At 38.8% G+C, this 144,179-nt stretch overlaps 1 protein-coding gene and 1 long non-coding RNA gene across 6 annotated transcripts; one reads left to right on the top strand and one right to left on the bottom strand.

The window, feature by feature from the left end:
- Window positions 1-27,164: 27,164 nt before the first annotated feature.
- LOC139013945 (uncharacterized) lies at window positions 27,165-42,189 on the bottom strand. The gene is made up of 4 exons (XR_011472168.1): window positions 42,072-42,189; window positions 29,643-29,762; window positions 28,210-28,405; window positions 27,165-27,332 (listed from the first exon to the last, which is right to left on the bottom strand). It is a non-coding gene; the product is annotated as an uncharacterized lncRNA (long non-coding RNA).
- On the top strand, window positions 41,978-141,812 carry NETO1 (neuropilin and tolloid like 1). 5 transcript variants are annotated; one of them, XM_070420458.1, is made up of 11 exons: window positions 41,983-42,694; window positions 44,657-44,710; window positions 44,949-45,086; window positions 51,300-51,548; window positions 106,797-106,838; window positions 106,955-107,082; window positions 114,871-115,099; window positions 129,044-129,157; window positions 131,211-131,769; window positions 132,971-133,045; window positions 139,399-141,812. In XM_070420458.1, the coding sequence occupies exons 1-10, from the start codon at window positions 42,667-42,669 to the stop codon at window positions 133,029-133,031; spliced, it is 1,602 nt and encodes a 533-aa protein (XP_070276559.1). In that variant the 5' UTR covers window positions 41,983-42,666; the 3' UTR covers window positions 133,032-133,045; window positions 139,399-141,812. The 5 variants fall into 5 exon arrangements, with proteins under 5 accessions (XP_070276562.1, XP_070276559.1, XP_070276560.1 ...); XM_070420459.1 differs by having other exon boundaries at window positions 139,396-141,812; XM_070420457.1 differs by lacking the exon at window positions 139,399-141,812 and adding an exon at window positions 134,278-137,146.
- Window positions 141,813-144,179: the final 2,367 nt, after the last annotated feature.

The raw sequence follows: 144,179 nt of genomic DNA, 5'->3' as shown, positions 1-144,179 counted from the left end.
ACTAGGTAACCCTAGGTAAAAATAAAAACAAAGATGAAAATTTCCAAGTTCACATTTAAAACTTTTTTTTACAGTGTGATTTTATTTTTTAAAAATAAATCTTTATTGTTGAAAGTATTACATATGTCCTCCTTTCCCCCCCCCCCAATTAACCCCCTCCAGCCTACCCCCACCCCTCACCCAGGTCTTCAGCACCCTATTATCTGTGACCATGGGTTATGCATATATGCATACAAGGTCTTTGGTTGATTACTTCTCACCCACCCACCCTCTCTGCCTTCCCTCCAAAATTACTTATTCTGTTCCAAGCTTCCACTCTAAAAGCAAATGTAAGACTCTGGGCCAATATGAAGCCAAAGGGCGCTCTCAAACTGAGGTCCCCACACCAGCGGCATCAGCCTCACATAAAATACATGAATTCTTGGGCCCCAACCCAAACTTACTGAATCAGAATCTGGGGTGTAACAAGCCATCCGCCCCTCCCCCCCGCAGCGATTGCCGTACACATTAAATTTTGGGAACCACTGGCCTGGAGGCATGTTCATGTTCTTGGGAATGATAGATCCTGAACTCTGACACTCACTGTGTATATGACACCTGCTCATTTGCATATATTCTCTCAGTTTTAGTTTGATGAATCCATGAGTTAAAGACAGTGTTGGCTGAGAGGATGTCCTCATATAGAAAGTGGGAGTAAAACACCTCTCAGAATGCACAGATTGCTTCTAAATCAGCGAAACTGGAAGTACCATGGAATGGGATGATGAGAAGAAAATATTTCAAGCCTTAGGACAGAAGACACTCTGTTAGCCAAGCCTGCTGTGTGAGCACCCACATGTTCTGAGACAGACAGCTACTCCTGTGGCTGCTTTTCACAGAATGCCACCAACCCACCTCCCAAGCTGAAGGGGTGATATATTTCCTAAAATTGATTGTGATGAGTCTTCCCCAACCTGTCAGGTTCATCCTCTGAAAATAGCTGGGGAGTGACATGTTCAAGACCCCAAGAGAAAGAGTGTCTATCCAATTTGGGGGCAGGAGAAGGGCCATTCAATTTCATTGTTGTCTTCATCTGATGGGAAGTATGCCTTCTGTGCGTGTCTCAGTGAGAAAGGGTTGCTGAGTTCACTTGGACTGGGCTGTTCTTCTCAGATGATGGGTGTGTACAGTGTTGTGAGTGTTTAGCATTCACAATTCTTCACATCCAATAATTGTAAAGAGCACTAATTCAGTGAAATTAGTGATGATTTATGATCTGTGAGTTAGTTTGGGAGCTTAACAGATATTTGTACTGTCAATTTTAAGTAAAAGCATATCCCATGTTTGGAACAAGCAGATGATCTTTTCAGAGACAAGACATTCAGGAGTAGCGGTCTCTCTTATCCTGATGGGAGCTCGTCCCTCATCAGCCTGACATCCTTCAGGAATCTGAACAGAGTGTCTCATTGGAACAGCTTCCCTGCTAACTCTGGCTAATGTTTAACTTGCCTTCCCTTTCTATTCCTGTCTCCTTCATTTTCTTTATAGTACTGACCAATAGCTGACCTTGTAAACATGCACAGTTAGACACCTAACCTCCCCAGGGCAAGGATCCTTCCTGTTTGCTCACTGAAATAACCCCAGCACTTAGAAGTGTGCCTGAATGTGGCAGTTACTCAATATTTGTTCAATGCATAACTTCTTCTCTTTGTTGTTTTCATCAGTATGTAACCACCAGTACATATTTTCAATGTATAATTTTCATTAGAAACTAAAAGTCATGCTGCTTAAATTTTGTTTTGAACGCAACAATTCAAAAAAGGTCCCACTATCAGAAAGTTATTCTTCTCAGAGGTGGAAGGATGAGTCCCTTCTTAATTAGAATCCAACCCTGTAGTGTAGCCCATTTTTCTTCTTACTTGGGGCACTGTGAAATGGAACCTAAAGCATAGAACTTTGTTTCTATAGCATCCTTTTCTTTTAATATTCAACATTTTATTTATCTATTAGAGGCCCAGTGTACAAAATTCATGCACGGATAGGGTCCCTAGGCCTGGCCGGCAATCAGAGCCAATCGGGGTCTTCCGGCTGCCAGAAGGGGCCTCCATTCGCTCTTCACTGCCCCCTGGTGGTCAGCGCATGTCATATTGAGTGATCTAACTCCCGGTCTCCCAGTCGAACTCCAGAGGGGACACTTTACATATTAGCCTTTTATATATATAGATTTATTTTTATTTTTCAATTACAGTTGTCACTCATTAGTTTATATTTTGCTTTTGGTGTAAAATTTTAAAACAGAAAATAAAAGTACATGACACCACATGAAAATATAGGGTGAGGCAATTGTTTAGCTTTTTACAGTAAATCTCCATTTGGAATTTTTTTAAATGTCAGCAATCTGCAGATCTTGTGGAGGAGAAAAATGACTAGGAGAGAGCGCACAGAAAAGTGTGAGACATCAATATGCCTTTACAGCCTTTGTGACAGGACAGTCAGGAACCCCTACACCAGGAAAGGAAGAACAGGAGAGTGCGGTGGGCAAGGCCCAGGAATGAGAAGCCTCCAACAAGGACTGTGAGGGAACCTGTCTTACAGAGTCACTGGGGTAAACAGAAATCATTGCCTAATTCAAAAACTTATTCATGATACTTTCCAAAAAAAATAACCAAAGCCTGTCATTGAGTTAAATAATTTTAATATATTTTATTGATTTTTTTTTTTTCAGAGAGGAAGGGAGAGAGATAGAGAGTTAGAAACATCGATTTGAAAGAAACACCGATCAGCTGCCTCCTGCACATCTCCCACCGGGGATGTGCCCGCAACCCAAGTACATGACCTTGACCGGAATCGAACCTGGGACCTTTCAGTCCACAGGCCGACGCTCTATCCACTGAGCCAAACCGGTTTCGGCGAGTTAAATAATTTTAGAAAGATAAAAAATATCTAAAGAATTAGATTTGTGGCTCCGCAGGTTAAGTAAAAGTTACAACTATTTTAAAGGAAAGAATTAAAAGACAATAAAGGCATGAACTTCCTAAGTTTAGGTCAAGAAAGAACCAAAAGAAACCTAATTCTCATTTCTTCTTCACATGGGTAATGTAGTATGTGGCACTTAAGTTTTCTTATTCCTGGCTTTTATTATTTTTCAAAAATGTCATTAGTGTCCATATCCTCAAAATGATCAAAATGGGGGTGGGCAGGGGGTGAGGGACTTCTCTGGGGCGATTGTTCCCAGATCCCTGTATCACCAGGAATCCTCCTGTGGAATGTGGAGGACAGGTCAGGCCATCACAGCCAGGGGAGGGGAGGGGCCTCCTGAAATGGAAAGCCAGCCCACTACCTGAGACAGTAGTTTCATAGGCAAGACTATATATCTACATATTATATTTTATTATCTAAGTGTCTTAATTAGGGAGCTTGTCCACTTTGGTTGGACAAAATCTCATGTTTGGTTATGATGTGGCTATATTCCCTATATCGTTCCCTTACATAGGAAACCAATCTAGTTCCCACAGTGCGACTTCTGACCTTCAGGAATGATTCCTTATGTGTATTTTCTTACAGAAATTTTTGTACACCCTACTCATTGATGGGTTCCACAATTAAATTTAAACAGTATTTTGATTGGCAGATGCCTCTAATCTAGCAAGCTTCATTATCAATATTATTTATTCTCAGTTTCATCTGGTTTGAGAATCCTTATTTGCCAGAAAAGTATAATATGAATGTGATATCACATCCTTTCATTCCTAAGCAAATGGCAATCACACTTCATTGATGGTGCTGAATAAAGTACATTCATACAACATACTTTCCCCAAACTTGTGAAGGTCCTTCAGGCAAGTTATCAGGAGTGAGTGAGCCACTCAATTATAGAGCCAACTTCTGGGGAAAATCAGTACAAATAAACATGTAAACACCTGTCAATCTTAATTTATTTCCATTTACATTTTTGAACTTTGTATGAAAGTAGCAAAATCAATTTTTTTTTCAAAATAGATTTTAAATTAAAACTAGTATTGCATGTATTACAGGTAGATAATTTACAAGGAACTCACACTTGAATTGATACTCAAGAAACAATAATTTAGGCCTTTGTTAGTAAAACAGAAATTCAAAGAAACTTTTAGATATTTTGGAAATTTTTACTAAAAGTGAGAATAAAACAAGTAAGACATCAATTTGCTTTTAATAAGACTAGTATGAGATTTCCTAATGTTTTCTTTCCCCTTTATTTTTATTGTTGACACTATTGCAGATGTCCCTGTCTCCCCTCTACCCAGCCCTGGCCCCTCTTCCCTCTGTCCATCACCACACTGTTCTCTATGTCCGTGGGTTATGCATATATGTTCTTTGGCTAAATACTCAAGAAACAAGCAAAGGAGGAAAAGATCTGAAGCCATCATCACATCTCCAGGATCTTTTTCACCACCTTGACATCCTTGGGTCTAGAAGGATTTGAGAGGTCCCTCAGCAAGTTGCACAGTTCACGTTACCTTCATGGAAGAGAGTGATTTAATCATGAAAACATTTTATACTTTGTCGCATAACTGCTGTGAGCTTATGTAACATTTTCAAAGGAACCTCATCAACCCTCAGACTGCGGCTTTTTTTATTGTAAAGAATCCTATACAACCAGACATATCCTGCTTAAAGCACATCATCTATGAGAACCCTTGCTAACAAAACCTGGTCTCTTCTTCCCAGAATATCTGGTAATGGGATGTTTACAAGAAAGTAGCTTACAGGCCTTCTCTCTCTTTCCTGCAGGTCTTCTATTGGTAGGAAGAGAATAAATCAGAGAATTTCTTCTTGATCTTTCCTATTCCTGTGGTTCCTGTTTCAATGTACCCAATTGTCTAAAAAATATCCTCCACCATATTCTTTAACTTGTGTTTCAGATGTGACATTTGGCTTTCATGTCTCTTTATTTTACCCAACTCACAAGAAGTCCCCTAGGTTTTGCTGTCTTCTATGAGAATAAAATTTTTTTGAAGTCCAGATGGCTTATCTTACAGAATCCCCTACTTTCTGGATTTCTCTGCTTTGTTTTTCCCCTCATTTTTAGAGTACAGGTAAAATACAGTTGGCAAGACAACCACATAATACTACATATATTGCTATATACATATTTATTTTTATTCACAAATTATTTATTATTAACATAATGCATGGCAGATGCTACTGACTGACTGACTAATGAGGTCAATTATCAAGTCCATGAAAAAATCAAGGAACATGGCTTTTGCCTGCATCTAAATGCCTTACCAAAAGCACCATTACTTAGATATGCAGCTTTTCTCACAACTAAGAATTCTTCTTGCTTCTGGGACTCTAAGCAGATTTTAGATTGATTAACCAATGGGAAAATGACCTACTTATATGAGTATTGACTGTAGCAGGTGTCATTCAGAGTTTTGACTAGCACCTCTTAACTGTTTCCAAGAAGATAAACAAATAATTGTTTACTTATTTCTTTATCTATTCTATATAGTTCTTTGACTCTAAAGTCTATGTCATGATTTGTATAACCTCTGGCCGAATGTTATAATGATTCTCTAAGCATGTTAGGGGCCTAGGCAGTGTAATGAATTGCCATTTCACCAGTTTCTCATGTTACCAAACAGATAATTTTCTTCATATCTATATCTTCGTTATTCCTCTAGATGTAAAAGTCATTTCTTTGCCTTTTTACTGAGATGCCATTGTACATTCCTAAAGTGATTCCACTGATTTCTGCACTTTTTTTTAAGGGAAGTCTGCAGTGTAGAGAGCTGTAATGTCCTCCTATGACTATAATTCTTGTTCACTCTGTTGTCTTTGTACATGATTCCAGTTGGCATGAATTTAATATTGAATGGTTGTTCCCATTTGTAAATGTAACAATATGTTTCTACTGAAAATTGTCAGCATCTTATACATACTTTAGAAGGTTCTTATTCTGAAAACCATCAGCCTTTCTAACTTCACAGAAGCATGCATAACATAGTCTTATAGCACTTCATGCTTTCCTGATATGAGCCCAACGTTGCAAAGTACTTGATAATACTCACATCAAATCATTTTGGAGTATTAACAATGTGTAAAAATAGTATATACTATAATGATATTGCTTCTATTTCACATATAAGTGATATAAGACATTAGATAATAATTAATTTCAGCAATAATATTTATTTGTAACCATGAGAGACTTTGTATAGTTGGAATACCTATTTGGTATCTTTTTGATGAAATGGAGGAATATACATTTTTTAAGTTATAGAAAATGAAATGCTAAAATATTATATTCCAATAGTTTTAGGAGAATGATCCTTATTAGTACAGGTCACTGTCTTAGGATAAGTTTTTTTTATTGTTTTAAAAGAAATTAGAAAGTGATATGCTATAAAAACATATTTAGACACTAGAGGCCTGATGCACAAAATTCATGCAAAAGTAAGCCTTCCTTTCCCCGGCTGCCAGTACCAGCTTCCCTCTGGCACCCGGAACCTGGGCTTCCCTCGCAGCCCTGGCTTCGTTCAGAAGGATGTCCAGTCTAATTAGCATATTACACTTTTATTATTATAGATAAGGGACATCTTGGTTATTTTCATTTAAGTATCCATCGGAGAGGACTTGTAACGTAGGCATCTTCCAAAAAAGGCAGAGTCTACCAAAAGGGTATGGTTTTGAGATGGTGGGGATAGGGAAGCATTAGAAACATATGAGTATAATTCATATTTTGGGGATAATACACAGAATGACAAATGATTCTGGGTTAAAGAGTGGAGTATTTTTGGACCTGAAACCAAAGAGAAAGTATTCACTTGAATCTCACTGTCTATGACATTATTACAGGTAATTTTCATAATAAAATATGTGAAGCCAACCCACTCAGGATTATGTGTAGTCACATATACTCTTTAGGGACCAAGTGAATAAAATTATATTAGATTATTTTGTTATTGGAATAACTATCTACATTTATTCTAGTCCATTTTTATGTTTCTAAGACTTATCAATCAACACACATTTTAGCATTTAAAATCCAGGCACTAACATGAAACTTTATTTTTTTAAAAAGAGAGAATATCATAGAAATCACATTTTTAGTTTGATTAATATTCAATTCTGTCTCATCTGCTCTTCTGTTTGAACGCAGTTGTCACAGATCAAGCCCATTGCAATAGGTTAAAACTCATTTTTGCTTTATTTTCCCAATATTACTTAAATTGAGTTTGATTTAATTTCTGCTTTTTTAGATCAAATAGCTTATCAGAAAGTATCATGAATCCAAATTTTATTTCAGACCTAAAACCATGTGATTGGTGACAAATGCACTAATTCATCATATTAATAGCCTCTTACATGACACAAGGTTATAACAGCTGATAGAGTGTAGTTAAGTGGCAAATTTCAACATAGCATAAATGATGACATCCAAAGATGGATGATGGTTAGCATATTTTAGCAGGTTCAATGAATTTCACTGATAGCTTTCTTTGGGAGATTAATGTGTAAAATAAACAAGAGAAGTCAGTTTCTGACATTACAGTTAAAGTATATCAAGAATTTGTACCATGTCATCACTGTCTGACTAAAATAAAGCAACATGTTAAAGCCAGGAGAGAAAAATTTCCCCTAAATAACCTGTTATAATTTTTTTATTATAACTGAATCACAAAGTACCTTTTTTTGACCCTGGTTGCCAGGAAACCTAAATCCACAATAGGATCACAGGTATTTACTAATGTAGTCTATGCATTGTATAACTTTTTAAAAGATTTATTTACTTACATATTTGTCATCCAAGTTGTTTCTTTGTGTTTACATTTAATTGATTTATGTTATACTAGAGGCCTAGTACACAAATTTGAGGTCCCTAGGCCTGGCCAGAGATCAGGGCCGATCAAGGCCGAGCTGATCAGGGTTGGGCCGATCGGGACCTACTGGCTCGGGGAAGTGACCACGGGAGGTTGGCCAGCCAGCCTGGGGGAGGTGACCAGCCCTGATCAGGGCCAATCAGGGCCAGCTGGATGGAGGAAGGGACTGGCCAAGGGGAGGGACTGTGGGAGGTTGGCCGGCCAGCCAGGGCCGGGGAGACTGGGAGGTTGGCCGCCAGCTGGTTGGAGGGACCACAGGAGGTTGGCTGGCTGGGGGACCACAGGAGGGTGCTGGCCGCGGGAGGCACCAGGGGAGGTTGGCTGTGGGAGTGCACTGGTCACCAGGGGGCAGCTCCTGCATTGAGCGTCTGCTCCCTGGTGGTCAGTGCGCATCATAGCGACTGGTCGACCGGTCGTTCTGGTCGTTCCGGTCATTCAGTTGGAATGGTTGCTTAGGCTTTTATATAGATAGACACTACTTTTTGTCACTTGTGTTCACTATAAATTAATTAAAATCTATTTATTTCCTAGGACTAAAAGAATGTTTATTGTAAAATAAATCTTGTAATTGGAAACTTATCTTCCTGTTCCCTGGTGGGGCTCCTAAATGAGAGTGCCATTGGCCATCAGAGTCCAGTGATCCTGGGACTTATCCCTCCAACAGCCCTGCAAATACAGGGATGCCCAGGTATGTGCTAGCTCCTTCTTGAAAGATACTGACCATGTGGATGTGGCTCAAGGGAGATGATTAGGGAGGCATCTGCTAGGTCTCCATAAGGGGGGAAGCCAGCCCCTAGAGGTGTGCTAAATTAGAAGCCTGACCCTCACTCAGGCAGCAGCTTTCAAAGAATATGGATGGAACCCTTCTGGGGAGAGACTGGGAGTGGGCGTCTTAGCCAGTGGGCATCTTAGCCTTTGTACTGAGGCCTGGGGGCATAGCCATGGTGCGTGCTCAAGCTTCCATTCACAGTTTTTTCTTGGTTTGCTTTAGTCTTATGGGTCTCCGGCATGCAAGCTCCATTGGCTTTGAGAGCTAGATGTTTGGGGGACCTGTCCCTTGGGTGGAAGTTGTAAAAATTATGGTTGTAAAAATTGTGGCCCAGATTCTTCACCCCTCAGGGAGAAAGAAGGAGTTGGGAGTTCCCTCCTGATGGCATGTCACTGTGCTGCGGGTGGGGTGGATGGTAAGAATACGTCTAGTTCTTCCTATTATTACTGAACCAAAGTCTACGTGCCCAATGCCTTGGAAGGCCAAAAGTCAAAACATCAGGGTTAGGAGTAAGGAAAGGTTTATTGATGGAGAACTTGCCCATTGAGAAGATGGAGGGACCTAATGGTCTTATTGGATGGGCCAGGTCAAGGGGTCTTAAGGGGCTGGGGGAACAGGCATGCAGAAGTGCTGGCAAGGAGAGTTTTCACTGGAGGACCGTGGAACATTTATGGTTAAAGGGTATCACCACCCAGTCTTCCTGGACCGTGGACCCTTGGCTTCTGAAAGGGTTTCTGTGTTCAAGTTTCAGTTATGTGCCAGTCCTTTGGTTCTGTGTGTGTATGGAGTGGGGAAGAGGGGAAGGTTAGGTCAAGACTTTGGTTCTGGGTGAAGCTAGAGGTCACCATTCTCTCTCTGGGCACGCCCAGGCTGCAGGACTTGGGGTTTTGGTCTGTTGTCTCTGAAAAGCAGCTCAATATCTCATGGAACAGGAGATAATTTTGAGCTGGTCCTTCAGTTACTCCATCTGTTTTGATGTGGGTTTTCTCTCATTCTCCTGATGTGTACTAGTCTCCTGGCTAGCTTCCAGAAGCTCTAGATGTAGTTGTACAGTGTGCACACAGTGGGAGGGAGTTCAGGACACACCTTGTCGCCATCTTAATAGAACTCTCTGAGTTATTCTTTAAGTCAGAGTCCCTGGGTCAGTCTTGTTCTCAATCACGTCTGCATAGCTTGTTTTTTATTACTGAAGTTTTGTCCTATGGTGGACACATCCCTTTCTCCAACTGACTAAGTTTTTCATTTGAGGGTAGGCTACTACTCACTAAAATACCCTCCACATCAAAGAAGATGCTCTGTGATCCTTATAAAAAAAACCATGCACCATCGATTTCTGCTTCAGCCTTCGATCAGGAATTTCTCCCAATCACACTGATTGTCCCTCTATGACTGCCTGAGACCCTCTTTCAATTACTGCCAACCTCACTTGCAGTCCATTCCCAGCTCTCCTAAAACCTCTTGCTAAATCCAAATTCTCTCCATTTTCCTGCCTCTTCCCTGCAACAGATCTCAAAGCCTTAGGATCTCTATGTCCTCAATTTGAAATATAATAAATATAGGAACTCAATAATAGTGGAGAGAAGAGTTTGCTAGACAAACAGGCCTTTTATAAGATGGCTGCTTAATATGTGTGGGCACCAGCCAGATGGGTTCTGTCCTTAACTATTTATTGTGAGATCGTATTATTTACTTGCTAGGATGTAAAATGCCAGTTAAACGGATGTATCAATAGTGTGAAGCTAGGAGGCTGTCATGGAGAATCATGAGAAGGATATTTACAATGGACTTTGAAAATTTACCATGAAAGACCAAAAGAGGAAATAAAATGTCATAGGATGAAAATGGTCAATCTTGTACACAGGGTGAGTGTTTAAAGGAGGAAATGTTGGAGGATTTAAGAAAGCAGACTTTGAAGTTAGATAGAACTTGGAATCAAATCAACTAAATCTGACTATTTCTTCTTTGACTTCGGTCAATTACTTATTTCTTAAGACTCAGTTTTTTTCTTTCTTAAATGGGAATGTGGAGGGTTACGTGAGATATTAGGCACAAAGAGCTTAGCATGATCCATAATGCTAGGTAAATACTCCAGAAGTGTTAGTAACTATGAACATCATCATCATTATCATTATATGGGAGAGAGTGAGATTAAAAGCAGTTTATTTGAAAAAAAAAGAAGCCTGGGATGATTGATAGGTCAACATAAGCACCATATAAGCTATCCTATGACTCAGCTGTTCAAAAAGGTATGTCAGTTTTACACAATTATCAGAAAATCATAGCCTCCTAAAGTTAGTGAGCAACCTCTGTGAGCTAATGGCCCAGTGCTTCTCACATCTAAAGACTCACCTGACTCACTGGGACTCAATATCAGGTGACTCAAAGGTCAAGACAGCCTGAGAATCTGCATCTCAAGCTCCTAGTTGGCACTGATGCTGCTGGCAGGGACCTTACCAGGGTCTGGAACAAATCGGGAGTATATGTCTCATACGAGGTGCCATGTTAGAGGACTACTGACCAATTAGACATTATTTTTTTAATTTATTTTTTTATTGTCTAAAATTTTACATATGTCTCCTTTTCCCCAGTTGACCCCCCCAGTAGATATTATTTTAAAGAAAGTAATAAAAATGTTGAAAGATCAGAAACTTGTTCATGCGACAGGAGAAATAGAAAGCACTGGGAATAATAGCATAGTTAATTTTTCTTATTTAAGTTACAGGAAAAACATTACAAATAATTTATTAAACCTTAAGAAAATAGTACTTTTTTCTTGTCTCTCAGTTTTTATAAACAGACAACTTATACTTAAAAATACTAACTTGGGCTACTTGCCAAATGTCATGTATGAAAGTGCCAAAATGATTATTATAAGCTTAGTTTTGCTAATACCATCTTGTTGAAGGTAAAAAAATTAATTTAAAAATATTTATTAAAACAACATATGACATATAAGTCATTGTATGTGGACCTGGTTATTGAGTAATACAGTCAGCATTCAAAAAGTCACTCAGAAAGAAGTAGGTGAGACCAATACATAAATATCTACTTACCATATAATAAATAAAACATAAGCAAATGCAAAACATTTTTCAAAAAAGCTTCCATAATAAATAAATGGAATGTTCTAGAAAACCAAAGCTATAAAACATATTAAACCTTGTATGAGACAACGAAATTGAACAAAAGGTCCTTACTATTCTAAGAGTCAGATCAATAGCCAAATACAATGTCATATTTAATTCATTTTTTTTTTAAATCGAAGCTTTTGGTTTGTTTTTTTTATATTTTATTGATTTTTTTACAGAGAGGAAGGGAGAGAGATAGAGAGCCAGAAACATCGATGAGAGAGAAACATTGATCCGCTGCCTCCTGCACATCTCCCACTGGGGATGTGCCCACAACCCAGGCACGCACCCTTGACCGGAATCGAACCCGGGACCCTTCAGTTCGCAGGCCGACGCTCTATCCACTGAGCCAAACCGGTTTCGGCATATTTAATTCATTTGTTTACTATAATATGTCATGCTTCATTCCTAAAATAATCTTAGATATTTTATCATTATAACTTATTATGATTATCCATCTACAGAATGTATAACAGGAAGTCATGGTTTATGAGCAAATGACCATCTTATGACCCCGAGTTCTTTTAAATTATTCCAAATGAAACAACATCAAACTTCAAGAGAGTTGGCTTATTCTGATGTTGCCTCATTTTCACATTGGTTTCTGCTTTGCTGCCAGAGTCACTATTAAATAGATTACAAGGAGCATTAATAATTGTATTTTCCTTTAGAGGTTGCTTTCTCAAAGGTACACAATGTATGTATTAATATTAAAATTGGGGACTCAATAATGTGCATGTTTGTGTGAGAGAGAGGAGCCAGACAGAGACAGAGACAGAGAGGTTGATTTTCTCAAAATGTTTCCATATCACCAGCATTATTTAGATTTCCAATGTGAGCAGGTAGCATCTTTTTCCACAGTCAGCATTCTCTGTTTTCAAAAACTGTGGCCAAAATGAAACTGCTGGAAGAATGCTAAAGGATAAACATTTGAAGAGCTTGGAATATATAGGCATCATGCAATGAACAATACATTAGAAAAAATATTTAGATCATTTATGTTAACATTTTAATTTTTAATTAGTTATCACATTAAGTACTAGTGGGATAATTACCTAAGAAAACAATTCTAAAATAGCCCCCAAAGACCAAGAGCTCTGATGTTTATCGGGCGTACAAATCTACGTAGTATCATAAGAGCAATGTCTCCATCCTAGACATTGTTACTGGCTGAGATCAGGTGGTAGCTCTGTGAAAATGGTAGGAATTAGGAAAGTGAGACATGTCCTATTTAAAATGGAATCTTTCAATTCTGGATTGTGCTGAGCCTCTGGGAAAATGTGGCATTTAAGAGAGAATACACATGAAATATGACATCATAACTTCCCACTGACCAAAGGATACTGTTTTATTGTATCTGTTTTGTTTTCTCTTTTGCCACAAAGCTGTAGACAAATGTGTGCTCTTTTCTTGGCCTTTGGAGCTCATTATTCTTGAGTAGGGTGAATCACTGCAATTTGTCTCAGCTTTATTTGGTGGCTTGAAGCCTGAAATGGTAGTTGTGTCAAAGAAAGACTTGTGAGTGCACAGGAAGACCCGAGGTTGTAGAACTAGGCTTATTATGGAAAGTTCCTGGTACACTGTGAAGACAGGGATGCACACTTTGAGATAGGTCTGTGCTCCCCGAATCCATACAGTGGTGGCATTAATACAGAGTGGCTCAGGCAGCAGACTGCTACTAGCTAGTTTAAAAGAAGCACATTAAAAAAATAGAGGAGCCCTCCAGGATCTGTGAGAGGTAAAAATAGAAAGTCTCCTGAGTTCCCTGTCCTTTGAAGTAAAACACAACTTAGGTAAGCCTTCCTTTCAAATAATGTCCCTTTTAGGCAAATCTGGAGGTACCAGATAAATGAGGCAAGAGAGCTGAGCACTGGAAATAATTTTAACTCTTTCAATTTTCCAAAGGAACAAATGAATAGCAGTGATGATTTGATTGAAATGTATTGTGCGTTATTTAAAGGAAGTAAGTACAATCCCTTTAAGATCAATATAGCTCACCCTTAAATATGCTGTTTTATGCAGAACGAAGGTTCACTAAGTAGATCTTAAAGAGCATCTATATATACATCTGCCTTTCTGATTCTGTTACAACTTAAAGCTGTCCCACTTCCCAATGATATTCGTTCTATTCTAAGACCTTAATTTGTATTTGGCTTTTGCTCAGTGAATTTTAGATGTAGATTTGCTCCATGAAAGGTGAATGCAATGCCTGCAGATGCTGAAGTGTCTGGTCCCCTGACAAAGGCCAAGTGCCTTTGCACTTACAAAGAGATGTTTCTGCCTCGGCACTTAACACTTACGTTTTCATCAAACCAAGTTGATCAACTTTTCACTTCTATCTTTAATGAGCAATTGATCCTTTCCATCACCACGAGCATCAGAAATCTCTTAATTCTAACTTGAGGTGGAATTCTGCAGTCAGATTGAATGATGAAGACCCAATATCAACTTCTGTATAATATCTTAGTCCAATTTTATAAAAATATAGACTCACACAAGCTTTTTAAAAGTAGAGAAAGAGCTTCTATTAATGTTTTTTCAAAAAAGAAAAGCTTAGCTTCAAATATATATGATGTTTGGAATGTATAGCATGAATATGGGGACTTGGGATTAACTGTTGCTCTTTTTGCATATTATAGCTGTGATTATTACTTTTCTGCAGTAGGAAATGCTTTGTATTAAATTGTTGTTTTCAAATGTAGTTGTTATTTTGTAGGCTAGACAACTGAATTTCTCAGATTTTCAAAAAATCACTTCTCAGAGCTTATATAAAAATATTTAAATATAATTAAGAAAAAAAATACTAAACGGGAAATGTCAGGCACATAAGGGCAATGATGAAAATAAAGCTGCTTAAAAGGGGTTTTCAAAATTATGAGAAATTATTTGAAGAATCTTATTCTTTAACGTTTTAATTCAGACAGTCTAATACTTCCCTATTTTGTTTTATCTAAAATTCTATATAATGTTATAATGTTTTTAGGCAATTTTATAAAAAAACAGGTTTTAAACTTGCTTATGGGAATGTATTTACCAAACATCGTAATGTTCTAAATGTTATGCGATGTCCTGAATGGAATCATGGAAGGAAAGATAAAGGGCTTTGAAGAGGATGGTGGCTGAATTGTAAGTAAAGTGTGGATTTGAGCTAGTAGTGCAGAACCAATGTTGTTTTCTTAGCTGTGACAAATGTGTCATGGTAATGTAAGATGTTAGCAATAGGGCACACTAGGTGTGAAGTATACAATGACTCTATGTTCCTTGCAACTTTTCTGTAACTCTATAATTACTTCAAGGTGAACATTTTATTTTAAGGAACATAATATCTTCATCACATATTTCTATACCTCTATAATGGAAATTGCAGTTATCCATGATGATAACTTACCTATTTTTTTTTCTAATTTATAAAAGATAAAATATTAATTGTAATTAAAATTAGTTTGTAATATTTCTCCCAAAAGTAAGTGTTAACAACTAGAGTTTTGTGTGTGTTTTTGTTGTTGTTGTTGTTCTGGTCAATTTTGCCATTCTGGTGATGGAAATAAGATGAGTTAATAATAATTATTTCTTCCTCTATCTCTTTTTTCAGCATCCTATAATTTTCTGAATACAGGTCCTTTACCTCCTTGGTTAAATTTATTCCTAGGAATCTTAATTTTTTGTTGCAATGGTAAATGGAATTATTTTCTTAGTATCCCTTTCTGTGAGTTCATTATCTTATATAATAAAAGCCTAATATGTTAAGTGCCTGATCGACCGGTCAGCCATTCAACCAATCAAAGCACGATATGCTTATATGCTAAGACTGCTCAACCGCTCACTATGACGTGCACTGACCACCAGGGGGCAGACGTTCTGACCAGTAGGTTAGCTTGCTTCTGGGGTCTGACCAATCGGGACTGAGCGAGAAGGACTAGACATGCCCTGGAGCCCTCCCCCTGTCCCTTCCCAGCTGGCCAACCTTCTGCATCCCTCCCTGGCCCTGATCATGCACTGGTGGGATCCCTTGGCCTGGCCTATGCCCTCTCGCAATCCAAGACCTTTCAAGGGATGTCAAAGAACTGGTTTTGGCCCGATCCCACAGGCCAGGCTGAGGGGCCTCTAGTTGGTATATAAAAATCCATAGATTTCTGGTGTTAATTTTGTATCCTGCTACATTGCCAAATTCATTTATTAGTTCTAGTAGTTTTTTTATGGAATCTTTAGGGTTTTCTATGTACAATATCATGTCATCTACAAATAATGACAGTTTTACTTCTTCTTTTTCCAATTTGGATGCCTTTTATTTCTTCTTCTTATCTGATCACTATGGCTAGCATTTCCAGTATTATGTCGAACAGGAGTGGTGAAAGTGGGCATTCCTGTCTTGTTCCTGTTCTTAGGGGAAATGGTTTTAGTTTTTGCCCATTGAGTATGATGTTGGCTGTAGGCTTGTCATATAAGGCTTTTATTATGTTGAGGTATGATCCCTCTATTCCCACTTTGCTGAAAGTTTTGCTGTGATTTTTGTCTCTCAATTTGTTTATGTGATGTATCACGTTTATTGATTTTTAGATATTGCACCAGCCTTGAATCCCTGGAATAAATCCCACTTAGTCATAGTATATGATCTTTCTAATGTAATGTTGGATCCAATTTGCCAGAATTTTGTTGAGGATTTTAGCATCCATGTTCATCAGGGATATTGGCTTGTAATTCTCTTTCATTGTAGTGTCTTTATCTGGTTTTGGGTTAGGGTAATGCTAGCTTCATAAAAACAGCATGGAAATGTGCCTTCCTCTTGAATTTTTGGAATAAAAGAGATAGAGGAAGACATAAACAAATGGAAGAATATACCATGTTCATGGATTAGTAGAATCAATATCATTAAAATGTCCATACTACGCAAAGCAATCTATAGACTCAATGCAATCCCCATTAAAATACCAACGGCATACTTCAAAGACCTAGAACAAACTCTCCAAAAATTTATCTGGAATAAAAAAGACCCGAATAGCTGCAGCAATCTTGAGAAAGAAGAACAAAGTTGGAGGGGTCACAATACCAGATATTAAGCTGTACTACCAAGCCACTGTTCTCAAAATTGCCTGATACTGGCACAAGAACAGACATATAGACCAGTGGAACAGAACAGAGAACCCAGAGTTCAACCCAAGCCATTATGCTCAATTAATATTTAACAAAGGAGGCAAGATCACATAATGGAGTCAAGACAGTCTCTTCAATAAATGGTGTTGGGAAAATTGGGCCGATACATGCAAAAAATGAAATTAGACCCCCAACTTACACCATACACAAAAAAAACCTCAAAATGGATAAAGGAATTAAATGTAAGATGGGAAACCATAAAAATCCTAGAAGAAGCCATAGTCAGCAAAATAGCAGACATTTGTCATAGCAGTATCTTTACCAATACAGCTCCCAGGGCAATGGAAACTAAGGAGAAAATAAACAAATGGGACTACATAAAAATATGAAGCTTCTGCACAGCGAAAGAAACCATCAACAAAACAAGAAAGCCCACTGCAAGGGAGAACATATTTGCCAATATTATCTCCAATAAGGGTTTAATCTCCAAAATTTATATGGAACTCATATAACTTAACAAAAGGAAGATAAACAATCCAAACAAAAAATGAGTAAAGGACCTAAATAGACACTTTTCGAAAGAAGACATACAGAAGGCTGAAAGACATATGAAAACATGCTCAAAGTCACTAATCATCCAAGAGATGCAAATCAAAACGACAATGAGGTACCATCTCACACCTGTCAGGATGGCTGTCATCAACAAGTCAACAAACGATAAGTGCTGGCGAGGATGCAGAGAAAAAGAACCCTCTTGCACTGCTGGTGGGAATGCAGACTGGTGCAGCCACTGTGGAAAACAGTATAGTGGTTCCTCAAAAAGTTAAAAATGGATCTTCCATTGGACCCAATAATCCCACTTCTAGGCATATACCCCAAGAAAACAGAAACACCACCAGGAAGGATATATGCACCCCTATGTTCATAGCAGCACAATTTGCCATAGCTAAGATCTGGAAACAGCCTAAGTGCCCATCAGCAGATGAATGGATTAGAAAACTGTGGTACATCTACACAATGGAATACTATGCTGATGTAAAAAAGAAGGAATTCTTACCATTTGCAACAGCATGGATGGAACTGGAGAGCATTATGCTAAACTAAATAAGCCAATGAGAGAAAGACAAATATCACATGATTTCACTCATTTGTAGAATATAATGAACAACATAAACTGAGGAACCAAAATAGAACCAGAGTCATAGAAGCTTCAAACAGACTGTCCAACATATGAGGGAAGGTGGGGAGTGAGGGGGTAAGAGATCAATCAAAGGACTTTTATGCATGCATATGAGCAAATCTAATGGACACAGAGGGGTCGGGAAGGGGTGAGGGTATATGCTGGGGGGTAGGGGTGGCTGGGCAGAGGTCAATAGGGGAAAAAAGGAGACTTATGTAATACTTTAAACAATAAAGAATTTAAATTAAAAAATAATAAAATTATCATTACTTTTTAAAATTTATCTTTATTTTTTAAAATTTATCTTTATTACAGATATCCCCTTTTTTCCTCCATTGAGCCCCTCCACCTGGCACCCCCACCATTAACCCTTCACTATACTATTGTCTGTGTCCATGGGTTATGAATATGAGTTAATACTTATTTTGAGTCATTTCCATTTGTTTAGCAAATTGCATTTTCTATTTAATGCACTTTAGAATATTTTTGGACCCTTAGGACAGTGATGCATTACAAGTCAATAATGGAAAATTATTATTCTAGATAAAAATAGGCTCTCTCAGACCTCAGATTCTGGGATTAAGACCATCAATTTGGATATTGCATCACTCTATGATGTGTCACCAAGACTGTTTCCTTAGATCTAATATTCTTACCACAGAATGAGGTATGTCTACTTCCATACACCAGGCAAATAAAAGATTAGCAATATTTGTTACAAGTAATACATTCTCTCTACAAGATGTTAAAGAGATACACCCGCTCTGTAGATTCTGAATTGATTATAGTCATCACGCATAAAACTCACTGTCTTACTGGAAAGAAGTAAAGATTTAAAGTCCAGTAACTCTCAGCCAAAACACATGTGGGACACATACACTTTCACTGACCTTATTATCCGAATTCCAAGGATAACTGCCAGGTATTCACTTAAGACAAGGACTTTGGAGTAATCAGATATGAGCTGGACACTTGAGGGACCTTATTATGAATGTTTAAACCTGCCCTGAGCCAAAGAATAGTGATGTCACTAACAAAAATTGAAACATGTTTGGGATGGGGAGAAAGATGTAGTTCAGTTAACTCGAGATTTGTCAAACACAGTAAAAGCAGAGGAAATAAGATTATATATTTCCTGTCCCATTGTTTAATGGAAACCAGGGCTATTATAATTACACGTAAATTATTATAATAGAGTGTAGCTGGGAAATGGATGAAGATGTATACATGTATCATGGGAGCCAAGTGAAGGCAAGCTTGAGAGAGGAGTCTATGATCATAAAGACTCTGTTACTCACAATAGCCAAGGTATGGAAGCAACCTATAGGGCCATGGACAGATGGATGGATAATGTGGTATATACATACAATGAAATATTACTCAGCTTTTAAATAAGGACATCTGCCATTTGTGACAACATGGATGCTAGGTGAAGTAAGCCAGACACAGAGAGGCAAATACTGTCTGATCTCCCTATATGTGGAATAAAAAGTCTAACTCATAGAAACAGAGAGTAGTATGGTAGGGCTAGGGGAAGTGGGGAGATGTTGGTCAAAAGGTACCAACTTTTAATTATAAGGTGAATAAGTCCTAAGGATCTAACATCCAGGTTGATGTCTGTAGTTTACAATACTGTATGGTATACTTAAAATTTGCTATGAGTGTGGATCTTAAGTGTTCTCACAACTGAAAGACACACACACACACACACACACACACGCACAGAAAGATAGAAAGATAACTGTGTGGTGACAGATATATTAATTAGCTTGATTGTGATCAATCATCACAATACATATTTTGCTCAGTATGCATTTCTTATTGAGTAATAGATCTTGGTAGTTTCTTTAATAATCTTCTATACTTCTTTTATAATTCCCCAAGACTAATATCATTTATCCTCTGGGCTTATTAGGTCAATTAATTTAAAACAATAACATCCTTTTTAAAATGACTTTCTCCTGACCAGGGGTACTCTTACTTAGTAAGTGCATGGTAGAGAATAGCAATCTTTTAATATTTATAATTGTTTTAATTAAAATAGCACTTTATTCTGAATCTCAGAAGTAATTATTTGTTGTATTGCCCCTCCATTTTATTAGAATAATGTTTGGTGCATAGGGAAAGAATAGACAAAACTTAATGTTATGCATTTTAGATAACTTTAGAATATATTGCGTAAATTGAATACTAATTATTATGTACAAGAGCATATTGTGCACTTAAACATAAAAGTCTGAACTAGAAAAAATTGTATACTTGTGTCTAGAATAAACGTGGTGTAGAAAGAATGGATAGAAAAATATCTGACCTCACTTAACATTAGCAGTTTATTGATGCTAAATTTTATTCTGACCAGGACTAGAATATCATTGATTCTCTATTGCAAGTTTGCTTCTGTGGCCCTAAGAGCATTCCATCTTCAAACAAGTGTCCTTCATGTTATGAAGAATTTACAGTTCAGAGACAAATGGACGTGTTCTATTCTATCTTAAGAAAAATGTCATTTCCTCATCTTTGGCAAATCAATGTCAGAAAAATTATATAAATACTCTTTGTTACATTTAACTGAATTGCCCGAAAAATAATCTATGGTAATAAACATTCTCAATGTTTTCACTGATACACTATTCTTTTAAATGTTCAAATCCATTCATAACAATGTAGGCATAAGTAACCTAATTAAAGTTTGCCCTACAGGCTACTAGAAGTCTTATCAATAGACAGACTAAATGTATTTAGCACTAAATTTAAGGGAAATGCTGTTACATATTCTTGATACATTTTAAAATATTTAAAATAGCTCTATCAATTTCAATAATCTTGGTTCTTGTCAAAGTTTTCTTCACGAGTGCATGTCACTGTCTCATGTGCCATGTGATATAATTTCATAACCAAAGAGATGATTGGATTTAGTTATCAATATTTATATAGTAGCATTTTGACAAATGTGCAGAGTTGTAAAGTGGGTAATGTATTTAAAGATTTAGTATAGGTTGCTTCCATACCTTGGCTATTGTGAGTAACAGAGACTTTATGATCATAGACTCCTCTCTCAAGCTTGCCTTCACTTTAGTCCTGTCCAGTTTTGCCCAATCATTAGAGTGTCAGTCGCAGACCAGACTGAAAGGTCATGGATTCACTTCCCAACCAAGGGCATGTACCTTGGTTGTAGGTTCAATCTCTGGCCCCAGTCAGGGCACGTGCCTGAGGCAACCAGTCAGTGTCTTTCTCACATGGTTGTCTTTCTCATTCTCAACCCTCTCACCTCCTCCCTCCTTTCACTGTCTCTAAACAAATAAACAAAAAAATCAATGGAAAAAGTATCCTCAGTGGGAATGAAAAAAAAATAGGTTCACTTCATATTCTGATAATGTTAGCTAGTGTTTTTAAGACTATACTGTTTCCATAGTTACAGCATGAAGCTCAAAAATCTCTTCTCTTTGTAACCTGCAAAAGAATAATTTATAGTATTCTAATATAGTAAATTGTTCATTGAATCATAAATATAGAGTACTCCCCCAAAATGTATACACACTCATTTCTGTAGATGCTTTTAAATTTTGAAAATGAACTGTATATTAATAAACAATGACTTTATAATCATTCAAAGTGTATACATTTTTTGGGAAACCCTATATAGTTTGTATTTTACTCTCAGACCCACTCTAGAAAATATGCAATTATGAGCAGGAATGTTTGGTATTGGATATGAATAATAATGCTTACCTTTTTAAAGTTCTTATCAAAACAAACTAGAGAAAGAGGAGAGAAATAAAATTATTTTAGCTTAATTGATTTTGTTATATTATTCTAATTATGCAACTTCATTTTCGTTCATGGTACTCTAAGACACCATGTGGTTGTTTGTTTTTCTTTTTCTTTTTCTATATTTTTATTGACTTCAGAGAGGAATGGAGAGAGAGAAAGAGAAACGTCCTACATAATAAAGAGGTAGTATGCAAATTGACTGTCATGCCCTCACACAGGATGGCCGCCCCCATGTGGTCACAAGATGGCCACCACAAGATGGCCAGCAGGGGAGGGCATTTAGGGGCAATCAGGCCGGCAGGGGAGCAGTTAGGTGTTGATCAGGCTGGCAGGGGAGTGGTTAGGGGGTGATCAGGCTGGCAGGCAGAAGCGGTTAGGGGCAGTCAGGCAGGCAGGTGAGCGGTTGGGAGCCTGCAGTCCTGGATTGTGAGAGGGATGTCTCACTAAACCGGCAGTTGGTCCCAGATTGGTGAGGGTGCAGGCTGGGCTGAGGGACAACCCCACCCCCAGTGCATGAATTTCATGCACTGGGCCTCTAGTCAATAATAAGAGAGAATCGTTGATTGGCTGCCTCCTGCACGCCTCACACTGGGCTGCCTTCTGCACACCCCACACTGGAGATGGAGCCTGCAACTGGGGTATGTGCCCTGACTGGGAATTAAACTATGACCTCTTGGTTCATAGGTCAAAACTCAACCACTGAGCCATGATGGCTGGGTGGCACCATTTGTTTATCCAAAACAAGGCTTGCAGGTTAGAATACAATTTTTTGTTTCTTACATCAATGGGAGACTATTGTGACTTTGAAACAGTGACCATTTGATAGGAGCTCTTTGAATAGTGGACCTCTCCTCTCACTACTCACCCCATATCTTCAATCTCTGGGTAGAGAGTAAGTGTTCTCTCATCTTTCTTCCTCATCTAATTCTGTTTATCATCACAAAGTCACTAGCCCTGACTTCATACATTGAGAAGGCAAGGATGACAGAGAAGCATGTCTAAGCTCTCCCCAGCAAATGTGGTGAACACGAATGAGCTAGAATGTCCCAAGAAAGAAGGAAAAGGCCCCTATGGGGATAATTTTGAGCTTTTCAAAGAATGATCCTAGCACATTTTAGGTTATCTCTTCAATTAGAGAAGCAAGTATAAAAAAATAGCTCACAGATAAAAAAAGACCTCAGCTCAAACACCAATGGCTGAGGATGTTACTTAAATGTTTTTTATTTCCATTTGGCATGAGCAGCTTCAGAATAAGATGAATGCATCTGTAGTAGTGAAGGGTTTTGTTGGACAACTGAATCAGCCAAGTTCTCTAAACCCTCTACTGCCTGTGCCTGCCTGACTCTCCTCCCTGCTCCAGGGGCTGTTTGCTGAAACCCACTCTCCTCTGTGGCACTGAGAATCCTCAGGCAGTTTCAACATGATTCTTCTTTAATGAAAAGCAAATTCTGTTTCTATTTACTCCTTTTCCTCTCTTGAGGTAACATCATTTTGTTCTCAACTTAATACCAAATACTATTATCAATATCTCTTGGAAATTCTACTTAATGAAAATGCTCTAGTCATAAAACTGCCACATAAAAACTTGGTTTGGTTTTTCAATTAACTGCACTTAATTAGAATTATATAATATGGAGTAGGTATGCTTGTATAGCTTAGCCTAATCAAAGAGGTTCTGGTTTGGTCAAAGTAAAGAGAACATTAAAAAGTAATGGGTATCAGAGAAGCATCGACAGAGAAGCATCAATCAGGCCGTCAAACATCAGAGGGAAGGTAGGGGAGGGGAGGGGTTAGGGAGAAAGATCAACCAAAGGACTTGTATGCATGCATATAAGGATAACCAATGGAAACAGACACCAGGGGGGTGAGAGCATGAGTATGGGGGGGAGCAAAGAGGGGGATAAGAACACATATGTAATACCTTAATCAATAAAGAGAGAAAAAAAGTAATGGATATCAATAGCATAACAGGCTCTTCTTCCCAAATGAAATCCCCATCTGGCTGACACAGCAAAGCCTCACATTCTGCTTTAGCTTGTAGTCAAGAGCACGTGCCTAGGGCTCCAGGTGAGTTGCCTATATACCTGTAGCCGTGTGGCTGTGGCTCTGACCCCAGGGCAACTTTGTGTCTATACCCAGCGCAAACCCACGTTCCAGGGCCTTTCTCATGTCCCTGACATACAAAGGAAAAGAAAAAACAACAACACAAAAAACTGGCATATAAGTCACATGACTTCTGAGTTTTATTTTCTTCAGTTCAAAAATGTTCTCTACTAGTGTTGAATTATAATTCCACAAGACCCTACCACAGTCTTTTAAAGGAAAGAAAAAAAGAGGTGCCACCAGGAAAATTTCATGAGCAAACTGTATTGTTTGTTCTTCTCCTTGAGTTAATGTCATCATTTCTGACCACAGAAATATATGCACATCATCCCACGTTGACAGCATGGGATCATTATAAATGTGGTGTCCATGCTTTCCATGCAAACTGCATTCATGATGAAACACATGGAAATGAAATGTCCTGAACTCAGCCTGGACACCACATTTAGAACCATAGATTAATATTGATAAATTTGCAATAGGAATCTTCATAAAATTCTGATTTTCAGGGTAAAGAGCTTTGTTGTTTAACCTAAAGTGGAAGAGTAGAGTATATATTTTAGATTTGGAGGGTTCGAGTCCATGCTTGATCTTACTTCAAGCAACCTGGTGAATCAGGATATTTCCCGGGAAAAAGGAAACGCAGCTCAACCAAGCTCATGGCTTTACCCACGTCAAAGAGGATGGAAATGTAAACCCTGAGCCAAAAGCAGTGCTTACCACTGTGATTTCACTGCTGCTTGCTTTTGATTTATTGCTGTCACTTCTTCAATGGAAGGAATATATTTTAAGCCATTCCATTAAGGTAATGCTAACTGCTATCTCACAAAAATCAGAGCAGAAGTTCAATTATTGCTCCTGTCAAGTCTAATTGGTGACTGTCATAAGTTGTCTTTTCTTCAAGCAGAAGCTGAGACACTGCATGGCATGAGGATCAACAAGTGTAGGTACCAGAGAGGAAATAGTAAGACTGGTCAGAGGGAAAGGGCAACTTGCTGCGAAGGTCCAAGAAGTCTCAGCCAACCCCGTGGGGATACCTGGAGCACAACCAGCCAGCCAGACTTTTCTGGCCAACGGCTGAAATGATCCTACCTTTATCACCTGGCTCTATTTTTACCGGATGCAGGCTCACCAGGTGAGGCAGCCAGTGAGGTGCTGAGGTAAACCCTGGAGAAGCTGACACCTGGATATTGTCTACTAACAGCATCCTCTTTCCTGATAACACAGAAAATAATGTATTTGACAAATTAGTGGTTGTATAGCTGAGGCCATATTTATCTGCCATAGCAACGTGGGCCATATTTATCTGCCATAGTGCAAGGCCACCCTCCAGGACCTGTCCTCTTTCTACATGGTCAGAATGGTCCATGGTCATTAAAGAGACATATTTGGGGGCCTTGAGTCATTAGATCAGGGGGCCAGTTTTTCTATAAAGGGTTATATACTATATACTGTAGGCTTGTGAACCACCTGTGATCTCTGTCATGTGTTCTTGGTTTGTTTTCAGGATCCTTTTAAAACATAAAAACCATTCTTCAGTTCTGAGTTATACGATAACAGGCCACAATCTGGATTTGGCTCATAGGCTGTGGTTTGCTTATCCCTGAGTTAGATTCCTAAAGGTGGCTCTGATTTCTGTCATTGCTATGACCCTAGTGCAGTGGTAGGCAAACTCATTAGTCAACAGAGCCAAATATCAACAGTACAACAATTGAAATTTCTTTTGAGAGCCAAATTTGTTAAACTTAAACTCTATAGATAGGTATATTGTTATTAACTTGATTAGGGTACTCCTAAGGCTTAGGAAGAGCCACACTCAAAGGGCCAAAGAGCTGCATGTGGCTCGTGAGCCGCAGTTTGCCGACCACGGCGTAGTGTTGTTTTGATTTGCCACCTTGACCAAGAGATTTTTGTTACCTGGCTCATACATGCCCTTATCCTAATGGGGCTATGCTTCTGCTTGGGATCTTTAGATAATAATGGCAATGTGAAGCTGTATCCAATGGTCCTCCAAATGTTGTGATTTCACCCTTCAGTGTATAGATTAAGTTGTGACCTTTCAGAATTGATATGATGAAATTCTAACCCTCAGAATCTCAAATATAACCTTACTTGTAAATAAAGTTATTGCAGATTAGTTAGAATGAAGTCATATTTATAGGAGAGATTAATGGAGAGATTTGGATAGACAGACACACAGAATGGACATCATGTGAAGAAGAAGGCAGAGAGTGGGGGTTGAGATTGGTCTCTGTTGGTTTAGGGTCCTGTTGTCCCCATTGTCATGACTATGCCTAATTCTACAATGATCTCTCTTACCATAAACTATGGAATAAAGTGGGTCACCAGTAAATATTTAGAGATGCTGGTGCTCCTGTCACTATTCTTTCCTTATTATGATAATTAATGGTATATTCTTTGGGCTTCCTTGTGGAGCATAACCATCTGCAGGTCTTTGAGTCTCACATATATGCCCACCCCAGCATGCTTATTCACCTAGCCTCTCCATATCTTCTTCCAGATATGCTATGCAATTCTGGCATTTCAACCTCACTTAGTACTGGAGATGCAGGTACAAAGGAGGGTGGACATTCACCAGGCCTGAAAGGAGGAGAATTAACTGAGAATCTGTATATATAATTATACACTCTCCAACCCTTCTTCATGCATAGAATTTGCATGCTTGGCACCTGTCCTGCCTCTGATTCCCCAAGTGGTAGATCTAATTTTTCATCTTTTGGAAATTAAAATTTCTTCATAGAAGAATAATCCATACTTTAGAATTTGGTTATCTCTAAGCATAATTATATCTGGCTTACTTTTAATAATTCTTAACTAAATCTGACAAAGGATAAGTCTTATAAATATACCCAATTGGCCATTATCTTTTATAACATCATTCTTAAAAATGTAAAACAAAGTATGAAGAAATATATGAAGAAACATCTAACTTGAAGTACATACTAAGGTTTCTAGTGAGATGAATAAAAACAAAACCAACTAAATTCACCAATGTGAAAGCTTGCAAAATTTCAGAAAACCAGGAATAATGAGAATGTTATGACTGCTTCCAGAAATAAAAATGCAGTTAAATGGCACAGGAATGGATCTCATAATTTCCTTTTTTACTTCTTATTCTCAGTACCAGACTTTATTCTTTTTCTTTTTTATTATTTTATTGTTTAAAGTATTACAAAGAGTAGTACATATGTCTCCCTTTTTCCCCCAGAGACTTTAAATGCTTTCAAAATATGGAGGTAGCCAAAGCCGGTTTGGCTCAGTGGATAGAGCGTCGCCCTACGGACTGAAAGGTCCCAGGTTCGATTCAGGTCAAGGGCATGTACCTGGGTAGCGGGCACATCCCCAGTGGGAGATGTGCAGGAGGCAGTTGATTGATGTTTCTCTCTCATCGATGTTTCTAACTCTCTATCTCTCTCCCCTCCTCTCTGTAAAAAATCAATAAAATATATTTAAAAAAAATTCAAAATATGGAGGTAAAACAATAGACATTTTTATACCTCACAAAACTATCAATTAAATGAAAGTTAAGTAGAATTAAACAAAAATGGTTATTTCTGATATAATAATTAGATCACTTTTAACTCTAAATAACTAAAAACCAATAAAAACTATAATAATAATAATAATAATAATAATATTACCTAATAATAGACAAACATTTCTCCTTATGCTCACCAGCCAATCAGGAGAGTATGCAAATTAACCCAACAAATATGGCGGTTAATTTGCATTCGTAGGTGCGAAGTTGTGGAGCGAAAACTGAAGGCTCTGGCTGGAGCAGCAAAGACTGAAGGCTCCGGCTGGAGCAGCAAAGACCTGGGTCCCTGGTGCCGGAGGAAAACCGGTGCCGGCAGCCAGGGAAAGGGAAGGCCTATTGCTTGAATCTCTTCATGCAACAGGCCTACTAACTAATAATAGGGTAATAATAGGGTGGTATTCTTTACTCATCTGTGTGATAGTTTAGGGGTATAGTTAGTTGTAGTCCCAATGCCATCTATAGTTTATTCTTTCCATCTTTTAGTCCACACTTCCACATATTGACTCAGGTCTATCTCTCTTCTTTTAACTGCAGTGAATGCAATAGATCCGAATACATATTCTTAGCCTTACGTTCATGGGAGAAAAGAGAGATTCTTTCTCACACAAAATAATAAACAATAGTATCGGGCCTGACAACTCTTTTTGGCCAAAACTTGTTACTCAAACAAAACTGGAATGTAAGGAATTAGCTGGAGTACATGGCTTAAAATACACAGAATCCAGCTCTTGTTATGAAGGTCAATCCTAATGAAATCACATTACCTGAGAGAGGGATAAGCTGATTCTCCCCAAATATATCCGGTATAGAGCAAGGGAGGAGAATGGACATTGAGAGAACAACAAATGCCAATGTCCACTACATGTAAGGAATCAGAAAGAGTTGATCCTTTTGAAAAACAAATGGCTGAATGAAAATCTCAGGATTTACAATCTGGAGGGCAGCTGGATCAGTCTGGAGCTGGGAGAGAGAACATTCAGATTAGAAATCATCAGGAAAAAAAGGATAGTTCCATTAAAACACCAGCTAGGCCAAAATTTTTTTAAAAACATTTTATCATAGAGGGGAAAATAAGAATAAAAAGTCCGAAACTCCACTGAAAAATCAAAACTGATAAGTGAAAGAAATATAATCAGGATACAGTCTGACTTTGCAGTGTACACTATTTACGTGATCATATTTTGTAAACACTAAATATTCATTTTTTACATAAGTACATATACTACATATCTCATTAAAGGATGAAGCAAGGAGGAAGTGTGGGATAAAAGATAGTTAGACCTAACAAGAAGTAAATGACTGTCTAAATTTGAGAACTCTAGATATAGCAGTCTAAGTAACTTTAGCTTTTTATTTAGGTAGTAACAATCATATCTCTAAAGTACGAAAAAATCTATAGCCTTGGAGGGAAAGAGGCAAAGAAAAAAATGAAGATGAAGTGGTTGTTTTCCATTAAAACTCTGTCAGGATTATTTCACTTTTATCTATGTTTATGTATTATTTGGGCAAAATTAACTTTATTTTTAAAAAATAAGCTCAAGGCACCTCTGTTGGCCCAATGTCAATTTCAGAACCACACAGTCTTTCAAGTTAAGAATTGTCAAGTTTACAGTAATGAGTAAGTTTTTGTTTTGCCTCATATTTGCTTTTCTAAACAAATTATGGCCAAGAAATAATTTGGAAAGAAAATAGCCCTTTTTCTTCTTGCATCCCATTTATGTTGAGTTCTTACCATGGGTTGGTATTTTCACTGGTCCAAAGTTTGTACAGTTCAAGTTTTGATGTAATTAATGGATCAACAATTGAATATAGAAAATGGAATGGATGAATGAGGGTCTGAGCCATCATATCTCTGCAGTCCATGCTAGGCTTTCTCTATTGTCTATGCAATAAAACATTGTCTTAGGAGTCACCTTACCAGAAGATATTGTAAATTGCCTTTAGGTAATAGTGGCAGAGAAAATAAAACAAAATCAATCAAAATTAATTTATCTGCTCCTCTTCATTTCTCTACAGTTGAAATACATCTTAAATGAACAAATCCAACAACTTGGAATGAGAAAATAGAGACATATTATGTAAAAAAAAAAAAAAAAAAAAAGGAGCATACAGCTTGAGAGTGAATATAAAGTAAGGGGAGAGGGAGGGAGAGTCTTACAGCTTGCTTCCATCCCACCTATGTTTCTCATGCACATACCTACGTGAATACCACGAGCCTGTTTTAGTCCTGACATGTGGGCTCCATCTCCTTCTCCTCCACCTGCTCTGTTTCCCCAGGCACCTGGTTCCTCTCCCAGGAAGTCCTGTAGCACACAACCTGTGGAAATAACCATTCAAGACAATATTTTGCTATTTGAGAATTCTTGAAACTGATTTAGGAAAATGGGGATGGGATGAAGGATACTCTGGTGTTACTATCTGCAAATTATGCATTTGATGTGTTTTTTTTCCTAATACCTAATCCTTTTCTCTGTGCATGCCATGGGATCCTTCTTCAAGGCACCCATAGTCCTAAAATATTTTTTCATCATGAATGTTGAATTTCAATACAGACCAATCTAAACACAATTTTAAAAGCTGTATAATCAGAATCTAAATTTTAGTATGTGTTGTGGAAAATTGTTGTGTATTTTATTGAACAATAGAATAACTAAATAAAAGTAGTATAGATTACTGAAAATTCTGGAGGTCACATCAACAGTCCAATTATTTCACCAACCAGTTTCTTTCAGTCTTTCTATCCTGCCACTTTCAGTATGTTGATGTTAGCTTAGCTTGTCCCCTTGTGGCCATGGATCCATCTCTTTACACATCCCCAGGAAATAAATCTTCATAAAAAGTTCTATGAAAGTATTTATAATTGCTGCGGGTTTGTCCTTAGCCTTATGTATTTTTTTTTTTAAAAAAGGATTACATATCTTATTGCTCAATATTGAGTTTTCCTAAAAAAAGAACATATTTATCAATAACCAAATAAGACATAGAGAAGATGCTTTATCGCTTATAATAGGCAAGTAATACAAATTCTTTCCTACTTATCTAAGAAATATTTTGGTTAATTCAATTTTCCAAAGTTATGTTTTCCTCCTAAAATAATTCTAAATGGCAATTCTAGTAATTGATTGCCTTAAAAGATGAACGTCATCTCTAAGTCTTACATTTTATTACCATGTCAATACTGTTTATTTATTTAACCAGTAATTCATTCACACAGTAATGCAGTGATTTATTTACTCAATTAAACAAGCAATAACATAGTGGAGAAGCAAGATGGTCTAATGTTTAAATACACAAATTGTGCTGCAAAACTGCCTGTGTTTGAATCCACTCCTTGGTATATCATTCATTCAATCTCATTGGGCCCAAGTTTTCTATCTGGAAAAAGGGATTAAATGCACATGCCTCATAGTGTTATCATTTTTATATGAGTTCACATACACAAACTTCTTAGAAGAGTCTATGGCTCCTAATAATTACTAAGTAATTATTCAATGAAAATAAGCAAATAAATATACACTACTGAAGGCAAAGATGTACTATTGAACTGTTTTTATATGATTAAAAAGCACAGGCATCAAAAGCAAAAATAGATAAGTGGGGCTACATCCAACTAAAAAGCTTCTGCACAGCAAAGAAAACAATCAACAGAGCAAAAAGGTAAACTTATGGAACGGGAAAAAATATTTTCAAACCATATATTCAAAATATATAAGGAAATCATACAACTCAAATTGCAAAGATAAATAATCATCTGATTAAAAATGGGCAAAACACTTGAATAATATTTTTTTCAAAGCAGTCATAAAAATGACCACAGATATGTGAAAAAATGTTCAACATCACTGATTATCAGGATAATGTAAACCAAAATGAGATATCACCTCATACCTTTTAGGATGGGCATTATGAAAAAGCAAACAAACCAGCAAATAAGTGTTGATGAGGGGGTGTGGAGAAATTAAAATTTTTATATATTATTATTGGGAATGTATAATGGTTCAACCTTTATGGAAAAGAGTGTGGAGTTTCCTCAAAAAAATTAAAAATTGAACTATCATATGATCCAACAATCCCACTTTTGGGTATAAATCCCTAAAAAAAAATAAATCAAGATCTCGAAGAGATACCTGTACCACCATGGTCATTGCAGCATCATTCACAATAGCTAATGTCCATCAGTGGATGAATGGATAAAGAAAATGTAGTTTAGACATTCAATGGAATATTAATCCACCTTTAAAAAACATAAATCCTGCCATATGTGACAACATATGTGGATCTTGAGTTTCCTAAAGGATTTCTTTATGCTACTGAAATAAACCAGTCAGAGAAAAACTAACACTACATAAATCAATTTACATGAGGAATCTAAAGTAGTTAACCTTATAGAAGCAGATGGAATTCTGGTTGCCAGGGACTAGGGAGGGAGGAGGTGGAAATGGAGAGATGTTGGTCATTGATATATAGGGTATACAGTTTCCTTTTTACTTGTCTTTGAAAAAATTATTTATTAAATTTATTGGGGTGACATTGTTCAATATGAACATAAAGGTTTCAGATGAGGGTTTCTATGTTACAAGATCTGTATATTGTACCATGTGCCCACCACCCAAAGGTATATAGTTTTGATCATGCAAGATGAAAAAGTCCTAGAGACTTACTCTACAACCATGTGCCTATAATGACAATATAGTACTATACACTTAAAACTCAACGAGGGTAGATTTCATGTTATGAAAAAAATAATCGGCTCAATCAATTAAAACCCAGAGAAATTGGGTTTGTTTGAGGTGATTATATCCTACAATGCAACTATTGTCTGATGACCTGCACTTTCCATTTTCAACTTCTATTCCTAATAGGACATATCATAAAGTTTTGGCTATGTGCTGCCCTGCCTGCTCTCCAATCTGGCTGGAACAATATTTCATCAGACAAAATTACTTTAAATTGTATTACTATATCAATTAGGACCCCTTTTCTGTGCAAATGACAACAAAGTGATGCAAACTGACTTTTGCAAAACTGGACTTTATTGGCTCATAAAATGGAAAGACCCAGGAGTAGTATTTTAGACAAAGTTTCATCCAGAAGCTCAAATTATTTGGAATCATTTGTTTCTGTTCTGCTTTTCTCTCCATTGGCTGTTTTCTGAGGCTCCTGGCCATCCCCCACTCACACCTTTCTCTCTGGCAGCTCTCCTATCCTGAAAGCACGCATGCTTCTTTCCCAGCTCATCTGTATTGTCTAAAATATAGATATATAGCATATTAGCATAAAATGTTATTGCTGAATAGTCCATTGGGTTCAATAAAACTCAACAGACCATTTAGCCATATCCGTAGAGCCCTAAAGTAAACATTGACTTGGTTCCTCTTATACACAGATCCCTGCATCAATGGACTCTATCTGAATATTTGACAGAAACAGTATCATTATATTTAGTTGCTAGATTTGGTCACATATTCATTCCTGACCAGCCACTTTGGCCGTAGAATTTGATGTATTATTTGGCTGACCATAAATCACTTTGAACCTTTGGAGGCCGGAGTGGAACAATATATTTTTATACTTTATATTGTTTAAGCAAAGTGCAGACTTGTTAGATTTTAATAATCCTTTTAAAATCTTTCATTTCCTGTCTCCCAATTCTGCTTGCAGTGATGGGCTTTCATTTCACTCTCAGCATTCCAGAGGAGTAGACTTTCTGTTCAAGCTCCTCTATCCATATGTATGCAGTTATGAATCTTGAGTTGTATGCCAAAAATAAAAGAATATGAGTCAAAGGTATATACCAAGAATAAATTATAAAAATTCTTATTACTAAGGGTAACAAGAATAATGTGTTCCATCTTTAGAATAATATATTTTCTAAGGAAAGACAAACCCTCCACTTCAAAAAGATGGATACATGAAAGTAAATGCTAGATAGTTAAAAATAAGGCACTGAATTCCAACATATGAATATTCATTTTTCCTTGTGTATCTGTCATCTACCTATAAGGTCTATTTTAATTTATTGAATGTGTTTTTTTTTTATTTGGGGGGTCATCATTTAACTTCCATTTTTTTAAAAAGAATCTATATATATTATTAGTATTGCTGCCTAATAAAATTGGCCTTAGTTATGCAAAGCATATCCTATGGCTGTGTGAGAAGCGTGATTTTAGTTCAGCACACAGGAACTTCATGAATCAATCTGACCTTCTTCTTGCACCCCCTGCAAATCTACTCTCTGTTTATTCAATACAGAGTCTTCTTGAAAAGGAAAACAAAAATTCGAAGAGAAGAGGCATTATGTAAGAGCTCCGTTCTTCCCTGGAGGGCTTTGTCATTTAAAAAGTAATTTGGGAGAAACTCCATAATTAAGCAAACAAAAGAAGATAAATGTTTCCTCACTAAGATAATTGTCATGACCACAAATTTGCACGAATAATATATTTGGCATTAATTTGACTGTCCCCCAGAGAATTCAGTCAAATTAATATTTCTCATTTTTAGAGTAACCATATAAATGTCATGACAAATGCCTCATTCAAATTTAGAAATAAACTTGTGGAGTATATGGAGCCAACTGGGTATAAATCTAATAGGCTATGTCCTTAGTGCACACAAACATGTCTAGCTCTGTGTTCTTATCTATGAACTCAGTCTAACCCTCAAGTTCTAATATTTGCTCAAATACAGGAAAACAATCACTTTCTGAATTAAAGATGATATAATCACTTATGATTTAGAAATCAGTTCTCCACCTTCCTCTGCTGATTCTAGACCAATACCTATGTTCAAGGATCAGCATGGCCCCATTGGGGAAATCCAATTACTATTTTGGAAGGAAGAGAATTATTAGCAGTCCTGGGGAATCCATGAGCAATAGCCAGGCTGGAGACAAAATATAAACATGAGTAAGCAATTTTGACATGGGGGATCTTTCCTGTGACTCAAGATTTAATGATTTGACAAAGTCACCTGAAGCAAACAAAAGGAAACCACTCATAATAAACCACTGATAAACTGAACGTCTCCGGGAAGTCTCAAGAAAATAATGGCTTACAATGAATCATATGGATACTGCTATTAAGGGCAAGTGACACCCTCTGGATCCATCCTCAGATTCTGCTAATAATCTCTTTGTCTCAGAACAGAGACAGGACTTTCCAGTTAAGCCACATGGAGACTTGAACCTAGTAATTGGTCTAGAACCAATGAAGAGAGAGGAGATCAGAACTTGACAAATGTCTTCCTGTATGACATTTGCTTTGAAGTAGGGAATTCCAGTGTTGAGGCAAGGAGGCTGCTCTTCTCTAGCAAGTGCATCTGAGACCCTCATGATAGTCCAGAGGGAAAAGGGGAATATGAGTGTCCAACATTCTCAAGCACAGTCACCACAGGTCTCTCTGTCACAGGTCTCAGGGTTCCACTTCCCTATGCAGCTTGACTCCAATAGAGAGAGAAGGAAGACAGTATATTTCAGGGCACCTTGTTCCAACTATTTTCTATCCCAATCTTTCACAGGCAAAAGCCTTAGCAGTTAGGATTTTAAACAATCTGGGTATACCACCATTCCATTCTCCCTATCCATGGAGTTCTTGTTATCATAGGGTAATTGATTGATGCAAACCCAGAATCCTATCATCCTAAGGATCTGCATCCCAGGAACACTTTGGGATCAACCCATGGGTTTCCTTTGCTTGTCCTCAGAAAACAAAACAAAACCCCTCGGAGAAGAGTCAGAATATGTTGTTATTTCATTTTTTTTCCAGGAAATACTGGGAGCTGTGACTAGAAAGGATAGACAGCCAGGCAAATGTGCTACTAATAAGCCACCTCTGAGGGCAATTAGTTCTGGATCCTTCTGGGAGGCCTGGGAGCCTGGGTAAAGCATCCACTTGGGATTGCACTACAGGCTATGTGAGGGGCCAACTCCCAGTGATAACTGTTTGAAGATTATTTGCACTTTTCCTGGTATGAGCCTACTCAGAGCTGCACCCCAGCCAGAGAAAGGACAGAGAGAAACATTTGCAGGTGCTGGCAGTGGAGATAAGGCCAGTGTTCACGGACAGGGTAAGGCCCGAGAGGGTGATGACAGGACACCCCACCAGAGTTCAGCATTCGGGTTTTCTGGTTTTGATGCCAAACTTCTAGTAGTTTCATGACATGAGATTCACAGCTTTTCCTATCTCTCTGTGTTCTTTTTTAATTTTCTGGAACACCTTGTATAAAACATGGATTCTCAAGTTCTTAGAAGATCTAGGATTCCACCAGTTATTATGTTACAAAGAAAGGGAGGGACCTTGTAGATGTCATTGCACTTCTTTTGACCTGAATTTCTTTGTTTTTAAAATGAGAAGGTGGGCTCTGATAAAGAATTGCTAACTCAAATGCATATAGAGGTGAGGCAAAGAAGCCCCAGTAATGCTCTAAATGGTCAAAACCAGAGTCATACAAGCGTGGACTGAGATGTGAAACTGTTAGTGTAAAGTGTGTGGACTCGTCCTACCAAGCTTCTGGGAGTAGCTGAGATGGGTGGAGACTATAGTGAATTGTCAATTGTTTAAGGGGTTAAAAAAGGTGGCTGACATTTGGGAATGTTGGTTAACTGTGGTTTTTAAGTGAAGCAAGCATTATCCAGAATTGGACTTAAGAAAATGCATTATCCCAAAGCATCAGCTTATCACCTTTGGATTAAAAGACTCTGTTGTGCTTTTCAATCATGAATTAAAATGATTTTAACCTTGTCATCTTTGATTTTACCTCAAATATCACTCAGTTCTCATACCCTGACCTGGTGAGAATGTCTAGTTCTTGTGATACAAAATCATGTCTTCTATACTTTAATCTTCAAACAAAACCTAAAAACAAACAAACAAAAACCCACCTTTTAAATAAAATCTTCCAATTTATATACTATGCATATAAAACAATTTCCCCCTCATTACTTACCTGTCTGCTTTCTGGACAAATGCCAACTCTGCTCAAAGGATTGTTTTAGGACAGCTTTCAGAATGGCCCTTGGAATGCTATTGCTTTATGTCATTCCAACCATCTTTTTAAAAATCCTTTTCACTCCATTAGAAAGCATCAATTTTGAAAGGATGCAATTGTGACAGGAGTCATGTATTATGCATAACCCACTAATAACTATAATAAATCCTTTTATTTCCCAGAGAAATGTATTGAAAAATTAACTGTGTATGTCAATTTGAAAACTATTTTGAAGACTATTTATGTTAAATGATACATTTACTAAAAAGCATTGATGACATTTCCCCTTGATTTTTAAAATATCACAACCATAACTGCTTGGCAAAAATTTTGCCGCAGTGTCACTTCTTTCTGAAACGCTAAATTTTTTTGTAACTTGGTTTGCCCTAAAACTGAAGGAAATGGCAAAAGGAAATAAAAACATTTGGGACATTTCCTTATACATGATGAGTATAAGGAAGAATGGACAGTCAAAGGAAGGAGATTGACAAATAGATTTGCTATTCTTTAAAAAAGCAGTATTTTCATTCAACATTTATTTTTCTGAGGCAAAGTGTGTTTCTCTCTTCAGAATTATTTCATGAGTCAGATATAAGTCCCGCCTACCTTAGCATTCAGGGTTAGTTACAACTAGCAAATCTTGGATTTTATTACTTTATAAACATCACATAACACCCAATAAATCATGATCCTATATAATGAAAGTGTAATATGCAAATTGATCGAACAGCTGAAGGACTGGTTGCTATGATGCGCACTGACCACCAGGGGGAAGACGCTCAATGCAGGAGCTGCCCCCTGGTGGTCAGTGTGTTCCCACAGGTGGAGGCCCACTCAGCCAGAAGCTAGGCTCAAGGCTGGCAAGCACAACAGTGGTGGCAGGAGCCTCTCCCACCTCCACTACAGGCAGGTGGTAAGGAGTGAGGGATCTCAGACTGCGAGAGCCTTAGACTGTGAGAGCCCTAGATTGTGAGAGGGATGTCTGACTGCCAGCTTAGGCCTGATCCCCCCCCTAAGCCAGCAGGCAGACATCCCCCAATGGGTCCCAGATGCAAGAGGGCACAGGCTGGGCTGAGGGCCTCTAGTAATCTTATAATATGCCCTAAAGAGAAAAAGTAAGTAAATTTAAGGAATGCTTTGCATTTATGTAATTTAGGATAAAATTTTAAATCTAACCTATTGGTAACATTCATATATTGGATTTAGCAATTTTAAGTAAAGTTTTTGTTTGAGTCAATTAATGGATGTTTTGAAATAGAATATATAGATTCATTCTTCAGCTTCACTTATATTTTTCAAATATGGTTAAATCCATTTTTCATCTAGGGATGGAAACTTGTTTTCTCCCCAAATAGTCAGTCCAAAGGCAGCCCCTTCAGAGAGCAATTCCCTTTCTGTCTCAGGGTATATCTTTATAAATGTTCCTACGTGCCTATTTACCGAGTGCTAGCTATTACTTAGGCTGGTGGTTATAAAAACATATTGATGTTATTTTTATAAACCACTGTCAGTTAAATATTAGACAGAAGGAAAATAAAGTCTTTCTAAAATTTTAGCAGAGATCAGTGCAAATTAGTTGCATTCCCCTGGCATTTCTCCAAACAGAGAAAAGAATTCGTAGTTCCTGGAGCACAAATGTCATTTAATATGAAGCAGCACAGACAGTAACTATGGATCTGCATGTCCTGGTGGAAAATGGTAGAAGAGACTAGTGCTATGATAGTTCTTGCCCACAAGAGGCTAATATTCTCATGGCTATCTAACAATACAATAGCATGTTCATTCTTCTCAGAAAACCAGGTGTTATTTCTGCAGTCATGTTCATAAGCAATCCTGTCTGGTTTTAATGTAAGGTTTCAAAGATTTTAACTCTTCTAGTTTATGAAGACTTTCTACTCTGTTGTGATGCATTCACAGATTGTGGACTGGAAATAAATGGCCACACCAATGTTACTTAAAACCAGTGGCCTATTACAAAATTGCAGATCATTTTAAAATCATTTCAGTATTTGCCAACAAATGATTTATCCCTAAATATATTTGATAAACTGTTATGACCTGTATATTGTTGAGTTCATAAAATACAAAACAGAACTTTACATCTCAAAATTAGGTAAATAACTGAAAACATATTTAGAATTTTTCAAGGAACTAATATAATATAGAATGTGTCAGAAGCATTATTTTCCTTCAGGTGTGTGTGTGTGTGTGTGTGTGTGTGTGTAACATAACCTCGTATAGCCACACAGAAATAACCTGGGAGAAGAGGCCAATGCTGCAGACCAATTAATAAGAGTCTCAGGAGACCGGGAACTGGATTATTTTCTTGAGGAAACTATGAGTGTGTAGACAAATACTACCTGCCCTGCATCAGAAGGGCAGTTTCCTGCACCAATTCTTTTTAAGGTTTTGGAAATCCTTCTTACCATCCATCCTTATGAGGTGCAAGCTTAAGGGAAACCAATGGCCCTTTCACTGTGTTTAAGAAGTGTCAGTTCTACTGTAACTTGTATAAGTAGTGTCTGTTTCGGTGCTGGCCTTGGAGAACCCTGATAAAGCACTTTCTTCTAGATAGTCTATTGGGCTTATTAAGGCTATCAGTTTATATGCTCTCCCATGCGAAATATCACATCCTGATATTTGACCATATGTGTGCTTAACCTTCCTTTGCAGAAGCTGAACTTTCCCATATGTTGATTTTTTCTCAGAAAGAAAGAAAAAAAAACACAGGTGTGGGCCCCCATTGGGGAGGTAGCATTACTCAGCAAGCGGTGCTTTAGAGCCTCAAAGTGTGAAGAAGGCAGTTTGCCAAGCTAGTAGGATGTGGTGGATGGTTGAAAGTATGTGTGTGTGTCTGTGTAGGAAAACAAATGGATTTTTTGAGGAAAATTTACAACCATAGCCTGGTAGGATTAGGGAAGCTGTGTAGAGTCTCAGTAGCTACCTGTCTTGGTCCCTTGGTGAGGGGACACAGTATCTGAGCGTGCCTCTGCCACAGACCACGGGATCCAGGACTGCACAGTCATAACCTCAGCCCTGAGCTTTGAGCAAATGTTCAATCCCATAGCCCCAGGCACCGCACAGGAAACCACTGGGTTCAAAAATCAAAGACACAGTATGTATGAGAGTTTAATTTCAACCACAGACATACTGGCCACTGGATTATGGGAGGAATGAGGACATGAACAAAAGGTGTGAACCCCATGCCTCTTCATCTTCTCCCTGGGATTTCCTTCCTGAGTTTCCCGGACCCCTCTCCATTCCCATTCAAGGACCACTTGTCTAGAAAAATTTCAGAAGCCTGCCACGTACAAGGCCAGGTAACAAAATATGTGTCATGGGAAACTGACCTGGACAAAGAGGAGGGAAGTGGTTAGACATACTTGAGTGGATGGATTTAGCAAAGGCCAAATTGCCATCCTATCTTCAAACTGCACTTGAGGAATGCAGTAATTTTCCTGAAGATAATTTTCAACGTCATCACTGTTTCATTGAAAGATGTTATCGGTTTTTTTATAAAGATGTATTTCAGGATGTGAAAAAAAATAATTACCAACCAATCCTAAAGATTTCAACATTACACCATCATTTCCCATCGTTGGCCATTTTTTTTCAAAGACTCTCCTCCCTCCCCCATTGGCGACCAGCATCCTTTGCCATCTCCCCAGCAGTACCACCACTCTTTGGCGTGTCTGCTTCTGTGCAGTTGGGGCATTTATTCCTCAACTCCTCTGCCCCCGGCCCCTCAATCCCTGAACTGGCAGGACAATCACACGTGGGTCACAGGAATCCTAGGGACCTTCTGCCCTGGGTCCTCTTACAAGTACACCCGTGGGCAGACACACTCGCGCGGGTTCTGAGACGCTCCTCTGGGTCGCGCCCCATCCATCAGCGCAGGAAGCTCTTTTCTGGAGCCTGGAGCTCCTCTCCCTGCGCAGGCTTCTGGGGGAGTTGGCTCTGCGGGTGCGCAGTCTCTCTGCCCCTCTGTTGTTCTCTCGCTCTAGTTCTCCACTGCATCCTGCCTGCCTGCCTATCCCCCTGTCATTAAAAGGAGGGACACACACACACACACACACACACACACACACACCACTTGCTGACTTTTCTGCGCCTTCAAGGACTTGCAGAAGATGCCTGGAATCAAGGAATCGAAATCTTGGTAGAAGGAGCCTGGAGGTTGCTTCTGGGGCGCGTGGATCCCCTTAGACTTGGGGTTCACCTCATTATCTTTCGACACCCTCTCCAAAAGCGTCGCTGAGGGGAAGTGAGGGCTGGGCAGCGGCGAGCACCCAGCACATCTGCGCGCGCTTTTGTGGGCGCCCCCCCTCCCCCTCGGCAGCAGCAGCAGCAGGTGCCTGAGCTGCGGGTCTGGCTCTGAGTGTCCTTCGGGCCCCTCAGGCGGCCCTTTCCTCTCTCCTGTGGCTTTGGAGGTGACCCCATCTCTCCACTTCCCACCTTGGTTCTTTCTATCCCATCCCTTCATCGCCACCATCCCCATCCTGGCTCTGATCCGGCGGCTGAGCCGGAGGCGCGTGGTCTGGGGCTGAGCACCCCTGGGTGCCGGGTTCGTGGGCCTGTGCGTGGCCCGGTCTGGCAGCCAGCGGGTCTGCGCTGCCCAGCCCGCAGCTGCAGGGAGGCGAGAGGGAGCCGGGTGGGGGAGCCGGGCTGCTGAGCCGGGAGGGACCCCCCGCCCCCCGCCCCCGCACGCCCGCGCACTCCCGCGACTCCGTCCTCTGTGGCCACCCTGTTTACGGCTCTTCCTATTCATTTGTTTGCATTTTAGGAGCCAGGGCTTTTCCGGGCTGTTTCCCAGGCAACTCCCCCTACCCCTGCCCACCCCCGAGTTTAACTCCCTGCGCGAGAGCCGGTCCCTGTTGGGTGGGTAGGAGGTAATGTGTGTGCCTTGGGGGTGTTCAATTCCTGGAGACGGTGGAGGCAGATAGAGAGAAGCCCGAGTCTTTGCATGAACAGTTTGGTGCGGGCGACCTCCGCGCCCAGCCAGGAGATAAACCGGGAAACTTTTCCGGCCAAGCTGGCGGCCGAGCGCCCCGCCGGCTTTCCCACCCCAACACCCGAGTCCGGGTCAAAGCCGTCACCCCCGAGGAATGTAAGGGGCGGGAGAGAGAGCGACGGCAACTTCCGAGCCTTAAAAAGTGAAAAATGAACCCCCAAAGGGGATTTTCACCTGGCGGCCCCTCCCCCTCGCTCGCCTTTTATCCGGCGCTAGGATCCAGCTGGGATTTGCTGGCTGCCTGCTGGCCCCCTTGGCCCGGGTGGCGAGTGACGGATCCCAGTCTGGTCCTCCTCCCCCCCATCCTCTTCCCTCCCCCAAGGATCCCTGAGGGTGTGCCGTCCTTGCCGCCGCCCCATTCCGCCATGCACCAGCCCGGGGGGCGCCGGCCGAGCTGCTCCGTTTCACCCCGGCCCGGGGCTGCCTGGAGGGTCGCGCAGCCCACGGCGATGACTAACGCTCCCACTTGGTAACTCTGCCATCTTCCTGCTCCTTCCCCGCCCTCCCCTCCCCGCCCCCTGACACCCCCGGGCCCCTCCGCCACCCTCCAGCCCCCCTCCCTGACGCCCACCACTCTCTCCTCCCGCAAGATCACAGAGCTGGTGCGCAGCCGGCGAGCCGATGACAGACCCTTTCCTCCTGCCTCCAATGCCTCAGCGGAAGATCCCCAAGGGCTGGACAGAGGAGGGCTGCCGGTCGTCCTCCCGGCGGGCGAGGCTGCCCCAACCTGCTGCTCGTGGTGGATGAGACGGGGGACTGAGCACCCCCTCCACCGCCGCCGCCACCGCCGCCGCCACCGCCGCCGCCACCTTCGCTGCCGTCGGTCCCCGGCCCCCGGCTCCGGGCGCTTCGGGCTCTCCGCCTGCGCCCACCGCCCGTGCCCTCCAGACAGTTGCGGCGGCGGCGATGATGCAAAGGAGGAGGGCGCTGCCGCCGGCGGCGCGGATGGTGGCGAGTGGCGCCCGGGTGTGATGCCAGCGTCATGGTGGGGATGCTGGCTTCGCAGCGGTGACGGCGAGAGCGAGCCAGGGCGGAGGACGCACGGATCCGGATTTTCTGCTGTGTGGGCTCGGCTCTCGTCCTGCCCCTCTCTCGCCCCCCCTTCATTGGGTCCTGGCTTTGCATATTTCACATCTCTCGACTCTGTCCTCTCCCCACCACTGGACGTCTTCCCGTCTCTAAATGGAATTAGTGGAGCTCGGAGCCTCTGGTGTAACGAACAGACATGATCTATGGACGCAGTGTGCTTCACAGTGAGTACCGCTCCCGCCGCGCGGGTCCCTCCCCGGTGGCCGCTGCTCCCGAGAACCCGCAGTCCCCGCGAGTGTGGGGCAGGTGTAAACTTTCTGTATTGCAGCAGAATACCACGGGGCGTGGGGGCAGCGCAATCAGTGGTAGCCGGCTGTCAGCATCCGCCAGGGAGAGCAGCCTTTCTGTGCGCAGGATCATCCGGGGGTGCGGATGGCGAGTAGTTTGGGGATGCGCACGTGCGGCAGCGGCTGGGGAGTGGGCCCGAGGAAAGGCGCAGGAGCAGACAGTTTGCGGGATGGGAGGGAACCTTCCTCCTTCCGGGGCTTCAGGAGCTCCGGGGCCCACATTCCCCCAGGACATAGTTTAGGGCACATCTGAACGCAGCACTGGAGCGGAGGGCAGAGGACCCTCAACTCTGGCCGGTGGACCGCTAGTGGGGTTTTAGGAGTGTGTGGTTTTAGGAGTGTGTGATCTGCGCGCAATGATAGGAGAGAAATTGGAGGAAAATAGCAGCAAAAGTCATCAAGTGAATAGCAAGATAAGAAACGTGTGCTGGAAATTTCACATTCTGAAGCAAGGATTAGAGAGTTAATCCCAGGCCACGCAGCTGAAAGGCCGGTTTGGCTGCTATGTTAGTAATAGTACCTGTTCCACAATGTGACTCCATCAAAACGGGAGAGACAGAGTAAACCGAACACCAAACGTATGTCCTGATACTGATGGCTGTGTACCCGTGTGCTTGTGTGTGTACAGACCCTGGCAAGTTAAAATAAGGTTTGTTCTATTTAAACACACACGATAACAACAACTCATGTTTTAGAATCGATGAGCCGGCTACAGTACAGTCATATAATTGATGCAATTCTCAAATACTAAAATCAAGGCCCAGACACTTTTTTTCTTGGAGTAATCGTTAAGCATATGATTTATAAGCTCCTGTAGTGAGTTAGGCGTAGGAAATCATTGTGAATTCTATCCTCCCTTTCCCAAACTCGTGTTAAATGGAAGCATTAGGGAGGTGTACCCCTAATGGAACTTAGAGCTTTTAGATAATTGAGCAGCAAAATGAAAATAAAGTAGGAGAGAAAAAATCGGGAATGATGAAGACTAGATTAGTTTAACACATTTCTAGTTTTAGGTTTTGTTGAAATGGTGAGTGAATCAAGAATGATAGAAGTGAACAGAAAGTTCAGGTTGTGAGGGTCTTTGTTAAGTGACAGATCGGAGTCTCTTTGAGACTGAAAAGCTGACTCAACAACATGCTTATAAGTAATCACCTTTGTGAAATTAATCATCTATCTCTGGAAAATCCTGAATATTAAAACAAAGTTATGGTTAGAAGAGATAAATTTTATAGCTTAGAGAATGCCGAGGATGGGCTTACTTGGTAGTACAGCACCTTTTTATGAGGAACGTTTTTATAGTCCTGCTTAAGGCTTCCAATCCACCATAATATATTTTTTCTCTGTTCCCCTCCCCCTTCCACCATAGGAAGGTGTTTATTTCTAAAACACAATAGCATTGGCAGTGTTAGCATCAGTCCTGGGGTCCCATTGCTTCTCACCCTTTCACCAGCTGCCAAGCTCTCTCCCTGTACAGGTCCTATCACAGCCCCTCATGAAGCACAGCTTAGAAGCAGTGTGGGTCTGATATCCTACTGGAATGGGACATGAGTAGGTTATTAATAATACTGCCTCTGAGTGTTGGAGCAGGCATTTGCCTGAGGGGCTTGGGTCTCATCCATTCTTAACTGGCACTTACTTCCTGAAGGGATTCCTAACTTTTCCTGATTTGTGCAATTTGAATCAGTGTGTGCAAGTTCTGAGTCAACTTGGAATAGTTAACAACAATAACATTAATCTGATTTGATATTTTATTGTTAAATTGTGTTGTGTTGGTACAGATCTCGATCATTTTGGTGTATATTAATATTATCTCTTTCTAATTTTCCTTTTCTGTTTCAGTTGTAGCAAGTTTAATCATCCTCCATTTGTCTGGGGCAACCAAAAAAGGAACAGGTACGTTTCTTTGGAAAACTGTGGGTGAGAGGCCTCTAATTATTTACATTTCCCCATCTCCCCCATATTCTTAATATTCCAGGATATATGACCATTTGTTAGTGTTTATAATTGATTGGTTTTCACTAAGACCACATTTAGAAATTAATTTACTAATGGATATTATAAGAATGTGTTTTCTATTTTTAGCTCTATAGAAATTTGGATGACGGCTCTTTTAAAAAATTTTTTTTTACAGAGAAGCAAGCCACCTCAGAAACACAGAAGTCAGTGCAGTGTGGAACTTGGACAAAACATGCAGACGGAGGTGTCTTTACCTCTCCCAACTACCCCAGCAAGTACCCCCCTGACCGAGAATGCATCTACATCATAGAAGGTGAGGAGCATATGGACAGTGTGCATGGACACATTACAGAAATTGGCTTTGGAGCCCCTGCACATGAATATCTCTCAGTTGATCAAATAACTAAAATCTGGAATTAAGCTAATGATTAAAATCGGTAGTAATGGGTTAAGAACAAGTAAATTCTCAGAATCACAAACACATCAACAACTTATTTGGCATTTGATTTAATTGATTTGGAATTCTAAATTAATAGAATGGATGCAAAGTTGGCTTAATATTACCTAATGTATCACAATTCGGGAAACTAGTATTTTACTAGTTTAACAAGTATGACAAAAACCTGTACATGTGTTATTTTTCTCTTATCTAATATGAAACACACAAAAAACATGAATGTCAGAAATAAATCTCTAATCACATTTTCCAAACATTAGTCTGAACAGCAGTTGCCTTAGTTTGTACTAACAGGCAACATTATCATACTTTAACACCAAAGTCAAGATTCCAAGTTGTGATGCCTCCTTTCATCATTTTTTTTCCCAGCTGGAAACATAAATAGTGCTGAAAAAGATATTTAATTCTCTTTGAACATTTTATTATCATTACCCAAGTAGATATCTTCATATTAAGTATAATTTTTAGAAATATAGATGAACATTTTACCTAGTGATTGGTTTTAATATGTGTTGGTAAGTAATAACCCAAAACTTGCAACCTCTTTCCCAACCCGAAACAGACAGAGAGACAACAGAGCTTAATGAAAATATATGTATGCTCAGTATTTACTTATACCAGTAAACAAGAGACACATTTATTTGATTTATCTTTTAAAGAAAAAGTCTTTATATTTAACTGATTTCACTTTAGAAATGAGTCTTTTTCTTTCTGTAATTTTTGGGCCAAGGTCTTTTCTCTCTTCTTGTTGTACTTGAGGTTGAACTTTTAGCAGAGATGCACCTCTCTATTAGAAGGAGAAAGAATAAGCTGAGAACACTGAGTTCTGGCATGGTTTCTTTCTCCTGTGGATAATAGAAAAGGAGGTTGAAATATGGAAATTCTGGGTTAAAATTAGTTCTTTTTATTAAGTTAATGTCACATATCTATTATGTAGATATATATTAGGAACGTTAAAATCACATAGTAGATTAAAGCATTTAGTTCTAGGAAGTAGGTATGTTGGTTGTGCCTATTTTACAGATAAGTAAACTGAGGTTTAAATTCATGTAATTTGTGTTTTCAAGCAACAATATTTTAACTTTCAAATTATTAAAAATAATAAAATTAACTAGTTTTCTCATTTAAATAATTAATTCAGAAGCAAATCCTTGCATGTTAATGAGCTTTCATGTTTATCATTATTTAGAATTAAAAAGCATTGCTAACATTTGATTTTAATATCATGCGCATATTTGCATTCATTCATAGTGACAGGAAGGACAAATCATAAAGTTGGTAATAAGAATCTTCTGTTACTATTAGTCATATTTCTATAGCCTTTTTGAAATACTTCATACTAGTCATTTTTATTCATACATTTATTTAACAAATATTTCCTGCAACAACTACCAAGAAACAACCATTCTTCTAGGTACAGTTTAGAGGGTGCCAAACAACACAGGCATGACCCTTGATTTGTGGACATTATTACATGGTCTAGGGACTATGCTACTTTCAGGAAAGTTCCCAACTAGCATAGTGTGTGGAATAGGGAAGGAAGAGAAGGCTACAGGGAGGAGGAGATCTTCAGGCTCCTTTTTGAAGAACATGTAGGAAATGATCATTCTCTCTATGGAATGAAGCTGAGGTAAGGTGTGCTCAGGACCCACATGTAGCGTCATCAGCTTCTGCAGTGGGTGAGGACAGGAACCAGCAAGGAAGCTGTCTCAGATACAGGAGAACTTGGGATTCCCCAAGTTTCCCAAAGTTTGAATTATAGACAATGGAGGTACTGCTGAAATAATTTAGAGAATTAAAAAGATGAGATTTTGATGAGATGACTAAAGGAAAAGAATGTTAACTTGAAACTCATTGTGAAAGAACAAGTAAACTTGAATCATAGTAAAAGCCTGAACTACAGAAGTGACGATGGTGATGGACCAAAGGAAGGAATGAGTGTATTTAGGAAACTGAACCATGAATGACTGGCTATGAGAATGAGAGAATAGGCGACCCCAGGACCATCCTCAAGTTTTTGACTTGGTCACTTCTTAGATGTAATTGTTGCACCAGACAAGGACTATAGGTAGAGAGAGAGTGTGTTTAAAGGAAAAATAATGTGGTCAATTTTGGTGTTTATGAAGATGTCTCATAAGAGATTGGATATATGGATCTTTAACTGAGTGGAGGGTTCTGGGCTGAAAATATATATTTATAGGTCATGAATATAGAAATTGTTAAGGATATAGAGATTGCTGCTGAAGATACTGAATAAAATCATAAAGAGAGTACTTGGAACACTGTTTTTTCAACTCTTTAAAAAAATATAGATGCCTTGGTCTGTCCCCAGAAGATTTTATTTAATTGGTTTTAGATAAAGCTGCAGGCATCATTATATTACAATAGCTCTCTGTTGGGATGACAGTGGCACCCAAGCACTGGTCTCCAGAGAGAGGAAAGAAGACATAGAATTTCACAGAACGATGTGTAAGAGATGGGCAGAGTAAAGAGAAAGAGAAGTCAGAGGGATGGGCTGGAATTCAGGTATAAGGTCACAGCAGCTGAGTGGACTAAGTTTCAAGAAACAGGGAACAGCCAAAAAACCAGCTGCTATATCACAGGGAAAAAAAATCAGTTCGAAGCAAATGCTCCTACTGTGTGAGGTAATTTAGAATCTGTTAGTCATTGCAGGGTGTGTATTCTCATGGACACAGTGGGGGGTGGAGCCAGCTCCCAATGAATGGAGCCTTGAGGGTATTGATGTCCCCACCATGGAAATTAAGTTTCTTTTTTCCTTTGTCTTCTCTTCTTTTAATGGGGGAAATTGTCATCTTTACTGGTAATTCTGTAAAGGATTGCCTGTTCTGTAGGAAAAGGTAAATTAAAAATACAAGACAAAGAGGGATAAAGAATTGGTCAAGTTTCTTTATTTTATTTTATTTTTCTTTATTGATTAAGGTATTACATATGTGTCCTTACCCCCCCTTGTTCCCCCCCCCCCACTCATGCCCTCACCCCCCTGGTGTCTGTGTCCATTGGTTAGTCTTATATGCATGCATACAAGTCCTTTGGCTGATCTCTCCTCCTTCCCCCCACACTCCCCTACCTTCCCTCTGAGGTTTAAGGGTCTGATAGATGCTTCTCTGTCTCTGGATCTGTTTTTGTTCATCCGTTTACTTTGTTCATTATATTCCACAAATGAGTGAGATCATGTGATATTTATCTTTCTCTGACTGGCTTATTTCACTTAGCATAATGCTCTCCAGCTCTATCCATGCTGTTGCAAATGGTAGAAGATAAGTTGTGCCCAGCTGGCTTGGCTCAGTGGTTGAGTGTTGACCTATGAACCAGGAGGTCATGGTTTGATTCCAAATCTGAGCACCAGCCTGGGTTGCAGGCTTGATCCCCAGTGTGGGGTGTTCGGGAGGCAGCAAATTAATGATTCTTTCTCATCATTGATGTCTCCATTTCTATCTCTCTCTCCCTCTCCCTTCCTCTCTGAAATCAATAAAAAATATTTTTAAAAAAGATAAGTTGTAATCAATGCAGGTGGAGTTTCAATCACGGAAGGAAAGGTCCTTTTTATGGATTTCAGGATGTCCTAAAACTCCCTCAAATTGGAGGCAATAGTCTATATAAATGTGTAGTATTTATCATAGTTCTCAACATGTCCAAAGAGGTTAAGACCTCTTGAAAAGGAAGCTATTTCAGATCAAAAATGGCTTATAGAGAGTTTGACTGTGAAAGACAGCTGTGACTTGAGAGATTTGAAAGGAAAGAAAATGGAAATGAAAGTTTATGGAGTTGGATCTAGAGAGTTCCACATGGTTTACATGCACTATAATTATTAAAATTTTCATCTGCCACAAAACAATATGACACACTTATTTTTTTAAAGTTATGTTACTACTTTCTAAAATTTAATTAGTGGAATTTCAGATGTGTGTGTGTGTGTAGTTAACTTCAACATTCTGGACCAAAGAAAATGAGTTGTCCATATATGATGTGGTCTACCCAATGCTGCATGATAGCATGTTTCCTGAAGGAACATTGAGAGGTTGATTCATCCATTTTGGACAGAAATTAAGCAACAATGAAGATGAAGGTACAAATAAATGCATTCATGTTAGATGAACAGTATTTCCCAATAGGGACAATACATGGATTTATGTTGATTGATAAGAGTTTTAGCTAAATTAGCTTTCCCTTTCCCTAAGCATATGTTATTTATTTCTAAAAGAAATATCCTTTATTCTGACAGTTTGTTTCCTCATAAAACTGATACTGGATTATCAAGGAAGAGATAAACAGATACGTTCTATTGGCACTTTGATGCTACTACATGAATAGGTCGTTTCTTCAGCATTTGCTTTTTTGTTATTAGACTTCAGGGGGGAAAACGTGGTTTTCCAGGTAATTCCTTATAATATTTTCCAATTTGCAGATTTAAAAAAAGCATTGATATTTCCTCAAATCTGTTATGGTAGATACTATATTTGCTGACCTATGTAATACACATTAGTGGTAGAGAGAACTATTCTTGATTTTACTTGTAAATGTCCAAAGACTCAGAAACAATTTTAGAGATTAAAAATCATCCAAAAAATAGTCTTTTAACATGCATTGACCTTTATCCAATTAAGCTTCAATTTTATCTTTGGAAAGCATCAAGATTACGTTTTTATTTTATAAGTCTCTAATTTCCAATTCATCATGTATCTCAAGTCTACATCAATTTTTTACATCCATGCATGCAAAGCTTTAATTTTTAAGCCATCAAGGGTGATATTCAATACATATCTAAGAACCAGTGTGGTGTGAACAGCAGTCATTCAGAATGATTTCTGGTCACGTGAGAAGCAGTCCTGGCTGAGCCAGGAGTTAACTTTCGAGTGTCTGGAGGGGCTTGGTCCCTGAAGAGGGTCAGAAGCACTCAGAGGACTCCAGTCAACAGCTGTTTACAAACTAAGAAAGATGTGTGTGGCTATTTCAACAACTGTTCTGGCTGTTCTGGGGTATCTTGGCTGAGTATCGGTCGAGAATGCCTGCATTTGGAATTGTGTGGACGTCACAAGGGAAGAATAAAAGGGAACTAGTAAATGCACCCCCTCGGAGGTTTCTAGAGCTGCCCTAGAAGTCTGTGCACTATGGCTTAGAGAGCTGTAAACGCATTTATGGAGATTAGAAGCTCATGTACAAATCACCAACAAAGATTTTTTTTGAGAAGTCCTCACTGACAAGCACTGTGCGGAGTGCTGGAAAAAGGTCAATAGATATGGTCTTGTCTTTAGTGAGTAGGTTTAGAGAGATTTCCTTTAAACGAGATTTGCCTGTATTAATGGGAGTTAACAAATTGGAGGTATTTAAATACTCAAGAAAGTGGGAAAATACATTAAAGCCCAGAGTGTGTTATCTCAAAAAAAAAAAAAAAAAAAAAAAAAGGCTTGGCTGAAGAGAACTGAGCTTGGGTTGCACACAAAGTAAGGAGACACTAGAAGTGTGGGCTGGAGAGTAACCTTAAGGATCCTATGTCTTGTTGTGATCAGTTTACTGGAAATGTTAAGAAGGTTACTGAGTAAGTTTGAACCTGAGAGTGATAAGGTAAGATTTGTATTCAAAGAAAGATTGTTCTTCATTGCCTTGGACACTCATGTTGATATTATCTGGGCCATCTGATTGGGACTATTTGAATGGTTGTATAACTCTGTGCCACACCACTCTCAAGTGGCATCTGACCTTAAAACTGGGTAGTGCAGAAAATACGGAAAACGTGACAGAAATCGGTCTTTCTAAATCTGTGTTAGCAGCCTTTCACAAAAACATTGTGATATTTTTGACTTCTGTGTTGGACATCAAAATGGTCATTTGATATCAGGATAATATTTTGTGTGATGTCTAAGGATAATCTCTTAGACTTTTTTATGGAAATATTACTTTCAAAGCTAAGGATAGCATGCTGGCTTTGTCTTTCCACGTGTCTCATGCTCAAAGTTTGATAGATGTGCAGACAAAATCTGAAGTAGAGTCAGAAAAATCAAATTAAAGGTTTCAGAAGGGCCTTCTAGATATAATTTTTCTATTTTCCAGCGGCCCCAAGACAGTGCATTGAACTTTATTTCGATGAAAAGTACTCTATTGAACCATCTTGGGAGTGCAAATTTGATCATATTGAAGTTCGAGATGGACCTTTTGGGTTTTCTCCAATAATTGGACGTTTTTGTGGAAAACAAAATCCACCTACAATAAAATCCAGTGGAAGATTTCTGTGGATTAAATTTTTTGCTGATGGCGAGCTGGAATCTATGGGATTTTCAGCTCGATACAATTTCACACCTGGTAAGTAAAATCTTTTTTCCTTATATCTTTTTCTTTCTTAGTTAAATATCTTCCTAGTACAAGAACTTTTGTAAGATAACTCTATAATTTTTCAAGGAATTTTGCAGTTCTATTTAAAATCAAACCTATAATGTTCTCTCTTTTCATTTTATAAATTCTGAAAGGAAAATAAGTTTTCCTTAAGCCTACATCAGAAGTAAAGTGCAGTGTGATTCAGGGGTCTGGATGGTCATCAGCAACATTTTATTAAATGGACTTCCATTATGCTGAGATGTGTAATTTCAGAGACAATCTGTAATAAGGAAACTAATTACACATTAAATCCCAATAAACTCGAAAAGGCAATTGTAGTATTGTAAAATGTATCCATCAAAACGATCACTGGAGAATTTGAATAAAAATTCATTTGTTCTGAAAACTATAATTTTTTAAAGCAAATGGATCTTAGTATAAAGCAGTCTAATCTCTTTATAGAAATGCAAATCCCTAAGTGTTGGGATGAAAGGAAAACTGAGACCCAGGGCAGCCAACTGTTCATTTGCAAGGCCTGGCAGTCATTATCTGTAATTATGTAATTGTGAATTTTATGTCAATTCTCCTTTTAACCTGCTAATGTTAAAAAGGCTCTGTGATGTTGACTGGCTCACTTTATGATGAGTTATCATTTAGTACAAGAAAAAACTGGTAATCACATTTTTAAACTTCAAGAACATCAGGCTAAAGCAACTTGAGATTTGATGAACAGAAGGTATTTCTTTTAATGGAAAAATAGATCAAATTACATGAAGCACATTATTTATATATAATTGCATTATTTTTTCAGTTAATACATATTATTTTACCTAGGTTATAACAGACAATAGATGGAATTAGAATATATGTAAACTTTGTTGCAGATTCTGTCCTATATTTCTTCAGAGCAGGGCTTGGATGCTCAGTTCAAGCACTACAATTTTAAAAATAATATAAAATTAATGATGACTTTCACTACGATAGTATAATTTATGTTAAATAAGTCAGATATTACCTGTACCATGTATATTTACCTTAAACATTAGGAGTATTTTCATAAGATCACTAGGAGATTGTGGCTTTAATTATGTTTTGCTAATATTATATCGTTTACAGAAATCATGGCTATTTTATATGTGGCACTCAAATTATTTTGATGTATTCCCAAAAGGTCCAGAGATTCAGATGATTTTATTCATGCTAGAGTTGTAAATGGAATTATATATTTCCTTAACTGATCATTTTGAGTGTAACCAGGGCCTAAAGATAGCTGTGTATGGTATGGTGGCTTTTACCAGTTATATTTTAGCCCTGGAATCGGTGGTCCTGGGAATAATGTCAAGGATTTAAAATTGTGGTTTCATAAAGAAGGGAGGCTCAATTCACATAGTCTATCAACATAAGCAATGCAGCCTACCTTTCTGGCTCTCCTGGAGACGCCCATGAAGGGTGCAGCTCAGCCACCTCCCTAGGTTGAGAGCAGCCACGTGGATCCCAGGATATTGTTCTTAACTCCTTGTTACTTTAGAGGTGCCTCACTTCATCAAGAGAAGGAAATTTCATTACCAGGAACAACTGAATCATGAGGGAACATGACAAATGGATTCATGAAATTAAGGAAGCATTAAGGATTGGCCTAGGCTTGATTTTCACTCTCATATACGGAAGCAGACATTGGGCCTATGAGACAAGAGGGGGACTGTCAGGAGGAAGTTTGTAACACCTCCATGGCAGTGGAAGTTGATGGTCTACAGGCCCAGGCCATTGCCTCATGGCACAATAATCCACAGTGCATTCCATAAAGAGGCAGTATTGAGGAAGCCAATTAGTTAATGAAACAGGGAGAGGCCAGGGATGGATGATAATTGAGACAGCATTTTGGGAATAGGGAGTCAGGCAGGTTTGGTTTAATCTGGCTTAATTTTCTCTTGGTGGTGGTAGGCTTGAAGTAGGGATTGGGGAAACTGACAGGGGAGATCCTAAAGTCAACTTCATGAATGTATAAGGCATGGATGACATCACTGGGGCACCCAAGTGGCCCCGCACACTGGAGGGGAGGGGCTGTATGTTGGTCACCTGGAGACCTGACACCAGCCTGGCTGTGAGGCTTGGAACCAGTTCTGGCTTCCTGTCCTGCCTCTTTTGTTTCTTGTTTGCTATAAACTTTGCACCGAATCCTTAACATTCTATGCCTCAATGTTTTTATTTTTAAAGTCAGGGTAATATCAACCACCTCATAGGATTAGTTTGAAGACAAATTGCTTGTCAACCAATATGTATTGATGAATTTATTCACTTCCTATAAGATCTCAACCATTGTAGTTATTCATTTCATTAATTTGATCGCATGTTCTTTAAAAGCAAAGGAGTTTTGGTACAGATTATTAAGATAGCAAGTGTCCCCTGATATGCAAAACTAATATCTATATGATGTCACTCTTTCTTAAGTTTGTTTCATTGGGTCTAAGCCTCCCTGTGGGGGTTATAGTTATTTCCGATGGCAGTCATAAAATATGTCAAAGCAGAAATAGCTGTGGGAATGCCAGGTGGTTTTATTAATTTTATGAATTTACTACAGTCTCAATCTGGACCCTAACCTTATAGTCTCATGATGTCAGCACACTGAGAATACTCCCACCACAGGGATGAATCACATTAACCAAGCTAATGAGACTGACTATATGCTTATACATATATTCACATATACACATACACATACATGTTCACACCTATAAACATTAAGAATTCTCAGAATCACAAGGCTCAGTTTTCCTTATGAGCAAACATACCTGGGTATACACATTAAAATCAGAAGGTTGATGGTGCATGTGGAATCCAATTGAGGCTTAGATGACACACTTATTTAGTAGCATCCAGCCACAATGCTTGATTCGTCTCCATAATTGGTGTCATTTTTGTAAATGGTGCTTTGTGTCTCACTCTGCATGTGTTGGTTCCCCTGTCCAGTCTTCAGTGTTTATCTTGCCTATCCAGGACACTAATTTGTATCAGCCCTCATCGCAAAAGTTGTTTCTGATTCTTAATATCTTAATAAAGTCAAAGAAAGTCTCTTTGACTTTCTTCTCTACTCAACTTAAAAAACGCACAATATCCTTCCATCTCTGGCTCCTGGATTGCCTCAGTGGGAAGTAGCTAACTGGGTGTGGAGGGTAGAAGGGCAGAGCCAGCGAGGATGCCATGGAAATACTCTTGCAGGGGCTCTTCCTGTATCTCCTGACTCATTCTGATGATTCCCCATTTATTTCAGGAATTGTGGTGATTTTTGGATAGAGTCATTACCGGGGTCCACAGTGCAGTGATGAATCATCTAGGATTTCTGAAGGATAGTGAGATTGAGCGATGGTCAGAAGTCAGCTGGTAGATCCTGGGTGTGCAGAACTAAAGGACTAGGGTGAGCTTTAAGGAAGGGTCCAGGGGCCCAGAGCCTTGGCAGGAGGCTCCCGGGTGAACGTGTAGGAAAAAGCTTTCTTCTTCCTGTGTAGACAGAGTTGTGTTGTGATGTCTCCTCAACAGTACACTCTCCCACTCCTGAGAACAGACATGAATTCAGGATTACTGAAAATGTTAAAAGTTACATCCTGGAAAAATTGATAACCCACCGGTAATTAAATAAGAAAACATATAAAAGTGCTCACAGTAATAGAATACAGTTGTTTTCTCATCTTTATTGTTGAAAGTATTGCAGATGTCCCTCCCCTCCCACCCCTTTTACCCACAGCCACCCCTTCTACACCTTCCCCACACCATTGTTTGTGTCCATGGGCTATGCATATATGCATATAAGTTCCCAGTTAATCACTCTCCACGCCCCCTTCCTTCTGAGATTTATCAGTCTTTCCCATGCTTCTATGTCTCTGGATCTATTTTGTTCATTAGTTTATTTTGTTCATTAGATTCCACATATGAGTGAGATCATGTAATACTTATCTTTGACTGACTTATTTCACTTAGCATAATACTCTCCAGATCCCTCCATGCTGTCTCAAAGAGTAAGAGATCCTTCTTTTTTTATTGCTGCATAGTATTCCATGGTGTAAATGTACCACAGCTTTTTCATCCACTCATCTACTGATGGGTACTTGGGTTGTTTCCAGAACTTAGCTGTTGTAAATTGCATTGCTATGAACATAGGGGTGCATATATCCTTTCTGATTGGTGTTTCTGGTTTCTTAGGATATAGTCCTAGAAGTGGGATCATTGGGTCAAATGGAAGTCCCATTTTTAATTTTTTGAGGAAACCCCATACTGTTTTCCACAGTGGCTGTACCAGTCTGCATTCCTACCAGCAGTGTACAAGGTTTCCCTCTTCTCCACATCCTTGCCAGCACTTGTCATTTGTTGATTTGTTGATGATAGCCATTCTGACAGATGTGAGGTGGTACCTCATTGTCATTTTAATTTGTATCTCTCTGATGATTAATGAGTGACCTTGAACATTTTTGCATATGTCTCTTAGCCATCTGTATGTCTACTTAGGAGAAGTGTCTATTTAGGTCCTATGCCCATATTTTTTTATTGCATTGTTTGTCTTCCTGTTGTTAACTTGTTTGAAGGGACTAAGATAGAGGTAGATTGAAAATTTATCTGCATGATCAATAATGCTTTAATTTTTGAAAAAAGAGACCATAAATTTAGTATTACTTGTGTAAATAAAATTATTTAGGATAAAAAATACTATAGTAGATAATTTTATTTTTTAATATAGATTTTTATTCATTTCAGAGAGGAAGGGAGAGGGAGAGAGAGATAAAAACATCAACGATGAGAGATAATCATTGATCAGCTGCCTCCTGCATACCCCCTACTGGGGATTGAGCCAGTAGGGCAAGTGGGCAAATGCCCTGACTGGGAATTGAACCCTGACCTCCTGGTTCTTAGGTTGTATTTAAATGAATTTTTAGATGGGTGTATATCATTTCTCCATAGTCCACAGTTCTTTTTTTTTACTCAAAGAACAACTTTGAGTTTCCCCTCTAGCCAGCTGCTTCCAAACCTCATTTTTTTTTCCAATAGAAAATATAAACTACTGAGAAAACATGAAGCAGTAGCTTCCTACCCACCCTCAGTCCAGTGGCTATTACCAGGGACTTTGTTCAATATTAAAGAAAAACATCTGGGATGCTGTCCACTCAGGGGGAGAGTAACCCTTTCAATCACTTTAGAAATACATATCATTTGTTCAACTTGTTTTCTACTCCCTAATAGAGAGATTTTTTTTTTTTTTTTGCCATGTACAGATATAGCATTGATGTTTATGGAGTCTTCCTTTTTGGATGATATGTCTTCTGAACTAGTTTTAGGAAACAAAGTTATAACACCCTTATTGGAGAAATTTAATGTAAGGATTATGCCTCAAAGCACCCAATAGGTGAGGTTGAGTTAGGTCTTGGCATGGAAATGAGTGGAGTTGTTAAATTAGTTTAATTTCTGATGCTACTTTGTACTTAAATAGCACCTTTCATCTGAGGAGCTCAAAGTGTTTTAGGAACATTCTGACCAGTTCCTAGCCTCCTCTCAAACTCCGTCTGACAGGCTTCAAAGCAATGGAGAGAACACACTGCAGTGCAATGTTTTAAATTGAGAGTTTAAAAAAGATTTCTATGCATATGAAATAAAATCTATTATTTAGGTAAAATATTGCCATGGATTTGATGCAATTGTAATTATTCAATGCAATACTTTTCCTTTTGATCTAAAATGTAAATGCATGTGTGTTAACCATGCTGAAAGTTCCTAAATGTTCTTGTCTAGATAATCAGAGTTTTGATATATGCTCTGGTAAATAAGAAAAAATATGCATACATCTGTATTTCAACAACTGAAGTTTCATTTGGATTTTGCTCTAAAGATGAAAGTATAAAAGGTTTGAGAGGCTAAGGTGAAAAGAAGGACTTTATTTGCTTTTCATATAGAAATATAATATTGAAGAAATTTGGATCAGATAGTTTGTTGTCCTTCTGTTATATTTACACTACAGACCCAAAATATTTTAATTTCAGCTCCAGCATTGGCTGACAAAAGGAAAATGTATGAGGCAAAGTCACATGTCTTCTTGAGGCAAATTTTCCAAGAAATAAAGTTAAAACATTGAGTCATGGAGGGACAAATTTATCAACGTCTAATAGGAACCACGTGAGGGCAATTTCATCGATCCCTTACTCTCATTCTGCCAGCCCTTGACTTGGCTGATCTAATGTATCCAATAGAGAGCTCAGGAAGAAAAAAGAGGGAGGGAGGGGGAGAGAGAGAGAGAGAGAGAGAGAGAGAGAGAGAGAGAGGAGAGAATGCTGTTGGTCTAGGTGGGTGTTCAGGAGAGATGAGATGCTGAGAGTGGGAGAGAAAATTTCCAGGATTAGCTCCCATCTGTGCAGAGAATATTGAAAGCAGTAGCAAAGGGGAAGGAAGATTTTTAAGAAGTTTCCTGCACAGAAAGAATGCCTTCCTCATCTGTGTCCTGCAGAGGTGGAGACGTGTTTTGATGTGTTTCTATTTATTTAGTGGTTAATTGCTGGACTGCACGTTTTTTAATATGGTGTATCTGGAACTAGACCACAGAGAGTCTCGGGTGTATTTCCACTGTAGATGCATATTTTCTTTAGAGCAGAAAGAGACCTTTGAGTTCATCTCCTTCAACTTGTTAAAGATAAGGAAATCACAGGTCTAGAGAAGATGAGTAGCCTGGATTCGTGAACTCTGTAGAAGTTAAGCTACTCCCTGTACATCAGTTATGTAACCACTGTGCTGATTTGCCTTCTAGAAAGGGTAGAAATCACGACTTTAATTACATCACATATTGCAAGTACTGTTGGTACAGTTACATTAAGAATTTAATTAAGGGATAATACTATATCACCTACATTTTATCATTCACTGGTGTATGAATTTAAAAATTCACCTATTCCATGTTGTCTGAAATGTCTCTCAATTTACATAGACCAATCTCCCCTCTCTCCACCTCTAATGTAAAATTCTGCCTTTGCAGTCCCACTGAGCCTTCATGAACTCTGTGACTCATTTCCTGTGCTTCTCAAATTTCTGCTGTTACTGACATGGTCAGTTGTGCATCATGGTCTCATGACTTGAAACCATGCTAAACACTTAAAGGGAAACAATCATTTGTTCCTCCTAGACCCCTCACAATTTCACATAACTCTGACTTTTTTCTGTGATGTTAGTTGCTTCCAGTCACCAACACCATCCCTCTCTCTGGCTCTGCTGTACAGTTGTGTGCATTAAAGACTCTCAGTGGAAGGGGAGAGAAGGGCTGATACCACCCTCATTCAGAAACCTTGGAACAAATCATATTTGTATCTATACCCGGAACTGAGTCCTGTTTACTAAATTGCATGGTGTCTTATGAACTAGCCAAGGTCACGCTTCAGTCAATCATAGCATCACCTCTGCACCCAATTACACAGTAGTCCCCATATCAAAGGACCAGAATCCACTCCACATAAATTGTTCAAAAGGGAAATAATGCCTATGCTCTACCTTCATTTTTCATTCACTTGTTTATTTCTGTCATTTTTCGTTGTCTTGGTAAATCTTTTAGAAAACTCTGAGGTTTAACTTATTGTATATTCAAGAAGTATGCTTTTCAAACTATGCTTTTTGAACTGTAAATATCCTATATATTTTGCCTAAGAAAATATTATCTGGCCTTTTCAATTTTTAGAAAATTTTTCTTTCATAGCAATTTATAGATAGCTTGAGGCTTATTATTATTTTATTTATGTGCAAAATAAATCAAGGAATTATTAGGAAAACCACTCACACGGTTATTTCCTTGACTGAAAATGTTTTCCTGTTTTAGAATTTGTATGCCATTATAGCTATGTAACTATTCTTATATGAATGCACAGAATAACTTAATTTCCACGAGGGTGTATTTGCTGCTTACATTTATTCAACAAATGTTTATTGATCTACTAGGCTAACACTGCAGCAATACAGTATGTAAAAGACCCCGCCTTCCCTACAATGACTTCATAGACTATAAGAAGAGAGAAACTAGGTGTAGTAGACACCAACAACAAAAATATGTCTATGACCTGGAATTTGAATATATTAGGTTACATGGCAATGGGAAATTAAGACAGTAGGTTGGGTTAAGGATGCCAATCAGCTGACTTTAGCATAGGGAGATGAATTTAGATGATCTGGGAGGGCCCAATGTAACCACAAAAGTCCTTCAGTGTGCAAAGGAGGGACAGAAAGTCAGAGTCAGAGTATGTGATCTAAGAAAGATTCTGATGACTATTTCTAGCTCTGAAGGTGGAGGAAGAGTCCACAAGCCAAGGAATGTGGGGAGCTGGTAGACACTTGAAAAGGCAAGGAATGGGTTTTCATCTAGAGCCTCCAGAGGGGAACACAGCCTTACCAACATATTGATTTTAACGCAGTGGGGCCCATTTTATATATCTGACATCAGAACTATAAGATTTAAAAAAAATCAGCATTGTTTAAATCCACTAAGTTCATAGTAATTTGTTACAGCAGCAATAGGAGACAAATACAGATTTTGGTACCTGGAAGTGGAATTTTCCATCTGGATTTCAAAATTTCTTGGGACCTGTAGGTTTATTTTTTCTTTTACTTTCTCTTTTTTTTTGTACAGAAATATCTGTAAATGTTAGTATTCTATGCCTTTCCATCATCTTGTTTTGGGAACAGCTAAGATATTTCTTGAATTAGCTTCATAGGTAGAGAGAACTTGGCCTTCAGAATGTATTATACCCAATGCCTCATCCGTACCTGATTTAGATACTGTAGACATTGAGATGTGGGACTGATGGCATTTGGACTTTGAGTTGATGCTGAAATAGGTTGAGGCTTTTGGGCACCTGGGATGGAGTGAATGTATTTTGCTTGTTGGAGGGACTTGAATCTCTATGGGCCCCAGTTTTGAACTGTGGTGGAAGAAAAGTGATCCATGCAGATGTCTCCATCTGAAAGTCTGGAACCTGTGCATATGTTGTGTTATATGGCAAAAGAAAAGGAAGACTGTGGGTTGAATTAAGATTGCTGATCAGCTGACCCTAAGCTACAGAGTTTATTCTGGATGATCAAGGTGTACTCAATGGTATTATGAGGCTCTTTTAATGTGGAAGATGCAGGCAGAAGAGTCAGTGTCAGAATGGTGCACCAAGAGAAAGACTCAAATGGTCACTGTTGCCTTTGAAGATGGAAGGGGCTCAGGAGCCAAGGAATGTGGACAGCCTCTAAGTTAGAAAAACCAAGAGATGGATTCTCACCTAGAGCCTCCAAAAAAGAAATAAAATCCTAAAAAACCTTGATTTTAACTCAGACCCAAATGCAGGATGCCTAGTACACTTAGCTGGACTTTCCTATGCATAAATTAATACTCTATCTCTATCACCCCCCCCCATATACTAGAGGTGTGGTGCATGAAATTCGTGCACTCAGGGGGAATCCCTCAGCCCAGCTTACGCCCTCTCACAGTCTGGGAGCCCTCAGGGGATGTCTGACTGACAGCTTAGGCCCACTCCCCATGGGAGTGCTGCTGAGGAGGGGGGAGAGGCTCCAACCACCGCCGCTGCACTTGCCAGCTGTAAACCTGGCTTCTGGCTGAGTGGCGTTCCCCCTGTGGGAGCACACTGACCACCAGGGGACAGCTCCTGTGTTGAGTGTCTGCCCCTTGGTGGTCAGTGCACATCGTAGCGGCCGGTTGTTCCACCATTCTATCTATTTGCATATTAGCCTTTTATTATATAGGATATGTGTGTGTGTGTGTGTGTGTGTGTGTGTGTATATAAAATTTGTTTTATTTGAACATCATCTTTATGCATAAATATGTCCACAACCACAACAGAATAACAACTTGCAATTCTTTCCAAAGATGTGCATGGGGTGGTGGTATTTTTGTTTGTAGCAACAGTAGCTATTTGTAGAACCTGGCATTCTTTAAGCCTCTCCCTCTTCATGGCATATTTGCCTGATGCCTTTGTTTCCAAAGAGCTCTGCTGTGGGTTCTTGCTTGCTCAGTTGGCTAGCTTCCCACCATTCCACAGCTATGCTGACTTGCTTGAAATTCTGCTTCAGTACATCCTTATGGCATTTTCCCTCTCCGAATACTTTCAGACACTTCACTTTGACTAGACAACCACGAGAATCACAGAGTGATTATAATGTAACAGGACTCTTCACAATCAGCAGGGCAGTTACCCACAAAAGACTTAAACTTGACTTGTTTCAGCAGGAGAATATATTAGTCATAAATATGTCACTTCTATTTTGTTCCCTATCGATCATAGCCCAAATCAGAAGACTTCTATTCCCTGGAAACTTTTCTTCTGAAATTTTCACTTCAAAGCCCCAAGGAGTTTCGCTGAGTGATTCAGAGAGAAATCAATGCTACCTTAAAACATCCCCAGACTCTATTATGCTTGCTGGTGCCCTCGGAAAGGAAAGTGTATTTCCTTTAGGAGATCTGGTGGCAGACAGAGGAGAATTTGTAGAATGGTCAGTGCTGTGCTGATGAACTAGCAAAGGGTTGTCATGGCAATGATAAGTGAAGTCTGAAATAGAGGGTTTCCAAAGACTTAAAATGAATCATACTGGTAGAGAGACCTGCTGGTGTAGATAATTAGTTAACTGGTAACATTACTTCTAGCTTTTTTGCACATGTATATTACTTTCTCTTAATAATCATTTTTGTTGAATTTATTGGAGTGACATTGGTTAATAAAATTACATAGGCTTCAGGGGTACAATTCTATAGTACATCATCTGTATATTGTATTATGTGTTCACTACCCCAAATCAAGTCTCCTTCCAGCCCCATTTATCCCCCCTTCTCCTCCTACTACCTCATTTTGAAATAATATTTGTATCCAATTCCAAAGAAAGATCATTTAAAATATCTACAACCGTACTTATTTTACTTTTAACTACTTTTCCTTTTATATACTAGTAATTTCCATTTTGCCCATTCTGTTCATTATCCTCTTGGATTCTTGCTGTTTTCTGCCTGCCACCCTTCCCTTCCTAGCTCCTTTCACTCACTGAAGCAAGGGTTGTGTATCTCATTCCTTGATTACTCCCAGGCAGTGTGCCTCTGCTACCTGCCACTCACTACTCCTCCAGGCTGCTGAATCTCCAGGCTCTACATTGCACCTGTTGACTCTGACAGCCTCTGTTTTTGTTTCTTACATTCTTCCATTTTCCAGAAAAAAATCCAGATACCTTTTTCATCTGAACTATTTGTGAGCCCTTAATATAGGAGACATGTAGCAATTATATGAAAAATAGGGTATTTAGTTTCCTGCATAAAATGTCCAAAGTTGACATTTAGTTCATTGTGCTGATCTTTCCACTATCTAGCTTGAATAGGATACAATTTTTTTCTTCTAAAAACAATTTATATGTTCTGTTCTAGATTACAAAGCAGTGACAATAAAGCTCAACTTTCTGTTAACCTAAGCTAAGGTAAAATTGTTCTAAGAATGTGATTCTGTGTGGCCTTCTCATTATCTGTGGCTGAAATATTCTTTTATGCCTATGACGTACCCATGTTCTAGAAAAGTTTTTCAGTGGTTTCAAATTATGTTAAATGTAACCTGTATTTCTTCATCAGAAAAAAAATCACTAATCATTTGAGGCCATAATTTATAATACACATTCAATTAAAAGAGTGTAATTTAGGCCTTTCCTTTAAAATATACTGGAAGACACTCAGTTCCCTTCAGTGAATATTGGCAATATGCCTAATCACTGCTATGGTCTATTTGGATAGGTCTTCAGTTTTTTGTTTTTGTCTCTGCATAAACCTATTTTTCTCATACTTTTATAGTTTCATGTAAGGTGTGTGTGTGTGAAAATGCATAGTTTCATGAAACATGATGAAGCATTGGCCATAGTGCCAGATTGTCTAAATTCAAATTCTGACTTTGAAACATTCTTATTGTATGACTTTTGGCAACAGATATTTACTTACTCTCTTCGAGTTTTCAGTATCCTCATGAGATCAGCACTTCACAAATATCATTATGAATTTTTCTCCATGAAGATACAGTCAAAATACTGGTATTACTTCTCACATGAGATTATATTCCCTGATATCAGTCAAAATCTTTGATTCATTATTTCATAGGTTCACTCAACACCCACAAATGATTTTTGACCTGCAGTTGTTCCAGATTCTACCTTGCATGCTGAAATATGAAAATAATTGAGATGCAGAATCTGTTCTGGCAGAGCTTCCTGTATATTTGATTCCTGCTTTCTACAATCTCATAATAAGATAGTCGTCTCATTAAAAACAATGAATTATTGAGTTCTTATTACATGCCAGACATTGTTCTGAGCACTTAGCAAGCATTATCTAATTTGATGTTACAGCTCACCCATGAGCTATATCATTGCCAATCTTATTTTGGATTTTCAAAAAATAGACAAACTGTTTAAATGCTGTGCTCAACATCATCTCCCTAGCAAAGCTGAGATTTGAGCACAGGAAGTATATATATTTAGTATTATGCTACACTGTCAACAAGTCATTACCTATTTGATTGAGGGCTTTTTCCTGCCCTTTGTGATTTTATTGTTGAGCTTTGAGATGTTTTCAGTAATTCTAGAATTTAATGCTATAACATTTTATGTCATAATTAAGCAAAAAAAATTCCTCTGAATTTTTAAGATCTTAATTACAATATTTTACTTTCATCATTGGCATCATCACCATCATCTTAGTCATCAACATTAGTAATCAATAATAATGATGATAATATCATTGCTTATAACTTACATCTTATGAATCAACTTTAAAACTATAAAATAATATTCATATTTTAAAGTACCTAATATGCATTTGCCATAGAAAATGATTAATTCACATAATCTGTATGTTGTCAACCAGTTAAAAAAATGAATGACAATTTCAAATGCTCAAGTAATAGTGGACCCTCAGCATCTTCATTTTTAATATATCTACCTATAGATATTACTTTCAGTTTCTGTGGACTTTTTAAAAATTAATTTCAGAAATAATTTCAAACTTAGAGCAAATTTGCAAGTGCAATAAAAATACCTTCCTTCCCACCTCGGAAAGTTTGCTATATATGTTTTAATCATTTCACTAAGCAGAAAAAATAGCATCAATCGAGCTTTACCCTCTCCTTAAATTTTAAAAGAGCTCAAGGTCTTTTCTCTTAACCACATGTTCTTGACCTTGAATGTCAAAGTGCTTTGGCCCCTCGTTTTAGCTGGTGTTACAGGTGAGAGGGCCATGAGACAGCGTGAAATGAACACAGCTTTAGAGCAGCCAGCTGAAGCTAAGCCTTTAGGTTTGGGAAGCATGGAAGCCCCTTGGCTGAAAGAACACAAATTTGGGAAGTAAAGTGAGCCTACCTTTTAGCTGTATTTTTAGGACACTGTCCAGCTATTAATTAAAACAAAACCTTTTACCATTCTGAGTTCTAGACTTCTGGTCTGTCAAGTGCTTGCTGTATTAAATGTTCAGTCCAGTTTTGCAAGGATGAAGGAAGATAGTGTGTGTAACCTGTTTTCTTAGGATCCTTTGCAGTATCTTTTTTCAGTTTGGGCCCATGTATAGACTGATCTCAGAAACCATTGCATCCCACCACACCAACACACAAATATAGTAGCAACATCATTGATACAAATGTGGATTTGCTGAAGGATTCTCCAGGAGCTGGATTAGGTAGTTATTTCAAAAAGCAAATTTCTAAGATGTTTTATTTAAATATTTTCTATCCCTCCAAATATTGTGTTCCTCTCCCTTACCCCAAACTCTTCTAAGCCCTTTTGTAAACCCAGCTTTAGCCCTCACCTCCCAAACCTTCCACTCCATCCCCTGGATGACCAGCTAGATGAGCTTGCCGATAGTTACATATCAAACAGCAGTGGTACCTCAAATTTATGTTGTGAGGAAGGGGCTCTATTCTTTGGAAAATAGTTGATACAGAACCTGGAACTATGTGGCTAGTGGGCATTCCAGGAGAGGTAGCCAACAGCCTTATAGCCACCTGTTTGGGTAGTCACCATGCATCTGCTCTACCTGGTGCCCACAGAGCTTGTCAGTACTATATGTTTGTGATCCTAACTAGTGTCAATCATTCAACTTTGAATTCCCAAAGCAAACACTGACCTCACCAGGAAGATTACCTTCCTTAATTTAAATTAGCCACAGTCTTCTATCTATATTATTGGTTTAATGCCAGAGTAGAATTTTTAAGAAGCTTCCTTTTTTCTTCCTCCCTCCCCTCTTTACTTCTGAATTTGCTGTTGGAACAAACTCAAACTTCTTTTGAAGTTATATAATGCATATTTGTGGAAAATTTCTCTAGGGTACTACCAGACTTTCTAAATTATTCTCAATAATCCTACCCCTATTGCTCAGATTATTGGAAGATTGATTCTTGAAATATGAAATGTTTGACCGACACTCAAAGATTTGTTTCTTGGGGTGTTTGTGTATCTTTAATTAGCACTCTGATCATATGTGTGATGGTTTCTGAGTCTTGGTCCAATAACTGCCTACATGTAGCAATTGAATGTTGCTATACCAAGAATGCATACATGAGAATAAGAGGCAAACTAGTGTAGGCAGACATGGAGGGAGCTGTGTATAGCCTACCAATATCTTCCATGCTTGCACCTTCCCACTCCCATCCACCATGTTTCTCTCCCTCCTCCATCTTCAGTACTCACCTTAGAGTCCTTTCATGCAGATTTTTATTCTGAGCCAGTGTCTTGACTGGAGAACGATCCTATAATCCAATCTCTACTGAGGAGGACTTTTAGCTGATGAGGAATGTTATTCCCCTCAGCTAAGGCAATCTGCATTTTTAATGATGAATCTCAAGAACTGAAAAGCCTGCTCATCTTAAAAGAAAAAGATATGGAGGTTATACTTCTAGGCAATGGGATAAATGATGGAGAGATAGAGACTTCTGAGTACAAGAACTTTGCAAAATCCTTTACTCATAGGCTCCATGCCTTCATTAACTGGATGCTCATTGAGCACCTGCTATGTGTCAGGCACTGGAACTAACAGAACAGAGACTGTCTATCCTGCAGGAGTAGGAGACAAATAGACACATATAATCACCATGGTGAATTGAAAGAGCTGTGGTTGAATTAAAAACAATAATACCTTTCTTAATTGTGCTTGAATGTTGGAGCCTCAGAAAAATTAGCCTTTTCCCCTTTTCTATTTCTTTGATGTGAATACCTTTGTAGTTCCATTCTCTCCGTATACCTTAGGGAGAATCTATCCTTTTTTTATGACAAGAAATAAAAGTAGGCATTTTAAAGAGATTTGAGGTGTTCTGCTGCAATGAAAGTTATCTCACCTTCAAGGCACTTACAGAACAGTGTGGTGCGATGGGCCCTGAATTAAGAACTGGCCATGTGACCTTGGGCAAGTCCTTCACACGTTTAGGCCTCCACTTGGACTAAGCAGAGCTTGATGTCACCCAAGGCTAAAATTGTAGAATCACTCACTATTCCATTTAAACAAAAAAAATCTATAAAAACATGGATCACTTGATTTTTCAACACAAAATTGAATTGTTTTCCCTGTTGCCTGGTTTTATAGGAGAGTGATTTGAACTTTGGAGCATGTCTTAGTTTGTTTGGGCTACTATAACAAAATAACATAGGCTGAGTGGCTTCCTGACAACAGGAATCTATGTCTCACTGTTCTGGAGGAGGAGTGGCCCAAGGTCAAGGCACTGGCAGGTTCAGTGTCAGGTGAGGGTCATCTTCCTGGGTCACAGATGATGTCTCCTCCCTCTGACTTCACATAGTGGGAGAGGAAGGCAGCGCCCTGGGGCTTCCTTTATAAGGACACTAGTCTCTTTTATGAGGGCTCTGCCTTCATGATCTAATCACCTCCTAAAGACTGCACCTCCAAATACCAGTACCTAGGGGATTAGGTTGTCAAGTTATGAATTTGGGGAGACACATGCATTCAGTCTAGAGCAGAGCAAAGTGCTTTATACACATTGATATGACTAACACCTGGAGAAGCTAATAACTACACCCACTCTTTCTAACTCTAAATTCTACATGGCTGCTTCTTATTCAAATTGGGGGAAGACAGATTCAGAATCTTCACCTTGGTACACTCAGCAGACCTTTCCCTTAATTTCCAGTTCTTTACATAGCTCTGCAATAAAATGATCATTTCTTGTATTTACTTTCTTTTGACATTATAATAATGGAAGTTTAAATTTGTTAAAGGTCATGTGGTCATCAATGCTTTGTGGAACTGTAGAAAAATAACAATAAGCAACATCAATTTAGGTCCTTCATGCACTGTTGCCTTTAACCTCTACAACATCCTTAAAATCTTAAGCATTTCTATGAATATAATAGGATGTAATTTTGCCTACCAACTGGAAATCTAGTAGAATAAGCTACAATTGAGACAAATAGGCAAAAGTAATCCTAAAGTATAAAGACAGCAGTTAGGTATAGTCATATTGAACTTCAGGGATTAAGCTTGTGCTTCAAATTTCACCCTCAGCTTCCCAACAGCCTTTATTAAATAAAAACTGAAAATTCACAAAGTCTTCAGATAGGAGCATTTTTTCTCCTGGCTAGGGATTCTCTAGAAAACCAGTCTTGAAAAAAGGTGGGTTTCTGCTGACAGTGGAGCCAGACCATCTCCTACCCAGAAGCCCTGGAGCAGTGCAACCAGATGATTCTTGGTTCATCTATGCCCTGGGGTTCAGAAGCATATGCAAGCAAGAGGAATGCTGAATGCTTCTTACTTAAAGAATTTCATGGCCTAGAGCAGGGGTGGGCAAACTTTTTGACTCGAGGGCCACAATGGGTTCTTAAACTGGACCGGAGGGCCGGAACAAAAGCATGGATGGAGTGTTTGTGTGAACTAATATAAATTCAAAGTAAACATCATTACATAAAAGGGTACGGTCTTTTTTTTTTTAGTTTTATTCATTTCAAACTGGCCGGATCTGGCCCACGGGCCGTGGTTTGCCCACGTCTGGCCTAGAGTCTGGATGGAGTGGCCTGTGAGGGCAGTGGAGTATGTGGCAAGAGTCCACTCCTATATCTTGGGGCAGCAAGAATGAATATGTTTTCTGTGGGTCTAGTGATCACTGCACAGCCAGGTGGACTACCAAGGAGCTAAAACCTTGTGGTCCCAGGAATTGTCTCAAGATGTCAGTCAAAGAGAATGGGTCAGGGAAGAAGAATCTGAACTGCTCATAGAACTTTGTGTGAGAACCATTATTTAAATGCCTGCCACTCAGGTGGTGATTCATCAATAGTCAAGCGGTAAATACAAATATCATCCGCTAAACATACAACAGTTTGTTTCTTTCCCTTTAATCTGTTCTTCAAACAGGTGGTTACAAAAGATGAGACAGATAAGGGAACTAGAAAGAAAGATCGGCTTGCCTCCCTTTTCCCTCCACAAGGTCCCATAGAGACACGGATAGGGATGGAGATGAGGGAGGGAGATGTTTGGTGATGTGAAACTATCAGATTTCAAACAGCAGAAATATCTGACAGTAAGTCTTAATGGTCATAATAAGAAATTGAAACGCTACTGGATCCTCCGAAGCTCTCATCCAAGGACAGAGAAAGGAAATTCTCCATCAGTCAAACCTGCAGTTGGGAGTAAAGTAAGATTATTTCTCTTTGAAACCCATAGAGATAAGCCTAGTGAACCATTTAGGTGTAAAACTGTTTTGTATGTTAGAAAGAAAAAATGGGAGCTTAGAAAAGTTAAAAACTTACCTAAGGTCACCCAGTTTGCAAATTAGAGCAGAAAAATTTAAATCCTATGCAGTTTGACCCTAAACTCTTGCTCTTACCTCCTCTGCAGTATTTTCTATGAAAATTAAAATGATAAATTTAGTCACAGCTATATTCATAAGGAAGAACAATACTTTGACTCAGTTTTTACTTTGCTGACTACTGCAATGATCGTTTGCTAACCACTTGGAGTTTTCTCCCTTCATCTTACTCTACTTCCTCTGGAAATCCAGTTCTATATTCAGAACTACTTACTAGGAATCTCCAAGATGCACTCTAGACATGTTTATGATGCCCAACCTTGAACTCATGGGCTCCATATCCCCAGGTGAACACCACATACTGAAATGTTCCCCAAGCCCAAGTCTTTTCCTGTGTTCTATTTGTTATTGATGGATAGCACCATTGTTCACTCAGAAATTCAAGTCAACATCATATATTTGATTTTCTCTTTCTTATTCACTGTGTCTTCATCACTCACTAAATCATTATGAACCAACATCCTTAAAACTTCTCCTATTCTTCTCCTTTTCTCCATTCTTACTCACATTATTCTCCTTCTGATCCTCAATATGTCTCATCCAGTCAAGTATAATAGTCTGCCTCCTCTCAGTCAGACACCTGTTCCCCATTTATCTAACCCATTGTAGCCATTTATATGGAACAAAAGTCAAATTGTATGCATTCCCCAAAGAAAGCATTCAGTAGCTCAGTATACCATTAGTTATCATGGCAATTAGGGCCTTACCAATCTGATTCCTGTCTGTATTTTCAGCAGTCCTCCACCACTCTCCTTTTGACACAAGTCTGCCATTCATATAAAACTATCTACAATTATAATATTCTGTGTTTTTTCATATGTTTCTCCTGCCTGGAATCTTTCTCAACACATTCATTGATTTGTACCTTAATTAATCAAGCAAGTGTTGCACATTTGCTCTGAGGTTCCACTGTGCCAGGCACTGGGGGTCCAGTGATAACTCAGACAAATATGAACTTTAGTGTTAAAGACCTTAACTGTCTAGTTACAGGTCTGAAAAAACACATCGTAAATGTTAATGAGTGGCAGCAAGTAAGTAGGATAAAGGAGAGGAATATGATGTTATCAAAAGTATATGACAAGTGGACCTGACCTCATTTATGAAATGACTTTGCTGAAAAAGAAGCTTTGAGTTGAGGGTGACGGCTCAACTATGCAAAAAGGAAGGTGAATCATGGGCTGGCCACGAAAAAGGAGCATTCTAGCCAGTGATGAAGCCTGTGCAAGTCTCAGAGGTGAGGAAGCAGCATGACACAGTTGAGATCCAGGGATGGCCGAGGATGAGGAAATGAGGGAGCAGAACCAAACCATGCAGGACATTGTATGATGTAAGCAATGTTAATTTCAATCTTCACAACATAGTAAGGTTTTGTTGAAAGGTTAGAAATGTGAGAGGGCCATAATGCTATCTGATGTTTATGGAGATCATTCTGGCTCCCTGGTCAATTTGATAAACATTTGTGTACTTATTTACTTATTTTTATTGAGATATGTAACATTGTGTAAGTTTAAGGTGTGCAACATATTAACTTAATACACATATGTTGAGAAGCAATTACTTTGGTAATGTTACCTAACACCTTCATCCTCACATCCTTACTATTTCTGCATTTCTAAATACTGCCCCCAGGTTATTTCTCTCCTTTTTATGTTCACTCTTCTTCTCTCCAGGCCAAGAAGAACCTTTTCCTCTAAGTGTTATCCCTGTTTGTGTGAGTGTGACCTGCTGCCCTTTCTCATTGTATCATAATTATCTGTTTACATAACTTTTTCTCCCACTAAACTGTGAGATTCAAAAGGAAGTAACTGTGAGTCATATTTGTGTCCCAAACATGAGCCACAGTGTCAACATAAGGATGCAAATACTTCAAGGACTACCTCCTCCTCACCCATTTATTTCTCAACCTACTGCTGTTTTCACTTGCGTGTCTCATTTCCCCTTCAAGTTCTAGAATATCAGTATTTCCTTCCTTCTGTATTTCATTGTTCACTCTCAACCCCTACATCCTTCAGAAGTGCTTTCAATTATTTCTTGAATCTCTGCCTTATTTTTTTCTACCTCAGCACTAACTTCAGCCCCTCCTAATGTCTTACCTGAGTTAGTAAACAGATTTTTAACTTGTGTTCCTACTTTAGAATTGCCCCTCCCATAATAGCCAAACATCTACTAGAGCGGGCTTCCTAAAATCCACACCTGATCATGATGCTGGCCTAATCAAACTAATCTACTGGTGGCTCTTTGCTTCCAGCAGAGAAATCTAAGATCTTTAGCAGGATGTGCAGAGCACTTTGGGATGTCCCTCCTTCAGCCTCATTCCTGGATGCTCCAGTGCCAGCACTTTGATCTCAAGTGTCTTGACATGCACTAACAACACCCAATCCACCATTTGTGCCACTGAAAATGCTGTTTGGTCCACCAAGAAAGTTCTTCCAGTTAGCAAGTTCCAACTCCTGACTTAAAACTCAGGTGCAGACAACTCTCCTCTGTGAGGCAGTTCCTACTCCAGCCTTCATGATTGTTCTATTATAATGTTAGTGGTAACTTCACCCCATCCCCACCCAGCATACTGTAGTTTCTTTAGCCCAGAAATTGTGCCCAATTTTTTCCTTATCACCGTGCCTGGCAATTACCATATATGTGTCATATTTTTGCCCAAATAATATGCCAGTAAAAATGCAAGATAGTATTTTATTTCTCTAATCAATGAAAAATTTGGAGATGATTTCAGGACTAAACATAAATACATAATTAATGAATTACAACACATCAATTTCCTCTAGCTCCAACTTCATGATGATCTGAACAATAGTGTTATGGATTTGAAACTAAATTATTTTCACTACTTCTATATTAATCCCAAATAAATGAATGTTAGGAATAGTTGATCAGCTTTTTAATATAACATGTAACTTAAAAATGAGGTTGGAGCTTGGGCTCAAATATGTTTTTCTGTGTTATATTGTGTAGCATAGACTGTACTTATGTGGACATGGTTAGTATTAAATGCTAAAAATCTGGTATAAAGTTAACAACATATTCAGATTCTTTTAGCTGGTTTTCTGAAGACTTTGCTGCAGCAAAATATACCCTGTAGTTCAGGGAAATGTATCTGACCTCAGAGGGTTTGGTCATAATCCTGCTCCATCCCTGTGTCCACATGTGGCCTTTGGTGACCTTCAGATCTCTCGCCTATGAAGTGGGGATGACAGTATCAAACATATTGGTTTACTGTGACAATTTAAAATGTGAGACATGGAAAATTTTGGTACATTGTTTATTGTAACCATTATTTTTCTCTAGATTCAATGTAAATACTTGAGTCTTTAGTGGACATTTTAGCATCAAGCATAGCGAGATCTGTCTCCTGGGCAGAAAAATATTTCTAGTGGGCATTTTCATCATGAACTAAATACAATCTGCAAATTCCCTGTTTTGATTGAACCAATTATTCAATTAAATGATTATTTTTGCCTTATTTTTCCCTCTCTTGATTTTATATATCAAAACTTACTTGGTGGTTTCCATAGCCATCAGAGGGGAAAAATTAGGGGAGGAAAGTGACAAAATAGCAAATTTTTTTTCTCTGCAATAATTTTTACCACCCTTTGCCATATTTTTGTCAGATTCATTACCATTAATCATCAAAAGTACAGTTCTTCCTGCATTTTACCTTATTGAGAGAAAATGTTCTACTTCAATCATAGAATGGTTCTTCCTCAAGTCTTCCCACCTTGGGATTTTGCTTGAAATTCCTATAGCCTTCCCCCTAGATCTGGCAGTAGTTATTAGCATTGTACTTCATTTTGTACAGTTTCCTGTGGATGTGCTAAATATTCGTAGGCTTTACTTCCTTGATCTGAGGCTGTTTCTTACATAGCATCTACCATGGGTCTTTTAGGATCAATATGATTATAAGTCAGTGGTTCTCAACCTTCCTAATGCCGCGACCCTTTAATACAGTTCCTCATATTGTGGTGACCCCCAATTTCATTGTTACAAATTGAACATAATTAAAGCATAGTGATTAATCACAAAAACAATATGTAATTATATATGTGTTTTCCGGTGGTCTTAGGCGACCCCTGTGAAAGGGTTGTTCGACCCCCAAAGGGGTCACGACCCACAGGTTGAGAACCGCTGTTGATGATCAGAGAAAATAAAGCAGAATAAATATTTTTAAAATCTTTAAATTAGTAACAATTATTTCCATTAAATGATATTCTGAGTATCCAAGAGCATTTGTAACTTTTGTTCATTTTATTTACGTTTCAAGTAACCAGGATTATACATTACACATAAAAAATAGAATGAGCCCTATCTGGTTTGGCTCAGTGGATAGAACGTTAGCCTGTGGACTGAAAGGTCCCGAGTTCGATTCTGGTCAAGGGCATGTACCTCCGTTGCAGGCTCCCGGACCTGGTCTGGGGCATGCTAGAGGCAACCTATCGATGTGTCTCTCTCATATCGGTGTTCCTCTCTGTCTCTCCCTCTCCCTTCCACTCTCTCTAAAAATCAATGGGAAAAATATCCTCAGGTGAAGATTAAAAAAAAAAAAAGAATGGAATGACAGCACTTGCTAGTAAAAATACAGCACTAATAAAAACAGCTTTTTATTACACTGCTATAAGAGCAAAATATGTATGCAAACACCAAAACTATAAATTTTTAAATAAAAAACTGAATTATAATAAACAGTATGTTAGCTGCGAACCACTAACAGCCTGTACAAGTGTGAGCAGCCAGCAGAATACATAAGGCTAGTCTGGTCACATTTCAATTCCTTAGATGATGCTAAGAAGCCAGAAGATGTTGTGTAACAAGACTTAGACACATCAGCTGCCAGATGTTTCCAGAAGCTCAAGAGACAGTTATAAGATCTGCTTATTGTAGTGTATGCGTTAATAAAAGCCCAAAGAAGACTATTTGACTATTTCCTAATTTCTTTTGCAATATAATTAATGGGCACTTCTATAATAATAGAAGTGACTCTTCCTGAATAGTAAATGTAAATGAATAAAATCCGAGGTATTTATATTGTCCTGAAAGAAATTTGATCTTTATGGCAGTGGTACAAATTACTCTAATTTCAAACCTGACAGGTCTTAACAATTGCAAACAATAATGTTCTTCCTAGAAATATTTTGAGTCACACTGAGATTTCTAGGATATTGCAAAATAATTTTAAAAATAAAGTTTAGGGACGACATTTTAACTTAATTTTCTAAAAATGACAACACACTAGTATTTGACATTGCATCAAAATTTAACAATAAGCACATGGGGCAGCCAGCAGGAATGTTAAAGCTGTTACCTAGCTCATCAGTCATGTATTTATTTATTTATGTGCTAGGCACTGAAGATAAATAAAAGTCAGACCCGCTCGCAGCCTACCTGCAGAGAACAAAGTAGTGAATCAACTTGAGCAGCTGGAGCCCATACGTGCTGAATAATCTTTCAGGAATCTTGTCTGTAAAATGAATAATGTGACTGAGGATAAAGAGGATAGGTGCTGGAATGTGAGGGGCAGAGCCGAGTCCTGGGGGGTCGGGGTTAACATTGGTATTGTGTCACTTCTTCATGTAAGATTTGGCTCCACGAGGCATCCGACTGAAGACTGGTTTTCTTATGCCTTGTTTCTACCTGGTGAAATCCACCTCCTCCCCACCCATCCTGAAGTCTGTCACGGAAAACAATATTCTATCTGCTCGTGGAGAGCTGCAAGCATTTTTGTCATTGTTTTTGTCATTTTTCTAATTCTTGCTTGGGATCCTGGTTTAGAGGTCCCCAGTCCCTTCCTGTGCCTAATCATAGTGAGAGGACAGTGGTTGCTGAAGACACAGGTAGAGCTGCTGATGTTGCTGAAGTTCACACCTGGCTGACAATCTAGTTCTGGGTGTGTGAATACTGTCCAGGATGCTGAGCATGTGGAAATGTACCAAACCAGCAGCCCTGTTTCCATTCTCACCCCCTCCCACACAGCACTGCTGATCCTGTCTCCTGGGGGGCTGCTTCCTCACCCATGCGGTGGTTGCCTCAATTCTGTGCATGAGTTCATCCACCATAGGAGGAAATGATAAAGCTATACTACATCTTTCATTACTTTGTCCTTGACTTCCATCGAGTATGAAGATCCGGGGGCTGGACTGATCTCTGAAACTTGCACTCTGGTCTCTTACAAATCACCCATCTTTCTTTGTACCGAAAGTCTCACTTTCCTTGGAGTGAGGCTTATTTTATTCCCTCGTGGATACACTCCAAAAATATTCAGAAGCATCTTAACCTGCCTGAGTCAATCCTAGGTAATGCAATTTTAGTGTCAAGCTAGAATAAGAGGATGGTCACCACTGCACAGGGCCATGCTGCCATTAGAGCTGCTGGGATGGCATAGAACCCAACGGAAGAGCAGGGCAACCTTACACTCCTGACTACCTGACACCTGGACAGGGGCTGGCCCAACACTGTTCTCTTCCCTAGGACTCCTATTCTGTCCTCATTATTCCATTTACTTTTCAGTCTATTCTTTGGCAAAGGAGAAAATTACTTGCTCGTATTCCAAAAAGTAAGTATGTTAGGTTAAAACAAACATAGATCTATTTGAACAGCCGAAGTAGAAGCTGGATGTTAAAATACACATTTAAATTTTACATCAGGCATGTTGAGAATGTGCTATGAATGATGATAACAAATGGTATTTTAATAAGATTTAATGACTGGTTGGAGTATCTTTGATATTTTTGACCCTTTATTCTTCCACAGAAAGAGTCAGCCTGTCACATCCCATTAAAGGAAAGCACTCTTGGGACGGTGGTTGATAGGTTGATTAGATTGATGAGGAGAGTGACTATTTCCAATAAGTTGAGTTTATATTACATGAACATTGTGTGGCTCTCCTCCTCTTTAGGTCTTATCTAATGTCTTTCATTTCGATTTTGTTCTAACTCTTTTAAAATTTCTTTTTTGTCCCATTTTTTAAAAAGTGATTGCGGTTTTCAATTTCTCAATAAAACTTATATGCTTTTATGAGCTTCTAATGGAAGTTGTATTGTGATTGGAAATGTGGACCATTTCTTGTCACTCTTTTATGTATTTTACTGATTTTTCTTGCATTCAAGAATGTTCTCAGATACTTTTTCTTTTGAAACTGCACCCTCAAATTTTCTTTTAGAACAGATCTCGTGCAGATAAAATTTCTCATTGTTTACTTATTCTCTAACTGTTTTCATTTCCCCTTCAACCTTGAGAGATCCTTTTGCTGACTGTCAAGTCTGGGTTGACAGGTGTTTTCTCCCAGGTCTGAGTAGATATTATTGGACTGTTGGCTTGTGTTCTTGCCATTGAACTGTCTGTAATCATTCTGTCATTTTCTTTCATTGACATGGCCTTTTTTGCTGGCCCTTCAAGGTTTTATCTTCACCTTCTGTGTTTACCAATTCCATTACCATGTACCTTGGCTGGAATTTTCTGTAGAAGATGCTATACTTTCTAGATTGGTGGCTTCATATTTTCATCAATCCTGAAAAAACTGTGGTTACCATTTCTTTAAATATTGTTAATTTTCAATTCTGTCCTTTACCAAATTTAGATATAGAAATTCATTTTCAACCTCTTTGTTTCTTTTTTTAATTTTTAAGTTTTTATTGATTAAGTTATTACATATGTGTCCTTATCCCCAAATTATCCCCCATCCCCCCCACTCATGCCCTCACCCCCCTGTTGTCTGTATCCATTGGTTAGGCCTATATGTTTGCATATAAGTCCTTTGGTTGATCTCTCCCCCTTACCCCCACCCTCCCCTACCTTCCCGCTGAGGTTTGACGGTCTGATAGATGCTTCTCTGTCTCTGATCTGTTTTTGTTCATCAGTTTATGTTGTTCATTATGTTCCACAAATGAGTGAGATCATGTGATATTTATCTTTCTCTGACTGGCTTATTTCACTTAGCATAATGCTCTCCAGTTCCATCCATGCTGTTGCAAATGGTAAGAATTAACCTCTTTGTTTCTTATAATTTCTTATTGAGTAATTATTTTTGTAAATGCCTCTTTTCGAAACATTGCACGTATAACTACAGAATGTAGATTCCTTGGTTGACAATTCCAAACTCTAGGATCTTTGGTGTGTTGTTTCTGCTGGTTTTCATAGAGGGTAACTCACCTTCTCTTTTCTGCCAGCTCTTTATTTTTATTTTTTATTGTTGACAATATGATAGATGTCCCACATTCCTACCCTCTTTGCCCCACTATTCCCAGCCCCTGACCTACCCCAAGCCTTCACACATTATCATTTGTGTTCATGTGCTAATATGCATATATGTTCTTTGATTAATGTCAGCTTCTGACTTGCCCTTTTAATCTATTGGTATCTGCTCACTTTGGGAAGCATTCCTCCCAAGACGACTTGTCATCCGACTGCTTTGTTGCTGCCACCTGAGTGACACCACCTGAGTGACACCACCGCAGCACCCTCCCAAGTGTGGCTGCACAAAAGGTCCCTGGCCTAGCTTCCCTATGTGTCTTCCCAGAGTTCAGAATCCCCACAGAAGTTTCACTGCAGGAATCACGCATGTCCCTTGCAGGCTGCCAGACAATTAGACATGCAGACAAATTTTCAGCACTCTGGATCCCCACCTCCCTCCTCCCCTGGGCCTGTTCACTTGCTCTGGATTCCAGCTGTTTCTGACCCAGCTATAGTAGGTCACTCCAGCCCCAGACCCATCTGCACAGCAGGGGCTCAACCTGGGGTCATGGATTTGTCTGAGCTTGAGAATCATCCTGTGGTGTAGAGACCAGTGAGGCCTCCATGAATGTGATTGTCAAGGGACTGTTAGTGGGGAATTATGTATGTACTAGAGGCCTGGTGCACGAAATTCGTGCATGGGGTGGGGGGTGCTGTCCCTTAGCCCAACCTGCACCCTCGCTAATCTGGGACCCCTCAGGGGATGTCCAACTGCCAGTTTAGGCCCAATCCCTCTCACAATCTGGGACTGCTGGCTCCCAACCTCTCGCCTGCCTGCCTGCCTGATTGCCCCTAACTGCTTCTGCCTGTCAGCCTGATCACCCCCTAACCACTCCCCTGCCAGCCTGATCGACCCCTAACTGCCCTCCCCTGCCAGCCTGGTCACCCCCAACTGCCCTCCCCTGCATATTCCTTCTTATTAGATAGGGTTTTTTTCTTTAACATACTGGATACTGTACCTGCCATGGTCTTGACAAACCAGTAAAAATGTAAACCCAAACTAAAAGTGTCATAAAATAAACTCCTTAAACAGGAATTTCATGAGACCTTGGAAAGGTGATATCATGTGGTTGTTTCCTCCTTTTTTCCTTCTCTTTCTTTTTCTTGATGTTTCATCTTTTGTCCTGTCTTCTTTCCTTTTATTCCTTTTCTGTCCTCTCTTTCTCTTAACTTTTCCATTGGTAGAATAGTCAGTACTTGAATCTGTCTCACTTCCAGAAGACGAAGAAGAGGGAAACACACCGTCATCTGAAGAAAAAGATGATCTATGTTGGGATCGGTGGTGTTTCTGGTTTTGCTCTTTTCCCCATTTGTTTGTCATTTCTGCCGGCTCCGGCATCTTCAGGACTTGTGCGTGGGCACTTCTTATTCATGACTACAAAACCTGCCTGCCTTGGTGAAAACTGTAGGGGAAAAGGCCTTCCTGGGTGGGCTCACGCCCAGCCCAAAGTGCTGAGGAACCAGGGCGGGGAGTGCCTGCCACCACCGCTGCAGAGCCTGACCTCCGGACCATGGGGTACTCTCTAGTAATGTAACTGCAATGTAGCAATTTGCCTTCAGAAATTAGTTGTAAGTTACTTCCGATGTGAAACCCTACCTCAGACATTTCCTTTGCGGTGTGTAAAGATTTTAAACAAAACCCATTTACCTCCCTAACCCGGTCACAAGTTTCTGCCCAATGGGAGAGGTTTTCTGGGTAACGTCACCCAGATACCCCTGCGCTCTCCCCCCCCCCCGCCCCCCACCAATCACTTGGCTGGGGGCAAGGGAAGTTCTGAGGCTGACTCCTGAGGCTGCAGGTGGGGCAGGATCACTTGCCGGGGGCGTGACGCTTCCGAGGCTTGATACCTTGAAGCTGCAGGTGTGTGTGCGCGATCACTCACCACGGATGCACAAGGTTCCGAGGCTGAGACCCGGAGGCTGCCGCTGGGAGGGGGTCGCTCGGTGGGGGCATGGGCACTTCCGAGGCTGAGGCCCTAAGGCTGCAGGTGTGTGTGTGGGGGATCACTCTGTGGGGAGTGAATTTGTTTTGTTGTTTTTATAAAGGGTCAGGAGGGCCTCTGCACAGCATTCCACCAGGCCACTCACGCTGCCTGCTCTCAGCGGCCGCCCCCCCAGGACTGGGGGAGTCTGGCGGGGCCGAGAGGACTGGGCGTCACCATCTTGTGGCTATGGGTGCCGTCATCTTTGTTGTGGAGTGATGGTTAATTTGCATATTACTCTTTTATTAGATAGGATGTGTGTGCCTGAATATGTGCATGCAAGTGTGTGGGGGTGCTGCACAGGTGCATGCATGTTTGCACATCTTTGTGCATCCGTATGTGTGTGCATGTATTTGTGTCGGTATGCATGTGTCTGTGCATGTTTGTGTGTATGTGTGGTGGCTCTCAGAACTTCTAGTCATTCATATGACAAGAAACAGAAGTCTTCAAGAGTTATTTTCAAATAATTATTTTACAAAGAATATGTTAAACAGCAAATAAAGATATAAAGAATCTAAAGTTCTGCAAATCTACTGCTGAGCTTTTACAAATATTGGAAGGTTTCCACTAAATAGGTAACTTACAAACTTGAGACTAGCACTAGATATATAGGAATACAGTCAATAGTTTCCAAGCCATTGAAGAATTAAAAGGGAATACAGAAATTTTATAAATCAAATGGGAGGCCGGAAAATAGGGAATAGAACATGTGAACAAAAAGGGACATCAAGGAAACACAAAATGTGATGGTAATATAAACCCAGATATGTTACTAATCAATATAAATAAAAATAGAGAACTTCACTAATTAAAGAACTGTCAGCAGTGAATTAAGCTAAGGGAAAAAAATCCAGCAACATGACACGTATAGGATACACAGCTGAAATTAAACTATGCACATGCAGGATGGTTGACTATTAAGGAATATAGAAAGACAGTGAGGCATTAAGCACACAAAAGCCACTCATTTCTGATCTCTCCCTATGTCTATTACAGTTGGCTAATGAGTCCACAGCTGGAGGTGTCTCACTTTATTAGAACTACCACGAGAACATTTGACAACTGTTCTTGCCCTATTATTCTAAAATGAAAATGTTAATTGTATATTTAATCCCACACCTCTTTTAGGGTAAATTAAGCAGCTTCTTTAGTCTCAAGTAATCAAATAAATATTTGGGAACTATTCTTTTAGGGGGATGTCCTCAGTCGTTAATGACATTTCTTAGTGTTCAGAAGGGACATCGAATCCCTCTGTACCAAGCATGCAGAGCCAAGTGATCATAAATTCAATCTGAGGCCATAATTCTAAGATTGAGACTTACAAATATTTTATGAGAAGAAAAACATAGTTGTAGTTGAATGCCATGGAAATATAATTTGAACTAACTTGATCTCCTGCCAAGGCCCAGCATGTGAGTTGAGTGTATTCTTTCTTTAACAATTATTTCATGAGTTCCTACTGAATGTTAGGAATTTTGAGAACTCCATTTACTGAGATGAAAACAAACCACAAAACTCTACCTGCGTTCAAAGTTCCTATCGAATCCGTTAGGCGTTTTGGAGGAGTAAACATTATTACTGTAGCACGAAATGCTACACGTAATATTGTGTAGTAAAGTCAAGCCCTGTTCCCAACAAATATTTTCCACAAAGCAGCCAGAAGATATAGTCTAAAGGTATAGTCAAAGCCAGTCCCTCCACAGAGCCACCCACTTGTTCTTTTTGATCAGTCCTTCCATTGCCTAGCTTCTCTTGGGTAAAGGGCTAGAGAGTAGATATTGGGACCATATCATCTCTGTGGCATTAGCTCAGCTCTGCCCTTTGATGGGAAAGCAGCCTCCGGCCACACACAAATGAGCTGGCTTGGATGGGTGTGCTTTGGAATATTTTTTTTTTCCTGAGGAAGGGATAGATGGAGGTTGGAGAATTTATTGCTACTGCTGCTTTCATTGCCCTTCTTTTTCCAGAAATCAGATTGTATAAGCAAATTTAATAATTCAGAAAAATCTTACAGTGTCTGCCAGGAGTTGAGTTTTCAGCTTTTATTCCTATGACAATCTATGTTGTTCTGATAATAGCAGCACAATTATTATTTCACAACTACAAGGTGCACAAAATGCAGGCATAGAAAAATGTCACTCTCAAAACTAAAATAATTTTCTTGAGTCTCAGCTCATAGTTTTGCTTGGCAATAGACAACTTCATTTAATCCGGTGAATTTCTTTTTTTAAAAAGTCATATTCTCGATTAAACTCAATTCCACTTGATGCCCTTTCTATAAATGATTCCTGCTCCCTGCTCCCTGCTCCCTGCTCACTGCTCACTGCTCCCTGCTCCCTGCTCACTGCTCACTGCTCACTGCTCCCTGCTCCCTGCTCACTGCTCCCTGCTCCCTGCTCACTGCTCCCTGCTCCCTGCTCACTGCTCACTGCTCACTGCTCCCTGCTCACTGCTCCCTGCTCACTGCTCACTGCTCCCTGCTCCCTGCTCACTGCTCACTGCTCACTGCTCACTGCTCACTGCTCCCTGCTCCCTGCTCACTGCTCACTGCTCACTGCTCACTGCTCCCTGCTCACTGCTCACTGCTCACTGCTCACTGCTCCCTGCTCACTGCCCCAAGACCTGCAAGGGGGCAGGAGGACAGTAGTGCCCTGACCCCATTTTCTTTCTTTTATTTTTGTTTAAAAAAATATATTTTTTTATTGATTCCAGAGAGCAAGGAAGAGGGAGAGAGAGATAGAAACATCAATGAGAAAGAATCATTGATCGGCTGCCTCCTGCACGTCCCCCACTGGGGATCCAGCCCACAACTCAGGCATGTGCTCTTGACTGGAATTGAACTTGGGACCCTTCAGTCTACAGGCCAACACTCTATCCACTGAATCAAACCAGCTAGGGCCCCATTTTCTTGTTATCTGTGCCACCTTTGCAGTCTTGTCGGTGGCATGGGTTGTGTCCTGTGCTCCCTCCCCTACATGGCAAATTGGATAGTATGTAGCCTTCTGGCATTGTGAGCCCATGGGAGTCAGCAGTCCCACCCCTCCCACCTGCCCACCTGCCCACCATCTCTCTGGCGATCACCTCTCCCTGCCCCTCTAGCTTGGAGCCCCAATCACTTCCTGGATACTTAGGTTATTAGGTCAATGTGTTGGTATCACTGTGCTGTGTTCGAGTAACCCTTATTTTATTGTTAGAACTGTTCTATTTTATTATTAGTTACTAGAGGCCCCATGCATGAAATTTGTGCACTTGGGGGTGGTCCCTCAGCCTAGCCTGCGCCCTCTCACAGTCTGGGAGCCCTGGGGGGATGTCAAACTGATAGCTTAGGCCCATTCTTAGTGCTGCCATGGAGGCAGGAGAGGCTCCTGCCACCTCCACTGCGCTTGCTAGTCTTGAGCCTGGCTTCTGGCTGAGCAGAGCTCCCCCTGTGGGAGCACACTGACCACAAAGGGACAGCGCCTGCATTGAGTGTCTGCCTCCTGGTGGTCAGTGCACATCATAGCAACTGGTCATTTTGACTTTCTATTGATTTGCATATTAGCCTTTTATTATATAGGACTAGAGGCCCAGTACACAAAAATTTGTGCACTCGGGGGGCGGGGGAGGGGGAGGGGGGTCCCCCAGCCCAGGCTGTGCCCTCTCCCAGTCTGGGACCCCTCGGGAGATAACGACCTGCTGGCTTAGGCCTGCTCCCGGGTGGCAGAGGGCAGGCCCAATCCCTAAGTGCAGCCCCTGGTCAGGCTCAGAGCAGGGCCGATTGGGGAGTTGGGGCGCCGCCCCATCATGCACAGAGTAGGGCGGGTCAGGAGGTTGCGATGCCACCCTCAGTCACACTCAGGGTAGGGCCGATTGGGGGGTTGGGGCACCGCCCCCTGTCACACTCAAGGCAGGGTCGATGGGGAGGTTGCGGCGCCACCCCCTGTCACTCACAGAGCAGGACCAATCAGGGGGTTGGGGCACTGCCCCCTGTCACTCACAGAGCAGGACCAATCAGGGGGTTGGGGCTCCATACCCTGTCACACACAGAGCAGGGCGGATCAGGGGGTTGGGGCGCTGCACCCTGTCACACTCAGGGCAGGGCCAATGGGGAGGTTATGGCTCTACCCTGTCACACACCACAGAGCAAGGCCCGTGGAGGGGGGTTGGGGCGCCACCCTCTATCACCCACAGAGCAGGGACGATCAGGGGGTTGGGGCGCCGCCACTGTCACACACAGAGCAGAGCCAATCGGGGGTTGGTGCGCCGCACCCTATCAAACACAGAGCCGCAGGGCAATCAGGGGATTGGGGTGCTCCCCCCTATCAGGCACAGAGCAGGGCTGATCAGGGGGTTTGGGCGCTGCCCCCTGTCACGCTGATCCCGGTGCCGGGAGCCTCGCTGCTCCACTGATCCCGGTGCTGGGAGGCATATTATCCTTTTACTTTATAGAATAGAGGCCTGGTGCATGGGTAGGGGCTGGCTGGTTTGCCCTGCAGGGTGTCCTGGATCAGGGTGGGGGTCCCCACTGGGGTGCCTGGCCAGTCTGAGTGAGGGGCTGAGGGCTGTTTTCCAGGAAGCGAGTGACTAAAACTTCCAACTGCGCCCTGTTTTCTTTTCTTTTTTTTTAATTCTGGGCCAGCTTTAGCTCTGAGGCCTCGCTCCTGAAAACATCAATACAATGTTTCGGTCTGGCTGGCTTTCAGTCCGGCTGGTTTCTGCAACCAGCTTCTTATTTGCAACATAGTACATAGTTGCTTAGAGTTGCAGCTGAGAGGCCGGCAAGTGAGGCGGGGAACGTTGGAGTCCGCGGCAAGCAAGCCTCATGCTTGCTTCAGTGCCTGGCTGCCGGCCGCCATCTTGGCTGACAATTAATTTGCATATACTCACTGATTAGCCAATGAAAAAGGTAGCGGTCGTACGCTAATTACCATGTTTCTCTTTTATTAGTGTAGACTAGAGGCCCGGTGCACAAAAATTTGTGCACTTGGTGGGGGGGAGTCCCTCAGCCCGGCCTGTGCCCTCTCACAGTCTGGGATGTCTCAGGGGATGACCATCTGCTGGCTGAGTCCTGCTCCCCAGGGGATTGGGCCTAAGCTGGCAATCAGACATTCCTCTGGCAGCCCAGCAGCCCTCAGGGGATGTCCACTTGCCAGCGGGGAACAGACTTAAGCTGCAGTCGGACATCCTTAGCGCTGGTGAGGAGGCAGGAGAGGCTCCCACCACCACCACTGTACTGGAAGCCATCAGCATGGCTTGTGGCTGAGCAGAGCTCCTCCATGTGGGAGCTCACTGACCACCAGAGGGCAGCTCCTGCATTGAGCATCTGCCCCCTGGTGGTCATTGTGTGTCATGGTGACCAGTCATTCCCAGTCTTTCTGCTGTTTGGGTCAGTTTGCATATTACCCTTTTATTATATAGGATAGAGGCCTGGTGCATGGGTGGGGGCCCTCTGGTTTGCCCTGAAGGGTGTCCCGGACCAGGGTGGGGGTCCCGCTTGGGTGCCTGGCCAGCCTGGATGAGGGGCTGAGGGCTGTTTTCAGGTGGGCCAAGCCTGCAACTGAAGCTCCCAGTCTCTCCTTTCTTTCTTTCTTTTTTTTTTTTATTCTGGGATTTATTTACCTTCTGTAATTGAAACTTTGTTGCAGCTCCAGTTCTGAGGCCGGCTGGCTGAAAGCAGGTTTCTGGGGTTTGTTTAGCTTCTATAATTGAAACATAGTTGCATTTCGGAGCTGTTGCTTTCAGGCTTAGAGCCGGCCGTGGCGGGGGGGGGGGGGGGGGGGGAACATTGGCTTCCTCCATTGCCGGGGCAACCAAGCCTCATGTTCACTTCAGCTGCTTGGCTGCTGGCCGCCATCTTGGTTGGCAGTTAATTTGCATATCACCCTGATTAGCCAATGGGAAGCGTAGCAGAGGTACAGTTAATTACTATGTTTGTCTATTATTAGATAGGATAGTTGTTAACTTGGTATTATAAATGATTTTTAAATTAAACTTTATCATAGGTGTATATGTATAGGAAAAAACATAGTTTGTATAGGATTCAGTACCATCCTTGGTTTCAGGCATCCACAGTGGGTCTTGGAATGTATGGCCTACAGATAAGGGGGGCGGGAACTCTGCCTATATTAGATTCCATCTTTGCCCAATGTGTGCTGTATGATCATTATCAATTTTCTTACTCACTCCAGTCTTGCTTTAAAATGTAGAATGATAACCACCTTAATGAGTTAAGTATTACTTTGAGGATTAATGAGACCATCAATGGTAAAGTTTCTACACAGGGTTTGACACCTTGTAAAGGCTGGCTGCACACTATAGGATTCTTCTGAGGCTGATTCCCACACTTGTATTTACTTATATAAAGAGAAGGGATATAGCCTCAGAGGCCAACCCAAAAACACTGCCACCCAGAGGTTGAGCCACAAACTGACTCTTAGGGGAATACAAATTAAGGCAGACTGGATCACAAATACGGCCTGCTTTAAAATCGGGACTGTGATTTGCAACACGGAGGAACAGTGTAATGCAGGCAGATTCAACACTCTCCTAAATACCTGGCAGGACTAAGGCGAACCAGGCTGAAGAGTGGAAGAGCCGAAGGACCATCACTACTGCAAATTTTTTCTTTCTCTTTTTCTTTTTAATTTTTTCACCTTTTTACTAAGAAACCAATTTTTTTTTTCTCTTTTTCTTCTTTTTCCATCACCTCATTTTACCCTTTCAATTACCACATTTTTGTTTTTGACCAGTATTGTTGCTCCTACCATTTTGCCATTTTTTGAAGTGCCATTTTATTTTCTCTCTATTTTCTTTTGGGATTAGTGTTCTCCATTCTATTTTCATCGTTCCTTTAGCATTAATTTTCCCTATCTCAATTCCACCTCTTTGCTAAAACCCTCTTCCTTACTTTTCCCCTTTTGGTGTCCTGTTTCTCTTACCCTATTTAAGGGTAAGACTTTGGTCCAGACTTTCCCAATTCCCTCTTTTTACCCCCTGTCTAATTCCACCCTACTTATATATCCTACTTCCAATCTACTGCTCTAAATCCTTATACACCTATTCTTTATCCTTCTTCACTTTCCAACCATTTTTTTTTTCTCTCTTATCTTTCTATTGTTTTCTTGATTGTCGAATATATTGGGCTTTTTTTTTTTTTTTTTTTTTTTTTTTTTTAATTTGTTTGTTTGTTTTGTTTTGTGTTTTTTCTTCTTTTTTAGGACTGGTTGTGAGGTTGTTTTTCTTTTTCTTTTTCTTTTTCTTTTTTTTTTCTGCTGGTTTTTCCCTTCCCTCCCCCACCCCACCCCAGTTATTTTTGTGCTTCTGTTTTCCCTTACCCCTCTGGATATTATTGGTGGTTTGTAGTTTGCATTCATCTCCAGGGATCTGTTGCTGGAATTTGTTGAGATTAGTGGCAGTTCTATTGGAGTTTGCTCCTCATACGGGGAGTCTCTTCCCCACTCCTACTTCATTCTCTTTTTTCGCTCTCTTTTTTTCCCCCCTCTTTTTTCCCAATTCTATTTTTGCACTCCTTTTTTGTTTGTTTTTTTCTTATTTTTCTTTTCTGTTCTCTCTTTTATCTTCTTCTCTTCTTTCTCCCTTATCCCCTAATTCTCTTAATTCGGGTGGTCACCTTTATTTGGAGTTATTAATATTGTGAATATACTTGTGTTCAGTGCCTGGTACGTTGTGCCTTGCTCTGTTGTATTTTGTGCCTTTAAATCAACGCAGCAGATCCAAGCAACAGCAGCCCCCTGATCACCGCAGCCTCCTGATCACCACAGCCTCCTGATCACCACACCCTCTGTCTGTGGAACAGCAACTGTACGTGAAGCCTCCCCCCACCAGCCAGAAGAGCCAACACAGCTGTGAACAACACCCACCAGAGGAGCTGCTGCCAACTGGAAAGCAGCTGCTACTGCAACCGTCTGAGCAGCAACCACAACCCAAGGAGCCCCTGCCACCCAGGGAGCAGCCACTGAACACCTCAACATCTACATATGTCAGCGAGATCAAACATGGGTAGGCAAAGAAACCCCCAAAGGAAAGAAAAGGAGGACTCGCCAGAAAAGCAGCTAAGTGAGACAGAGATATGCAACATGACGGAAAAAGAATTCAGAATAAGGTTCCTAGAGTACATGCACCACATGTTCAAGAAGCAAGAAGAAACAGATGAAAAACTCAACTACTTATGCAAGAAGCTAGAAGAAACAGATGAAAAAATCAACAACTTAAGTAAGTCCCAAGAAGAAATGAAGAGTGACATAGCTTCAATAAAAAACTCCATTGAAAGTATCAACAGTAGACTGGGAGAAGCAGAGGACCGAATTAGTGAATTAGAAGACAAGGAAGCAAAACACACTCAAACTGTACGGCAAATGGAGAAAAAAATTAAAAGACAGGAGGAGAGCCTAAGGGAGCTTTGGGACAACATGAAACGAAACAACATACGAATAATAGGGGTGCCAGAACAACAGAAAGATGAACATGGATTAGAAAACCTATTCGAAGAAATAATATCAGAAAACTTCCCTGAGGTGGGGAAGAAAAAAGTCACACAAGCCCAGAGAGTCCCAAACAAGGTGAACCCGAAAAGACCCACACCAAGACACATCATAATTACCATGGCAAATGTTCAGGATAAAGAGAGAATCTTACAGGCTGCAAGAGAGAGACGGAAAGTAACATACAAGGGATCTCCCATTAGATTATCAAATGATTTCTCAACAGAAACACATCAGGCCAGAAAAGAATGGACGGAAATCTACAAAGTGATGCAAAGCAAAGGACTGAATCCAAGAATACTCTATCCAGCAAGGCTATCATTCAAAATTGAAGGGGAAATAAGAAGCTTCACAGACAAAAAAGGGCTAAGGGAGTTTATCACCACCAAGCCAGCCATGCAAGAAATGCTAAAGGGACTGGTGTAAAAAGAAGAAATATCAAGCTCAGAAAGAAAACAGCCACACACACACACACAAAAAGAAATGGCTACAAACAAATACCTTTCAATAATAACTTTAAATGTAAATGGACTAAATGCTCCAACCAAAAGACATCGAGTGGCTGAATGGATAAAAAAACATGACCCATACATCTGCTGTCTACAAGAGACCCACCTCATTAGAAGGGACTCACACAGACTGAAAGTGAAGGGATGGAAAAATATCTTTCACGCAAATGGAAAGGAAAAGAAAGCTGGGGTAGCAATACTTATATCTGACAAAGTACATCTCAAAGTGAAGGCCATAACCAGAGATAAGGAAGGCCACTTCATAATACTAAAGGGATCAATACAACAAGAAGATATAACCCTGGTAAACATATATGCACCCAATGCAGGAGCACCCACATACATAAGAAAACTTCTGGAAGAAATCAGGGGAGAGATCGACAACAATACAATCATAGTAGGGGACTTTAATACACCACTGACATCACTGGATAAATCCGCTAGACAAAAACTCAGCAAAGAAACAGCAATCCTAAATGACTCACTAGATCAGATGGACTTAATTGACATCTTCAGAACACTTCACCCCACAGCTGCGGAATATACATTCCTCTCAGGTGCTCATGGGACATATTCAAAAATAGACCACATATTGGGTCACAAGCAAAGTCTCCACAAATTCAAGAAGATTGAAATCATAAAAAGCTTCTTCACAGACCACGATGGCATAATGTTAGAAATAAACTACAATAAAAACAACCCAAAATACTCAAACACTTGGAAGCTGAATAGCATGTTATTAAATATTGATTGGGTTACCGATGACATCAAAGAAGAAATTAAAAACATCCTGGACACTAATGACAATGAAAACACAACAATCCAAAACCTCTGGGACACAATGAAAGCAGTCCTGAGAGGGAAGTTTATAGCTCTACAGGCCTATCTCAAAAAACAAGAAAAAATGGTAGTCAATCATCTAACTCTACAACTCAAAGAATTAGAAAGAGAGCAACAAGAAAACCCCAGAGTGAGCAGAAGGAAGGAGATAATAAAGATTAGAGCAGAAATCAATGAAATAGAGACCAAAAAAACAATACAGAAAATCAATGAAACCAAGAGCTGGTTCTTTGAAAGGATAAACAAGATTGACAAACCCCTAGCCAGGCTCACCAAGAAGCAAAGAGAGAGGTCCCAAATAAACCAAATCAGAAATGATAGAGGCGAAATAACAACAGACCCCACAGAAATACAAATGATTGTTAAACAATACTACGAGCAACTCTACTCCAACAAACTGGACAACCTGGAGGAAATGGACAAATTCCTAGAAAAATACAACATTCCAAAACTCAATCAGGAAGAATCTAAAAACCTCAATAGGCCAATAACTATGGAAGAAATTGAAGCAGTCATCAGAAAGCTTCCAGCAAACAAAAGCCCAGGGCCAGACGGCTTCACAGGGGAGTTCTACCAAACATTCAAGGAAGAACTAAAACCTACCCTCCTCAGACTACTACAAAAAATTCAAGAGGAAGGAACGCTTCCAAGCTCATTCTATGAAGCCAGCATCACCCTAATACCAAAACCAGGTAAAGACATCACAATGAAAGAGAATTACAGGCCAATATCCCTCATGAACATAGATGCCAAAATCCTCAACAAAATCTTAGCAAATCGGATCCAGCAGTACATCAGAAGGATCATACACCATGACCAAGTAGGATTCATCCCAGAGATGCAAGGATGGTACAACATCCGTAAATCAATAAATGTGATACATCACATAAACAAATTGAAAGAAAAAAACCACATGGTCATATCAATTGATGCAGAAAAAGCATTCGACAAAATCCAACACCCATTTTTGATAAAAACTCTCAGAAAGGTGGGAATAGAAGGATCATACCTCAACATAATAAAAGCCATATATGACAGGCCCACAGCCAACATCATACTCAATGGACAAAAACTAACACCATTTCCCCTAAGAACAGGAACAAGACAGGGATGCCCACTCTCACCACTCCTGTTCAACATAGTACTGGAAGTATTAGCCATTGCAATTAGGCAAGAAGAAGGAATAAAAGGCATCCAAATTGGAAAAGAGGAAGTAAAACTGTCCTTATTTGCAGATGACATGATATTATACATACAAAACCCTAGAGACTCCATCAAAAAGCTACTAGACTTAATACATGAATTTGGCAATGTAGCAGGATACAAAATTAACCCCAAGAAATCTGAGGCATTTCTATACACCAACAGTGAACTTTCAGAAAGGGAGATCAGAAAAACAATCCCATTTACCATCGCACCAAAAAAATTAAGATACCTAGGAATAAACTTAACTAAAGAGGTTAAAGACCTCTACTCAGAAAACTACAGGACGTTGAAAAAAGAGATAGAGGAAGACATAAACAGATGGAAGAACATACCATGTTCTTGGATTGGTAGAATCAACATCATTAAAATGTCCATACTACCCAAAGCAATCTATACATTCAACGCACTTCCCATTAAAATACCAATGGCCTTCTTCAAAGATCTAGAACGAACTCTCCAAAAATTCATCTGGAATAAAAAAAGACCCCGAATAGCTGCAACGATCCTGAGAAAGAACAAAGTAGGTGGGATCTCAATGCCAGATATCAAGCTGTATTACAAAGCCACTGTTCTCAAAACTGCCTGGTACTGGCACAAGAACAGACATATAGATCAGTGGAATAGAATAGAGAGTCCAGAAATTAGCCCGAACCAATATGCTCAATTAATTTTTGACAAAGGAGGCATGAACATACAATGGAGCCAAGATAGTCTCTTCAATAAATGGTGTTGGGAAAATTGGACAGACATATGCAAGAAAATGAAACTAGACCACCAACTTACACCATACACAAGAATAAACTCAAAATGGATAAAGGACTTAAATGTACGACAGGAAACCATAAAAATTCTAGAAGAATACAAAGGCAACAAAATCTCAGACATATGCCAAAACAATTTCTTCACTGATACAGCTCCTAGGGCAGTTGAAACTAAAGAGAAACTGAACAAATGGGACTACATCAAAATAAAAAGCTTCTGCACAGCAAAAGAAACCATCAACAAAACAACAAGAAAACCCACCTCGTGGGAAAACATATTTGCCAACGTCATATCTGATAAGGGCTTAATCTCCAAAATTTATAGGGAACTCATACAACTTAACAAAAAGAAGATAAACAATCCAATCAAAAAATGGGCAAAGGATCTAAATAGACACCTTTCAAAAGAGGACATTCAGAAAGCCAAGAGACATATGAAAACATGCTCAAAGTCACTAATCATCCGAGAGATGCAAATCAAAACAACAATGAGGTACCATCTCACACCTGTCAGAATGGCCATCATCAACAAATCAACAAACGACAAGTGCTGGAGAGGATGTGGAGAAAAAGGAACACTTGTGCACTGCTGGTGGGAATGCAGACTGGTGCAGCCACTATGGAAGGCAGTATGGAGGTTCCTCAAAAAATTGGAAATGGAACTCCCATTTGACCCTGTGATCCCACTACTAGGAATATATCCCAAGAAACCAGAAACACCAATCAGAAAGGATATATGCACCCAGATGTTCATAGCAGCACAATTCACCATAGCTAAGATCTGGAAACAGCCTAAGTGCCCATCAGTAGATGAATGGATTAGAAAACTGTGGTACATCTACACGATGGAATACTATGCTGCTGTTAAAAAGAAGGAACTCCTACCATTTGCAACATCATGGATGGAACTGGAGAGCATTATGCTAAGTGAAACAAGCCAGTCAATGAAGGAAAAATACCACATGATCTCACTCATTCATGGATAATAAAGACCATTACAAACTTTTGAACAATAATAGATACAGAGGCAGAGCTGCCTCAAACTGATTGTCAAACTGCAGTGGGAAGGCCAGAGAGAGTTGTGGGGCAGGAGGGAGGGGAGTAAGAGATCAACCGAAGGACTTGTATGCATGCATATAAGCATAACTAATGGACATAAGACACTGGGGGGTAAGGGAGGGTAGTGGTTTGTCAAGGGCGGGGGGGGGGGGGGAAAGGATACTTATGTAATACCCTTTGTAATACTTTAAGAGGAAAATAAAAAAAATATATATATATATATTAAAAAAAAAAAAAAAAAAAAATAATAAAAAAAAAAAAAAAAAAAAAAAAAAAAAAAAAAAAAAAAAAAAAAGAGAAGGACATAAAGAGCACAAAAGGCTCAGCTCCAGGAGACAACAAACCAAGAGCTAAGGGATAGAGAAGATATAGGGTGTCAGGCAGGGCTGCTGTTTCCAGGGGATTTAGGGCTCTTTCCTGGGCAGGCAATGGGCAAGAAAGATAGACAGGGATAGGTCATGAAGGGCCTTGTGCCATTCCTATTGGTAATGGTTCTTCAGAGAAACAGAACCATTTATATATGCATATATGTAAGACTTGTGATCAGAAATTGGATCACATGATGCGGAGGCTGAGAAGTCCATGTATCCACAGTTGAAGACCCAGGAGAGCTGATGGTGTAGTTTCAGCCCAAATTCAAAGGCCTGAGGACCAAGAGAGCCAGTCAGAAGCAGGCAGGCTCTAGACTCAGCAAGAGCCCATTTTTTAGTCGAAGTCCAAAGGCAGGAAAAGGCTGATGTCTTGGCTCAATAGTCGGGCAGGAGGACTTCCCTCTTATTTTGTTTCCTTTTGTTCTCTTCAGGTCCTCTACTAACCCATTGATGAGGCTCACCCACACCTGGGAGGGCAATCTTCTTTACTCTATGATTCAAAATCAATGTCATTTGGAAACGCCCTCATGGACACACCTAGAATAATGTTGGGCACCCAATGGCCCAGCCAGATTGACACATGAACCATTACACCATCCTATAAGTTCTCAAAGCTGCAGCAAGGAGATAAAAAGTCTGTTGGGCAAACAGAACTAGTAGTAGGGCAGCCAGTGAGCTGGCGCGGAGAGGAACAGGGTTCTATTGTGTAGTTAGGTAAAGACAGCAAAGGAGAATGCAGGCTGCATGCTCTGTAATTGATATCCCTTTCCAAGTATATGGTTTCCAACATGTCAATCTCTTTATTTAATTCCACATTGAGGTCTATTGCAATGAATTTAAATTTTAGAAACAAGCTTGTAAAATTTGATCCTAGCACATTTACTGCTGTGCTTTCCTGAAACATGAAAAGTACAAATAATTTATTCTCCTCTTAGTTTCTATATGTAAATTAAATGAATATTAATGAAGTATCCATATGTCAAAAGGCCTCTCTAAGGTACCTTATAGATTTTATATTTTTCACTCATTTAGCTTTAATGGAAAACATATTTTTCACTTCCTAGTAGTACAAAAGCAAAACCAGAAACCTTTTCATCTTTCTGGTGCCAGAATCACAACAGCTACATGTTTAAGTTTTTATTGTGTGCATCTCTCGCCACGAAAATAAGTTTTAAAATGGAGACCGAAATGGTTTCTTTAACTAAAATAAGCTAAGAAAAATAGGTCTTGAAATATTTAAATTTAGCATCATAAAATCACGATCTTTTTCACATAAAATATAATTCAAATTTAATTTTATGTGCTTAAAGAAAAAGTATACATTTTTGCTTTCATTGTATTTTATTTAGCAGTTTCTCTACATTTAACATTGCCTTTTATGCTTAATATTATTTTATTTTTATTTCATCTTTCATGTGGAAATTTTCATGGTAGTTGACAATAAGCAATTTCAATGTTTAAGAAAAGGAGTTTTAACATGAAAATTAACAAATTAAATTACAATTATATTATGCCTCAATGTTTTTAAAAATTGTAAGTCAGTTTCCTCAATTCCAGGTTTCATTATGTATTTTAATGTTGGCATTCTTAAGTTTAATTAAAGGCTTTATTATGAGGGAAACATAAATCCAGCATTGATATAAAATATTTTTGAAATCATAACATTGCTTAGTTAATCAGTTCTCAACATCTCAGCATTTATATAGCTTTTTAGAAGCTCTTCGTTATCAGTAAAGCCAACAATATCAAATAAATAAGTAAACTAAGGTTTGTTGCTAATGTATGGACATCTTTGGAATGAACTGTGGCACAGTTTTTCTGTGGCACTATTTTTTTTACGTGGAAGACCTCCGTTATTCTTGCTGAGCAGGACATGATTGCCACATGATTGCTGGGGCCTTGCATCTGAGCTCTCCAGAGTAATTCTCACCAGAAATTGGGAAGAAAGTATAGAGACACAGTGAAAAAGAGAAAGTAAGCAGAAAAGAAGATGAGAGAGAGGAGGGAGAAAATGGAGAAGTAATTTAGATTCATCAGGGCTTAAGTCAATGGCAGATAAAAAATAAAAAGAAGAAAGGACATTTCTATGTAAATCAGTGGAAAATAGAATTTATTATAGAGATATGTCTGTGTGTTTTAGGAATAGAATATATATGTATACATGCACACTCATATATATGTATGTGATATATTTGTTCTCCTGTTTTTTCTTTTAGCTAATTTTTAGAGTTTTTTTGTGCTGTTAATATTGGAAAATTGAACATGTAATAAATTTTCAATGACTATCAGAAATTTCAAAAGAATGCATTGCTTGTTTGCTCTATTTGACTAATAGATAAAGAAGAAATTTTTATAAATTATAATATTTTATACTATATTTTTTCCTAAGGAACTATCATAATATTAATAATAATACTATAATGTAAACATTTTAATCATTAAGTTGATCATAACCTCTCAATCAGTGATGGATCCTCTGGACTAAAAATTGCCTCATGTTTAACTTGAAATGAAATTGCATTTTCAGAATAGAATATTCATTTGAGGAAGAAGTACATGCATGTGGTGAGATGATGAGCATGGGGATGGTCCAATACCCTCATTCCCATACTTGGCAGTTGGTGTTGGCCACAGCCTTTTAGGTCAGCTTAGGTCAAACATTATATGCAAAGTTCTGGAGGAAGGAAGGACTAAGGTGAAGAGGCTGGTCAGGATTCAGATGCCCTAAGGGAGTGGTTCTCAACCTTCCTAATGCCGCAACCCTTTAATACAGTTCCTCATGTTGTGGTGACCCCCAACCATAAAATTATTTTTGTTGCTACTTCATAGCTGTAATTTTGCTACTGTTATGAATCGTAATGTAAATATCTGATATGCAGGATGTATTTTCATTGTTATAAATTGAACATAATTAAAGCATAGTGATTAATATGTAATTATATATGTGTTTTCCGATGGTCTTAGGTGACCCCTGTGAAAGGTTGTTCGACCCCCAAAGAGGTCATGACCCACAGGTTGAGAACTGCTGCTCTAAGGTGATGAGGCTGGGACTAAGATGACCATAGTAGATGAAAAAGGAGGTTTGTAGTGAGCAATTTTACAAAGAATAATTGAAAGTTCTTGGTATCTTTTTGATTGAAAGAAAGTGTAAAGTCAAGTTAAATTTATTTTTGAACTTTCAGCTCAGGTAATCAGGAGAAGGCTAACGACTGATAAAAATGAAAAGTCTAAGGGAATATAACTGATAGGAGCTCATCAATCATACTCTGACTAAACAGGAGAGACCTAATTCTCCCTTCCAAACTAAAAATTATGATATTGATTTATACTATTTTAGACCATTACTCTGGGGAAGACTTGGATTATTTTCAGACTTCTTAATGAAATAACTTTAGGTGCTCTTATATTTGAGGGATAGAAAATTGAACAAAGGGAGTCCAGATTTAGCCAATGTCTTAATAAACAGCTGTGTATTCAACTGCAGCTCAAGGGCACCTGAATCACTCAAGGTTTTCATAATGCAACACGATTTTTATAATTATACAAATTTTTGTAAAAGCCAATGGAAAGAAATGTTAGTATAGCACTACTAAAAATTCTAAGATACATTTCAGAGAACTGTCTGAGTTGTATGTATGTGATATGGGCTGGAAATGTGTTTAATTTTTACAATCCTCAGATGATAAATTTGGGGTCCAAGTGACCCCAGCAGTCTAGCTCTGTCTAGAGCTCCAGCATCTACAATTCTATCCAGTTCACCAAGAGGGAGGTTACGTTTCTAAAAAGGAATTCTTTCTGAGAGGCAGAAGTGTTTGAGGAGCTTTGGTCTTTCTTAACATATGGTTCAACACTGGAAACCCGACCCTGATCACTTGTATTCTCAAGTGGCATACTCATTATTCAGAGACCCACTGATACTTCCTGAATCACTGTAATATTGGGGAAATGAGTACCAGGGGGTCCAAAGAGATGCAACAAATAGAGATGAAAGGATTTTGAAAATTTTTCAACATATTAATTCTCCTATACTTAAAATGGGCCAAGGTTACTTGCTAGAGGAGAATAAAAGTAAGTGATGATTCTTTCAGATAGTTGCCTGCATCTAAACACCTGAAATATCCAGCTGTGACATTAGACACAATGCTTTCGTAGTAGTGGCTTCATACTCATTTAGATTAGCTCAATTTTAACATTATCTAAAATGTAGGTGTAATTTCTGAGCTAAGAGGTTTTTTTGTACCTAGTACATGTTGTTATGTATTAAGGAAAAAGTAGATATTTGGGCATTTATGAGTATCTGGCATTATTTGGCTATTTGTAAACATGCAGTAGAAACTATGTCAGAGTTTTCTGCAGGAATTCTTCCGCCGATCTCAATCATTTGGGGAGGCGAGGTGAACTCCTTAATAACCCCAAAGTTAAATGCTGTCTAGTGGAAATAAGTGCAGCATGCAGAGTAAACAGTGAGGCTACAATGGTATTTGATTTTGCAAATAATGGCTTTAGAGCAGCAGTAATATTTTAGATATATTTTTAAAATAATATGTTAGGTATTTTTTATCCATTTATCACCCAGGAGCTCAAATTCAGAATTGTATTTGCATGGGATAACTCGTATTTCTAGAGCACTGCATAATTGAAAAAATCTATATTGTTATCTGTTATCTAGTCAATATTCCCAAGTTTCTTCCCCCCACCCCCCACCCCCGCTTCCACATCAAGCCCAGTTGATATTTTTATCTAATCTTTTAGAAAGAAGGAAATTGATGCCTGAGAAGGTAGGATTCTGTCAATAATTGTTGTCACATAATATATAGGCTCAACGTCATTAAATTTTTCTGCTGAATTCTTTTCAAAATAAATATCCAACCTACTTTTTGGTTATATGTTTTGGTTTTGCTGTTAAACTCATTCTGTTTACCATAAAATCCTTATATAAGTTTTTTTAAACTACTTGCTGGGTATATCATTTTGTGTTCTTTAAGTCTCAGTTTTTCTATATCATTACTCATTGCATGTGGCTTTTATAAAAAAGTGTGTTGCAGCATTTTGTTGATTTGAAGAGCAGACGGATGGTTAGAACTCAAAGATTCCAACCTTGGCGAAAGGAGATGAGCCTTGTGACTTAGAAATGAGGACACATTTACCTTTAATAACAAAATATGGCAACTTCAGCCCTTTCTCCAGACAAGCAGAATTTATCCTCTTCTATTCATTCCATGGCTTTCTTCAGGATTTGTCAAGAGGGGCCTCCTGTGTGCTTTTACTCCAATCTATTGGAGGGCAGCACTTGGCTTTTCACATTTGCTTTCCCCCCAGTCCTGTGCTGGCTCCCTTGGCCCTTCTGCACTGCTGGTGCCTGGCATATCCATTCTGATGTCCTTGCCAATGCCACCAGCAGAGAATGCTCCCAATGCTGCCATTAAAGGTCTTTCCAGCTCTATATAGAAGGGGTGAGGCTCACCAAATTCAGGAAGCACAAAAGATCTTGACTTGCGGCTCCATTTGCATGGCTTATACAGGTTTATTGTGTCCACACTATATTTATTTAGCTGTAACTTTAAGGCTTTCCTGTGATACTTGCATTTGTATTTTTTTAAATGAAATGGAGAAAATCTACCTTTTCTTATCAAATGTTTTAATGTTTTTATTTTTATGTGACATTGTTTATTAGCACACAGCGACAGAGTGGGATGAAAGAGGCTGATGTGAGGATAAGCCACCCCCCCACCACACAAGTGTACACACACACACAACTTGTGTTGTCACCCCACATTCAGGTTTTGGCCGCTGCATGCTATCCCTCTGCAGCCTTGTGCATGCTTGCTAGCCCTGTCCGCAAGCAATGCAGTTATTTGCGCCCAGACTCTCACATGGCATCATGAAAAGTCATTTATGCTCTCACTCTTCTGGGCATAAAAGTTCAGACCCCGCTCCTTACTACTGCTGTGTATTAGCTCTAACCTCTCCTGTGGTCAACATCTTCTCCCTGATTACAAATCAACACAGTTGTGCATATCAATAAACATGAATGGATAATGGGAAAGGAGTGAATGGGAAGTAGTAGAAAGAGGAGGGCTTTGGAAGTGTTTTATAAATAAGTGTTAGCACCACCATTGTGCAGTAAGAAGTGCTCTACTAACCCAGCTCTAGTGAAATGGGTGATTCAAAGGTGGGCTTGTTCATTTTGGGTTTCATGCGGTTTAGGATGGACTTACTTGGGTGAGTGAATGACAGTGTTCTGAGAGAATTGGGGGAGTGAAGTTTGCTAATAATCCATCAAGAACTTCCCTGGTTTATCTTGGATAGGAAAAAAAATATGTTCTATGATAGGTAATTCAAATATGCAAACACCAAACACCAGTTTTGAACAATCTGTTTTTCTTTAAATCTTATTTATTTCTTGTCATTCCAATGAGTTCTTCCCTCCTTCCATTAAGCTGGTTTTTATTCTATAAAGTAAATGCATATTTTCCCCACAAAAAATACTATTGCCTTATGACTATCAAAAAAACAAAACAAAAATAAAAACATAGTAAAAGCCTACTTAATGTGAACATAAGCAAAATCCAGCTTCTGTGCACTCATTTGTAAGAGTTGTTCTCCCAATTTATTTAATAATTTAAATATAAGCATCATGAGGCACCTTCATATTTTACTGCTAAATAAATAAAATAAGGAAGCAAGAAAGCCATGAAAATATCAACTACCATTTTAAAGGACTTGCAAATTTCCTTCCTGAAATTCTTGTAAAGTTTGATTTCCTAAAATTCATATATGAGTAAATTTGATGTTACACTATGAAAAAAGAAGGCAAGGTATGTGAACTCGATCTCTGTGCTGCCGTTACGACTGAAAGGCAAACTCCATGTAAAGCTATAATTGCCAACCCAATATTTCGAGGTAACAGTAGACCTTTAAAAAAGGTTTAAAATGTTCTGCTATGATTTTATACTGGAGTGATGTTGCTTTTAGACAAGATTGAAATAAATCAGATTCTTAAGATATGATGGAGCAAACTATTTTAATACTGTGCTGTCAAGATTCTTTTGCAAATAATTTAAAAACAGCATCTTAAATTCAGTTAACTGATTTCAAAAACTATAAACACAGTGCTTTTCTATGTTGAGTAGGAAGCCAGGGATTAACAGTGGGGTGGGTTGCAGAGAAGCAAAGAAGGATGGAAATGGGAAAGTGGCCATTGACATGGACAGTTATCGATGCCATGTCTGGTTTAATACAGATATGCCCACAGACATCACAGGGCTTTCAAAAGTCAGTAGAGATGAGAAGTGGAGACATTATGGAGCTAATGACATAAATCGAGATGTATGAGGTTGTGAAAGATTGAGAAGAATATTGATTAACTTTCTCTAAGACAGCTGTCAGGTAGTTGAGTTATGCAAAGCAAACATATCAAAGGATCAAAGTTGATCTCTATAATCAGAAGGTTTTGTAAATATAATTACATGGACATGTCAGGCAATTACATTTCCTCATAAGTGCTGTTCTGGGAATGTCACTGTGTCCTGTGGTAATGGCATACTTGAACTGTATACAAACAACATCCTCATTATAGCTAAAACAATAGTTTTAGAAATATTTCTTGATTTGAGATGTACAGATAGCTACTAAGTGATTTAGGTTATAAGTTAAAACAAGTTGCATATTTCTAAAGTTGTTGAACTCCCATTTTACTCATTTGTAAAATGAAGATGCTTCTGATTTGATTCAGTCATATTCTCATCAGATAAACAGTGATTCACTGAAAGGCCATCTATAGCATGGCTGGTATTGTGGAAATTCCTTCGGGATATGAAATACAGGCATTGCACAAGCCTGACTTAAATTGTAACTTAGAGTTTTGTTGGGAGAAGGCATGTATCTATGATGCCAAGATGGGGTATGTTAGAGCAGAAATTCTGAAATATTGGTGTTTCAAAAGCCTTATCCTCTTTTAAAAAATACTGAAGACCTCAAAGTGCTTTCATTTATGTAGCTATATCATTCAATATTTATCATACTATACACTTAGGATAAAATTTTAATTAGCTATTTATTAATATATAGAAAAATTACATTAATAAACCAATGATGTGTTAACATAAAAACATTTTAAACATTTTGTTAATATTGAAATATTAATTAATAAATATTGAAATAAAAACTAGATAATTGCATTGTTTCACATTTTTGTAAATCTACTTAATATCTTGCTTATTAGAGGGCAACTAGATTCTCACATCTGCTTCAGCATTACATCTGTTCCAATGTGTCTTCATGGGTAAAATATATGAGGAAACGTTAGCCTCACAGAGATAGATAATTAGAAAAAGAAAAAATATTTTTGTAGTCTTTTAAGATGGATACTACTTCAAACCTCAAAAAGCAATAGTTTCTTAAAGGTTAGTTGCAATGAGGAATGTGAAACTCTATCAATGAATTTTTATATTCTGTTACATTAAAATCTATCAGTGTACTTTGTTCTTTGAATGCCTCTTTAACACCCATGTGGTTAACATCATGCCTTATTAGTTGACAGTTATTGGATCACAGTTATACATATCTTCCAAATGATGACACATTTCATTATTTAAGGGAAAAAATAATATTTGTTCAAATCAACAGTCACACTTAAAAATTCTTAAGGCTTGAGAAACTGTCAAGTACACATTGATTGCTTAAAGCTTGAATTTTATCATTTGCAGCCAACATTGTCAATTGTTCCCCTTAAAATCAACAGATTTACTATGTTCAGCCTGAAGCAAAGACGTGCACTCAAAATTTTAAATTAAGAAAAGTAATTTTTAGTGCTTCATCAAGAATACTTTTTTTTAATGATTTGAGAGAGAAAGAGATAGATAGATGGATAGATAGATGATCGATAGATAGATAGATAGATAGATAGATGATAGAGAAATATTGAATTGTTATTCCACTTATTTATGCATTTATTGGTTGCTCCCCATATGTGCACTCACCAGGGATTGAACCTGCAACCTTGCATGAAGGTCTAACAAACTGAACTACCCGGCCAGGCCTCATTAAGGAGACTTTTAAGTAAAATAGTTCTTTGCCCCACAAATGCATAGGGATAAGTTATACAGGCAATGCTAACCATGAAGATTGGTGCTGTTGTCTCATGTTAGGGCATCAGCAGTTTCATTCACCATTGACTTTGCTCTATCAACACAGATGTTCTCCTACAAGTCATAAGATTCCAGTTATCCAATGTTTTGAATACTTCATCACTCCTTCATTTTGCTGCCAAGCAGCCACATGAAAGCAGCCTTCTAAGATTACCCCATGCTGAAACTGGACAAACTCAAGCAAAATAAGCCAGCTCAACCATGTCTGCACATTTGTCTATTTGTTACACAAACAAGATATTAACTCTGTCTTCTTGCTTCACCTAAAATTGAAAATCAGAGTGCTACTGTATGGTTAGAAAGCAGCTGTGTCCTGGGATTTTTTTCCCACTGACTTTTATCCAGTAGCCATTCAGCAGTGGCAGCTGTTTGATTAGTTTCCTGAGAATCTGTGTGGGCTTCTCCAGTCAATGCAACACAGTAACCTATTTTGTAAGATATTCCAGCAACTTTGTCATTTTTAGTTTCAGAGTGGTGACAAACAAGTTTAAGCTTTTATTTCTTTTTGTTTTGAAATACTTTTTCAAAAAACTTTCTCCATACAAAAAATAATATAGAATAACTATCCTATATAATGAAACCCTAATATGTAAATTGACTGAATGGCAGAACGACTGGTTGCTGTAACACGCACTGACCACCAGGAGACAGATGCTCAATGCAGGAGCTGCCCCCTGGTGGTCAGTGCACTCCCACAGGGAGAGTGTCCCTCAGCCAGAAGCAGGGCTCATGGCTGGTGAGTGGAGCAGCAGTGGCAGGAGCCTCTCCCATCTCCGGGGCAGCACTAAGGACCCCTCAGAGGATGTCGACTGCCGGCTTAGGCCTGCTCCCCTAAACCGGCAGTCAGACATCTCCTGAGGGGTCCCGGACTGTGAGAGGGTGCAGGCGGGGCTGAGGAATGCCCCCACCCCCAGTGCATGAATGTTGTGCACCAGGCCTCTAGTTTTCTTTAATATGAAGCATGTTATTATATACCTATACAATTATTATATTAACATTTATTATTTCATTATAAAATAAATGAAAAATTTATGTGGTTTCTTTAATGTGAAAAGATGCATTGCAGACTTTTGAAGGGAAAAGTAGAAGATTTTCTTTCTTGACTCAGTGGTACCATGTCACATCTAAAAATGCTGAAAAGAAATTTGCAAAACAGAGTTCTTTGACTCAAGGATGTGAAGAATCTACACCAAAGCAAATGCCAAAATTCTAAATAAGAAACAAAAGTATAAGACAATCTTTTCTTCTCCAGGCTTTCTGGATATTAAAATTTAACTTATTGTGTGTGAAGCAACACAACAGTTTTGAATCAACTGATTGCAAGAACTAGCTCCATTGTAGCCTCAATTTGAGATCAATCATTAAAGAAAAAGAACCAAATTTTTCAAACATAAATATGATGAGCTCTTTGAAATCCAACAAATATTTGTTATAGCTTCAAACTGGCAGTGAACAACACTGCCAACGCATCTTCATGGATGAGTTATCATATCGGCTGGAGAAACACACACAATAGCTGAGATATTCCGCTTTTCAAGAGCTAATTATGTCTACATTTGAAATATTCAATACTTTTCAAGCAATTCTTTGTTTCCAAATAATGTTGCAATCAAACTGTCACAATAAAATTACTAGAAAATATTTTTTCTGCCTGAATCACAATAAGGCAAATTACTGACATTTATAAAGCTGAAGGAATGATAGCTTTTGTCATTTGTTTGTTCCTCGTGCACAGCTTTCCCGTTTCGTTTGGAGTAGATTTCTCCTTTCCATAGGTAAGAGGCCTCTTTGAAATGCTCTGTGTCATCCTTCTCGCCGCCTTTAGACATGGACAGTGCAATGGTGGTGGAGAAAGTCTTTCAGTCCAGTGGGAGAATATGGTCAACAAAACAAATAGCAAAATAATAGTCAACTATAGTAACAAAAGAAACAATACCACTGTAAACAGGGTCACCCAGGAAGACCTTTCTAAGAATATCATATTTGATTTAAGAACTGAAAAATGAGAAAGATCCAGCTCTGCAAGGACCTGAGAGAAAACCATTGCAGATGGGAAAGGGTTTAAGTTCAAAGCCCTGAGAATAAGAACAGCCTGGGGTCATGGGAAGCTGCAGAAAAGAGAAAGGGTCAATGTGTCTTGAGAGGAGAGAGCAGAGGTGAGCAGTGGGGGTTATTTGGGGTCAGGTGGTCAGGGGCAAGAACACAGGGCTTTATAGTCCATGAAAAGGAGTTCTGGTTTTATTCCAACAGCAATGGAAAGCCAGATTGTATCATGGTTAGATTTAAATTTATATTTTATAAAATGTATTCCAGTTGCTTAGTGGAGAGTAGATTGGGAGGGGGCATCTAGAATAGGAGATAACTTAGTCAACTTCATTGCACTTCTGCGTAATAATTTGTCATTATCCTTGAACAACCTGAGCAATTAGTCCATCTTAGTATTCTTAAATTCAGTGTCAGCTGTTTTTAAAAATCATTGTATTGTTTATATTTGTTTGTTTTCACAGATTGTATGGGCCATTAGTTATGGTGATGATGATATGACTGGTGGCTAATTCAAATGGAATTGCAGAAACAATTTTTCCTAACTTTTTTTTTAAACTATCAGTGCATTATACAAAGACAAAAATAAATTTTCAATTCCAAGAACTGGCATTTCTCTCAACATTGTCTGGCATGAGTTATAAAAATGACAAATGTTAGCCTTCAACTAGAAAATAGAATACCAGCCACATTTCCACATGATCATAGGAACAGCCGTGCAAGGCTGAAATATACTAATCCAAAAGGAGGTACTGACTAATAATGACTATTAAGCATTATTCAAAATAGTGAAAAGGTTATAATGAATAATAAAAAATCTAAATAACTGAGGTGAGCAAATTGGATGTCAAAATAATAGAAAATGTGGATGGTCTCTTCAATATCAACAAAACTGCCTGTGGTGACAACACATCTGAGTAACTATACACAAAGCATGACTCTTTTCTTATATACAGGAGGTATTAAATATACATCATTTGAAAGAATAACTAAATGCCTATTGAGTTAGATGAAGGGACAAACCTGCTAGGGGTGTCCTAATCCTGAGTAACTTTATGTTGCCCTCATGTCTACTTTCATGGAAATTGCATTTCAGGTACTTCTTTCTTTTTTTTTCCAGAAAGGTAAAAAAATAAAGGAATTTGTATCTTAATGCAAAATGTATGACCACTTTCTAATAATGTCCCATAATAAACTGAGTCTAAATAGCAGGTGATATGACTAAATTGTAGCATGTCTGACCCAGGCCTTCCATTTCAACAGATCAGTGGATGTTATGGTTTAACAGGCACACAACAACCTATGACGAGTACTGTTGGTCTGCAGTTGTGGGTTTATCGCATCCACACAGACACACGGATGTACATACATACACAGTCTTAACATCCAGAACTAACTCCCTCCAGAAAGAGCACTCTCCTTTCATATTTCAATCCTAGACTATTGCTGAGCAGTGCCTTGAAAAATACAGTGTGGGGCAAAAGTAGGTTTACAGTTGTTTATATAGAAATAATGCAATCATAAATAAATAACAATACAAGCATAAGCTCTGTATTTCGAATACTCACAACGGTAAACCAACTTTTGCCCCACCCTGTATTTTTAACTTTACAAGATTTTAAATTTATAACAAATATCCTAGTCATAAAATTAAATTAAATTTCAGAGTCATCTTTTAAATTGAACATGATGTGTCTCCAAGATAAATTATAGGCTTGGAAGCCTTCGCCCATCAATAAAAGAAAATCCAATTTGAAGTAACTGAGAGTAGAAGGACTCATATTGTTTTTAAAGCAAAGACCCTCAGGGGGTGACTGCAGGTTACTACCAAGCTCAGTGAACAGATAAGGACTCACTTCTCCAGCTCTCCATTCTGCTCATCATGAGCTCACTGTCAATATACCTGCCTTGTTATTATTATTATTATTGAGGAAAACTTTCTCAGCAGCCCTCCTGTGGGCTGACCTTTATATCATGAGGACTGCATGCCTATCTCAAAATCAATTCCCAGGCATAGAAGGGAGACCATCATTTTGGGTTTCTATCATCTATGGACTTTTCTGAGACTCATGAGAAAGTAAGCTTCCCTGGCATTTATGTGAAGACTATGAGCAGATACCTGGAGCTGCTGTAGGTTGAGAGGAAGCTGGGGAGAATGGGTGATGAGTAGACACAACGTGGCATGAAACCTTAGGGAAAAGATTAGAGGAAAAAGAGATTGTGCAGTCCGCCACGGGTGCGGAGCCTTAGGTTTTACATCTTAACTCTGTGCTTCCAATATTTCAGTTGAAAACTGTGTTTCAACAATTTACAGAATCTTTCAAATCAGACGAAATAGTTGTATCTAGACTAAATGGCAGTTTACCCAAACTTCGAATTATCTAAGCATATATTTTACAAAAATATCTATTGTCCAATTATGGAGTTAGAGATAATGAGTAAGATTCATATCTGATGATCTGAGGACAGAATGGCATTGGAAGGTGTTTTTGTTTTGTTTTTTAAAAAACAACAACAACATAACAGCTTATTTTATATTGATAAAAACTCTATAGTAATAACAATATGTTACATAAATTAACATTTCAGTCAATATTATCATGCAGTTCTAATTTAAGCATTAAATTTCCCCTAATGTGGATTTTCAAGGCAGATTTCTGAATCATTTAATGGTATGTTACACAACATCATGTAATGGTATGTTACTCAACATTTATTATTCTGTAATAAAGGCAGAATAACATTAATTGTCTTTTTCTCAATTTTTAAGATCCTGACTTTAAGGACCTTGGAGTTTTGAAACCATTACCAGGTTGGTAAAATAGATATTTAATAATGTTCAGAGGACTTTGTTTTCTGCTATGAAATATACTTTTGGTTTATTATTCAAGCTCCATTTTTGTGTTTGTTTGGCATTTTGTTATTTAGTGTGTGAGTTTGAAATGGGCGGTCCAGAAGGAATTGTGGAATCTATACAAATTATGAAGGAAGGCAAAGCTTCTGCTAGCGAGGCCGTTGATTGCAAGTGGTACATCCGAGCACCTCCACGATCCAAGGTCAGTCTCAAGGTCAAACCCAGACTGCACAGGTGACTTGGGGAGTGTCTACAGCCTGAACAACCTTCCAGCAAATGAGATGTGCTCAGTGCATTTCAGAGCACCACAATAAGCTATCATTTTATTTGGGTTTTGAAATGCAACTTGTCTTCCCCTGTTCAGTGTAACTTTCACATCATAAGAAATATGGAGATGGTGCCAAAGATCATTTTATAATCTGAACAATAGACACTACCATAGCTCCACTCCTCTGAAAAATGGATTGAAATGTTATCCCTAAGCAATGGTTCTAAGTATAATTAAACTTATGCTTTTTAACCTAAAATCACATTGAGGAGAGAAATAATCCAGGGTTTACAAATCCACAGATCTCTGGCAGATAAAATAGACCTGTAAAAAGGTCCATGGCAAACAGGATCTAGGAGAGTGTTAGTGATACCTGGAAATGTGAGGGGCAGGAGAATGACGTGATCAGATCTATATTAGGGAAAACAGTTTCCCCTGTGATGGAGGGGTTAACAGTAAGTAGTAATCCTCATCATGGAGACTAGCTTATGATGGCAGACAGATGAAGGGAACTGTACCTATAGATACCACAGAACTTGGTGGCTGGATATTAGGACAAGGGGAAGAAGAGTCATCTTTGAGGGAGTCCGTATTGCAGGATATATTTTTTTCTTTCTTCACTTGGTTTCTCCTGCTCGGACTCTGGGATCTGCATATAATTTGAAAGTGTGGCACCCTTTCCCCAAACTTTCAGTATGGACACTTAGAGACCATGGTCCACCTCCCAGATTTCTCACTTGCAGGTCACTTTGCATCTAAACAAATCTTTGAAAAAATTAATTGCATAGCAAAGAAAGGCAGTGGTTCCTCCTTAAAAAAATATAAAAGGCTATTGGTGCCATAAAACTCAACTCACTTCATCTATTTACAAAGGAGCTGGGTTGCTCTTTTATGTTCTTTGACATAATCTGTGGTTTCATGTGCATGTGCTACATTTTTCTTAAACTCTATGAATGAAAGATTTTTTTAAAGTATTTTTTTCCAGCTGGACACATATGAGTGCCACCTTATTGTCACAGACAGCATCTTTGTCACTGTCACTGTTACAGAGAGGGTTTTAATGGAAGTATAAACACACACCTTTTCCCAGCTGGTAAATAGGCTGTCTTTTGTACAATCTCAGAACAATACCCAATGAACCTGTCTATTACAGAATTTGACATTCTACTACCCAAATGGGAAGCCACCTGCAGAGCTGGACAAAGATGGCTCAATTGTGACAGACTTTCTCTGTTAAATTAAAGGTTACAGTATAGAAAGTGGCTTTGAATAACTGGATACAAGCGAGAACTGGAGGTGACTGCCAATGTGGGTTTTCTATTTTTATGGAGTTCCTAGCAGCTTATGAGAAAAGACGATCAAAGTAAAAATTAAACTTGAACTGGCTCCGGGTGAATATTTGAATGATAACTGGTGATTGAAACATCTTGCTTATTTGGGTTCTATTAAAATGTATGTGAAGTATATAAATTAAGAATACAATAGATGATATCTGCTTTGTTTGGGAGTAGTAACACAGATAGTCACCTTTAATGAGAATGTGATTAATTCAGTTTCTTAGAATTTGGAATACCAGTCAGGGAGAACTTCGGAAATCTATTACTCATTAGCTCATTTGACAGATGAATAAGCTGAGTCAGGGTGATGAAGTTTTATAAGGGTTAACAATGGGATGAAGGAAAACGCCTTTGTAAGCAAGTGTTTGGTATTCATATAGCTTCTAGGGCAAAGATGGTGGAAGGGTATCATGCTGTCTTGTTCTGGGTCTGGTACAGAAACAAATGTTGGGTGAAATCAAATCATGTTAACTACTTGAATGTTAATTTCACGAAATTTGGCTTACTTATTAGTGCCAAGCAAAATGTCTGTCATCCCGTTAAAACTCATGGAAAAAAATAAACTGATATCTATCTAGAGAAATGGATGTGGTAGCAATCTTCCAAATTTTGAAGGCTGCCATCTGACAGGAATCAGAGGATTAGGTTAGTCTGCTGGGGTTTAGTACTGCAATGTATTTGAATGTTTGAAACTGGAGAAATATAGCTTTTGATCAATATAAATATGGTTTTTGCTTTTGTTTGAATAATGGAGCTTCCCAAAGATCAAATGAGATTCTACAGGAGGAATCCAAGTAGAGTTTGGCAGGAATTTTGTATAATAATTTAAAAAATCAAGTAAATTTTGGGCGCAGATAATATTAAACTCCTTTCAAGGCCAAAACTTGATGAGTCTGTAATGGATGACTGCCCAAATATTTGGCTAGTTAGTAACAGTGCTGAAAAGATTTTCATCTCCTAACTCCCAGTACAGTCCACAAAAACACACCATGCGGGGACATGTCAAATTTGTAAGTCAGAAAAAGAAATTGGTCAAAGGCATATAAAAATGTATAAATGGAGATAATTTCATGACTTTAGGTCTTGGGAGAATAAAACTCTAGCTTTTAGTAATTACCCAACATTTAAAACTTCAAATTAATTTTGAATACATTGTTCCTTATTTCAAAAATATTTTGAATAAAATTAGGATAAAGTAATCAGAAACCTTGACAAATATAATAAGTCAATTTCATAGTGATGTTGTGTTAACTATATAATGAGCTTAATTGCTGTAGGCAGAATCTTAAAGATGACCCCTGAGATTTCCAGCCTAGTCCCTAGGACAGTGAGTGAGATAAAATATCACACACTTGATTATGTTAAATTCCTGGCAAAAGGGATTTTGCTGATGCAATTAAGGTTCCCAATCGGTTCACTCTGAGTTAATTAAAAGAGAGTTTATCCAGGTGAGCCTAATGTAATCACAGGAGCTTTTTAAACATCAGAATTTTCTCTTGCTGTGGACAAAGGGCAAGTCAGAGAGTGAAGAGCTAAGACTGACTTCTAGGAGCTAAAACGGACCCCTGGTAAATGGTTAAGAAAACGAGCTACAAAGACTTGGGGTTTCTGCCTCATATACTAGTATATGCTCTTAACAGAGACCACAGTTCAGCTTCCTAGTAATTCCAACCTACAGAGATGATAAATGGGCATTGTGTCAAGCTGCTCAATTTGCGGTAATTTGTTAGAGAGCAAGGAGAAAACTAATTCAATAGACAAAGAGTAGTAACTCTAATGGATCACAACGATACCTTTTAGGGTTCTAAAGATTGAGTTTGCCCTCATTATCTCAAAAAAGGGAAATGAAAATTTGGTAAACAAAGTGAAAATTTTAACTGGCTAGGTAACTACCAACGAAAATGTCACAGTTCAATTCTGTTTTTCAATGATATCTCAGTTTTGCACTACTGGATTTTGGAGGGCTACTCAGATGGACTTTTTAAATGTTTGATATTTATTTATTGTGATCTGAAAATAATGTTTATAATGTTATATTGAGATTTGTTGTAGGGTGTGTGTTTTACCAACATTCCAGAAAAGAGGTTGACATTCTGGCTTTCTTCTGGATGCTGCTGCCTCCCAAACTCGTGGGGTGTCCTGCTGGACATAGCCCAGCATGTCCAGTCACAATTAAACAGCAACTGCACAAGTCCTGGCTATATATATATATATATATATATATACACACAATATATATATATATATATATATATATTTGAATAATGGAGCTTCCCAAAGATCAAATGAGATTCTATAGGAGGAATCCAAGTGTGTGTGTGTGTGTGTATATATATATATATATATACATATATATATATAGAAAGAGAGAAAGAGAGAGAGAGAGAGTTTATTTATTTATTTTTTAGAGAGAGATAGAAAGGAAGGAAGGGAGAGGGCGAGGGAGAGGGAGAGAGAGAAGGTTCAATGTGAAAAACATGGATTGCTCTCTCCTGCACATGCCCTGACCGGGAATTGAATCGGCAATATTTCAGTGTCAGGGACTGCATACACATGTTTTTGAATGTGGCTTTATTTATCAAAGTGTAAAGTTTTGAAACCATGGACAGTGTTTCTCAGGCTGTGTGTATTTAATTTGTATTTATCTAGGAGAAAAGTGTTCTGGCAAGTCTTAAATAACTGCCCCAAACAATGCGTGTTTTCTATACATCACTGTGATGTGAAGGGAGGCACCAGGTTGAACGGTCAGGATTAAATGTTTGTAAATATATTACTTAGCAAATTGTTGGCTAGATTTACCTGCTGTAAGTATACAAAAGGGACCCTGCTCTCCTTATTAATGTGATGGGAAGACAGATATTGCTAGAAATTGCTTACGCGTTCCGAAGCTTCCCAAGTTGTGTTTAATAAATCATTTTGTCAGCTCGAACTTTGTGATTGATTTGAAAGAAGAATGCATCCAAATGATTTACTGAGAGATTATAATTGGACTATTTTACCGGAGTTATAAATGATTCTGTTGGTCATTTTCTCTTTTCTTCAACAGAGAGACTGGGGAGCTTTCTGTCGTTTACTCCCTTGAGTAAAAACCTTGTCATATGGCACCCTTTCCTTCGGTGATGCTATGGCACGAGCTTTAACTGCTGGAATATTGTTTAAATTGAATGCAGGGAGGGCATTTACTTGAGGCCTGGTAGAGTGAGTGTGGGAAACCTGGGTCACTTTTCTGGCTAATGACATTTGTAGTAACAACCCTGCACCCAGCAAAGCTACATACCCACTGGCTTGTTTTATTTCTTTTCTTGATTGATAAGGAAAAAGTTAAAAAATAATTGAATACTTCAGAAGTGAAGAATAAAATTGTTCACTTCCTCTGTAAATTAGTATTCTGTCTAACAAGAATGGCCCTTAACTATAGAAGGCACATAGACATAGGTCATTGCAGTTTGCAAATCAATCACCTTCTAGGGAAAATACAGCTTCTCTCTAGAAGTGTCACATGAGCAAACGTGGGCGGGATATACACACTGCCTTTCTAACGGTAGCAATATTCTTCTTTCAAATCACTGTATCTCTGGAGAAAACTGAAGACAGCCATTGACTTCAGAGGGACACATTTATTTTCAATGAACCTCATTGATATCTCAGTGGTCAATTTAGGAAAAGGAAGATGGTTTTGCTTATTTACTAATTTTGTTGCAACTTGTTTAAGATTTTAACTTTCTTTATAGAATATAAGCCTGTGAGAATTTTAAAAATACGTATGTGAGGCTGTGTAGTGTGATACTAAGGGGCATATTGTAAGGACAAGCTGAATTCATTACCACTCGTAGGGGCCTGTGTCACTTTGAGAACGTTACTTAGGTTTTCTAAACCTTATTTGTTTCATTTTAAGATAGTTATGACAAGTGTTCCTTATAATTCTGCAACACACTGTGTCTTTTGGTTTTATGTTATAGTTTAGAGTTTTATAAATATGTTATTTTGAGAATTATTATATTAAAATAATGAAAACGTCCTTTGTTCTATATCATTATCATTAAGTATAGCACTTAAAACACTGGCATTTAATAATATGTGATGGATGTAGAAAAAAATGAAGTCATAAAGAAAACAGAATTTCCAATCAGCCATTGAACTAGATCTTGAAAATTCAGAAAGAAGTTGGTAGACAGAGAATGGAAAATGCTTACTTCTTGTAGAAGTTATGTTATGTACATAAAAATAACTATGTGATGTTCAAAGATAAGAAGGAAAATTTGCCAGTTTATGGATTTTAATTTTTTTCATTATAACCATTTGGAAGCCAGGGAAAGATTTTAGTATGAGTATTAGATTTGCTTTTTTTAGAAACATAACTTTTACTGGGGCAGGCATTGGAGGTGAACTGGAAACACACCCAGGACAGTTGGGAAACTTGAAATATCACAGAAGTATCAGTGGAGGTTAAAAAACACTTTTCTGAGGGTTAAATTAATAAGCATTAGTGCCCCAACTCAATGAGAATATCGAGGACAGAAGAGAAATTTATTTTATCTGAAATAATAAAAAATTTTTAAAATATGTTTTTACTGATTTCATAGAGGAAGGGAGAGGGAAAGAGAGATAGAAACATCAATGATCAAAGAAAATCATCTATCGGCTGCCTCCTGAACACCCCCTACTGGCAATTGAGCCTGCAACACAGGCATGTGCCCTGACCAGGAATCGAATGATGACCTCCTGGTTCATCAGTCGATGCTCAACCACTGAGCTACACCAGCTGGGCTAATAAAATTTATTAATGTGGGGGCGGGAGGGGGGAGGAGATCTGGAAAAAATTGTCTTATAAGATTCATAGATTGTGAAAAAATAAGAAAAAAGAATATTGAGTGATGAGTTGAATTTTTAATTGAATGCATATCTTTAGTTTATAAGTGATACATTAATAAGAGGGCATTTAAGAAGAAATAGCCTATAGGCATTCATGTTTTAAAAAAATGTAAAACACTTCAGAAACATCTGTATGGAAGATGCCTTTTTGATTCCAGAACCCGCCCAGAGAGCCTTCTTAGGGTGCCTAAGTTTTCACTTCTCACAGTTTGACTTTCATCTTTCTGCCATGATTTAATGGACACACATTTTCATCCCTGGCCCTCACCCTCGTGTTCCCCATCCTATCCTCAGTGCCTTGAGTAGTGTCCAAGACAAAGTAAGAGGCCAGGGGGTAGATATTGCTGAATTAGTGGATAAATGGACAAATGACTTATTTTAAAATTTTTAAAATCTATCATTGGTTGAATTAATTGCTTGTAGTTTTTAATGCACATTGGAACAGAGTCAAATCTTAACTGTTGATCATAAAAGTATGTGTGAAGCAGTGTGATTGTGTGGGAGGGTTATAGACCAAGGAGTTAGCAGCGGTTCTCAACCTGTGGGTCACGACCCCTTTGGCGGTCGAACGACCCTTTCACAGGGGTCGCCTAAGACCATCCTGCATATCAGGTATTTACATTACGATTCATAACAGTAGCAACATTACAGTTATGAAGTGGCAACGAAAATAATTTTATGGTTGGGTCACGACACGAGGAACTGTATTTAAAGGGCCAGAAGGTTGAGAACCACTGAGTTAGAGGGCCCTCATGTCTAATTTCCAATTTATATCATCGGGTTTTTTTCATTTGAATGTGTCAATAAAACTTTATAGAGTTGTTGGGAGTCTTTAAAAATAACCTATAAAGTAGATTGCACAATAGCTTATACTCATTAAATGTTCATTTAATTTGTATTTATGTGGCCTTGGCTAAATGACTGTTCTCTATATTATGTTGAAAATAATCGTAGGTTAGCTATATATATATATATATATATAATCTAGCTCAAAAGTGAAGCAATGTAGTTATGTGAAATAATTTCAACATAGTGAAGTCAGAGACTATCTTTCGATAACCTTCTCTTTTCCTTTGGTATTAATACAAATTATCTATATCCATAGATTTTTGCAAGTAAGTGGGAGCCACGGAACTTTAACAGGAATGCATCCGGAATATATATATATATATATATATATATATATATATATGTAAATATATATGTAAATGTATATATATTACATATATATATAATTTGTGCTGTTATAAGGAGAAATAGGACCATTTGGGGTAAAAATCCTCAGCCTTGGAAAATGGGACATTTACATAAAGAAAGGATAATAACATTTGAAAAATATGAAACACAATTTGAACTTATACATCCTTCGTTCTTGCTATCCACAGGGAAAAATAATACCATTGATTGCAATCAAGACTGTCTTGTGAGTCTGAGAAAGAGAAAGGGAGTTCTGGTACTGTACTTCTTTCATATTTTGATTCGGGGAAATTATTGTGTCCTTTTTGTGTTACAGATCTACTTGCGATTCTTGGACTATGAGATGCAGAACTCAAATGAATGCAAGAGGAATTTTGTGGCCGTGTATGACGGCAGCAGTTCCGTGGAGGACCTGAAAGCCAAGTTCTGCAGCACTGTGGCCAATGACGTCATGCTGCGCACAGGCCTGGGGGTGATCCGCATGTGGGCGGACGAGGGCAGTCGGAACAGCCGATTTCAGATGCTCTTTACATCCTTTCAAGAACGTAAGCTTCTGAGCTGGCTGTCCTTCCCATGTGTGCAGTGATGCAAGTCTCATAGCTGTTAGTGGTGTTTTCTCGGTGCAGTCTGAGCTCAGCAGAGTGTGGTTGGGTAAATTACAGAATCACGGAAATTCTCTTTCCTTCTTTGGAATCCAGTGACAGAAGAGAGTTTTACCCATGACATTCTGTCTACTTATGTATCAAAACCTTGCTAAAGACGATACCCACTATTTGGCTGGGAAATGATGAGTTCTCTGTATTTGGTTGAGCTCCTACAAAGCTTACAGAACTGATACAGCAGCGTCTGATGAAGTTTGAGTATAAATCTTAAAAACATACATAGAAATATTTGGTAGGTTCTCGTCAGTAAGCTTCTCTTGTAGTCCCATTTATTTCAAATAAGTCTGCACCTACAGAGTTTCTATTAAAGTAGGCAAAGAGAGAGAGATGCTTGGGAAGGGAGTAAATATAAAAAGTTTCAAAAAATATATAAAATGGCACAATGTGTGATACCCAGACTTAGGTGCAAAGCATAGCAATTTCAGAAAATTGTGTTCTAACGAATAATGAGTCATACTAATAGATATATATTTGGGATATTCTTTAGAAACCTTGAATAATTCATGTTTAATAAATGAATTCAAATAGAAAATAATCCTGAGAAATTGGCTACCTTTAACAAATTGGCACCTTGTAATTTGAAGCTATACATTTTCAAATATATCTGAAATGTCAAGGATTTCTCAATGATAGGCACAGTAGCCAATCTTTTTCAATTCATAAACGCTAAATCTATCAGACAGTTCTTTCGTATAGTGAATAAATAGTTCAGGTCTTAAATTCCTCTCTAATTATCCAATTGGAGAATTCTAGGACCCCAGAAGTATTGAATGTCACTCAGTCTTTCTAAATCTTGATACCATCATAGAGTGTGTTCAATAACTTACCCAGCATTATTGCAGATTTAAAAAGCAGGTTGCTATCTATGTCTTCATTTCAGTAGTTGATCAAAATGTTAGAAATAGTCCGTCTTTATTTCAGCAAGGTATTTGGGGGGGGGGGAAAAAGAATACCCAAAATTCTTGTCATTTTTTTTGAAGAAATTCAGGCAATATTGGTCCCTTCCAACTCAGATTGATGAAGATCTATGAGTATTTAAATTTTTTCTTATGTAAGAAATGGTGAATGATATCATACTGTGCATATATTATTAGAAATATTCCTACTTGAGTGAAAGGTAAAAGTTTCCATGCATATATAACTAAATTATTTCCAGAAGTCATTCAAGTGGGTGGACTTTTCAGTGACTAATCCAGAAGACACAGAGTCCTCTTTCTCCATAGGAAGAAACCACTCTACATTCTATGTTCCTACACAGTAACAGATGATTACTCTCATTTGAATGATGAGTATTACAGTGGCATTCTTCATGATTATCTCATAAATTTACAATAATCTTCAATTGAAACTAATTTAGTCATTGCCTTTGTAGTTTTGCTTTAATATCTATCTAATGGAGATGGGCGCATTTAGAGGTACTGCAAAAGAGATCATAACATTTTTAAGTATTAAGTGTGACTTGTATTCTTTAAGAAAGATAACTTATTTAACATTTAAATATATTCTGAAATGAACTGTAAAACTGATTAAACATTGTAACCACACAACCTTTGTTTAATCATCAGAAATATCAAAAGATCACAGTGTCAGTAACTAAGAGGTCATTTTGAGAGGTTAATGGTATGCCTAACAGAAGGCCTTCTGGAGGATTAAAGGTAATGACCTTCAACGATCTCAGTAGGAGCCAAGGAGAGAAAAGGGATGATCACAAACAGATTTATGGGTGTGACTTTAGTGTAAGAGAGCAAAACCTAGTGAATTTTAAGCAAGGTCCACAAGGTTCTTGAGAAAATTATTTCAGCATAAACACTGTCAACTTGGACTGAAAGGGACAGCAAGTACAAAATACAGAAAGGTTGTCAGAAAACCAAAATCCTAATGGTGTGAAGCAAGTGATAAAACTACTCAGCTGCAAACGTATGTTGCCTTTCATGAGAAAGAAAGGGTGACTCAGACAACAGAAGCAAGAGCTTAGAAAGAAAAGTCCACAGCTACAGAGGATTAAGTCCTAGAACCTGAAACATAATCAAGAAAAATCAAACATTTCCCCTGCTGGATTTTAAAATTTTTATGGACCAGTGGCTTCTGTTCACTTTCTATTCTCTTTTTGGTGAGCCAGAATCTTCATACATGCTATCTTCTGGCTGTCCCACCATTGTGTGTTGGGAGTGTTGGGGCAGGTAGCTTGTCTCTTTGGTTTCATGAGTACATACATAGAGGGGAACTATACCTTTGGGACTGAAGGTCAGGCTTCTTCAAGGTCTGTTCTCAGGAGCCTCATTTGTACCATTTTAGATGACTGAGATGGTGAAAGTTTTGACTTTGAGCTGGTGAAATTAAGATGATATTTTGGACTTTGAGTTGATGTTGTAATGGAGTGATAATCTTGTGAGCCTTGGGAAAGAGTGAATGTATTTTGTACCTGAGAGGGAAGTGAAGCATTGGGGCCAGCGGGTGTCCTATGATAAGCAGAATTTTGTGATGACACCAATATTTTCACTCTGGGTGTACAAGCTATATATATATATCCCTCCCCTTGAGTGCAAGAAAAATCCTTGAATATCATGTGGTGTTACTCCTTGAGCATGTTACATTATGTGGCCAAAAGGTTATTACATAAGTAGGTAAGACCCTTAATCACTTGTCTTTGAATTAATTATAAAGAAAACTTTCCTGATTGGTCTAATTATATACAAAATATATTAGTAAGAATTTTTATGCCTCTTTAAAAGGTCTAAATGTCAGGATGGAAGAAGTCAGAACTCTAAGCTGTAGCAAATACTCCTAGCCTTAAGGGATCACACTGCCGTGTTATAGATAGAACCATTTGGCAGAGAGTGGTGGGGGACCTCCAGGAGCTGAGAATGTCCCCTAGTTGGCAGACAGTAAGAAAGCAGGAACCTCAGTCCTACAACCCCAAGGGACTGAATTCTTTCAATAACCTGAATGAGGTTGGAAGATAAGAACCCAATCCACGATTCTCATGCTCCAGATAAGAACCCAATCCACAATTCTTTACCTCTAATGCATCCTTAATTTTAACATTCTGAGACCCTAAGGAGAGAACTCACTCAAACCAGACCTCTGTCCTACGTAACTGAGATAATAAATGGGTGTTGTTTTAAGCCAGTAAGTTTGTAATAATTTGTTAATCAGTAGTAGAAGACTAAAACATTCATTTAATGTGATGGATAATCTAAATGTCAATCTATCTATGTTACTTAGTATATTACTTAAATATATTAAATACTATATTATTATTTTTAATGTATTTTTATTCCTAAATTTGATAGTTTAGGAGGTGTAGAAAGATATAACTGTAGGCAGTATAAGAAAAATATTCACCCCAACATCAGCTTAACCCTAAAGTTGGGTATCTACTATAGTTTATTAACCTAATCATCAGTAAGTTTTCATTTTTGTACTATTCATATTCCTCAATCCATTCATTTGTTCCTTCAGTAAGCACACAAGCACCCAGGCACTGATGGCAACCAGATGGATAAGATGTTTGTTCCCTTTAAGGTGCTAGCACACTTATTCAAATTAAATTCAAGGGTGTGACTTACTTCAGAAAATGTTCAATTATATCTGGTACTCTGCTCCACACTCCCACCACACACTTCCTCATTTACTTTAGTAAGTTATCTACTCTAAAGCATATTCTAAAAAGCCTAATCCTCTCTTTGTAGAGATTTTTCTCCATCATTTTTTTAGTTGGATCTCTACTCTTCTGCGAGGTAATAGATTATTATTTCACAGCTCAGTGTTATTATCTTTTCTTGTCTTGACCATTGTTAAACCTGCCATCTGCCTCTTATGCACATAATTTGCATTCTACACTGGATAGAGCAAATTCCTAATTTTTGGTACACAAATAAAATTGTCATATCACCTCAATTAACTAATTTGATGGATCCTAAATGGAAAAAAGTATAGAAATTATAATTCAATAATTAATGTAAAAGTACACAGAGTTCAGTAACACTGTGAATATACACCAGAAATATTAATTATATTCAACTTGCAACCATAATATTTAATTTTCCCACTAGAAAAAACAAGACCAAATATGCTTACATATTTGGGGTGAATTCTACGATCAAAAGTCATTATACTCACTATGAACTTCACCAAGGAAAGAAAATACTACCCAGTAGAGGAAGCAGTGTTACCAATTATAACATAGACTAAAATGTAAATTGATGTTTTATTGATATAGATCTCCAGCCTCACCATCATGAGTTTATGTATTTTAAAAGTACTAAGACCACTGTATTAATACAAAAATATTTACTTATATATGTCATACAGCCATATAAGTAACAGATGGCATAGATTTCAGTATCAACAACATATAAAATATGCTGGAAAAATTGTGGAATGTGCCATATTTTGGTACATCTTTCTAAAATAGATATAAAACAGTGTGGATAAAGGAAAATATCACTATACACAAACCTACAAAATTTAAAATATGCATTTATATGTAAACATAGGTCAAATAAAAAGGGAAACACTGAACTGGAGACCAAATGGCAGCATAAAGTAGAGACAGTGAGTAAATATTGTTATGATTTAAAGAATAAAGTTTATATAAGACAATAGGAAAAAGTTCTATAGGCATACCAATAGAAAATGGGGTAAATGAAGTGAAAAAAAATTATAGAGAAGCATAAATGGCTCTTGGTAAAGGAAACAAACAACTTTGCATATTGGCAAACAAGGATATGTAAATCAAACAGGAATGAGACATCATCTTCTTCTACCAAAATGTTTCAAAAATAGCAATAATGAAATGCCTGCTTTTGAAGATGATGTGATGAAATAAATATGTAGGCTAGTAGGAAAGTAAAAGTTTTCAAAAGGGCAATTTAGCCCTATATATCAAAATTCTAAACTAGGTACAAAATTATAGATAGAGATATAGATGTAGACATAGACGTAGACATAGGAATAGATATAGACATAGATATAGATGGCCCCATCTGTTGATCTAAAAAATAACCTAAGAATATACATTAGTGGTGAGTGTTTAAAATCATTTAAAAAGTGGAAATTGTTTGAATGGCTCGGTTAAGTCATTCTTGAAACATGTATATACAAATTAACTATTAAGATAATGGGGTAGATTGATACTTTATGACCTTGAACTGTTGTTTTTTTTTTCATTGAATTCCTTAGAAAACTGTGCAGAATTGTCATTGGACTTTTGAGATCAACATTGTCTTAAGTAGAGCAGGGATCTGCCAGGGATCCTGTGGACATGAATGAAGGCAGCTCAGTCCTTGTAATTTTGGGTGGGATTTTAGGATCAAATACACATTGATCTCTTTGATTTTTGGCTTTATAGCCACTGTTCTTTATGTCTGTTTCTGAAAATAGGCAGTATGCATTTTTCGTATGGAGATGGGGACAATTATTCTAAATAGTCAGCCTTTGAACTTGCAGAATCACAATCCTGAGAGTGGTCCATTTATGCTTGGCTCTAGTAGTTATTTCTTATAAGCCCTTCTTTTGGGAGTTGGCACATTCAATGATGAAGTGAAATATAGCACCTTTACCAGAACTGTGTGTCTAAACTAAAGGCTGTTTTAGATATGTGTTCATCAGTCATGGAAACAAAGCCTGGGCCACATGTCCAAGTTCCAATAATAATCAAAGTCTAGACCCCAAAGAGATACATCATCCTCCTTATTGAGAGTCAAGTCACGTCGCATTGCATACAATGAATAAATTGTGTAGCTGACCCAAGGTAGACATAATCATAGTATAAAGTGTGTAATAATTCCTTGCACTCCAAGTAGTAATGGTTAAATCATGATGTGGTTCATGCCCTCTGTCAGGAAGGGAATGTTCTCTGTCCATGGAACATAATTTTCACCTGAAGGTGTTTCTCTTTTCTTAATATGGTATTTTTTGCCACAGTAAGAATATGCAATTTTAGCAGAAATATTTGGAGGGATCTAATGTGATTGCTATTAATTTGAAATTTGTGAATAGAATTTATTGTATTAAAAAAGGGGATTGAAACACATCTTCCTCAATAATACTGGATATTTTGACTGATAACCAAGTCACATCGGAACATAGAGTTTTAGAGGCAGATATTGATTTTTTTAAAAAAAATATGAAGATGATAAAGGAGATGAAGTGAAGATGCACAAATCTATTTCTGGCCTCAAATCTGGTCATCATTTCTCAAGTAAAATGTCATTTCTTTTGATTGAATAGCCCGGGGGCCATTTTAACTTTAAAGTAGATGGCAGGGAAATTTTTTCCATTTATTTTGGGAAGAACAAGGAAAAACTTTTATTTTGAGGTTATTTCTGATGGCCAAATATGTATTCTCTACATTTGCTTTTTTCTATAATTAGAATACTACTATTGAAAATGATACTAACCAGTAAGCTATGCAAACTTATAATAATGTTAAGCTTTGTTCTCATCTCTGAAGCAACAAAAGTGATGGGCTCGAGAGAACCTAGAGTATCAGAAAGTTTTAATAAATCAAAGTCTCCAAAGCTGATCAGAGTTGAGTTCAAGAAATGAAGCAAGGGCACGTGCCTGTTCTCCTGGGCTGCCTTTCCATGCAGTGTTGTGACCATTTCATTCCAATTTAAGATGGGGAAGTAAGGAATAAAAAAAGAGCATCTGCAGAAGATCACATATATGTGTGTGTGTGTGCATGTGTGAGTGTGTGAGGCTGTGTGCGTGTGTGAGCCTGGGTGTGTTTATACATGCACACAGGTATGTGAGTGTGCTTGATGCTGTGTGTGTGTGTGTATGTGTGTGTGTGTATGTGTGTGTGTGTGTGTGTGTGTGGCTATACACACACAGGCCAGGACAGAGGGAGGTTGTGAACATTTGACAAACCTCAAATTAAAGAAGTTGAAAGAAAGTTTTGAGGAAAGCAAGAAACAAGGAGAATATGTATGGATAGGAGATTTGGGACAGTGGCTGGGGTACTTTAGGGAAGCACCTGGCCTTAAGTCCTAAGGTTTTTTTTTAAATAATGTCATGATTTTTAAAGAAAAAATAGGATCAAGCATCACTTCTCTTTCCAGATTTTCCTGATGAAATCTGATGTTCTTTGGCTTTGAACTAATCTACCAATGAAGTTTTATTAACCACAAGTGTGATCTGGGAAAGAGCCTGATATGCACCGTGCCGGATATGCTCAGCTTCCTGCTGAAAAAGTGGTTATTTATACATATGGGATACTTATACATATGGGCTATTTATACATATGGGTTTCTTATACATATGGGTTATTTATATATATGCATTATTTATACATATGGATTAGTTATACATAGGTGGGGGTTTTTTTTGTTTTTTGTTTTTTAAGAGAACAGAAATTTATTGCATCTCAGTCCTATATCAAGGTATCAGAAGGGCCACCACCCTCTGAGACTTTGAGTAGAATTCTTTCTTCCTTGCATCTTCCTTCTCCTCTCTTGTGAATCTATTGTAGGTTTTTTGCTGTGTGGCTCCTGGAGCTTATATAAAACTTCATCTAGATATAAAAGTCCATTTTACACTGACTACAACTTTGATTTTATACAATAACTTCCCTTTAATTCCCTCCCCTTTATGTTTTTTTTTTTTTTTTTCTGGAAATACACAGACATTTTTAATGGAAACAAAATGGGGCAATGGCGTCACAGCTAACAGGGATGGAGCACAGGCTAGGCAGGGCGGGTGCTGTGCCTGGTTCATGGAAGCCACAGCAGCCAGGAGGAGGCAAGCAAGGGTGGGGGCAGGGCGGGGGGGGGGGGGGAGATGGAGGTGGGCCGGGTGGGACATAGTGACCAGTCATTCCCAGTCACTCTGCTGTTAGGGTCAATTTGCATATTACCCTTTTATTATATAGGATAGAGGCCTGGTGCAAGGGTGGGGGCCAGCTGGTTTGCCCTGAAGGGTGTCCCGGATCAGGGTAGGGGTCCCGCTGAGGTGCCTTGCCAGCCTGGGTGAGGGGCTGATGGCTATTTGTAGGCTGGCCACAGCCCCTTCAGGGTGGGGGTCCCTGCTGGGCTGCCTGGCCAGCCTGGGTCAGGGACTGATGGCTGTTTGTAGGCTGGCCACAGCCCCTTCAGGGTGGGGGTCCCCCCTGGGGTTCCTGGCCAGCCTGGGTGAGGGGCTGAGGGCCGTTTTCAGGCTGGCCACACCCCCTTCAGGGTGGGGGAGGGTCCGGCTGGGGTGCCTGGCCAGTCTGGGTGAGGGGCTGATGGCTGTTTGCAGGCTGGTGACAGCCCCCAGCCACCCAAGCTCCCAGTGGAGGCTGGCTGGATGCAGGTATCTGGTATTTATTTATCTTCTATAATTGAAACTTTGTTGCCTTGAACAGAGAACACAGCCGGCCAGGACAGGCAGGAAGCTTGGCTTCTTCCATCGCCAGGGCAACCAAGCCTCCGGCTTGCTCTATCTCTTGGCTGCCAGCCCGCCATCTTGGTTGGATTAATTTGCATACAGTCACTCTTATTAGCTGGTGGGCATGGCTTGGGGCATAGCAGAGGTTCGGTCAATTTGCATGTTTCTCTTTTATTAGATTAGATAAAGCAATAAGTATCCCAAACATCAATATTTCAGAGAGATATCTGCCAGTTTTATTTCCATTTTGTTTTACTATTTCCTGAATAGTATTTAATGGATTTCTGAATTTAAAATGCAATGGAGAGAGAAAAAAACAAAAACTCTAATTGTTAGAATGAGCATTAATGCCTTTAGCATTATAAATTAAAAGCCTTTGAATTGCACAATTGGAACAACATTTATAACCATTTGACACAATACTGAAAACTGATGACACATCATGATTAACCCTCTAACATAATAGCATGTTGTATGATTCGTTATTAAATTTTTAAATAAAACTTCCTTTTTGTTGTGTTGTGGCTGCCTTTTTTTATCTTGTGCTCCTTTACCTAATTCAGGTATGCTCAGATTTTTTTGTTTAATTCCTTCTAAAGTTTTTACTTTTTAAGAATCAGGAATAAATAGATATAAACATTGTTTACCCCAGATGCATTAGATTCATGGTTTAAGCATCAGGATGGATTGAAACGCTATTTTACCAAAATGTGGTGCATACTGCCACCTCGTGGTAAGAATGGGAACATGTGAGGATTAAAAAAAATCATGGAATCTGAGTTACTCTGAATTTTGAGTATTGCTTCCTTAGCTGCCATTTTATTACAAATAAACCTAAACTTCAAGTTTCTTCCAGGTAAACTTAGGAAATAAAGTTGTTTTTTAAGAGGCAATATATATTGATATATGCATACTGAATTTCTAAGTAGAATTCATCCTCTGAAAAATGGTAGAATGCATGCCTTCTCTGCAATAGTAAGAGAGCAAAGAAATGATACTGAGGTTCATTTTCCGAGAATATCATAATTTGTGTTGTATTTGAAAACCGTGGCACTAAAGGTTAATTCTCCACCTGCAAACACACCTATCAGAGTAATCAGCTCTCTGGGATACTCAGGTGTGCAGCCTAGCCAGGGTTAAACTCTTCTCAGTAATATTTATCAATTAATATTATCTGTTGAGTATTTACTACACACCTAAAAATGGTAAGCAATATAAGAGATTTTTAAAATATAAATTTATTTATTTATTTTTAATTTAAATTCCTTATTGTTTAAAGTATTACATGAGTTTCCTTTTTCCCCCATTGAACTCTCCCCAGCCGCTCCCACTCCCCAGCATATGCCCTCGCCCCCCCCGCCCACTGTCTGTGTCCATTGGTTATGCCCATATGCATGCATACATGTCCTTTGGTTGATCTGTAACCCCCTCACTCCCCGCCTTCCCTCATAGGTTGAACAGTCTGTTCGATGCTTCTATGTCTCTAGTTTTATTTTTGTTCCTCAGTTTAGGTTGTTCATTATATTCCACATATGAGTGAGATCATGTGATATTTATCTTTCTCTCACTGGCTTATTTCTCTTACATAATGCTCTCCAGTTCTATCCATGCTGTTGCAAATGGTAAGAATTCCTTCTTTTTTTTTTACTGCAGCATAGTATTCCATTGTGTAGATGTACCACAGTTTTCTAATCCACTCATCTGCTGATGGGCACTTAGGCTGTTTCCAAATCTTAGCTATTGTAAATTGTGCTGCTATGAACATTGGGGTACATATATCCTTTCTGATTGGCATTTCTGTTTTCTTGGGATATATTCCTAGAAGTGGGATTACTGGGTCAAATAGGAGTTCCATTTTTAATTTTTTGAGGAAGCTCCATACTGTTTTCCACAGAGGCTGCACCAGTCTGCATTCCCACCAGCAGTGCAAGAGAGGGTTCCTTTTTCCCGAATCCTTGCCAGCATTTGTCCTTTGTTGAACTGTTGATGATAGCCATTCTGACAGGTGTGAGAATGTTGCTTTGATTTGCATCTCTCAGATGATTAGACTTTGAGCATGTTTTCATATGTCTCTTGGCCTTCTCTATGTCCTCTTTTGAAAAGTGTCTATTTAGATCCTTTGTGCTTTTTTTGATTGGATTGTTTATCTTCCTTTTAAGTCATGCCCTTAGTCAAAAAGAACTTGTGGGAAAGATGGTAAGTATATACTAAGTGTTGAACTTTTTACAAACTCTAACAGGTTTTAAGAAAAAGGTAATTTTCTGTTAGACTGGAATATTTCAAAGCTGCATTGATCGTGCAGTTCTGAAATGGGGATAGGGATTCCAGGGCAGAAAGAGGAAGAGAAGGGCATGCAACCACTGCCCTAGAGATACCGAGAGTGTGCTGGTGGCCGTGGGAAGTGATGGGAGTGATAGAGTGTGTCTGACATCCTTGAAAGACCAATGAGAACATAGCTTGATTTGGGAGGCAGGAAGATGCCATTTTATTTTTTTTTTAGCAGAAGATAGAAATGACTCTTTCATAATCTACTGCATATTTGGATTTACATGAGAGAAATATTCAGAAATACAATATGGAGAAAATTTATATTCCAATTGATTTTATTTCTGGTGTCTATGAAACAAAACTGGTTTTTGTTCGAGGAGTGTAAGTTGTTATATATTTGTTTCTTAGCCTTTACAAGATTGCTTGTATTGTTTGCATAGCAATTCTATGTATAATAGCAAAGGTAGGGGAAAAGGTTGGATAATACCTGGAATGATATTAATTTTTAAGAGCAAGAATGATTCAAGTTCACTGGCACATTTGTATAATTATTTGATGTAAAGAAGTGGGTCCTGATGTGATTTGTTGAGAGTCCTGGCTTACCTGTTACATTCCAGTTTAACCCCCAACATCTAACAACTGATACTGGGACACTGATTCGGAGTTCATATGACATTTTCATTGCTATAAAACAGCAGAATATAGAACAAGATTACACTTGGAGAACTTGGAATTCAAATCTCAGTGCTCTTACCAACACACTACTGTATTTCACTCAATTATAGAATGCAAAGTCATTTTTATATATTAAATTTGATAAACCCATCCTATTTAATGGTAATTATAATTTTTCCAACTTATCCTAGAAGGTCAATAACTATTTATGCTCTTCTAAAGTTATTCTTTACTTGGTGGATAACTGTACTTTCAAAACTACTGCAATTGATGTCTTGCACATTTTTACTAAATCATTTTGCAGCCACCCCAATCAATTCACAGAAAACTCCTTTTTGTTCTTGTACACATTTTGACAACACTCATTACCTGCTAAACAGACCATATCAGTTCTGCAACAGCCATTATTGTGGACTACAGACATTCAAACTGAGCTTCTTATGAAAAAGCAGATTTTTGCAATAATATACGGGCTCATTAAATTTTGTTATACGATGCTTAACAAACCATTGGCCCAATAAAATTTTAAGCAGAATACTTTTCTAAATGACTACTGAACATTCTCTACACTTTAATCCTTTTTTCTTTTTTAAAATGATGGTGACATATTTTTACTCTTTAACCAGGGACCTAAGTCAAGTCACACAAGGCAGAAGGAAGAAGGAACTCTGTTCTGAGAAGCGGCTGGGGGTTGGGGGAGAGTGAAGTGGGAGGAAGGGGTGGCTGGCCAGGATTCACTTTGCTGGAGTTGGCCAGATCTTTGCTCTATTGATTTGATTTTCAAGACTTGACTATATATTTTTTTAAGAATTCCTCTAGCATATTAAAATACACTAATTTGCCAATGCAAAGTATTTTCTGGACCATTTTGACTAATATAGCAAATACAGTTGACTCTTGAACAATGTGGGGCTATTACTAGTCCCCCCCCACTCCCCCGTGTTTGACTCTCCCAAAACTTAATTGCCGTTGACTAGGAGCCTTACCAACAACAAAAACAGTGATTAACACATACAGTGGGGCCTTGACTTATGAGTTTCCTGACTAACGAGTTTTTTGAGATACCAGCTGTCTCTCAGCCGATTTTTTTGCATTGAGTTGATAGAGTAATTTGAGTTAACGAGCTCCTTAACGAGCTCGGTCTCGGATCGAATTAAACTCGTAAGTCAAGGCCCCACTGTATTTTGTATATGTGCTATATACTGAATTCTTACAATAAAGTAAGCTAGAGAAGATAAAAAATTATTAAGAAAATCATAAGGAAGAGAAAATACATTTACAGTGTTTATTGAAAAAAGATTCATGTATACATGGACTTGTGCCTTTCAAACCCATGTGTTCAAAGGTCAATGTTCATTGAAAGATGGTAACTTTCTAAAATATCCGCAATATATAGTTTGAAAGTGAAAAATTCATTATAACGTGACTGCAGTGTTTAGATAATATTGATCTTTAATAACCCTTTGCTGATTGGTTTCCACTGTAAATTACATGTAGTACTGAATATGTGTTGTATCTAGTATTTCTAGAATGTCTGTTCTTACAAGGGTCACAGAAACTATTACTGGAAAAGGTAAACACTGAAATTACATTATATGAGATATGTGGAATAATTGTAAAGGTAAAAACAAGAGTTAGCATAAAGCCCTGACTATATACCATGATTCCTAATACAGTATTACCCTAGAAACTCATTCTTCTAAATATTCTATTACTATGATAATGAAAGAAATGCATTTTCCTAATATTTAAGTCATATCTAACATTTTTTCTTTGCTATATTAAAATCTTCACTGTTTATCATATTTATGTCACCAAATTTCCCATATTTATGTGATCTTCTTAGAGCTACCTCCAGCGCCCTGACTGTGCATTGTAATCTGGGAATCATGGACCATGATACCTAAAGTTAACAGAATGTGTGAAATTCATGCAAAGTAGGCTCATTTCACCACCATTTCAATGAGAATAATATATTTTTTCCTTACGTTGTTTGGGATTAATTTTCTCCTGTTCTGAATTTCCAAGACACTCTGCTTTTCATATGCTTAAATAGTATCATAGGGTTTTGTCAAATATGTAACTTTTTCATTAGTAATTTGCAAGCATGTACTTCTCAAACTCAGTATTTCAATTGAGTCTTTTTGCTCACTATAGCTAAGTTTACGCAGATATAATGTAAGGCATAACTTAGCCACTTTGGTTTTGCTAAATGAGTGCACCAAGTTAAAATAAAACACACACGGTATGGATAATGGACTTCATTTTTATGATGGAAAAATCTCCATGACTGTTTTATAAGCTGGACACCTCTAGAGGGACACCAGCTCTGTTAGTAACTCAAGAAATAATTACCACTTTGGCAACACTTCTGAGAATGAAAGGTCAGATCCTTTATCTCAAGTTGAGGGTGAATCATCACTGTTATCTTTTTGCTTTTAGGTTTGCAATGTGAATGATTTACTCCTGAGCGTCAGTTATATTTCTTCACCTTTCTCTTCTTGCTTTCAGCTCCCTGTGAAGGCAACATGTTCTTCTGCCACAGTAACATGTGTATCAACAACACCCTGGTGTGCAATGGGCTCCAGAACTGTGTGTATCCTTGGGATGAAAACCACTGCAAAGGTAATGATTTGCAGACTCCCCCGTCTGGAGTGGGAAGGATACAAATGCCAATGTTCTATGTATAAGACCATCGTAAAGACAGAGTGTAGAGAGGCTTTTATGAATTTTGGGTGTCTTCTAATCCTTTGGGAAGCCTTGTTCTTTGCCATTTCAGGTACTTTCACCAGAAGTTTCATTAACACACAGTGGACTCTCCAGAGCCCTTGAATGCTCATGGAGGTGTCTTCATAGGAGAGCCTGCAAGGACATGGAAAAACACTTGGAGCTTAGATGCAGTGCGGGGTTTCCTATCAGACCCAGGGCCCTTCGTCTGGGTTACACCTGTGTTTATTTCAGTTTGTCTTCATTGAGTACAGTGCACATACCTTAGAGATAAAGCTTATTGAAGGCATGCTTTAGCGTTCAGTTACTTCCAGCCACTTAAACTCAACTCAACTACCTAATGCTTTTCTTCCATTGCAATGGAAGTAGCTCCCATCCCCTGCTCCCCACTCTGGTTGATGCACAAAGGCCTATTTCTGTCGACAGCATTTCCAATCCTTGGCTTGGTTATACATGTTGCATGTTTCAGCGAAGTTGAAAGTGCCAGACATCTTTTATTCAGATTCAGTAAGAACCAATTTGCAAAGGACAAGCAGACAGACAACTCTTTCTTACTCAAAGTCCAGTATTGTCTACTAAAACGCCTTCTCTGGGTAGAAGCAGGGAGGTGATCACAGCAGCCGTGGTTCCTGCGGTCAATAAGGAAGGCAGACCCAGCATCAAATGTCTGAAAGTAGATGTGGCAATGGTCAGTTTTGTGTCCCAGGAACCATTTTGGAATCAATGGGAAATTAAATATTTTGTGAAGACTCTTAATACCGTCCTGGTCATTTCCATTGTTTTTGAGATTTCCATTGGCTTGGGCACCTCCATACTCTAATCCAAATAGAGTAAGTCTTCAGGGGAAGCTGTGGTCTGTCTGTTCTTGTGGTCTGACTCTCTCATGGGCAAAACTTCTGCACCGTGGCTCAGGATGAAGCGGCAGGGACAGTGGCCAGCTGTTTTAGAGTAACACCCCTTTATGAACAGGGCCCTGGTCTTCTCCACTGGCCTCTCCAGATGGTTCCCTCTGTGAGTGAGTGGGGGCCCGGCCTCCTCACCCTTCGCACCTGGGTCTGAGCCTCGGTGCTAGCAGGGGCCCTGGGAGGAGGAAAGGAGCCCCAGACACTAGGGCCACCCCTGCCTGAGGTGGAGCATCTGCAACAGCGATGGGGTGAGAAATGCTGGTGTCTTGCCCTCCTGGGGAGGTGCTGTGTCTCCATTCTGGGAGCTGCCAGGAGAGGAAGCCTGTGTTGTCTGAAGTTTTCCCAGCAGAGTTTTGCTCAGGATGACCCGGAGATTGCGGGAGCTTCCATGCCATAGACTGACCTTAAGGAAATTGAGGAGATTTTAAAAAATAAATCTACCTCCATTCACCATTAGGACAAGTTCCCAGACAATAACTTGTTTGGGTTTTAAACATAATTTTTATCAATGATGGTTGTTTCATTGGGGAAATGGCTGACAGATGCCTCCATGCCACCATCCCAGAAACGTCTGTCTTGAAGTTTAATTACTTTTTGGGTTCAGAATATTGTTACTGCTTTGACTTCACTTATCCAATCAGGAATTAGCTCACACAAATACAGGTGTAGTCATGTGCCCAGTGGTTGAGTTTGGGGGCTTTCTTATACCTTTGAGGGGGGAAAAATGTACTGCTTTTAAAATTAAGATCTCATTCCCAAAGGTCACTCAAATGGTCTCCTAAGACCTTCTCCAAACATAAATTTACATTAAGGCAGGGATGTTGGCCGTGGCTGAGGCTAGAAGATAAGGTCCTTGCAAAAAGTGAACATTTTGGTTTATTTATAAATATCACTTGGTGTTACTTTACTAGTAAACATTTTTAATTTTTAAAACTCCAGGCTCAGCCCAGTTCATCTTAAAGTTGTCCGTAGATGCTGTGGCTGCCATGTTTATACCTGGTGGGCTGTGTCTGGCTTTACTTGTTTTCACTCTTCTGAACCCACAGAAAAGAGGAAAGCCGGCCTGCTGGACCAGCTGACCAACACCAGTGGGACCGTCATCGGGGTGACTTCCTGCATTGTCATCATCCTCATTATCATTTCCGTCATCGTACAGATCAAACAGCCTCGTAAAAAATATGTCCAGAGGAAGTCAGACTTTGACCAGACCGTTTTCCAGGAGGTGTTTGAGCCCCCTCACTACGAGTTATGCACTCTCAGAGGGACGGGGGCCACGGCCGACTTTGCCGACGTGGGCGATGACTTTGACAACTACCATAAACTGCGGAGGTCCTCTTCCAAGTGCATCCATGACCATCACTGTGGATCCCAGCTGTCCAGCGCGAAAGGCAGCCGCAGCAACCTCAGCACAAGAGACGCGTCTGTTCTCACAGAGATGCCGCCCCAGCCGGTCAAACCCCTCATCCCACCCTCAAACAGGAGGAACATCCTGGTCATGAAACACAACTACTCACAAGATGCTGCAGACGCCTGCGACATCGACGAGATCGAGGAGGTGCCAACCACGAGCCACAGGCTGTCCCGACACGAGAAAGCCGTCCAGCGGTCAGTATCAGTAGATATTTTATGACAACTCTAACCTGAGGACTGCAATGCTTCCAGAATATTGAGTTCTGTTTTGTCTTCATTTTTCTTTTTCTTTTTAATTTTTTTATACTGTATTTTTATTGATTTCAGGGAGAAAGGGAGAGGGAGAGAGAAATGTCAGTGATGAGAGAGAATCCCTGATGGACTGCCTCCTGCACACTCCTATTGGGGTGGAGCCCACAACCCAGGCATATGCCCTGACCAAGAATCAAACTGTAACCTCCTGGTTCATTGGTACATGCTCAACCACTGAACCGCACCAGCGGGCTGTCTTCATTCTTCAGTTTTCCTTTTTATCAATGATTTAAGCCAATGTCTCCATGTTTTCCTCTTTTTCCTTTTCAGTGCCATCCAGACTCTTCCAAAAACTCCTTATGTGTACCTGTGCTTGTGAGCACATACTGAACAAAGATATTTCACTTATTTCTACACATATATAGCATTTATTTCTACAAAAATTAGGCTTTAATTTATATAACAAATTTACCTTGCTAATTTGCTTCCACATTGTCCCAATCAATATTTATATTTTTAATATATGAAATGATATTTGGAAATAATTTCCTTACCAAGATGATTAACCCATCTTGTTGAATAATTTTAATATAGAAATAGCACTTTTTCAATATAATGTATTATTTTTTTGGTTTGAAAATGGAAATACTTTTTTCCACATATTACATAATATTAATATTACAAATTGCATAGAATAGCATGGTATGCTAAAATACTAATCTTTATATTTAAATGTAGCAAAGATTAGTAGAAACATTTGATTCATTTTTATTTTAATGTAAAGGCAATGTGATCTGTATTGTATTGTTAGCCCTAAGATTTATAAAAGTTTGAGGGAAAGAAAATTTAAATTTAGGGAAAAATATTTTAAATCCCCAACTCCCACCTACTTATGTTTGATTTGTTCTTTTGCATGTTTATCAGCATTTGGTTTGTTTTATAAATGTATATTCTTTCTCAACTCACCATACATTTCAAAACCTAAAATATTTTAGTTGATTTAATATTTTTGCATGCTGATAGCAAAAAATCTATTTTCATAGTTTTGTGAATTTTTAGGAATGCTTTTAAGTAAATATTTGTGTGTGCATTTATTTTTTGTGCAAATATTACTTTGTTGAATGAAACAGCCGTAACATTCCAGGTTCTGCCTCATTGGGTCTCTAAGCAAACACGAATCTGAATACAACACCACTAGGGTCTAAAAAGAAAATTCAAGGTAAGCAAATGCCCTTGGTTCCTTCTCCTTCTTTGTTGTATTCCGTTTTTGTTTTGTTTTGTTGCAACTGTCTTGCAGTTCTTTAGGGAACGGGCTACTTATTGATTATTTTTTTAAATATGTGTTTCATAACATTTCATAGAATGGATTCAATGCTGATGGAAGGATGGTTCTTAGTACCTGTATCTTTAAACAAATATTCATATTCTTACCATCAAGCATTGTATTGCAATGTTATTGAAAAGGATATTCAATTCAGATAAATTTTACATGATTTAAGTTAAAGATACAAAATTAGTGACCTCTTTAAAGAAATACCAAAAGAAACCCAAGATTTTCATAATTGAAAATTGAGTATTGTCTCACTATATTGAGACAATAATTTGGCAATATGTTACTCCAAATTCATACACTAAGAATTTTGTGGTTCTCATACAATTTGTGCACTCTTATTTTTGCATGAATGTGTAGCTTATGTCATGAAAATTAAATGCAAGTTATGTTGAATGCTTGACATGTAAAATGTTTCATAAATACCAGCTGTCTTTGTGTGCCTCTTATTTGTCATTGAGTATCAGAATGGCTTTACTTGTATCACTTGATAGTCTATATCTATATTAGACTAATTTGTTTCCAATAAAATTTGTTTGACAGCTAATCTCTTAAAAACTCTTCAGACCTACCAACTATTCCTAAAATAGGTGAATGCAATTCCATGTTCTAGAATCTAGATGACCTTGACTCTAGATGACCTTGATAAATTGGTGTATTTGTGTGTATTTTTCACTGGCAGAAATTGTTTTAACTGTGTTTCATTTTCAGAGAAGAACTATTTATACAAACATGGGCACTGTGCAAAGAAAATTCTATAGTGAATTGTGAAAAGTGGACATATTTCTAAATCCATTCCACTGCCTTTACCCAAACTTAAGAATTACAGACATTTGTTATTTCTTCGGCAAGACATCCCCGCTGCACAATGATGTGTTCATTTCGTAATTTGGTTGCTGGCCACCAAGTGCTCCTTAGTATTTAAATACATTTTGAGATTTACTGGAAACTTGAAGAAGAAATTAGTTCCTGATTCAGACTATTCATTTTTACTTTCACTTCCACTTTGTTTCTATGTTGTTTCACGTCTCTTATATAATTGTATATTGTGTGATATGTGAAAAAAAAAACACGATTTGGGATGAACTTGGTGTCACATGTACGTTGTTTTTATTACATAGACTGATTGAGAATAGTCGTCCTGAGTGAGTCTGAACATGCAACAGTGAAAATGTGGACCATGGGAACAGCAGCCAGAGGTTTTCTGGACTGAGAATACACGTCTGTTGTATTAGGAATAAATGCAGCCAGAAGTAATGAGTAAAATGACCAGAGGGCAATAAGAAAAGTCTCATTCTTTGGTCTTTCTTCTGTACCCCTGATTTCCTTATTTTGTTTATTTTATATCAAAGGAAATTACCCAGTTTCAGAAATAGTTTTTGAAATCAGCATTTTGCCATTTATTATACCCTTCAATAGCAATGTTTTTGCTTCAGCACTTAGCAATTTGACTGAATTGACAGACAGTTTGAGAAAACCCCTGCATGTCAGTTCTGGATATTTCGGTTGGAACACTACCCTCGCTCTGAGACACATTGTAAAAAGCATGCGTTCGCCAACCCTGCTGTCTCTCCACCATGTCTTTGTATCATCTGCTTGCTCCTTGTAACTTTTTATATAAAGATATATAAAAATGTACAATAATTTCCTAACTTGAGTTAAGAGAAATGTTTTCTTCCGTTAGAGTGAAAAAAAACTGACTTACACACTTTATATCAACTCTTTCCTCACTGTAGGTGTCAGGATGCCCTTTAGCATTGAGGCTTATCTCCAAAATTTTATGGATTGCATTCTGGTTTTAGAATAGGAAAGTCTTTTATAAATGCTTTTAAACCACCAGCCATTTCAGGACCCAAATTACACCATTCTGAGTTGTTCTTATACTGAGGCACACATATGATACGTGAAGTCTTAACTAATTAAGATGTGTTTAAATATAAGTAAAGTCAAATCATGTAATATATTTAACTGCTGTTGAATGATATACACACTCTATTAGATTTGATTCAATGATTGGATACTTTTTAAATATTGAATATGTATTCCTAGAAAATAAATTTTTAAAAAGGAATTATTATAAATTGGCTTGCATACATGTTTAAAATTACAGAATTCTATAGAATTCTGTCCTTTAAACAGCAAAGGTGTCTGGTGTATCACAATTTAAACCTTATAAATCAAGTTGACTTCACAAACCTAATAGATTAATTATTCACATACACCCCCATCAGGAATTCAATTTTATATATGTCACACATACAAATAAATGGGAGGGGAAAGAAAATTTTAGTGATAGAAAAAATAAACAAATATCCTAACTCTGAATAGTCTATATTTTTTAAAATGTCAATTTCCAGAAATAGTCACTCCCATGAATGTGATTAGTTGGTGAGTAGAAAAAAATATATTGAGCACAATAAAGATATGTTTTTATTTTGCTACATATTTTTATATACATTGCTTATGTTAAAATTTAGCCTTTTTTGTTTGACTTGACTGGTTTATTTATTAGCATGGCTATATTTATGCCCTTTAATTCAAGTTTAATGCATCCAGATATTATTTTTTGGAAGCGATTAGCAATATTTTTCTCATATTACTTTATTTAGACATCATCATAGGGACCTTTACACTTTGAATGAATCAGAAAAGTATAATCTACATGTCAAGGCCCTTTAGAACAGCAAAAAGGCAGGAAAATAAATTAGGTGAACCCTCTACAATCATCTGTCCATAGCCATCCAAAGGCCTTGTTCTTCTACAGTTCCTTCTAAATATACAGAAGTCTTCTGATTTGCTAGTTCAAAACATAAAATATATATGCACCAGAAATCCACTAATGGAGACTTAAATATCCAACTACACCAACTATAATAATAACACTGGATTGCATGTATTTATTTAATACACATCAGCTTCATGGGAAAACAAATGAAGAATAGGCCCTTTTAGGGGTAATATTAAAAGATTCTTATCAGTGAGCATTGACTAATCAGAAAGGATAGTAGTGGTAATGCTGAGGCAGAGTCTTGGAGGTGGCTGTTGTCTTTGGCCATCACTCTTCATGCTGGATCTTGCACGTAGGGGGCTCCATGATACCTGGGAGATGTTCTTTGGATGCCCCCAGAGCAGACTCTTTAAAGACCAGTATTGAAATATATCCATATGTCAAAAACTCCAATTTCCTGACAATATCAGGCCAGGTCACCTGAATATTAGCCTTTGGTTTACACCCAATTGGGCAGACTCAGGTAGGTAAGGAAGGAGTGGTTTCAAGACTTTGGAGATGTTTCAAGTCATGTTATTTTAAGAAATAATTATATTTTTGATAAAGTGATTTCAAATAATCCTAATTCCATGTTTTCAATAATGTAATTATACATGATGTTAGTTAATTGGGAAATAGCTGTTTCCATTTTGTTTCTCTGTTTGAATTCACTTTCAAGATCTGGGAGGCATGTCATTATGTGAAATGCCTCTGAGGTCCTGAACTGAGCTCTTTCTTTCTGTTCAAGTGCTTTTCAATGGCCTAATTCAAGTTGATGTGCTGACTAGGAAATACCTGTATGATTTTTCTGTGACTGATTTTACGCACATGCCATTTTATGCATCATATTGCATAATAGGCATGCAATGTTTGATTTGCCATAATTAACTTCCCTTTGATTAGAAAATCAAAATGTGGCTATAAATCTAATTGGAGGTCATGTTGTTGGACTTTTCAAGGAGACCAATCCACATTGTGGAGATGCTGACTTTTCTGTTTCACGTTGTTTTTTTTCTACTAGAATTATTTCAATGGGTCCGACTCCGTAAACTGTCTTTCTTGGTGTTTAATAAAGTTAGATCTTTGACATTATCTGAATAGTCACCTAAACTATTTTTTCCCTTAGGAATTTGGGTTTTCCTCAAATTAGGTAAGCTTTTTAAAGAAGTCCGTGAATGGATTTTCCTTGACCTCAGAATATCATAATAAATTGCAAAACATGATAGTGGTTTCTGTTATCTTTATTAATCTATATATATATAAAAGCCTAAGTGACCAAATGACTGAACAACCAAATGACTGGTCAACTGGTCGCTATGACACACACTAACCACCAGGGGGCAGACGATCAACATGGGAGCTGCCCCCTGGTGGTCAGTGCGCTCCCACAGCCAACTTCCTGTGGCCCCTCCCTCCAGCCAGCCGGCCAACCTCCCATGGCCTATCCCCTCACCCCTGCTGGCCAGCCCCAATAGCCCCAACCTCCCGAGGCCCCTCCCCCTGCCAGCCAACTTCCTGCAGCTCCTCCCCTTAGCCAACCTCCCGTGGGCCCGATTGCCGGCCAGGCTGAGGGACTCAACCTATGCACGAATTCGAGCACTGGCCTCTAGTATAATAATAAATACTTTATTGGTGTTTTGATGATAAAATAAATAATAGTACTTTATCTTTTTATGAAGTTTGTATATTTCAGTGATGAAAATGAGTTCTGTCAGAATCCAACTTCAAAAGTGGGGGTAGGTTTAATAAACAAAATCTTTGAAATTATCTGAATCCTAAATGTGTATGATTTGAAGAGTAGTTTTCAGTTTTATACAACTTTACTGAAGCCAATTAGTGACTTTCTATCTCATGTTTACTAACACTTCTTCCCTTTGCTCATTACTATCACTCATGACACAGAGATCCCAGCCAAGAAATTGTTAGTTAAGAAATTATATAGATTTGAATTAATTATTCTCTTAGTCATTTAATTACTATTTCCATGCCCCTCTGAAAGGTTGAGTAAAATAGCAAAATAAATTATATTGTAAAAATAGCCAGAAGTGTGTTTTATTATTAAAAATCCTTTTCAATAAATCTGAGGCCCTTTGTTAATATAGAATTACCCTGATTAATTTTATTAATGAACTTAAGTTGTATTTTGGATTTCTTTCACTTAGTTTTATTATTCCAAAAAAAATCAAACAGGGTAATTATGTCAGACACCCCTAATTTCTCATTATTTCTTATCATGGCCTCTGGTTCTGTACTTCCTTGTGTGTTATTAAAGAAGTAAACACCCTCTGATTATGTCTTCAGTTCCTCAGAAGTGTGAATAATAGACTCAACCTACTTCAGACGCCTGTCATTTTCTAAGGGTGGTTTCCAGAAGGTTCTTATCCCTGCACCAGCATGATCATAAAGTTAAACCACTTCCTTACATCCATGACAATTCCAGTCAAGATGCTTTTTTGTTGTTGTTGTTAAGCCTCACCCGAGGATTGATGTGAGAGAAACACATCAATTGGTTGCCTCCTGCAGGAGCCCCGACCAGGGCCCGGGCAGGGGAGGAGCCTGCAACCAAAGTATGTGCTCTTGACTGGAATTAAACCCGGGACCCTTTGGTCTGCAGGCCGACGTTCTATCCACTGAGCCAAACTGGCTAGGGCCAGTCAAGATGCTCTTGTTTGTTTCCGAGTCTTACCGCTCTCCCAGCCCTGAGGCATGCTGTTTTTATGTTGGTTCACTCTATGAAATGCTTTTTTTTCTGTCCTCTTAATAGTCACAGATATCGACACAAAATGTAAAAGTGACCAGAAGGTATAATGTACAAAGTATTTAAAAGAAAACACTTCTATTGTATGACATAAAATTTGTACTCTTTATTCACTTTCTCATAAGTTAAGTGCAATATTAACATAAGCAACCTTGCCCTAACCAGTTTGGCTCAGTGGATAGAGCGTTGGCCTGCGGACTGAAGGGTCCCAGGTTCGATTCCAGTCAAGGGCATGTACCTTGGTTGCGGGCACATCCCCAGTAGGATGTTTCTCTCCCATCGATGTTTCTAACTCTCTATCCCTCTCCCTTCCTCTCTGTAAAAAAATCAATAAAATATATATTTTTTAAAAAACATAAGCAACCTTTTTTGAGCCTGTACAATCTATATCCCAGGCTTCTTCTTAAGTGTTTGGGGATGAGAAAGAAAGGTGACAATCCAGAGAGGACCATAATTATGGAGCGTTATAGAAGGAAGTGTGCTTAGAAGATCTAGATAAGGCAAATGAAGCCCACAATTATTATCTAAGTTTTTCATCTTGAAAAGCTAATTGATTTCTGCCTTCTAATTTTGTATGGAAGATAACATATATTCAACTGATAAGAGAATGTAATGCAGATGATGTTTTCTAACGAAGACGTAGCATAAATATGGGGATACAAATATGTTCTTAAGGGGATCAAGAGAGGTTTATTGTATTGTTGTCCTTCTAAGCAGGTCTGGAAGACGAGACCATTGTCAGATGTGGATCAGGGAGAGATTTCCACCTGGAGAGACCGGAGTGGAGGCAGCCTTGGAAGGCCGGATGCTTGAGTTGGCAGGAGCATAGGAGTACACAAAAGGAGAAATAGGGAATATAGTTGGAAGAGTAGGTTGACATTATCCTTCATGATTTCTGAGTGTGTGTCATGCCATCCAGAGGAGTTTATATTTTATTCAAAGGAGAATATTTTCATGTATCTCAGCAAAGGATGGTTTAAAAATTGTACTTTTGGTGGAATCCTTGGACAGCAGTGTGTTTGCTAAATTGAATGAGATTGGAATAAATAAAAGAAAAATCAAAACAGTACAGAAGAAAAAGCACTAAAATATAACTGATGGAATTGTTTGATATCTAGAAATCTGTCTTGCTTTTCAAGTTACTTTCTGCCATATTTTATCATTTCAAGATTATGGCTGACTGTATTAAATGCTATATGCTAAACATTATTTGAGCGTTTTACATGTAAGTAGTCTCTTAGCAATCTTAGCAATTCTGTCACTAGTAATGATGATACTTTCTATGGTGGTGGTGGATATATAAAGAGGTAATACACAAAGTAGCCAGGACGCTGTAACAGTCACGACCGGCTCAGGAAGAGGCTGCGCGCTCAGATGGGCGGGAGGGGACTGCGTGCACGGTGAGGCAAGCCACGGGTGGCGCAGGCCGGGAGACAGGGGGCCTGCCCCGGAGTGGAGACACACACAGGGGGGCCCACCCCAGTAGCCACGCATGCCAGCAGTCCCGCCTCTGTGCATGAGCTGCAGAGGAAACACCTTTCCTTACTGCTCATTGGCTAAGCTTTTTGTATGCTACTCGCAGTGTTCTTGGTAACTTGGGTAATAATCCAAGAAGGTGATCTAGGGTTTTTCCACCTCACTCCTGGAGGAATAAATGAAGGTCTGCTGCTGGAGGGGCTAAGAAATGTCATATCCTGCCCTCACTGGTTTGGCTCAGTGGATAGAGCCTCAGCCTGCAGGGTCTGGGTTCGATTCTGATCAAAGGCATGTACCTAGGTTGCAGGCTTATCCCTGGCTGGGGCCCAGGTCAGGGCTCATGCAGGAGGCAACCAATTGAAGTGTGCCTCTCACATTGATGTTTTTCTCTGTCTTTCCCTTTCTCTTCCATGCTCCCTAAAAATCAATGAAAAAATATCCTCAGGTGAGGATAAAAAAAGAAAAAAAGAAAGAAATGTCATATCCTATGAAAGAGACATCTTGAAAATGCCTAAAGAAAGTCGTCATTTTTTTTGTGGTGAAGGGACTGGAGTCCGTGTTGATGAAAACACCTTGGCATCTGCAGTGGCCAGCAGTGGCAGCAGCAGCGGGGTGATGGGGTGGCACCTTCCCCTGATCAACCTGGTTGTCTCCAGCAGAGGGAGGCCATGGGGAGCAGGCCTAAGCCATCAGTAGGACATCCCCTGAGGGCTCCCGGACTGTGAGAGGGGGCAGGCTGGGCTGAGGGACCACCCCCACCCCCCACCCCCGCCGCATGAATTTCGTGTACTGGGCCTCTAGTACATTATAAATAAATATTTTTTCTATGTTGTATGTAAAGTTAATGTAGCAAATGTACCATCTATAAAGAGCAATGATAAAGAGAGATTTCTAGAGTCCACAGATTTTTTCTTGTGTCACCCGTGTGACGTTTTGGACATTTTATTGTAGCATCTTATTCAATAACATTGAACTCCAGAGCTCCAAAGTGACCCCAAAAGCCCTCATCATCAAGTATACACAGAAATAGCAACACTTGAAAGAAAGTCCTGTTTTCAATCCCGACAATTGCTTTGTGTAAATCCCCATGATAGCACAATCTTGGATAAGCACACCTATATACACATATACACAGTTATGTCAGTAACTGGGGTTTTGTGACCATAACTATGACCTACAAATGTGGTATAAGGCAGTGAAAATAGCTTTCTATAGGACTAATTCAAATTTTAGTTTCACTTTGTACAATGTGTATGTTCTTAGAAATGTCTGAATCCTCTGAGCTTCATGTTCCTTTCTGTAAGACAGAGAAAACTATAGCTAGTGAAGATAGTTGCTAGAAGCACTGGAGATGGTGTCCATAAACAATGTGAAATTGGTGATGCCAGGGTGGAGGCTATCATTTTCACCTTTGTGTCTTACCAGTTGGTCCTTCAGAGTGGGACGAGTGTCTCCTCTATGCTGTGCTTTTATAAGTCTGTGAACCAGGCATCACTGACACAGTGGAACTTTCTATCTTGACAGTGCCTTGGGTTTAGACAACTCAGGACAAGGCCTCACCTTTCAAAGGCACTCATCAGCTGGCATCAGTTCATGAGGGGTTGTTACAGCAAGGTCACTGGAAGGAATGTAGGGAGAGTCAGATGGAAAAGAACAATGCCCACACATGGCCCGTTAGCTCTAAGGTCATCATTTGGCATCAATGTGTATGGTACTGGAGCAGATACCAACACAGGTCTACTATTAACATGCCATTGAGAATGGCTCCTTTGTAGAACAAGAGTATTTGAACACAGGCATCAGGACTGACCCATCTGGGTACCCTTCCAAATAGCTGCTAAGTGCATAGTCAATATGGGCCTGTTAATTGAGGAAATGAGTAGAGAAATAACTTTACAGAAATAAATTCCTTTATTAGTCACAGAAGCACAGTCCGGACCTTATGCCTGGCTTGTACGGCTTAGCCCTTCTTTCTAGAAGTTGCAGAACTAAGCCAGACTCTAAAGAAAGCCAGAAGTACTATGTAATAACCATGGTTATAGACACATACTCTTTTAAAAAACACATGTAATTTATAGGTTGTTTTCAAAACAAACTCACATAAAATACAAAAAAATAGCAAGTTTTAAAGCAACAAAACTTAGAATAATATTCAAGTAGAATTGCTCAACGTATATATCAATTCAGCTACTTAGAAACCATTGATATTGTTTGTTTCTCACATATGCTAGGTTATGAATAAATGTGTCTTTTTAAAAAAATTACTCTTTAAAAGGTAGCTGTTCCAAATAGATTATTATTGTAAATTATGTATTCTAGGAACACATTTGCATATAATAAACTTGCCCAACTTTCTGAAGGGATAGTCTTTATGTATTTAAACAGTTAATTAACTCTCATTACTCAATACTATTAAAGTACTTAATAAAATGTTGATGCACTGAGGAGAAAATGCTTTCTCTCTCTATTCCTGTTCTAGAGCCAAGCTTTTTCTCCCACCTATCTGAGACTTTGATAAACTATATAGGTATTTTCTGTCCAGATGCTTCTCCTATAGGCACTTGGAAATAGGCATCTATTTTTTTTTAAGAACAATACTAGTTGGTGAGATAGGTCTCACCTTCAAATCCTAATTACTAGGCCTGGGACTCTGCAAACTAACCAACTCCTTTGCCAGCTGACCCCCATTCAGATCTCCTAACAGAGGATAACAGAGGAAAATTGAAAGACTCGGGGCAGGCGACATTAAGGACTTGCTTTTCTGGTTTCTTCCTGTTACTGTGAGCATCGTCTAAGACAGTGGTTCTCAACCTTCTGGCCCTTTAAATACAGTTCCTCATGTTGTGACCCAACCATAAAATTATTTTTGTTGCTACTTCATAACTGTAATGTTGCTACTGTTATGAATCGTAATGTAAATATCTGATATGCAGGATGGTCTTAGGCGACCCCTGTGAAAGGGTCGTTCGACCGCCAAAAGGGTTGGGACCCACAGGTTGAAAACCACTGGTCTAAGAAATGGTACATGGATTTAACAGTCATCTCTAGCTGCTGTTAATACTTGCACAGAGCCCCCTGAGGCATCTGCAACAGGCCGGGTGCCCTCCTGGGAGCCCTGAGCGCTGCCTCTGCAGAAAGCCTTCTGGATTCCAGAGTCTGAAACCTCCCATTTGTTCCTATTGTTTCCTCTGTCCTAGGGCGAGTCAAGCTTTGTAGAGCTTATTATCCATGTGTTACCTCCTTACTCCCTTTTGTTTTCCGAGCCTTTCGAATTGTGTAATATCCCTTTTACCTGCTGATACATAGCTAGTGTGTTTTCTGTTTTACTAACCAGAGGACTAGGATGAATTTTAACTGAAACAGTTTCCATCACTAAGGACATTTTTAAATTCTCCCCTGAAAGTCTTTTAACTTATGAAACTTTGCTGCTGGAAGCCAATTCTAGCATGTCATAATTTCAAGAGTTTCATCAAAAGGTTGATGGAACTTGAGGACTCAACAAGGGCTGAGTCACATATGTTGTTACCTGTTGGGAATGGCTAAAGGCATTTCCCCAAACCTGAAAAGGGATAATTGCTTGGCTGCCAGACAGCTCAGGGCATCTTAATCTACATGTTATTGCCTCCTACTGGCCAAACACCTGAACAGCCATAGGCTAATTCCCCCATTCTGACAATGCCTTTGTATACGAAACTCTACCCCTTTGAAGTGTTGTTTATCTCTGCCTCACCTCAGGACAAATTGTGTTAATAAAATGCATGGGGTCCTGAGAATAGGAGATCTTAGTTCCTTTTAGCTAAGCTCCTCTGACCCCCAATGCCTTTAATTGGGGAAAAAGATACGCACAGCCCCTTTTCCAGATTTCCTGAACCCTTCCAGATGCCGAAACAAGAACCCCGGTAATTTGCCTAATTAAATTTCACAATATAAAAATAGTATTGGCAAAATTATTTCCCGAATATTAGTTCTATAGCATGAGATATTCTATTTGATATGGTCACAATACATAGGTTTATAATATT

This window comes from Myotis yumanensis, unplaced genomic scaffold (genome assembly GCF_028538775.1).
Source record: "Myotis yumanensis isolate MYYU_CA2020_CCGP unplaced genomic scaffold, mMyoYum1.0.hap1 SCAF_7, whole genome shotgun sequence".
NCBI lineage: Eukaryota > Metazoa > Chordata > Mammalia > Chiroptera > Vespertilionidae > Myotis > Myotis yumanensis.
This window is presented reverse-complemented; position numbering and strand designations above follow the sequence as displayed.

Excerpts from the sequence above, each read along its gene's own strand:
- NETO1 (XM_070420458.1), top strand. The coding sequence starts at position 42,667 with ATGATCTATGGACGCAGTGTGCTTCACA. Across the intron at positions 42,695-44,656 it reads TGGACGCAGTGTGCTTCACA|TTGTAGCAAGTTTAATCATC; the intron begins GTGAGTACCGCT and ends TTTCTGTTTCAG. Across the intron at positions 131,770-132,970 it reads CACGAGAAAGCCGTCCAGCG|GTTCTGCCTCATTGGGTCTC; the intron begins GTCAGTATCAGT and ends GTAACATTCCAG.